Genomic DNA, 144,179 nt, shown 5'->3' on the forward strand with positions numbered 1-144,179 from the left:
CCCGCCTAATAAGGATATCCTTCAGTTCCTCCTTCTCACTAGACCCTCGGTCCCCTAGTACCTCCGGAAGGTTATTTGTGTCTTCCTTCTTGAAGACAGAACCAAAGTATTTGTTCAATTGGTCTGCCATTTCTTTGTTCCCCATTATAATTTCACCCGAGTCCGACTGCAAGGGACCTACGTTTGTCTTCACTAATCGAGCAGTGTGTGAGGCTAATGGTGCAGTTGGTAGGAGATGGCTTTTGAAGATGCATTCACTGACCTTGACCAACAGCCTGAGGTTGTTATGTATTTAACCCCTTGCGATCTGTATTACACTACCACCAGAAGGCTTACCTGTTGGAGTCCCAAGGGATCCCAGCATCCCTTGGGAGCATGGTATATAAGCAGGCCACCCACGAGATACCTGCACTCTGGAGTCTCATTAAAGGAACTAAGGGTACACAGTACTCAGTTTCATACTTTATTTTGAGCTTATCAGAGGTCATGAACCTTCTTTGGGCACTGAAGCCAAATTATGGGGGCGACACTGCTGGCAGTAACAGTTCGGTGATTAAGTCCCACATCATTCTTTTTGGAGGGCCTCCTGGCCATGTGGTAGAGGCCCTCTTTTGCAATGTTGATCTCCTGCTCAGAACTGGAGTGCTGTTTACGAGACTCTGGGTGTCCCTTCCCTGGCTTGTTGAGCCATTTGTGTTAGTGCTGAAGCAGTTTTACTATTTCTTTCTGCAGAAGGCAGTTGAGTGCTAAGGGATATAAACTGCCTAATTTTAAATGATTTTTACTTTTTCTTTTTAGAAGGCAGTTCCCCTTTTTAAGGGATCGACACTGTTTTCTAAAATGACAGGCTAACTTTAAGACTTGGTTAGGAAATTGGTTAAGTGACAGGAGACAGAGGGTAGGGATAATGGGTAGGTACTCAAATTGGCAGGATGTAACTAGTGGTGCCCCACAGGGATCTGTGTTGGGGCCTCAACTATTCACAATATTTATTAACGACTTAGATGATGGCATCGAAAGTCATATATCCAAATTTGCCAATGACACAAAGATAGGCGACAGTGTAGGTAGTGTAGATGAAAATATAAAATTACAAAGGGATATTCATAGATTAAGTGAATGGGCAGAACTATGGCAAATGAATTTTAATGTAAGCAAATGTGAGGTCATCCACTTTGGACCTAAAAAGGATAGAACAGGGTACTTTCTAAATAGTGAAAAGTTAAAAACAATGGATGTCCAAAGAGGCTTGGGCATCCAGGGACATAGATCATGAACATGTCATGAACAGGTACAGAAAATAATCAAAAAGTCTAATGGAAGGCTAGTCTTTATATCTAGAGGGCTAGAATACAAGAGGGTAGAAGTTATGCTGCAGCTGCACAAAACCTGGTTAGACCACACCTGGAGTACTGTGAGCAGTTTTGAGCACCACACCTCAGGATGGATATATTGACCTTAGAGGGAGTGCAGCATAGGCTTACCTGAATGATACCCGGACTTCAAGAGTTTAGTTACGAGGAGCAATTACACAAATTAAGGTTGTGTTCACTCGAATTTAAGGTTACGGGGTGATCTGATTGAAGTTTTCAAGATATCAAGGGGAACAGATAGGGTAAATAGAGAGAAGCTATTTCTGTTGTTTGTGGCTTCTAGGACTAGGGTGCATAGTCCTTGGTGTCCTGGTATTGCTGTAATGACTTGGTGCTCCTGGGCAAATGCTACCATATCTCCTAGCATGACTGAGGATAGTCCTCTGGAACAGCCACAGCTGTTATCTGTCCTCCTGGTGTGGCTGTGTCCAGTATCTATGGAACTGGCCGTCCACTTTCTCTTTTCGTAGCTCTCTGTGCTGATTTTATCTATGCTCTGCCCCCCGCATCGGTTCTGGAGATTAATACTGTTTTTGTGGTGAAGCTATCAGATTCCAAACTGTTCTCCCAGTATGCCCAAATTGCAGGCCTCCTCCTACAGCTCTCAAATCCCAGGCAGTCCTTTGCGCCTGGACCTACCGAAGCACCAGAACCACCCTAGACCATTACTCCCAGACCTCAGTTACCCTCAGATCCTCCAAAGTGCTCCCTTAACCCTGTAATACAGACAGGTGTCACATAACAACCTTCTTCACCTAATTCCCCCTTGCGTCCATGTCCCATTTATACTGAGTGCTTCTGTCTCAGAACATAGGTCTCCTGGGCCCTATTCCCAGCCTCCAATATCCCGTGCCCATCCCTGTCCACCCACTGCTTTCCACGTGACAACCATATGCCCCACTCTCCATCTTTCCAACCCCAGCTATATTGCATTTACAAATATTTGGACATAGTGTGAAAAGAAAATACAAACATTGATGTTCCCAGAGTTGGAATACGCTGCCACAGAGCTGTCTGGTATCCAATGATAACAAATTTCAACCACATATGAAACCTGGTAATTTTTCAGACACTCCATTCCTGGCACAGAGGGAGCGAAATTGAACATTGGCAGCGGCGCAAAACAGAAACGATCACATTGATACTCAGTTCTAGCGAAATCAAAGGAACGGAATATCGGACGGGGCGAATAACGGGCAACCGATGTGATATCATCTGTTTTGCGCCCCATCCATGCCCAATTTCACTCTGGAGTCTCTGCCAGTTTATCTCTATTGTCTCTCATCAGGAAGGGCTAATGCAGCAGTGGGCACTCACAAACCTCATTAAAAAGACAACACAACACTACTTAATTAGACAGAATTGACTTTTAATACTTGACTGAGCAGAAGTTATGTGGAACGTGCAAATGTTACTGTTTACAACACTTCATTTCCATTTACAAAGGTACATCACTTTTGTTTACAAATTTACGGTAATCTTACAATTTGAAATGACCATCGAGTCATTAGGTTTCTCAAAGCATGATGAAGGCAGCTATTGACAGAAAGATCAAATAAAGCAGCTACCACAGATGTACTGGCCTTTGTTACACAGTGACACAGGAGGGTGGAATTGGTAAGGGCTGGAAAAGACAAATGAAACCAAGTTTGCAGCTTCTTATCCAAATGAGCAAAAGCATGTCAGATACGGAGAAAATAAGCCAGTGAGTGCCAAACTGATCTGTGTGAGCTTTTCAGACTGAATATCAGTTTTGTCATATTTACATTAAACTCTATCTCTATTACAGATGTACAGTAATGCTCCATGCTGATTCAACTATAGACATAAGGAGATAAAAAAAATCAAAGGCGTGGGATTCCTTAATCTGCCAATAAAAAATTAAAACTGCCATTAATTCCAAGCAGAGTGTGGGCAGATTCAGCAGCCTGTAGCCACTCAGTCCAGCCCACATTCAGTCTGGTTCATTTCACAGGCAGCATGTGGGTCAGTTAACAGATGCAATGAGCTCAGCTCTAACAAAAATATATACTTTTCTTTAGATTAAAGTACCCTCTGGAGAGAAATCAGGGTATAATATATTCCCATAAAAAATACTACAGAAAGAGAATAGGATGAGAAATCGACTGGCACACCATTGCTGCAGACAGGCACGGGCCTGATGAAGCAGTTGTATACAGCTTTTATACTGAATCAAATCAGGAAGGAGAAAACTGCTAAACAGGCAGTGCAACATCTTCTATATATACACACTGCTAATTACAAGGACACTTAAATACAAAAGTTGATGTTGTTTCACGGCACTGTTTGTGCTTGAAAGTCACCAGCTAACATCCGACATCGAATGGATCATCATAGTTGTGAGTGAGAACTCCACAAAGTTCAGTGTTTTACACTCAGGGCACTCCTGCAGCATAGGGCCCCATTTCCATTACTGTGACAAAGAATCTCATTTTATAGCCAGAGAAGGTATCAGCAAATGGAACAAAGCCACATACACTGGTCTATCTAAATTTCAAGTTCCAATCTCTGAGCCCTACAATCATAGTGAAGCCTTAGTGAAAGTGACTGAACACAAGAGTAGTTATCCCACCCGTGGGCTTTAACTAACCAGTATTTACTGTACAGATTATGCTATGCACTTTGTATTAAACACATTATACATATCACAATACAAAAAATAAATTATGGTGCTGCAACTATGTAATCAAGTGGAAACTTCGGCCCACTAGTTTGTTCACTGGTATCTCTATACATTTCTAATGCTTAGCACCAGTACTCTCCTCCCTTAAAAAGAAAGTAGCAGCCCACCGTAATGATAAATATGCACCTTCTAGAGATTTGAAGATTTAACATTGACGCACATTTTAAAGAGATACATTCACTAACTACAAAGAGAGATAAAGCTAACAGCTTTTGAATTTTTTATGTAATGCATAAAAATGCAGCACTCTAACTCAATCCTGCAAAATACCGTGCACCACCAATACTTCTTCCTGAGGAATTAGAAATCATGTTACTACTAATCACAATGCTGCTATGTTCTGGTTCAGCATCAGTTGAATGTGAATTTCATTTTCTGTTACAATTATTATTTCTCCCATTAGGTCTTTAACCCCTGCCTCCAGCTGCCACGAAAAGTGGGATCTGCCCAACGGATTTCTGCAAGCATTGATTCACTCTGTGACTGGACGGCAGGATCTGCACTTCTAAAAGGCAGAGCTGGTGCTGCCAGTTTCTCCACCTCCTCCTGGTGCTAAAGAGGACAGTTCTAGAAGCCTGGCTGACATCGGCTGCTTTATAGCAGTGAAGCTTTAGCATCGATCGATGGTGGAATTCAAATTCCAGCCCTCTGGTTGGGAGGCTCGCGTTTGAGCTATCAGGTTGACCCGATGTGGAACAGCATTATGCACCAGTGGAAAGTTGAGCTGCAGGCTCATGAGGAGAGAACTTCCTTTTCTGGAAGGTCCACTCATCATCTTTAACTTGCTACTGCCCTAATCTACACATGATAAGAGCATTTCACTTCCACTTGAGTACCCTTTCTGGGGTTTTCCTGCTTCTGTTAGAGTTTGCTCCTGGGACAAGTTTCTTTTCTGTAGATTTTAGCAAAGTACTGTTTCCTGTGTAAGTCGTTTGTGTTTTACATGTTGCTGCTTTACTCTCCTCTTGAGGCTTGCTCACCAGTTTTTGGCTACTTGCCCTTTTCACATGAGCATTTTCACTGCTTTTTGTGTGATTTATTCCAGTACACTTGGCCGTAGTTTGCTTTTGTGAAGCGGCTCTGCTAAGATTTGTTGGCTTGGTGATTTGTGGAGGCGTGCTTGGGATTCGTTTGGAGTCTGCCCTCTGGCGTCGAGAGGAGGAGGCCACGGTATTTCTGGCAAAGCTGGGAGTTGGATTTGGATTTGGCACAGCTACGCCATTTCTTTCCATGGGTTCTGTTGCTCCGCCTGTGTCTGTATTAGGCTTATGGAGACCTCTCGTAGCTGAGCGACAGATTTTAGTGCTTTCCTCAGGTTTGGGCCTGGAGATATTTCGGAGTGGTTTAGCACTAGGTTTCCTAAGGGAGTCTTTACACTTTAGCAGACTGTTTGATGAGCTACCTGAAGCAATGGTCCCTTTTGTTGGCTTTTGATCTGCCACTGGATAGCTAGACCTACGGGGAGTCTTTGAGCAGCTGTCTCGCCTATTTGACCCTGAGGCCTTTTGAGACTGTTTTAGTTCATCACTGCTCAATGTTTTAGTATCCGGTCTTTTAACACTATTTGATCTTCTAGTTGACTTTGATATTGGCAAAATCCTTCTTATTTCCTCATTATTAGACTGGCTTGCTGTCCTCGGAGATTTGGGATGAACTGTACTACTGAAACAATGCACTATTATTTTTGGACTGGCCATTACTTTCTCTCTAACAGTACTAGGCTGCTTTAAATTGGAAACCTGCTTTGCCTCCTTTGGTAAATCCAATTTCACAGAGACTGTCTCAAGAGCAGGAATGTTTTGAGTGGCTATCGCTTTAGTGACAGGAGTGGAAAGATGGTCCCATGTCATGTGCTCCAAATCATTAGAAGTTGCAGTCTGATCTCGGATATGATTACCTTGGCTTTCACACACCTTACGTGATTCTTCCTTGTCTTCCTGCCACACAGCTTTCATTTCACATTTCTCTGAGGATCTAAAACAATCTGCATCATCTGTGTATCCTAGCACAAAAAACACTGTACCACACTCCTTAGTTGAAACAAAGCTACTCGGTGATGTTATGGTATCTGAGCTCAGTGTGGACATATCAGTGCTTGTTTCATTCTTCTCCTTTTGTGGTGATGAGAGAGAACTTGTAATACAGTAAGATTCACTATCGCAGCAACTAAGTCTTTTCGAGCCCAGACTGGAAAGAAGTTGACTTGAATCGGAGGCAGTAGAAGTCTGCAAGCTCACATCTGTATCAGGAGTCTGCAAGCTCACATCTATACTAGGAATTTGCAAACTCGAGTCTTCACTGTTCTCTAGGTCTGTTAGTGTAACATTGTCACTGGCTGTCATTTGGCTAGAGTCAGTTACTTTTGAATTGGAGTAACTGAAAATTTGTAAGCCCTCAAGAAGCCCAAGTTGCTCTTTGGCTGCAGTCATCTGGTTTAAGTTTGTGGCCTCTGTGTGCTTTGTGTGACGCCTATCCTGTTTTATATTCTCATTGTTCTTATAGGTATCATGTCCATTCTGACCGATTCCATTATCAGTCTTTGTGTTACCGAAGTTTGTTGTATAAGTGGTCTTTGTGTTACCAAAGTTTGTTGTAGAAGTAGTCTCTGTGTTTGCGGTAGAGCAAGGCACAGCTGAATTTGTGCGGTGAAGGCTGTTTTTTACAGCTGTGTCATGAGAAGAGCCATGGTCTGAGTCAAAGTACGTATTATCTAAGCTTCCTTCAAGAGTTTCTGACATCTCTTGCCAGGCTGCCCTCTGCCTAGAGCAACGTGCAATAGAACGAGGAATACTGTTGGACTTTGCCTGTTCATCTGTACTAGCAGCCTGCAAAAATGACAATAAATGGCTGTCCATAACTGAGCCTCCAGATGAGCGTATGCGCCTGCTTCTAGTTCTTTTTACACCCCCCGGGCTTTGAGATCTCTGCTGTGTGAAGGTCAAAAGGTCATGTAGTCCATCCTTGATGAGCAGTTCCACGTCATTTTCACTACTACTCCTTCCAAATACACCTCGCTCACCAGCAGCCCACGAATACCGCTTCTCTTCCAGTTCCTTTAACCTTTGCTGTTGACGGAGCTCCTGGATTTCTCTCTCTCTGTTCTCCTATGGGATAGAGATTTCAATTTTTCAGTAACCAAATATTTATCATTTTAGTTCAATGACAATATCTGTTGTAAAGTTTAAAATAAATGAAGAAGCCCACATCAATTATAATTAACTGTTGATAGTTATTGTACCACGTTTGCACCAATATATAGAACAGAAACCCTGTCTGGTTTGATAAACATCTTATAATAACATTTTGAACAATGATATTTCAACAGACTTACTTCAATTGTGTGAGTGAAAATTGGTTTGAGAACCACAAACAGAATTCATTGTGGGATAATTTTCTTCTTACACTAATTTGTTCGGTACAAATTACTCCCCTCTTGTAAAGATGTTGACTTTTTCTGGGGAACCATTCTACAGATCCCAGCAGCTCTTTGGTCGTTGGCCAAAATGCCCATTCACGGGTGAGTGTTTAAAGGTAGTTTAACCACAGGGGATTATCACTACTTGAGCCAGACTCTGTCCCTGTCAGACATCCACACATAAAAATTCTAGTTTGGGTCATTGGTTAGCAATCAGGACTGGGAACTTTAGCTAATTTCTTTCCTCCGCAGCATAAGGCCAATATAAGGCCCCTACTGCTGCCCTGCCGGAGAACAACCAACTCAGCAGAGACCGAGGACGAGATTGAGGGTTTCCTAGGTTGTGATATTCAGTACCACACCAGTGCATTCACCGACTGAGCTATCATACTTAACTTCTATTTTGTCAAATTAGGCTGCTTTTCTGTTTGTCTGATGCTAAACACAGCTGTATTAGATAAATTCACCTGCCGCCTTATTTTATGGCTTCCTTAAAATTTCAGGTTGAACCGTCAAGAGAATTTTCATCTGGTCATTCAATAAACTTGATCATTGACCGTTAGCAAAAGTGAGGCTATCAGAAATCTCTGGAATGGTTTCATTTCAAACTTTGTGAGAGAAAAAGGTTCACCAAGCACCTGCAGCCATTTCAGATCAGAGTATGTTGTGCACCTGCTTACCTTGATAGATTTTTTGAATCTGTCACAAAAGTCTCGAAATATCTTGAAACATTCTTCTAATTTCATTGTTTCTCTGTCTTCACAGAAGAAGTCGATGAGAGTGTTGGCCTCCCTCTGCAATTCCACTCGCTCTTCCTCTAACTTGTCCACTTCTCTCAAAGCTTGCTGCAGTGAAACATGTGCAGTACTTTAGCAAACACTGGATGCAAGTCAAAGAAACCAGGCCTACAATTTTCAATAAAGATTAACTGCAACAAAATCCAACAGTAATATTACAATAAACTGGTCTTAAAATCTGATTTTCTGGACTGCAACACCTTTTGAAAACATCTATAAAAATAGCTCTCTTGTCCTTCCAAAGTATAGTAACGAAGAGCTAAAGAACAGATGAAACTAAAAGATAGGCAATACATGCCATTTAGGATGATTAATAAGTTTATTCCTAAAAATAAACAATGAACAGCATATGTCATGTCAAAGTTCAGTCCTATTTGTTTTGGCCCGATGGGAAATGGCACAGTGCTTTCCCTAGTGTAATACATGTATATAAATAATTGTCAGTACCCGACTCGTTGCATGAATTGGCCATCCTTCATTTCCTCAGTTACAGAATATTTTCATGTATGGAGACTAGCACTATTATCCTATACCATAGCTCCTCAGCCCCTGCAATTCCATACCCTAACAATTTCATTACAGGTATAACGTCGGAAATCCAGCAACCTCGGGACCGAGGCCGTGCCGGTATTCTGGATTTCGCAGTTGCTGCTCCTCGTCGCCCGCCGCTCCTCACTGCCCACCGATTCCCACTGATTCTTGCTGCCCGCCGACTGCGTTTTTTTTTAAACCAGTTTCCTCATCCTTCACTGCATGAAGTTGCCATCTTGGCTGGCTCAAAAATGGCTGGTTTTCAGACAATTCCGATTTTCGGACAGTCGGATTCGAGACGTTGTACCTGTATTACCTTTGTGTTTCGTAAGTGTTTCTTCCTTGAACATGCATGTTGCAGTTATACATTTCCCTGCTGCTGCTGGTTTAGAATTCAATTCTTTAAATTAGTTTAACTCTCAAAGTCAGTACTTCCAGTCTTAGGTCACATACTCAGAATTAATTCCTGTATTTGGCAGAGATACTAAATATTATTGTTCCATCTTTGCACTACCAGTAACAGAGCTAGAACTTTAATCTCACTCTATTGTTAACTTAATAAAATGTGATTTGATGGTGTTGTTTCTATTTTTTAAATAAAGACATAATTTCAAAATGACAGCTAGATCTTTTTAGGCATAATAATAGATCGGATTAAGTACTCTTTGCCTTATAATGGTCCCTTAAAATTGTACACATCATTAAAAAAATTCTGAACAGATATTTAATACTATAATTATGGTAGAAACAAAATACTCTTCGTTTAGGTGCTGAATATGGATTTATTAGACACAAGGGATGACTGCCACAAGTCATTAATGTACACAGCAATTGTATGTTATTTGATCTCACTTGTGGGATAAATTCTGTATTCAACAACTATACTTTTGAGTATTCTCAACATATTTAAACAAAGCCCACGAGGAACCTTAGACATCTGAGATAGGTACAATGTGAAGAGATTAAGATTAGCAGTAGACCAACAGACAGAGCTGTGTTCATTAATCTTTATGGCTCGGGTTATCTACTGCAACAGGTTAGTGTTCCATGCTCTTTTTAAAAAAAATAGTCATCAGATATGTTCAGTGGCAAAATGCTAATTTATTAATCTCCTCTGCTCTACAAAGCTGTATGTGGACATGTACGAGCGGGAACTTTTGACACTGATTCACCTGAATGAAATCCTCCATTTGGTGCAGGAGATCAAAGTCTTGCTTTAAATTTACTTGCAGCCATCTTGTTCTGCTGACAAGTGAATGCAAATCGCCATCAATGCTGTCTACCGACAATCTGAAAGGAAAATACATGTTAACAAAGCGTCAGAATTTGACATTTAAAAACAAAACTTTAGACTGGCTGTATCTTGTGTACGGTACTATTGGCTAATTTCGGAGAAGCCCTCATAACATTAAAAGTTATTTGAGTGTACAACAGATCATGCATGGTGCAGTATTGTAAAAGGAAAAGCATGACTGAGTTCATTATGTTAGTGTGTTGCTTGAGTCGCTATAATATTGTGTATAACACACTCAGCTCTAGTTATGAAAAGGAGCACATATCCAAGTTGAATTAAAAAAATACAAATTATGGAAATCTGAAATAAAAACAGAGAATTCTAGAAATACACAGATAGTAACTGCAGGTTAAGGCAGGTTATTGATATTTCAGGGGGTGAAACTTCATCAAATGCTGACCGACATGCTGTGTTCCGGTTTTTATTTCATTTATTGAAGTTATTTTTTTTTGCAATTTTCCACCTTTGCTTTAAACTCCAAGGAGCCGAAATTCCCCTGTTGTGCGCCTCCCATTAGCGGCAGGAAGGGGGCGGGGGCTGCTGGGGGTGCTATTGACTCCCGTAAAATTGCGCCAGCCTTGCAGGTCATGAACCAGGCCGCACACCCATCGCAGGGTGAAGGTTAAAGAGGATGTGCACTGCGTGCCGCCATTTTATTTGCCCCCCCTTACCGTTCAGGCCGCTGCCCAGCGATGTCTCAGCCACGGCACCCTTAACCCTGGTGGCTCAGTGCAGGCCATCAAAGGGCCTGCAGAGCTCGCAGCGACCCTCCCCTTGTGCTCCACTTCCTGTGAGGGATGGTAACTGCAATTTTGCTTCTGGGGCGGGACTTCTGCTTATCACTTCTAAATACTGATAATAGGAACTTAAAAAATGAAGATACCAAAGAACATCCCTTTTCTTTTCTTGCCTCTCTTGCTTTTGAACTTATTTTCCCCTCTCTCTTTCCAATGGGTACATAGAAGATCAACGGTGCTGGAAGCAGTGGGACATTTGTTCTAGTGTTGGGTGCTGACATGGGTTTAAAGGGTGCTGGGACCAGTGAAACAGGTAGACCTTTGGACACTTTCCCTGGGTTTAATGGGCACTGGAACCACTAGGGTATCAGCAAGAAATTTGTCCTATCAATGATGGGACTTGTTTAAGTTTCAAGGGACGCTGAAACAGTAGGGCAGGTAATGCGACTGTGGGGATCCTTGGAGCTGCACAAGCTGTGGGAAAATCAGCAAGTTGAAAACCCTGGATATTCTACAAACATTATTTTGTTTCCAGTGATCCCAGGCATTTGCACCGCACTTCCTAAGTCATCTTCAAGACTGAAGGATAATACTGCAAACTGATTTCCCTCCCACAGAGGAAGTGTCTCAGCATATCCCTGTCTGGCCCCACCTCACACCACAGGCATCTTGCATGGAATAAAGGGCAAGAATCAGTGTCCTGTCACTCTGATCAGTGCATGCACAACCTGCCCTACTAAGCTTCCCACAGCACACACAAACATCCTTTTGACAATTTACTAATTTTAATCACCAATTATCCACTTAAAAAAAAAACAACATTTTGTGTAGGAAGTTGTGACACAGGTTAACAAGGCCATAAAAAAAGCAAACCAAGCACTCGGGTTTATTTCTAGAGGTACAGAATTGAAAAATAGGGAAGTTGTGCTAAAACTGTATCAAACCTTGGTTAGACCACACAGAGTACTGCGTACAATTCTGGTCACCATATTATAAAAAGGATATAGAGGCACTGGACAGGGTGCAGAAAATATTTAGCAGGATGATACGAGAAATGCGAGGCTATACATATCAGGGAATATGAACAAGCTGGGTCTCTTTTCTCTTGAAATTCAGAAGAAATTCAGGGAATTCAGAAGAAACTTCTTTACCCAAAGTGGTGAGAATGTGGAACTTGCTACCACAGAGAGTGGTTGAAGCGAATAATATAGATGCATTTAAGGGGAGGCAAGACAAGCATATGTGGGAAAAGGGAATAGAGGGTTATGCTGATAGATTTAGATGAGGAAAGACGGGAGGAGGCTCAAGTGGAGCACAAACGCCGGCATGGACTGGTTGAGCCGAATGGCCGGTTTCTGTGCCATATATCCTATGTAATCCTCTGAATGTTATCTTTCAGCCTAAGTGGCATATGAATGTTTTCTACTTTCTCCTGCCTCATTTTTCTGTACTCCACTTGTGAGTGTGATGCCACATGCCGGGGTAAGGTTCCACGAGTACTGGTAAAACTCCAATCAAAATAAAGAGGAAAGACTGAAAATGCTGGAAATCTAAAATAAAAATGGAAAATTCTGGAAATACATAGCAAATCTGTCAGCATCTGAAAAGAGAATTATCTGGTTAACCCAATTTGTTAACCTCTCTTGTTCTGAGATCAACTAACTCAACTAACAGATCAGGAATTGAATATGCAAGCTATTTCCTAGCAACACATCATTAAGTGCATTTATCCACAGTGCTTAGAGATTTTCATGCACCAAGGCTGCTCAGACCTGTGTGTGCAGTGTATTTTTGTCAATCCGTCATTGCACCGTCAGCTTTATCTAGAATGAACATTCAAATAATAACAAAGCTAAGCAGTGCTCATGTTTAGACAGTAGACTACAGGTACGTGATGGAAACAAAAGGATAATAACAAACACAAACATTTCATTAAACCCAACTTGCAGGTGGGGTTTGGTTATGGAATATCTGGAAAGTGTGTGTGATCCAAAGATTTTAAGGTGTGTCTTCCAAAGTTTGTTTTTAAAATATGATTTTGCTGCAATCTATTCTTGAATATTTTTTGAACACATTTATAATTTGATAACCATCTGTTTCATTAATATTGGCATGATATTTTGCTGCAATCTATTCTTGAATATTTTCAAAACTATGATTTGTATGTGTGAAGAGATGGGGGGTGGGTGGGAGGTTTTGGGGGGAGGGGATGGGGAGTTGGGAGGAGAGAGAAATCAAACCATTCTGTTACCTGGGGGCATGGGGGGAGGAGTTGGGGGGTAGAGAAATGGAACTCAATTCTGTTACTTGAGGTGGGGGAGGAGGTTAGGGAGGAGAGGAGATAAATCAAACTTCATTCTGTTACCTGGCGGGGGGTGGGGGGGAGAGGTTGGGGAGGAGTTGGGGAGGGGGGCTGTTGGAGCATGCGGGGTGGGGGGGGGGAGGATGTGGGGGAGGAGATAAATCAAACTTCATTCTGTTACCTGGCTGACTGCTGGACATGCTTCAGCTTTTCAGGAAAAGCTGAAAGAGTTGCATCCTTTTTTTGTGCTTCCTGTTTGACAAAAAGATCATTGTTACTGGCTTATTCTTTTCTATGTGAAGAGTAATAAATGACATAATAGATAGAGTGGATAGGAAGGACCTATTTCCCTTAGCAGGGAGGTCAATAACCAGGGGGCATGAATTTAAAGTAATTGGTAGAAGGATTAGAGGAGAGTTGAAGAGAACTTTTTTCACCGAGAGGGTGGTGGGGTCTGGAACTCACTGCCTGAAAAGGTGATGGATGCAGAAACCCTCATCACATTTAAAAAGTACTTGAATATGCACGTAGCCCACAGAGCTACGGACCAAGAGCTGGAAAGTGGGATTAGGCTGGTTAGCTCTTTCTTGGCCGGCACGGACACGAAGGGCCGAATGTCCTCCTTCTGTGCCATAAACTTCTATGATTCTATGAAATAACATTTCATCTTCCTTCACAGTAGTCAATGATCCTAGTTATTTTACCCCTCAGAAGTTCATCTTGGTGCGCTGAGTGAAAAGTGAATTAAGTTCTCTGAGAGTTGATAGTGCATCTTATTTTGCAGCCAATAATTTTCGGCAATTCCTATTATTTTTGATTAATATTGCCATGACATTTGTTTTCAAAACTATGATTTGTGTGTGTGTGTCGGGCAGGAAATTACTGTCTATTTTTGAACTGATTCCGAGGAAAATAGGAACCTAGTCATCCAATCATTAAAAATGAACCACCAGATGATAGTTTCTAGCATTTCTGTCTACAAATAACGTCTGAATACGAACCAGAATGACAAAGTGCAGCAAGTTCATTCCTGGCTTGTTTGCCTTTGTGTCTGCTAGCTTCAGCAATGAAGACAATTTGAAACCCACAGCATTTCCTGCGTAACCTCCCTGGAGAGAAATGGGAAGAGGCTATCAATGGACAAGAACCATATGTAGAAGTTTTGTGGTATTAAAAACAACAACAAAAAAGACCATTATAAATCGCTTACAGCATTCATGATATTGCCGGCCTGTAGAACCAAATGCAGAATTGCATGAAGTTCCTCACAAGTCATCAGTTCTGAAAAATTTTAATAAAGATGCAAAGTTTAGTTATGCACCAAAAAGCGGCATGAAATGTATTGTGAGAAAGTCACCAGCACATTTAGAACATTGTAACTGAATGATCTGTTGTTCTTATTCAATAGATACAGGGGCAACTCCGTGCACAGATACGTACTCAGATGGGAATTCCAACTTTGGAACATTTATATCCTCTACAGTTTTCTTCCCTCACCTCTGAAAGCATTGACACCTCTATTGGGCCTGGTTCCTTGGGCGCTAGGCTCCCTCCGGTACCTTGCCTAAGCTGATTTTATTCATGTGCAAGTTTAAACAGTGATTCAACTGAGTAGAAGACGGGCGCCTGAGAGTTGTACTTTTGCAATTCACCTGTGTATTTATTACCTTTTGTAGCCATTCGTATTGCTCTCATTTCTTGGTATAAAGCAAAGCAGGCAGGAGCAAACTCTTCTTTAAGAACCATTGCTTCCATCCGTAAAGCATAGCTGCAAGCCAACAAAATCATTAGAAGTGATTTATCACACATTTGTATATTCAATTTATTAATATTAAGAACAGCTATTTTTCCAGATCAAGAACTGCTACCTTACCTTGGCACTTGTAGCAGCAGAACCATGAATGAATCTGCCAGTGATAGCCGATTTATATCATCTTTGAAGGCTTGTAACCTCTTTGCCTGTAGGGTAGATAAGTAATTCAATCAATACAACCTACTATCACTTTTTTTTTTACAATGGATCAAAACAAAACATTGCTGCATTTGTTACTCTGCCAATTTTAAATAAAATTTAGGACATGTCCTGTTTTGTGTTCCAAACACGGCAAAGTGAGTGCAAGAGACACCAAAGCCTGCTGTTCAGTTACTTTGCATGTAGAAAAGAGAACAAAAATATGTAATAGTTTACAAACGGGGGAACCTAAGACAACATGTTTAAACTGTGTAATGGGATGAGCTAAAGGCTCAAATTTAAAGTCATATCTCAAAGAAAGCACTGGTTGTTATTTTGCCGAGTTCCCTGCCAAGGAAGGATTTCAAATAGTAGTGGCTGTTATGTGGACATACTTGCCAACCATATGCATATTATGGTCAGTTGTTGCTTTGGGAGCACTAATGTATCCGCATTAGTGGATGAAAATGAAGAGATAGTTGCTCAGAAGTGGGTCTTCCCAAATTCCTACCTCTTGATGTTCCTGCTCTAAGTGATTATTGCTGCTGCACACTGAGATGGAGAATTCCTGCTCACTGTGCAGTGACAGCTACAGTGCCAGGAGGTGCTTGGGAGTGGCACTTTGGTGGGGGCGGGGGCAGAAGAGAGGAGATGAGTGGCGAGCAGCATTTTAGGAAAGATGCCAGGAAAGGCTGAGAGAAGCTGGTAGCGGTGCACTTAAAGTGCCGGAACCTACAGGACTACGGACCGAGCTGGAAAGTGGGATTAGGCTGGATAGCTCTTGGTTGGCTGGCACGGACATGATGGGCCGAAATGGCTTCCTTCTGTGCTGTAAATTTCTATGATTCTATGGTGCTTTGGGAGGGAATGGGGGGCAGGCCAATACAGCTCTGTGGTGGGAGAGGGCAAGATAACCATGGAAAGGCTTTTAAATTGCATCTGGAGTACTGCATTCAGTTCTGGACACCTATAAGTTTTTAGCTGGTACTTACTGCTGGAACTCTTGGTCCGGTGATTCGATCCATTTTCAGGACTATGAATTTTTTTCAAAGTCCTGCAGGAAATGGATCATAACGGGAGTGGGCCTTAGACTCAAAGCCAGGCTGACTGGCTGAAAATGGGTCGGAAGGCCCGCCCGCCGCTGTCAATCACCACGCATGTGTGTGTCATCACGCTCTCTTCCCTCTGTTAAAGGGGAGAGATTCTGGCTATTTTTTAACTTTGGCCACTGGGACAACAGGGAGGGTTTCAGCCGGGCCAGTGGCCTGGCACGCAAGATGGGGTGCCAGGCTGCCCATTGGCGACATGGCCGAACCCGGGGCCAGTGTTTTGCTGACCAATCGGCAAGTTGGCCGGCAAAAATTCTTGAACTGCGGCCAAGGCCCTCCCCTTTAAGGGCCGCCGCGCTACCGGCCCACAGTCACTCTGTAGAGGTGCACCGACAGAGAAACCTGTCAGGGGCACCGCGCGGCGGGGGATCCACGAGGTGAGGTGAAAATCGCTGGGGAAGTACTTTTTATTGCTGTTTTATTCATTTTACTGGTGGTACCACTTGGGCAGAATGGGGTGCAGGCCGAAAAATGCCCAACCTGAATTTAGGTCGGGTCGGATGTTGACCCCAAAGCGGCGGCCATTCGATTTTTCCGAATGGCTGCTGCAAACGGGCAGTAACGGGTCTCTTTGAGACCCTTAATTTCGGCCCCGTATCTCAGGAAGGAGGCGATGCAGCACAGTTTCACCAGAATGATAGTGGGGTTAAAGGGTTAAATTATTGCATAGACTAGGCTTGTATTTCTTTGAGTATGGAAGATCAAGTTTTTTTGTATTCATTCCTGGGATGTGGCCGTCACTGGCAAGGCCAGCATTTATTACCTATCCCTAATTGCCCTTGAGAAGGTGGTGGTGAGCCGCCTTCTTGAACCGCTGCAGTCCATGTGGTGAAGATACTCCCACAATGCTGTAAGGAAGGGAGTTCCAGGATTTTGATCCCGTGACGATGAAGGAATGGCGATATATTTTCAAATCAGGATGGTGTGTAACATGGAGGGAACGTTGCAGGTGATGGTGTTCTCATGCGCCTTATCCTTTTAGGTGGTACAGGATGCAGGTTTACGAGGTACTGACGAAGAAGCCCTGACGAGTTGCTGCAGTGCACACTGTAGCTCTGGTGGTGGAGGGAATGAATGTTTAAGGTGATGGATGGGGTGCCAATGAAGCGGGTTGCTTTGTCCTGGATGGTGTCAAGCTTCTTGAGTGTTGTTGGAATTGCACTCATCCAGGCAAGTGGAGAGTATTCCATCACACTCCTGACTTGTGCCTTATAGATGGTGGAAAGGCTCTGGGGAGGCAGGAAGTGAGAGACTCACTGCAAAATACCTAACCTCCGACCTGCTCTTGCAGCCACAGCTGGTCCAGTTAAGTTTCCTGTCAATGGTGACCTCCAGGATGTTGATGGTGGGGGATTTGGCGATGTCATGGGGAGGTGGTTAGGCTCTTGCTTGTCCAGGTCTTTCTTCATGAGGGCATGGATTGCTTCATTATCTGAGGTGTTGTGAATGGCACTGAACATTACAATTATCAGCGAACATCCACACTTCTGACATTAAGATGGAGGGAAGGTCATTGATGAAGCAGCTGAAGATGGTTGGGCCTAGGACACTACCCTGAGGAACTCCTGCAGCGATGTCCTGAGGCTGAAATGACCTCCAAAAACCATAACCATCTTCCTTTGTGCTAAGTATCACTCCAGCCAGTGGAGTGTTCTCTCCCCGATTCCCATTAACTTCAATTTTATTAGGGCTCCTTGATGCCACACTCAGTCAAATGCTACATTGATGGCAAGGGCAGTCACTCTCACCTCACCTTTGGAATTCCGTTCTTTTGTCGATGTTTGGACCAAGGCTGTCGTGAGGTCTGAAGCTAAATGCTCCTGTCGGAACCCAAACTGAGCATCCGTGAGCAGGTTATTGGTGAGTGCCACTTGATAGCACTGTCAATGTGTCAATGACACCTTTCATCACTTTTCTGATGACTGAAAGTAGACTGATAGGGCTGTAATTGTCTTTTCGTGAACAGGGGATACGTGGGCAGTTTTCCACATTGCTGGGTGGATTGCTAGTGTTGTAGCTGTACTAGAACAGCTTGGCTTGAGGAGCAGCTAGTTCTGAAGCACAAGTCTTCAGCACAACAGCTGGGATAGTGTCAGACCCATAGACTTTGCTGTATCCAGTGCACTTAGCCATTTCTTGATACCACGTGAAGTGAATTGAATTGGCTGAAGACTGGCTTCTGTGATGGTGGGGACCTCAGGAGGAGGTCGAGATGGATCATCCACTCAGCACTTCTGGCTGAAGATGGTTGCAAACATTTCAGCCTTGTCTTTTGCATTGGTGTGCTGGGTTACAGCATCATTGAAGATGGGGATATCCATGGAGCCTCCTCCTTCAGTTAGTGGCTTAATTGTCCACCATCATTCATGACTCAATGTGGCAGGACTGCAGAGCTTTGATCTGATCTGTTGGTTGTGGGATCTCTTTGCTCTGTCTATAGCATGCTGCTTCTGCTGTTTAGCATGCTCCTGGCAGAAGGCACTTGACAAGGTGCCACATAAAAGATTACTGCACAAGATAAAAGTTCATGGGGTTAGGGGTAATATATTAGCATGGATAGAGGATTGGCTAACTAACAGAAAACAGAGAGTCGAGATAAATGGTTCATTCCCGAGTTGGCAATCAGTAACTAGTGGGGTGCCACAGGGATCAGTGCTCGGACCCCAACTATTTACAATCTATATTAATGACTTGGAAGAAGGGACCGAGTGTAACGTAGCCAAGTTTGCTGACGATACAAAAATGGGAGGAAAAGCAATGTGTGAGGAGGACACAAAAAATCTGCAAAAGGGCATAGACAGGCTAAGTGAGTGGGCAAAAATTTGGCAGATGGAGTATAATGTTGGAAAGTTTGAGGCTATGCACTTTAGCAGAAAAAAATCAAAGAGCAAGTTATTATTTAAATGGAGAAAGATTGTAAAGTGCTGCAGTACAGCGGGACCTGGGGGCCCTGGTGCATGAAACACAAAAGGTTAGTATGCAGGTACAGCAAGTGATCAGGAAGGACAATTAAATCTTGGCCTTTATTGCAAAGGGGATGGAGTATAAAAGCAAGGAAGTCTTGCTATAGTTATACAGGGTATTGGTGAGGCCACACCTGGAATATTGCATACAGTTTTGGTTTCCATATTTAAGAAAGGATATACTTGCTTTGGAGACAGTTCAGAGAAGGTTCACTAGGTTGATTCCAGAGATGAGGGGGTTAAACTTATTCAGAAAGGTTGAGTAGGTTGGGCCTCTACTCATTGGAATTCAGAAGAATGAGGGGTGATCTTATCGAAACGTATAAGATTATGAGGGGGCTTGACAAGGTGGATGCAGAGAGGATGTTTCCACTGTTAGAGGAGACTAGAACTAGAGGGCATGATCTTAGAATAAGGGGCCGCCCATTTAAAACTGAGATGAGGAGGAATTTCTTCTCTCAGAGGGTTGTAAATCTGTGGAATTCACTGCCTCAGAGAGCTGTGGAAGCTGGGTCATTGAATAAAATTAAGACATAGATAGATATTTCTTAACCGATAAGGGAATAAGGGGTTATGGGGAGCGGGCAGGAAAGTGGACCTGAGTCTATGATTGTATTAAACGGCGGAGCAAGCTCGAGGGGCTGTATGGCCTACTCCTGCTCCTATTTCTTATGTTCTTATGCTGTTCTGCACACCTCATTGAACTAAAATCCCCTAGCTTGATGGTAATGGTAGAGTGAGGGATATGCCGGGCCATGAAGTTACAGATTGAGGTGAATTCTGCTGCTGCTGATGGCCTACAGCACCTCATGGATGTCCAGTTTCAAGCAGTTTTAATCTGTTCTGAATCTATCCCATTTAGCATGTTGGTAGTGCCACACAACGTGATAGAGGGTGTCCTCAGTGTGAAGATAGGACTTCGTCTCCAAAAGGACTGTGCGGTGATCACTGCTACCAATACTGTCATGTACAGGTGCATCTGTGACAGGTAGATTGGTGAGGACGAGGCCAAGTAGGTTTTTCCCTCGTGTTGGTTCTCTCACCACCTGCCGCACACCCAGTCTGGCAGATATGTCCTTCAGGATGCGGCCAGCTCGGTCAGTACTGGTGTCACTCTTGACAATGGACATTGATGTCCCCCACCCAGAGTACATTCTGTGCTCTTGTTACTCTCAGTGTTTCTTCCAAGTGATGTTCAACATGGAGGAGTACTGATTCATCAGTTGACGGAGGGCGGTAGGTGATAATCAGCAGGTTTCCTTGCCCATGCTTGACCTGAAGACATGAGACTTCATGGGGTCCGGAGTCAATGTTGAGGACTCCCAGGGCCACTCCCTCCCGACTGTGCTGTCACCTCTGGTGGGTTTGTCCTGCTGGTGGTTCAGGACATACCCAGGGATGGTGATGGAGGAGTCTGGGGTGTTGGCTGAAAGCATGATTCTGTGAGTATGACTATGTCAGTCTGTGGGACGGCTCTCCCCATTTTGGCACAAGTCCCCAGATGTTAGTGAGGATGATTTTACATGTCATAGGATTATATTTTATTTTGAGTTTCCAGCCTTTTTGAAACTTTGGCCAGTTTTTGCTAGTTTGACCTGTGTATGTGGACTCTTAATGAACATCCACGCGTTGAGTTAGTGTCAAAAGTATTTCCTTACACAGAGGGAAATTCACCCCAATCTAATTATGTATTTCCTTGTAACCACCCATAGAGTAGTAATGGCAGAGGCATAGAATAACACCATCCAGTGTATGTAATCAGCCAGGTATGGTGCAATAATTAGGAAGACTGAAGATGGAGGGGAAGGAGGAAAATAATCAACTATATTACAAAAACATACACGGATAACAGATTTGAGTTATTCAAACAGCAGATGCTGATGCCAACTGGTTTCGAATATACCACACTGTGCGGTGGCATATCATACTGATGCACCACATGAAGTGATGGAACAATGTAGGGACAAATCAGAAGCGAGACAGATGAAGGGGGTTATTTTGGTGAAAGGGTGAAAACAGGCGCTGTGCTAATAAGACACTCCTGTTTGAAAGTCTGGTTTTAGCCCGCAATTTGGGGGCTAATTGATGATTACCATGATTTAAATGTGCCTCTAGGCACTAAAAGAGACATATGCAGGTTAACACTCAAGGGATAATTAGAAGAAATTGTCATATATGTAGTCTTCACTCATGCACTTCCACTGAAGGTGTGGCGTGTGCTGGCTGACACACAACGGAACATTTGAGAATGGCTCAGGGACCGAGGGAAGGGCACACAGTTATCAGCACTGGCGGTTCTGGTGGAGGAGATCCAGAGGAGGAGAGATGTCCTGAACCCGCAGGGGGGGAAGGAGACCACAGAGGCAGGTAATGCGGCGGATATGGGAATAGATCGCACAGGAAGTAATAGCCGAGAGCCCTGCCCCCAGGACATGGCTCCAGTGCCATAAGAAATTTAACATCTTGACACAAGTGTTCAAGCTAAGATCCCATCTCACAAACACACTTCTCAATAACTGCAACACCACTAGCATCATAACCTCAACACAATTCATCATCTAACTATACGCTGACATTCACACAATCCACATTATTGCATCCTTCACAGACATATCTCACAGCTCTTCCATCATGAGAGGCAACACACAAACACACCTGTCATTACACTCATTCACAATCACCACTCTTTTTCTTGCAGGACAAGACAACACATAACAGGCACCAGCAGGACCTGACCAGGGAGGGGAAGCACGACTGTACGATATAATTCCCCTTGAGGCAGTGCTGGGAGACGCCGTGGCCACAGACAGAGCAGGGGGTAGATTGCCAAGAGGTATGTGGCTACTCCAGCTTCCTTACAGATCCACAACTATTCCTAATCCCTAATCCCCCAAACCTAGCCTCACCCACAACCTCCACATGGTCTCATCACACACAAACTCTTATAGTGGCCACATGCACTTCACCCTAACCCTTCTAGATTTATCATGGCAGGCTTCCAGGATCAAGATTCACCTCGCCCTCCTCCCCCACCCCCAGAGGAGGAGAAGGAGAGCGAGGAAGATGGCACTGCTTTAATCGGTAACCATAGTCTTAGGCACCAGCTCAGAGACTGGCATCATGCATAACTTAGAGGCTAGTGTAGAACACTGATCCTCACACTGAGATGCATCGGGCACTAGTGGGCAGCAGCCACTCTGGGTAGAAGGGACAACACCACAGGTGCCACATTGCCGGGGGCAAGGTCGTATTCTAGTTCTGCTGTAGAGGGGTCAGATGAGGACCTCGCAGGGCCAAGCTTCAGAAGAAGCCTGATGGGTCTGACAAACCAAATGCTTGGTGCGATAAGACAGCCTGCCTGCAAACTTACAGGTCATGGCCGGGGGGATGGAGGAGTCCGCTACCAGCTTGATCTGCGGCTGGACGCAGAGCCTGGAACCCATCCTCTCCAGAGAGGAGAAGCTGATCAATTCCAGCCAGTGACCTGTGAAGCCCGACATCAGGCAGCACCTGATGACTGAAGTGCAGCTCCCACTGCCATCATTGCAGCTTCCATGGAGCAGCAAACTGCTGCAATGGAAGCTCAGGTAGCTGCCATGGCGACTCCTCGGTTGAAAGGGGCTTGCACAATGCCTCTGATGCCCAGAGATCTGTCCCCCAGAGGATCACTGGGCTGGCTGAACAGAGGCCCCGAGGTACTGCCATGGGAATCCTGGAGCAGGAATGTACTGGTCTCTCTCTCCAGATGGCAGCATTGCAGCTTCCTCCAACGCCACTCCACTATTACCCTTGCTGTTGCCTGTCAGCCAGGCGGCCCAGACTGCTGAAGCCTATGCTGAGCTGGTGCAGTCTGAGGTGGGGCCATCACGGCCCAGAGCCTCTCGAGGGTGTCCCAGGAGGACATCTGTAGTGCCCTCTTCAGAATCTCAGCAGCCATCCACCACACGTGACACCCGGGTTGCACTTTGCAGAAATAGAGGAACAAAGGAACAGGCGCACGCCATTTAGTCCCTCAAGCCATTTCTGAAAGTCAATGAGAGCATAGCTGATCTATGACCTATCTCCATATATCTGCCTTTGCCCCATATCCCTTAATACCTTTGGTTAACAAAAATCTATCATCTATGATTTCAAATTAAGAATTGACCTAGCATCAATTGCCATTTACGAAAGAGAGTTCTAAACTCCAACTTCAATAAATGGCAGATAAGAACATAAGAAATAGGAACAGGAGTAGGTCATACGGCCCCTCGAGCCTGCTCCGCCATTCAATAAGATCATGGCTGATCTGATCATGGACTCAGCTCCACTTCCCCGCTCACTCCCCATAACCCCATAACCCCTTATCGTTTAAGAAACTGTCTATTTCTGTCTTAAATTTATTCAATGTCCCAGCTTCCACAGCTCTCTGAGGCAGCGAATTCCACAGATTTACAACCCTCAGAGAAGAAATTTCTCCTCATCTTTGTTTTAAGTGGGCGGCCCCTTATTCGAAGATCATGCCCTCTAATTCTAGTCTCCCCCATCAGTGGAAACATCCTCTCTGCATCCACCCTGTCAAGCCCCCTCATAATCTTACACGTTTCGATAAGATCACCTCTCATTCTTCTGAACTCCAATGAGTAGAGGCCCAACCTACTGAACCTTTCCTCATAAGTCAACCCACTCATCCCCGGAATCAACCTTGTGAACCTTCTCTGAACTGCCTCCAAAGCAAGTACATCCTTTCGTAAAAATGGAAAACAAAACTGCACGCAGTATTCCAGGTGTGGCCTCACCAAAATCTTGTATAGCTGTAGCAAGACTTCCCTGCTTTTATACTCCATCCCCTTTGCAAGAAAGGCCAAGGTTTCATTGGCCTTCCTGATCACTTGCTGTATCTGCATACTATCCTTTTGTGTTTCATGCACAAGTACCCCCAGGTCCCGCTGTACTGCGGCACTTTACAATCTTTCTCCATTTAAATAATAACTTGCTCTTCGATTTTTTTCTGCCAAAATGCATGACCTCACACTTTCTAACATTATACTCAATCTGCCAAATTTCTGCCTACTCACTTAGCCTGTCTATGTCCTTTTGCAGATTTTTTGTGTCCTCCTCACACATTGCTTTTCCTCCCATCTTTCTTCCAAGTCGTTAATATAGATTGTAAATAGTTGGGGTCCCAGCACTGATCCCTGTGGCACCCCACTAGTTACTGGTTGCCAACCAGAGAATGAACCATTTATCCCGACTCTCTGTTCTCTGTTAGTTAGCTAATCCTCTATCCATGCTAATATATTACCCCCAACACCGTGAATGTTTATCTTGTGCAGTAACCTTTTATGTGGCACCTTGTCAAATGCCTTCTAGAAGTCCAAACACACCACATCCACTGATTCCCCTTTATCCACCCTGTTCATTACATCTTCAAAGAACTCCAGCAAATTTGTCAAACATGACTTCATAAATCCATGCTGACTCTGCCTGACCAAATTTTGTTTCTCCAAATGTCCTGCTACTGCTTCTTTAATAATGGACTCCAACATTTTCCCAACCACAGATATTAGGCTAACTGGTCTATAGTTTCCTGCTTTTTGTCTGCCTCCTTTTTTAAATAGGGGCATTCCATTTGCAGTTTTCCAATCTGCTGGGACCTCCCCAGAATCCAGGGAATTTTGGTAAATTACAACCAATGCATCCACAATCCTGCTGCTACTTCTCTTAAGACCTTAGATGCAAGCCATCAGGTCCAGGGGATTTATCTGCCTTTAGTCCCATTATCTTACTGAGTATCACCTCCTTAGTGATTGTGATTGTGTTAAGTTCCTCCCCCCCTATAGCCCCTTGACTATTTACTGTTGGAATATTGTTAGTGTCCTCTACCGTAAAGACTGATACAAAATATTTGTTCAGAGTTTCTGCCATCTTGGATTTGGAACTGGTAAATTGAGTGGTGATGAGACAGATGTAGAATACAAATGGAAAGTTTTTAACAACAAGATAAAAATGTGGAAAACAAATCTGTACCCAAAGTCAAAAGAAAGAAATATGGTAAGAAAAAAACAAAGTGGCTGACTGGTTATGTACAAAGACAAATATGACATAAACAGAAATGTTTCTATAAATTAAAGGCATTTAATACTCAAATAAACAGAGTTGAGTACAATGAACAACTAAATAAAACAAAGGTTGCTATTAGATCAGCAAAAAGGTTAATGGAGAAAAGGATCGCAGGTAACTGTAGAAGCAATGGGAAAAGCCTTTTCAGTTATGCAAAGAGTCAGAGATCTGTCACAGACTGTATTGGCCCATTCATGGATGTTCAAGGACAGGTTACAAAGGACTCACTGGTTATAGCAGAAATATTAAATGACTATTAGAATTTAATAATGTTACTAAAACAACTAGTAATTTTAACATAGATGAACATGCTGTTTTAAAAAGAATCAAGAACTTGAAAATAGATAGAGCAGCTGGGCCAGTGATGGGGTCCTCAGAGAGATGGGATATGTGCTGTGCGAGCCCCTAGCCTGTATTTTTAGTAGAACATAAGAACATAAGAATTAGGAACAGGAGTAGGCCATCTAGCCCCTCGAGCCTGCTCCGCCATTCAACAAGATCATGGCTGATCTGGCCGTGGACTCAGCTCCACTTACCCGCCCGCTCCCCATAACCCTTAATTCCCTTATTGGTTAAAAATCTATCTATCTGTGATTTGAATACATTCAATGAGCTAGCCTCAACTGCTTCCTTGGGCAGAGAATTCCACAGATTCACAACCCTCTGGGAGAAGAAATTCCTTCTCAACTCGGTTTTAAATTGGCTCCCCCGTATTTTGAGGCTGTGCCCCCCTAGTTCTAGACTCCCCGACCAGTGGAAACAACCTCTCTGCCTCTATCTTGTCTATCCCTTTCATTATTTTGAATGTTTCTATAAGATCACCCCTCATCCTTCTGAACTCCAACGAGTAAAGACCCAGTCTACTCAATCTACCATCATAAGGTAACCCCCTCATCTCCGGAATCAGCCTAGTGAATCGTCTCTGTACCCCCTCCAAGGCTAGTATATCCTTCCTTAAGTAAGGTGACCAAAACTGCACGCAGTACTCCAGGTGCGACCTCACCAATACCCTGTACAGTTGCAGCAGGACCTCCCTGCTTTTGTACTCCATCCCTCTCGCAATGAAGGCCAACATTCCATTCGCTTTCCTGATTACCTGCTGCACCTGCAAACTACCTTTTTGGGATTCATGCACAAGGACTCCCAGGTCCCTCTGCACCACAGCATGTTGTAATTTCTCCCCATTCAAATAATATTGCATTTTACTGTTTTTTTCCCCAAGGTGGATGACCTCACATTTTCCGACATTGTATTCCATCTGCCAAACCTTAGCCCATTCGTTTAACCTATCTAAATCTCTTTGCAGCCTCTGTGTCCTCTACAAAACCCGCTTTCCCACTAATCTTTGTGTCATCTGCAAATTTTGTTATACTACACTCTGTCCCCTCTTCCAGGTCATCTATGTATATTGTAAACAGTTGTGGTCCCAGCACCGACCCCTGTGGCACACCACTAACCACCGATTTCCAACCCGAAAAGGACCCATTTATCCCGACTTTCTGCTTTCTGTTAGCCAGCTAATTCTCGATCCATGCTAATACATTTCCTCTGACTGCGCGTACCTTTATCTTCTGCAGTAACCTTTTGTTTGGCACCTTATCGAATGCCTTTTGGAAATCTAAATACACCACATCCATCGGTACACCTCTATCCACCATGCTCGTTATATCCTCAAAGAATTCCAGTAAATTAGTTAAACATGATTTCCCCTTCATGAATCCATGCTGCGTCTGCTTGATTGCACTATTCCTATCTAGATGTCCCGCTAATTCTTCCTTAATGATAGCTTCAAGCATTTTCCCCACTACAGATGTTAAACTGACTGGCCTATAGTTACCTACCTTTTGTCTGCCCCCTTTTTAAAACAGAGGTGTTCCAATCCGCTGGTACCTCCCCAGAGTCCAGAGAATTTTGGTAGATTATAACGAATGCATCTGCTATAACTTCCGCCATCTCTTTTAATACTCTGGGATGCATTTCATCAGGACCAGGGGACTTGTCTACCTTGAGTCCCATTAGCCTGTCCAGCACTACCTCCCTAGTAATAGTGATTTTCTCAAGGTCCTCCCTTCCCACATTCCCTTGACCAGCAATTTTTGGCATGGTTTTTGTGTCTTCCACTGTGAAGACCGAAGACAAAATAATTGTTTAAGGTCTCAGCCATTTCCACATTTCCCATTATTAAATCCCCCTTTTCATCTTCTAAGGGACCAACATTTACTTTAGTCACTCATTTCCGTTTTATACATCGGTAAAAGCTTTTACTATCTGTTTTTATGTTTTGCGCAAGTTTACTTTCGTAATCTATCTTTCCTTTCTTTATTGCTTTCTTAGTCATTCTTTACTGTCATTTAAAATTTTCCCAATCTTCTAGTTTCCCACCAACCTTGGCCACCTTATACGCATTGGTTTTTAATTTGATACTCTCCTTTATTTCCTTGGTTATCCACGGCTGGTTATCCCTTCTCTTATCGCCCTTCTTTTTCACTGGAATATATTTTTGTTGAGCACTGTGAAAGAGCTCCTTAAAAGTCCTCCACTGTTCCTCAATTGTGCCACTGTTTAGAAACAATCCCGAATGCATTCTATGAATTCCTCCTCCAGGCTACCCCGTGCGATTTGATTTGACCAATCGATATGTAGGTTAAAATCCCCCATGATTACTGCCATTCCTTTTTCTCATGCCTCCATTATTCCCTTGATTATTGTCCGCCCCACCGTGAAGTTATTATTTGGGGGCCTATAAATTACGCCCACCAGTGACTTTTTCCCCTTACTATCTCTAATCTCCACCCACAATGATTCAACATTTTGTTCATTAGAGCCAATATCATCTCTCACAATTGCACTGACATCATCCTTTATTAACTGAGCTACCCCACCTCCTTTCCCGTCTTGTCTATCCTTCTGAATTGTCAGATACCCCTGTATGTTTAATTCCCAGTCTTGGCCACCCTGCAACCACGTTTCTGTAATGGCCATCAAATCATACCCATTTGTAATGATTTGTGCTGTCAACTCATTTACTTTATTTCGAATGCTGCGTGCGTTTAGGTAGAGTGTTTTAATACTAGTTTTTAAACCATGATTTTTAGTTTTGACCCCTCCTGCAGCCCCTTTATATTCATACATATTGTCCCTTCCTATCACCTTGTGGTTTACACTTACCCCAGTGCTACTCTGCTCTGTTGCCTCCTGCCTTTTGCATTCTTTCTTGGGGTCCTGTTCATCTGCGCTCTCACCCACTCTAACTAGCTCAGAGCCCTCTCCTGGGTTCCGAATACTCCTCGCATTGAGTCACCGAGCTTTCAGGCTTGCCTTTTTATTACACTTTGACCCTTTAGAATTTTGCTGTACAGTGGTCCTTTTTGTTTTTTGCCTTGGGTTTTTCTGACCTCCACTTTTACTCATCTCCTTTCTGTCTTTTGCTTCTGTCTCCATTTTGTTTCCCTCTGTCTCCCTGCATTGGTTCCCATCCCCCTGCCATATTAGTTTGACTCCTCCCCAACAGCACTAGCAAACACTCCCCCTAGGACATTGGTTCCGGTCCTGCCTAGGTGCAGACCGTCCGGTTTGTACTGGTCCCACCTCCCCCAGAACCGGTTCCAATGCCTCAGGAATTTGAATCCCTCCCTGCTGCACCATTGCTCAAGCCACGTATTCATCTGAGCTATCCTGCGATTCCTACTCTGACTAGCACGTGGCACTGGTAGCAATCCCGAGATTACTACTTTTGAGGTCCTACTTTTTAAATTTAGCTCCTAGCTCCTTAAATTCGTCTCGTAGGACCCTCATCCCTTTTTTTACCTATATCGTTGGTACCAATGTGCACTCTGGAATGCACATGCACTCTGGAATGATTTCCGTATACTGGACTCAATTTTCTCCAATGTCGTTTTTTAGCGTACTGCAAGAGTCATGCCCATTTTTTTTGGCCCCGACTACTCCAAAAGAATATCTAGAAAGTTTCCCAATTCTATTTTTTGAAATTGGCGACGTGCAGCCTGTCCTTTAGCTTCGGGGAGTGGAGCCTAATGTCTGTGCCGAAAAAAGGATGCCCTCCCCTTCTGCACATGCGCGAAAAAAAAATTCAATTTTTGACGTGATTGCTATGGACACGCATGCCCAGTACAGCTCCTGGTCCGCATTCGGTCATTTTTAAAGTTGCATGTGAGGATTTTAATTCTCATTGGAAAAAGCAGAGCTACAATGCAAGATGCAACGTGGCTCAAGGACCAAGAGTTTCTTACAGGATGAAGTGGAGGCACTGCTTACTGTAATTGAGGCCAGATGACACGAGCAGAGGTCACAAAAAAGTTTCACCAAAAGAAATGAAGAAACGCTGGAACCAACTTGCAGAAGGTTCAATGGTGACCACCCCGAGGTCTGGAGGCCAGTGCAAAAAGTGGCAGGACCTTGGTCAAGTAGTTAGTGTAAGTAACTGCAGCTCTCAAGAGAGGGAGCAGCATCGCGAGAGGAGGTCGGGACTACAAAGCGGGACTACAAAGGGCGGCGATTGAGAGCGAGCAGTGGCAGAGAGGGAGCAGCAACACGAGAGGAGGTCGGCGGCAGAGTGGGACTACAAAGGGCGGCGATTGAGAGCGAGCAGCGGCAGAGAGGGAGCAAAATCGCGAGAGGAGGTCGGCGGCAGAGCTGGACTACAAAGGGCGGCGATTGAGAGCGAGCAGCAGCAGAGAGGGAGCAGCTAGCTGCAGCTGCAGCAGAGGCAGAAAGTAAACAAAGAAGTAAAAAGTAATTGACGTGTGACGTCACAGCCAAGAGGGTAAGTAATTGGCTGGCTGATTGGTGAGTAGTTTTTCTTTTTTCTTTAGCTTTTATCTTTTTCATATCAGTAGGAAATCTTTGTCATTGTTACCAAATTAAGTAAATTAAGTAATTTAAGGGTTAAGTCATGCGGGACTACAACAGGCGGCGGCCATGTTCCTCCTGTGCTATGTGGGAAATCAGGGACACTGGATGTGTGCAGGAAGTGTGTCCAGCGGCAGCTCCTGACAAACTGCATTGCGGAACTGGAGCTGCGGGTAGATTTACTCTGGAGCATCTGCGATGTTGAGGATGTCGTGGATAGCACGTTTAGAGAGTTGTTCACACCGCAGGCAAAGGGTACAAAGGCAGATAGGGAATGGGTGACCATCAGGCAGAGCAGTAGTAGGAAGGTAGTGAAGGAGTCCCCTGCGGTCATCTCCCTCCAAAACAGATATACCGCTTTGGATACTGTTGGGGGAGATGGCTCATCAGGGGGAGGCAGCAGCAGCCAAGTTCATGGCACCATGGGTGGCTCTGCTACGCAGGAGGGCAGGAAAAAGAGCGGGAGAGCTATAGTGGTAGGGGATTCTATTGTAAAGGGAATAGCTAGGCATTTCTGCGGCCGCAAACGAGACTCCAGGATGGTATGTTGCCTCCCTGGTGCAAGAGTCAAGGATGTCTCGGAGCGGGTGCAGGGCCATTCTAGAGGGGGAGGGCGAACTGCCAGTTGTTGTAGTACATATAGGTACCAACGATATAGGTAAAAAGTGGGATGAGGTCCTACAAGCTGAATTTAGGGAGCTAGGAGTTAAATTAAAAAGTATACCTCAAAGGTAGTAATCTCAGGATTGCTACCGGTGCCACTTGCTTGTCAGAGTAGAAATAGCAAGAAAGCTAAGATGACTATGTGGCTTGAGGAATGGTGCAAGAGGGAGGGATTCAAATTCCTGGGACATTGGAACCGGTTCTGGGGGAGGTGGGACCAGTACAAACCAGACATTCAGTACCTGGGCAGGACCGGAACCAATGTCCTAGGGGGAGTGTTTGCTAGTGCTGTTGGGGAGGATTTAAACTAATAGGACGGGGGAACCTATGCAAGGAGACAGAGGGAAGTAGAATGGGGACGGAAGCAAAAGATAGAAAGAAGGAAAGTAAAAGTGGAGGGCAGAAAAATCAAAGACAAAGATCAAAAAGGGCCACTTTACAGCATAATTCTAAAAGGACAAAGAGTGTTAAAAAAAACAAGCCTGAAGGTTATGTGTCTCAATGCGAGGAGCATTCGTAATAAGGTGGATGAATTAACTGCGCAGATAGCGGTAAAGGGATAAGATGTAATTGGGATTACCGAGACATGGCTCCAGGGTGACCAAGGCTGGGAACTCACCATCCAAGGTTATTCAATATTCAGAATAGACAGAAAGGAAAAGGAGGTGGGGTAGCGTTGCTGGTTAAAGAGGAGATTAACGCAATGGTAAGGAAGGACATTAGCATGGATGAGGTAGAATCTGTATGGGTAGAGCTGCAGAACACCAAAGGGCAGAAAACGCTAGTGGGAGTTGTGTACAGACCACCAGTGGGGTTGGGATGGCATCAAACAGGCAATTAGGGATATGTGCAATAAAGATACAGTAGTTATGATGGGTGACTTTAATCGACATATAGATTGGGCTAACCAAACTGGTAGCAATACGGTGGAGGAGGATTTCCTGGAATGTATAAGGGATGGTTTTCTCGACCAATATGTTGAGGAACCAACTAGAGAGCTGGCCATCCTAGACTGGGTGTTGGGTAATGAGAGAGGATTAATTAGCAATCTTGTTGTGCGAGGTCCCTTGGGGAAGAGTGACCATAATATGGTAAAATTCTTTATTAAGATGGAGAGTGACACAGTTAATTCAGAGACTAGGGTTCTGAACTTGGAGAAAGGTAACTTCGATGGTATGAGACGTGAATTGGCTAGAATAGACTGGCGAGTGATACTAAAAGGGTTGACGGTGGATAGGCAATGGCAAACATTTAAAGATCACATGGATGAACTTCAACAATTGTACATCCCTGTCTGGAGAAAAATAAAACGGTGAAGGTGGCTCAACCGTGGCTAACAAGGGAAATTAAGGATAGTGTTAAATCCAAGGAAGAGGCATATAAATTGGCCAAAAAAGCAGTAAACCTGAGGACTGGGAGAATTTTGTACTACAACAGAGGAGGACAAAGGGTTTAATTAGGAGGGGGAAAATAGACTATGAGAGGAAGCTTGCAGGGAACATAAAAACTGACTGCAAAAGCTTCTACAGATACAGAAGAGAAAACGATTGGTGAAGATAAATGTAGGTCCCTTGCAGTCAGAATCAGGTGAAGTGATAATGGGAAACAAAAAAATGGCAGACCAATTGAACAAATACTTTGGTTCTGTCTTCACTAAGGAAAATATAAATAACCTTCTGGAAATACTAGGGGAACGGGGGTCTAGCGAGAAGGAGGAACAAAATGAAATCCTTATTATTCAGCAAATTGTGTTAGGGAAATTGACGGGATTAAAGGTCAATAAATCCCCAGGGCCTGATAGTTTGCATCCCAGAGTACTTAAAGAAATGGCCCTAAAAATAGTGGATTCATTGGTGGTCATTTTCCAACATTCTATAGACTCTGGATCAGTCCCTATGGACTGGAGGGTAGCTAATGTAACCCCAGTTTTTAAAAAAGGAGGGAGAGGGAATTATAGACCGGGCAGCCTGACATCGGTGGTGGGGAAAATGTTGGAATCAATTATTAAAGATGAAATAGCAGCGCATTTGGAAAGCAGTGACAGGATTGGTCCAAGTCAGCATGGATTTATGAAAGGGAAATCATGCTTGTCAAATCTTCTAGAATTTTTTGAGGATGTAACTATAAGGGTGAACAAGGGGGAGCCAGTGGATGTGGTGAATTTAGACTTTCAAAAGGCCTTTGACAAGGTCCCACACAAGAGATTAGTGTGCAAAATTAAAACACATGATATTGGGGGTAATGTACTGATGTGGACAGAGAACTGGTTGGCACACAGGAAGGAGAGAATAGGAATGAACGGGTCCTTTTCAGAATGGCAGGCAGTGACTAGTGGTGTACCGCAAGGTTCAGTGCTGGGACCCCAGCTATTTATAATATACATTCATGATTTAGACGAAGGAATTGAATGTAATAACTCCAAGTTTGCAGATTACACTAAGTTGGGTGGCAGTGTGAGCTGTGAGGAGGATACTAAGAGGCTGCAGGGTGACTTGGACAGGTTAGGTGAGTGGGCAAATACATGGCAGATGCAGTATAATGTGGATACATGTGAGGTTATCCACTTTGGTGGTAAAAACAGGAGGGCTGATTATTATCTGAATGGTGACAGATTGATAAAGGGGGAGTTGCAACTAGACCTGGGTGTCATGGTACATCAGTCATTGAAGGTTGGCATACAGGTGCACCGGGCAGTGAAGAAGGCAAATGGCATGTTGCCTTCATAGCAAGAGGATTTGAGTATAGGAGCAGGGAGGTCTTACTACATTTGTACAGGGCCTTGGTAAGGCCACACCTTGAATATTGTGTACAGTTTTGGTCTCCTAATCTGAGAAAGGACATTCTTGCTATTGAGGGAATGCAGCGAACATTCATCAGACTGATTCCCGGGATGACAGGACTGACATATGAAGAAAGACTGGAATGACTAGGCTTGTATTCAATGGAATTTAGAAGAATGAGAGGGGATCTCATAGAAACATATAAAATTCTGACGGGATTGGACAGGTTAGATGCAGGAAGCATGTTCCCGATGTTGGGGAAGTCCAGAACTAGGGATCACAGTCTAAGGATAAGGGGTAAGCCATTTAGGACCGAGATGAGGAGAAACTTCTTCACTCAAAGAGTTGTGGGCATGTAGAATTCTCTACCACAGAAAGTTGTTGGGGCCAGTTCATTAGATATATTCAAAAGGGAGTTAGATGTGGCCCTCACGGCTAAAGGGATCAAGGGGTATGGAGAGAAAGTAGGAATGAGGTACTGAAATGCATGATCAGCCATGATCATATTGAATGGTGGTGCAGGCTCGAAGGGCCAAATGGCCTACTCCTGCACCTATTTTCTATGTTTCTATGTTTCTAAAAGGGAAAGAACTTGAACAGGAGGAGGCCCGACAAATCTGCACTGATTGACACCCATGGAAGAGAGGGTCGCTGCTTTGATGGGTCCTGTCTGGAGAAAAGCAACCACCACTGCACAAGCTGGGATCACACTCGAGGGAGAGGGCATGTCCTGCAAATTCCACAGTCCGGCTTTCCTAAATGTTAAGTATTACGCGGGCTAGCCATGCTTCGGTTCATGGGGATGTCTCTTGTCAGCTACGCTTCAGTTGATGCAATGTGCTATCATTCGTCGTGGTCCTTAAAATGAGCATGTTGTCTGCATTGTCTGTGCCTACTCATGCCACCCACCCTGCCCCCTCCTCTGCTGCTAACCATTTGTCTGTTCTGTTATATTTTGCAGAACTCGAGGCCAACCCTGACGAGGTTGAAGTCGATGCAGAAGAAAATTCAGACCCGGACGAGCCTGAAGAGGAGAACATCTTCCAATCCCACCCTCGAGACCAAGAGCATAGGGGTGAAGGTGAGGTGATGGATGCAGCCCACACTGTTGTACTCACTCTGGAGGAGGTGCAGGTGCTACCCATTGAGGTGCCAGGCCCTTTCCTGAGTGGTACGAGTGTTGGGACATTCCATGGTTTCTCACAGTCCAAGGCTGGGGATTCCAGTGGGGTGCAGCGAGGCATACCCAGGGCCCCACCGTACAAGGCTGCAGGTCCCAATGGGATGCAGCGAGCCACAGCCAGGGTGAGGAGGGGAAGGAGAGCTCGACAGATGTGGTTCAGATGATGGCAATGAGTGCAGAGAGCATTGACCTTACACGATCACTCCTGGACACCATCAGTGGGGTGGATGATGAGGTATCGGGACTGTCGGGAGGAGTAACGACACTGTCACGAGAAATGGGAACACTGTCCGGGAACATGAGGGAAGGAATGTCGCAGGTAGCTGATGTGCTGTCAGTGAACATGAGGGAGGGAATGTTACAGGTAGTTGAAACACTATCGGTGAACATGAGGGAGGGAATGTTGCAGGTAGTTGACACACTATTGGTGAACATGAGGGAGGGAATGTCACAGGTAGCTGATACACTGTCGGCGAACATGAAAGAGGGAATGTAGGAATTAGCTGCTGCAATAAGGGAACACGCCCAGACCCCGCGCCCATTGACAGAATCAACTGCCACTCCCACTCCAATCCCCAGACCAGCCTCTGAAGAAGCCCAAGCCAGGCCTTCCATATTACCGCCTGCCCACGCCCCCCATCAAGAAGTGCGCATTACCCGAGATGTTCGAAAGAATAAGCTGGTACCAACCCGAGAAACGCTGCGCCACCGTCTGCGGGCAGGGGTGGAGTCAACAAGACCAAGGGCAGCGGGCGGTCTTAGAATAAAGTGGAGGAGAGATGGGCACAGCTGTTGTTGTTCTTCTTATTATTATTATTATTGTTGTTACTGTTGTAACTGTTCTTAAATTAAAAGTTTTTTGTAAGTTGTGTAAATTTACAAGTTTACAAGTTTGTAAGTGGGCTTAAATTTTTTATTGATCTTAAAGAGTTTGTAAGTGATCTTAACTGAAAACTTTAAAGTTTGATATAAGGATTTTTTATTAAAGTTAAGTTAAGTACAAACAAATTTTGAATAAAATGTATTTTAAATTATAACTAAATCATTTCCATTATTTGTTCCATTATTAACACAACTTTTTGAAGTAAAGAAGAATCATTTCCATTATTTGTTTCATTAAAACACAACACAACATTACCAGTAAACATGGCCCATTTGGAATAGTTACCACTGAGCCTTCAGGCAGCTAAGTGTTCACGGATGAGCTGCTGACGCAAGGCTCGAGCAATCGTTAAAGGGGCACGACGACCCGCCCTTCTCAGCCGTTGTGCTCCGGGTTCAGGTAGTTGCATGGCTTCCTCATCCTCCTTGTCATCTGCATCTTCCTCCTCATCATCAGCCACTCTCACCTCAGGTGGGTCTTCAACTACCAGCTGCTGCTGCCTCATGATGGCTACGTTATGCAGCATGCAGCACACAACAGTGAGCTGACCGACAATTTCAGGGGAGTATTGCACGTAGCCTCCGGAATGGTCCAGGCATCAGAAACACTGTTTCAAGATGCCAATGGTCCTCTCTATTATGCTGCGCGTTGCAATGTGCGACATGTTGTATTCCAGGTCAACTTCCGTCCGGGTTACACGTAGGGGCGTCATGAGCCAGGTGGCGAGGCCGTACCCTTTGTCTCCCAAAAGCCAGCTCTGCCCTTCTGACTGCTGCTGAAACATGGCAGATATAGCGCTCTCGCGTAGGATGAACACATCATGGGTGCTCCCAGGGAATCTCGCATCAACTGACATGATGCGATGCATGTCGTTACACACAAGCTGCATGTTAACGGAGTGGAAGCCTTTTCTGTTCCTGTACATCTCGGAATCCTCCAAACGTGCTCGCAAGGCGATGTGGGTACAATCTATGCAGCCCTGTACCTTTGGGAAGCCAGCAATCCTGCAGCCCTTTTACACATTGCCTGGGCGGTCACGGGGAGCTTTATGTAGTCATTCCTCCAGGCAAAAAGTGCAGCAGTCACCTGCCGAATGCATATATGTGTTGCATGTTGAGAAATGGCACACACATCCCCAGTTGTGGCCTTGAATGATAGAATGAAAGTCCTCCTGATGCTTCTAGGTTGCAGGTCTGCTTTTACTAACTCACAGATCTCAGTTACAACTTCTTTGCAGAAACGCAGCCTTCTTACACAGTCTGCATCACTCAGGTGCAGGTATGAACACCTGTCTCGATATACCCGATGTGGGTAAGGCTTCCTACCCATTATCCTACATGCTCTGAAGTTCCTCATGCAATGACGTTGAATCGTCTCCTCCGCAGCACCATCATGCAGAAGGCTTGCACAAGGTGTGGCATTGTCAGTATTACACCCATGATTAAATTGTACCTTTGCAAGACGTTCAAAACAGCAAGACAAGCTTCATTGTTCTCTCTCTCCCCAAGGTCGACGCCCTAGTATGGCCCACACCCTGGTCTGCGCATGCACAATAGGCTTGCTTAGAACGGGAAGCTAGGCATTCAAATTAGGACATTTGGGGCAACGAAGTCTAATGCAATTCTTTAATTTTCGATTTTTTTCAAAGTATCACCCCATCACCGACTGAACATCTCCTCACTGGGCTCGAGGGTCGGCCGGCAGAATCACTCCCTCGCCCGAACACAGGGGCTCGGCAAACACCCACCCCCCCCTTTTCCCCCGGGCTTTTTTTAATGCTGCTGCATAGTGTAAGGGTTCTCATCCCTTCAGTTCGGCTTCCACACACCCCTACCCGCCCTGGGCTTCTTTTGAAGCTGAGCCCCGAGCCCAAGTGCCCGAGCGAGCAACCGATTCTGCCGGCCGACGCCACAACCCTCGAGCCCGGTGAGGAGATGTTCGGTGGTGGCGTCGCACTTTGAAAAAAATCAAAAATTAAAGAATTGCATTCGACTTCCATTTTCTGCGTTTTAAGTTTGAAAAAAATTAAGCTTCATGATGCATATTTAATGTGTTCTTGACTCTCTCCAAAACTTCGCCTAAAAACAACGGTGTCTTTCTGCACTGATTTTTTTAAGATGCGCTATTTTTTCTTAAGTGCCCGGAAGGTTTTTTGGGAGTGGTCACATACGCCTAGGAAAAATGTAAGTTGGCCAAACTTGCATAAATGTGAAAAACTGGCACAGATATCAGGTTATGCCCCTATGACGCAAACAAAAACTAACCTAAAAAAAATAACTTGAGTTACGCTGGCACACAATCTTTGGGGAAATTTGGATATTTTAATTTAGGCCAAAAAAAGTGGCACGTGCCAAAAAAATGGCGTAGATAACTGGGGAAAATTGAGCCCACTGGAAGGAGGGTGACAAGGCAGACCATGTAACTACAGGCCCATTAGTTTAACATCAGTAATAGGTAGGATGATTGAAGGAATCATTAGGGATGTAATATATGAATGGTTAGATAGAGAGGGACAGATTAGGGACACCCAACATGGCTTCATAAAAAGAAGGTCATGTCTTACAAATCTACATGTATTTTTGAAGCAGTTACAAAGTTGGTGGATAAGGGAAGTCCAGCAGACATTGTCTACTTAGACTTCCAAAAAGCTTTTGATAAGGTACTGCACAAGAGGCTTCTCTATGAGATCGAAGCCTCTGGTATTAGTGGCAATATATTGAACTGGACTGAGAACTGGATGTAAGGATGTCGGCAGAAAGTAGTTATAGATTGATTTGGATCTGTTTGGACACCATTGTTCTTTACTATTTTTATTAATGATCTGGATTATAGGTATTGGGAGCACGATCTGCAAATTTTCAGATGATACCAAGATCTGTGCGAGTATTAGGACTGTAGACAATGCTCATCTGCTTTAGGCGGATCTTAATGTGTTGGGAGATTGGGCTCATGACTGGAAAATGATGTATAACTTATATAAGTGCAGTGTTATGCATGTGGACAGGGCAAATGCTCAACATGCATACACCCTCCAGGGAAAAGCATTAAAGAAGGTGGAGATAGAAAGAGATTTGGGCATTCATCTTTAAAAGTACATGAGCAATGCCGTGAAGTGATAGCTAGAGCAAATGGGGTCATCAGGTGTATCTATAGGACAATTGAGTATAAGACAAGGCATACTATTTTGTCCTTGTACAAGACCTTAGTCAGGCCACACTTGGAATACTGTGTCCAGTTTTGGTCTCCTCACATGGTGGGTGATATTGAAGCTTTGGAAAGGGTGCAGAGGAGGGCCACTAGACTAATTCCCAGTTTAAAGCATCTCAGTTATCAAGATAGGCTAAAAGAGTTTGGATTCTATACTTTAGAGAAGCATAGACTTAGGGTTGATTTGATTGAGGTTTATAAGATAATGATGGGAGTAGATTGTGTTCCAGTTGACATTTTGTTTCAATTAAATAGGTTAGGGAGGACCAGGCGTCACAAATTTAAGTTGTATAAGGCCAGATCTAGGTTAGATGTCAGGAGTTGGTTCTTTTCCCAGAGAATAATGGAACTTTGGAACAGGCTGCCGGCTTGTTCGATGGATGCTGATTCATTGAAGTCCATCAAGCGAGAGCTGGATCTGTTTCTGGCTGGGGCGGAGATCACCTATTACAGAAGGTAGGTAATGCAGGGAGTTCACGACCAGAGTGATCTTCTGGACTAGTTTCGATGGGTCGGAGAGGAATTTCACAGACTTTTCCCCCGCAAATTGGCCTGCGTTTTTATCTGTTTTTTTGTCGCTTCCGAGATATCACATGATTTCGGGTGGGGTGGAGTGTATATATTGTGATACACAAGGTATCGCAATTGTGTGGGACAGGCTCGATGGACCAGAGGGTCATTACCTGTCCGTCATTGTTCGTGTGTTCATAAACTTCTACCAGCCTTTACGTGTAGAAGTGTTTCCTAACTTCACTCCTGAAAGTATGCACCATAGAAACACCAGAGTAGACAAGAACACTTAAAAGATAATCACTAAGGGTAAACACCAGTATGAATAGTTTAAGATTTTTAAGTGCTGTTTTCATGTTTTCATTGTTTGTGTTTGTTCTAGATAAAGAGTGAATATGATAATTGTGTAGTGCTAGAATTGTTGGTCTTTATTGTGTTGTTCATGGGGAGGACGTTGAAAACATTAAGTGCAGTTGGCAGACATCTTGATGGCTCCTCAGTCATGGAAGGTAAGGCATGTGGCAACAGTGCTCCGAAGTGTGATGGTGGAACACATTTCTCAAAACCGGTCTTCAATTAGATGGTGGCGAGCGTCCCTCCCGGGTGCGGACCGTCTGGAAGCTGGAACGCTCTGATCCACCTTCTCATCTTGTGGCCCCTGAGCTTGACCCTCGCCCCCCCCGTTCCTCTCTCCACCAGCAACTGGTGCTGTTCAGCCTGGCCTCATCTCCTCCTCCCATTCTTCCTCCAGACCAAGGGGGCCCCCGAGAAAGATCCCCATGACCAAGTATTCCCTTTCTCCTGGTGACTCCTATAAGGTCTCCAATAAGTTAAAGTAGCACAGCACTCACTCTCTTTAGGCAAAGTCCTCAGAGAATTTCCAGGAAAAATGTTGATAGAGAGTTGGTAAAATCTTGACAAAGTGCCCCAGAAAGTTTCCTGATGTGTCCCAAAAGTCCCCTTCAAATGCAGTGTAGTCAGTCGATCTCCAGCAGCAAGTGAACAGTGAAAGCTGAGCATGGCTTTAAGAAGCGGTAGAAATGTTCAGCAACATCTTGTTTACTTTCTATTCAGCTGGTCGCTGTTATGACAGGTCGTCAATTGCAGCGCTCGGCTGGAAAATGGTGTGCAGTTTCATTAATGTGCACCAGCAGGCAATTTAATTGTCAATCAGAGCATTAACGATCCTCTAGGTGGCCGTTCCTAACGCATGCTTCAACTCCTTTACCAAGATGACGTCGTGTGCTAAACAAGTGATTTGGGACGTCCTGAGGTCGTGAAAGGTGCTATATAAATGTAAGTGTTTCTTTTTTCTGTTTAAACCGGCGATGTAGCACAAGATCCCATCTTGGCCACCTCAGAGGCTCTTTAGCGCCTAAACTATTTAGGGAAAATCACCCCTGAAGAGTTTAACTTCTAAGTCTACAGCAGTTGGTTGGACCCTGATGTACTTAGGTCATTGAGCAACAACTCACTGTTTCAAAACAGAAATCAGCAAATGCAATTTTGAACAGTTTAAAAAAAATTAATTCTTGGGATATGGGCGGCGCTGGCAAGGCAGATATTTATTACCCATCCCTAGTTGCTAGGCCACTTCAGAGGGAAGTTAAGAGTCAACCACATGGGTGTGGCACCGGAGTCACATATAGGCCAGACCAGGTAAGGACGGCAAGTTTATTTCTCTAAAGGACATTAGTGATCCAGTTGGTACGGTAGCATAGTGGTAATGTTATTGAACTACTAATCCAGAGGCCTGGACTAATGATCTAGAGACATGACTTCAACTCCCACCATGGCAGCTGGGGAGTTTAAATTCATTTAATTAAATAAATTATGAATAAAATGCTTGTATCAATACATGAAACTACCGGATTGTTGTAAAAACCCATCTGATTCACTAATGTCCTTTAGGGAAGGAAATCTGCCATCCTCACATGGCCTGGATGTCAACATGTGACTCCAGATCCACAATGATGTGGCTGACTCTTAACTGTCTTCTGAAATGGCCTGGGAAGCCACTCAGTTGTTCCAAACCACTACAAAGAAGTATACTAAGTATAAAACCAGTCGGACCACCCGGCTTCAACCTAAGCACCGGCTTCGGACACGACAATGGCACACCCAGCCCAGTCGACCCTGCAAAGTCCTTTATTTTTTTATTTGTTCCTGGGATGTGGGCATCGCTGGCAAGGCCAGCATTTATGGTCCATCCCTAATTGCCCTTAGAAGATGGTGGTGAGCTGCCTTCTTGAACTGCTGCAGTCCTTGCGGTGAAGGTACTCCCACAGTGCTCTTGGGGAGGGAGTTCCAGGATTTGACCCAGCGACAATGAAGGAATGGCAATATACTCCCAAGTCAGGATGGTGTGTAACTTGGAGGGGAACTTGCAGGTAATGGTGTTCCCATGCACCTGCTGCCTTGTCCTCCGAGGTGGTACAGGTCACGGATTTGGGAGGTGCTGATAAAGAAGCCTCATCACTAACATCTGGGAACTTGCGTCAAGATTGTCCCACGGCATAGTCAAGCAACAGCCTGACATAGTCACTCACAGAATCATACCTTTCAACCAATGTCCCAGACTCCTCCATCACCATCTCTAAGTATGTCCTGTCCGACCAGCAGGACAGACACACTAGAGGTGGCGACACAGTGGTATATAGTTGTGAGGGAGTGGACCTGAGAATCCTTCACATTAACTCTGGACCCTATTAAGTCTCATGGGGAAGGATGGGCAAGGAAATCTCCTGCTGATTACCACCTACTGCCCTCCCTCAGCTGATAAATCAGTACTCCTCCATGTTGAACAGAACTTGGAAGAAGCACTGAGGTTAACAAGGGCACAGAATGTACTCTAAATGGGGGACTTCAATGTCCATCACCAAGAGTGGCTCGGGAGCATCACTCCTGACCGAGCTAGCCAAGTCTTCAAGGATATAGCTGGCAGAGTCCTGAAGGAGACAGCTGTAGACTAGGCCTGCAGCAGGTGGTGAGAGAACCAACACGAAGGAAAAACTTACTTGACCTCGTCCACTTCTGTCGCAGATGCTGGGTAGCCTACCGTCCATGACAGTATTGGGAGCAGTGACCACCGCACAGCCCCTGTGGAGACGAAGTCCCGCCTTCCCACTGAGGATACCCTCCATCATGTTGTGTGGCACTATCACCATGCTAAATGGGATAGATTCAGAACAGATATAGCAGCTAAAACTGGGCATCCATGAGGTGCTGTGGGAAAGCAGCAGCAGCAGAATTGTAGTTCACAACAATCTGTAACCACATGGCAAGGCATATCCACTCTAGCATTACCATCAAGCCAGGGGACCAACTCTGGTTCAATGAGGAGTGTAGAAGAGCATGGCAGGAGCAGGACCAGGTGTACCTAAAAATGAGGTGCCAACCTGGTGAAGCTACAACGCAGGACTACATACATACTAAACAGCGGAAGCAGCAAGCTATACACAGAGCTAAGCAATCCCACAACCCAAAGATCAGATCAAAGCTCTGCAGTCCTGCTACATACAGTCATGAATGGTGGTGGACCATTAAACACCTAACGGGAGGAGGAGGCTCCATGAACATCCCCATCCTCAATGATGGAGGCCAGCACATGAGTGCAAAAGACAAGGCTGAAGGCTTTGCAACCATCTTCAGTCAGAAATACTGAGTGGATGATCCATCTTGGCCTCCTCCTGAGGTCCTCACCATCACAGAAGCCAGTCTTCAGCCAATTCGATGCATTCCACATGATATCAGAAACGACTGAACGCACTGGATACAGCAAAGGCTATGGGCTCCGACAACATCCCAGCTGTCGTGCTGAAGACTTGTGCTCCAGAACTAATCGCACCTCTAGCCAAGCTGCTCCAGTACAGCTACAACACTAGCATCTACCCAACAATGTGGAAAACGGCCCAAGTATCCACTGTCCACGAAAAGACAATTACAGTCCTATCGGTCTACTCTCAATTATCAGCAAAGTGATGGAAGGTGTCGTCGATCGTGCTATCAAGTGGCACTTATTCACCAATAATCTGCTCACTAATGCTCAGTTAGGGTTCTGCCAGGACCACTCAGCTCCAGACCTCATTATAGCCTTGGTTCAAACATGGACAAAAAAGCGGAATTCCAGAAGTGAGGTAAGTGTAATTGCCCTTGACATCAAAGCAGCATTTGACCATGTGTGGCATCAAGGAGCCCTAGTAAAACTGAAGTCAGTGGGAATCAGGGGAAAAACTGTCCACTAGCTGGAATCATGTCGAACACAAAGAAAGATTGCTGTGGTTGTTGGAGGCCATTCATCTGAGCCCCAGGACATCGCTGTAGGAGTTCGTCAGGGCAGTGTCCTAAGCACAACCATCTTCAGCTACTTCATCAATGACATTCCCTCCATCATAAAGTCAGAAGTGGGGATGTTTGCTGATGATGGAAGAGTTCAGCTCCATTCGTAACTCCTCAGATAATGAAGCAGTCCATGCCCTTATGCAGAAAGACTTGGATGTCATTCAGCCTTGGGTTGATAATTGGCAAGTGACATGCGTGCCACACAAGTGTCAGGCAATGACCATTGCCAATAAAAGAGAGTTTAACCAACATCCTTTGACATTCAACAGCATTGCCAAATCCCTCACCATCAAGATCCTGGGGGTCACCATTGACCAGAAACTTCATTGGACCAGCCACATAAATACTGTGCCTAAAAGAGCAGATCAGAGGTTGGGTATCCTGCAGCGAGTGACTCACCTCCTAATTCCCAAAGCCTTTCTACCATCTACAAGGTACAAGTCAGGAGTGTGATGGAATACTCTCCACTTACCTGGATGAGTGCAGCTCCAACAGTCAAGAAGACAAAGCAGCCTGCTTAATTGGCACCCCATCCACCACCATAAACATTCACTCCCTCAACCACCGGCGCACTGTGGCTGCAGTGTGTACCATCTACAAGATGTGCTGCAACAACTCGCCAATGCTTCTTCGGCAGCACCTCCTAAACCCACGACCTCTACCGCCTGGAAGGACAAGGGCAGCTGGCGCATGGGAACACCGTTACATCCAGGTTCCCCTCCAAGTTACACACCATCCTGACTTGGAAATATATCGTGATTCCTTCATCACTGGTTCAAAATCCTGAAAACCCCTCCCTAAGAGCACTATGAGAGTACCTTCACCACACGGACTGCAGCGGTTCAAGAAGGTGGCTTACCACCACCTTCTCAAGGGCAATTAGAGATGGGTAATAAATGCTGGACATGCCAGCGACGCCCACATCCCAGGAACGAATAAAAATAGGTTGAGTTTTTCACGTTAATTCGATTGCTTCATGGTCATTATTACTGATACCAGTTTGCAACACTGTATTTATGTAAGAAATAAACATTCTAATTTTCTGAATCTAGTCTGAACAAACTTGGTAAACAGTAATTAAAGGTCAAAATACAAGGAGAGAAAAGCTTAAATACTTGTGAGTCAGAAATTATAGTGCTAGATTAGTATGCAAGTAGCTCAAACACACCCACAAGTTTAAAAACTGGAATTAATAGGCGTTGAATTTCCTCTGATCCCACTCCACCATTTTAAACATGCAGTGACTTCCCAACCAGTTGCAGCCCTGACCGTATCTCACTTCCCAGGATCAGGAGCATTTAAATATTCAGGTAAGCGCGCACCTCAGGCAAGGGGGAGAAAATGCGCTGTGGTGCTTGCTGCAGCGTATGTGAGCCCACTGCCCCATCCCCCTAATGAATTTTTTTAAAAATTGCCCCATTTTTTGAATAGGTTAGTTTCTGTACTGTGATCAATCGCTGTTTACATTTTAAAAACAGAAATCTTACACAATACTGGATGAGTGGATTACACAAAGTGTCTCTTTTGCCCAGCATTGTAGGGAAGTACAGTATCAGTTGCATTTTCCTCATTTGCATGTTCCATAATACAACAAAACAACTTGTATTTAACATAGTAAAACGTCCCAAAGCACTTCACGGGAGCGTTTTCAAAAAGATTTGTCACCGAGCCGCATAAGGACATATTGGGGCAGGCAAGCGTCTTAAAGGAGAAAAGAGAGGTAGAGAAGCAGAGCGGTTTAGGGAGGGAATTGTAGAACTTAGGGCCTCGGCAGCTGAAGGTACAGCCAGCAATGGTGAAGTGATTAAACGCAGGGATGCGCAAGAGCCCAGAATTGGAGGAGCACATATATCTCAGGGGGCTGTAGGGCTGGAGGAGGCTACAGAGAAAGGGAGGGGCGAGGCCATGGAGGGATTTGAAAACAAGGATGAGAATTTTAAAATCGAAGCATTGCTTAACTGGGAGCCAATGTAGGTCAGTGAGCACAGGGTTGATGGGTGAACGTGCAGCCAATTCCAAATTCAGAGGAAATTTTCATGGGTGAGAAAAGGGGGTGGAACCAGGTCCTACCCCAAATTCTGCCCCTAATCACCCAAATTATGGATTTTCACAACAAAAGTGGGAGAGGAAGTACAAAGCCACAATCACTAAATGAAATTGCAAATTCAATTTTAATTATTAAAATTCTTGCTTATTTTCAGCGGTAGTGGATTCCCCATGATTTAGCTTACAGGCTTTTAGAAGTCACTGCAATTAAACAATTTTCTTTCACATTCATTAGAAAAGTGGTTGCAAAGAAAAGAGAGAAATCAATTACCTAAATTTCTGCATCATTGCTTCAAATTTTTAATTGATGAAGATCTTCAAAAATGAATGAATTTTAAGTTCTTAACTTAAAATACTGGTTTGATCAATGGAATAGACTGAAATTCGATCCTGTACATGTGATAGATAGGAGGTGTCAAAAGCATAGAGGTCACAGCATGTGTGAACATAGAGATCAGTGTTACAGTACGTGTGAGGTGAGATATCTTGGACTAGACACTTTCCAGGAGGAATAGAAATGCACGTGCGTCAGTGTTGCTGTGTTGCTGCTGGTGACTGGCGACACTCCTCGACATATGGGGAGGAAAGGTTTCTGGCAGACACCTTCTAGAAGGTGATAACCCCATAGATAGCGAGAAATAGTGAACTGGGGGAGAGAAGCAGGTGAGCAACTACAGGGGTAGGAGGAAGAGACAAGGAGAACAGGTACAGGGAAACCCTGTGGTTCTAGACGTCCATATACAGACACCTATGATGAGCACAAGGGTGGAGGCACAGGGGAGGGTAATCATGGGCAACACCATAGCATAGTGCAGCAAGGGTTACCCATGGCAAAGACAGAGATACCAGCCATAAGATTCAATAATTAGGGGAATAGACAGTCTGTTTAACAGCCTTTATCGCAAGTTCCAAATGGCGAATGACATCCCAGGTGCCAGAGTAATAAACACAACAGAATGGCTGGATAAATCACTGAAAAGGGAGCAAAGCCAGGCAGAAATTGTGATTCACGTAGAAAGAAAAGGCATAGGAAAGAGTAGAATGAAGGCTTTTGAGATAGAGATTGAGGAGCGATAGGACAAAATTACCCCTTTTTTAAGAGGTCCATTAGTGCCTCTGGGGGGGCGCTAACGGGGCGGAGGAAACTTTCCGCCCGGCTCCTGGGAAATTGCTCGGGAGTTTGTGGAGGCGCTGACATGGCTGCGCCGCTCCCTGCGGTTAGTGCCCTGAGCCGCCGCGCAACCGGCGATGACGTCACCCCCTCACCGCCCTGCGCCAACCCCTTACCGTCCCGCGGGGGAGTTTGCCCCGTGAGCCTGGCACGAGCGGATGTCAACTAGTCTACTGAATCTCTCCTCATAGGACAATCTCCCCATCCCAGTCTGGTGAACCTTTGTTGCACTCCCTCTATGGCAAGTATATCCGTCCTTAGGTAAGGAGACCAAAACTGTACACAATACACAAGGAAGCCTAGAAAGTTTGGAAAACAAAATGTGATGGAGCTGGAAAAGAGAAGCTGGATGTCACAGTACAAAGCAGCTTGGTAGAGAATAGTTCCAAAACAAACACTAAGCAGGTAAGGGTTCGAAGTATAAGGATATGACCACACAAATAAATAATCAATAAATTAATTTAGGAAGTGGAGGACATGGGATGTCTCAAAGTTCCACATGTGAATGCTTGGAGATTTAGAAATAAAATGGAGATATGGAAGCCCTGGCTGGAGAGGGTGGCATCACGGAGACCTGGTTCAACAATAACTTGGGCAGGGTAAACATACAGGGATACAGATTAATTCATTGAGAGAGAAAAGACAAACTGGGCAAAGTACAGCCCTTTTATGAAATTGGGGTAAAAAGTCCTCCGTATGCCAGGAACAGGTACATCAACATTTTTACATCTTGGTTATAATAGAGGTGGACCTATCTGGTCTGTCTATTGATAAAGTTGAAACCCTGTAGCCAGGGCTGAGAAAGATATGGAGAAGGAAATTAACTATAAGCATGTGCTGCAGAACAGCAGGTCAAGAGGATGTTTTGGATCATAGCATTTGTAGTCAAATAAGGGAAGTGTGTATAGGAATAGCAGTTGTTATGGATGATTTCAATTTGCCAGAGATAAATTGGGAAATCTATAAAGGATGCAATATCAGTGCAAACATGGGCACAATATTAGATTGTTACATGGAACAATTGGTCAAGGAACGCATGCGAGTAGGGCTGTTATTAGATCTACAATTAAATAACAACTAGGAGATGGTACAACAGGTCAGAATCGGTGACCACAATATGGAGAGTTTATGGTTAGGCTTATGATGGAAAGGGAATGAGTACAATAGAATCATCTAAATTTAAAAAGGCAGATTTTGAGGGGGATGAGGAGTGATGTCTGAAACTGAAGTCGTCATTATTAGAATGGAAAAACATGGAAGAAAAGTGGATCATTTTTAGAAATATTATAGGGTACAGAACAGATACATATCAGTAGGGAAAAAGGGCAATGGGTGGGGTGTGGGGGGAGGTTAAGTCATTTGAGCAACAATGGAAATAATGTGCAAAATAATGAGATTGTTCCAAAAGTATAAAGTTACTGGTGACACTGAAATGAATATAAAAACAAGGTAATGAAGGTTAAGAATCTGTTTGAGAGAGCTAAAATAGAAAATGAGGTTAGGAAAGCGCAAAATATTAAAAGAAATGTCAAGTATTTTGGTAAGTATGTTTGTAGTAAACTGATGGGGCTATTGCACGATCTCAAAGGCAACAAAGGCAACATGGGCTCTCTCCAGCACGGAAGTTACACTTCTGGTGGGATGGGGATGGCAGAGAGAAAAAATAGAAATTTCAGATAACACAGTCACAGATTGGGTAAGGAAGTTGAAGGAGAATCAGGCACCATATCTGGATGAACTTCAGAGAAGAATATTTGAAGAAGTGGCTAAGAAGGTAACGGAGATTAAAAACTGTTCAGGAAAATAGAAAATGAGGTTTGGAAAACAGGAAATATTAAAAGCAATGTTAAATATTTCAATATGCATATTCACTACGGCCTTGCCACTATCTTTAGGGAATCAACAACATTGGGAGTAGTGTCTGAGATTTAGAAAGTAGCTAACATAGCACTAATCTTTAAAAAGGGGACAACCATAAAACTACAGAGCAGTGAGCCTGCCATCTTTTTGTTGGTAAAGTATTAGAAGATATCCAGGAACAGGGAATATTGAAACATCTAAACAGAAGGAGTCAGTAGATTTCTGGGAGGTAGGACTTGCCTAAAAATTTCTATGGAATTCTTTGAGAAAATGACAAATCTTGCTGACAACAGACATTCTGTTGATTTGAGTTTGGGTAAGGTTTCTGAAATCATGTCACACAAGCGATTAGTTATCAAAGTAGGAGTGCATGAAATAGGAGGAATGTTGCTGAAGTGGATCGAAAGTTGGCTAAAACAAAGAAAGGAAAGGATAGTTGTGGTCAGAGCTGTGTAGAAAAAAAAGACTTGAATTTATATAGTGCCTTTCACGATTTCAGCCAATAAAGAACTGTTGCAATGTAGGAAATGCGGCAGCCAATTTTACACACCCCAAGGTCTCACAAACAGCAATGTGATAATGACCAGATAATTTTTTTTTTAGTAATGTTGGTTGAGTGATAAATATTGGCCAGGACTCCGAGGAGAACTCCCCTACTCTTCTTCAAAATAGTGCACTGGGACCTTTTACATCAACCTGAAAGGCCAGATGGGACACTGATTTAATGTCTCATTCGAAAGACAGCACCTCTCGCAGTGCAGCACTCCATTAGTACTGCACTAGAAGTGTCAGCGAGGATTTTGTACTCAAGTCTCTGAAGTGGATTGAACCAACAACATTGTGACTCAGAGGCGAGAATGCTACCACTGACGCACGGCCGACACTGGCAGACATGGCAAGGGGCTACTAGCGGGATGCCAGAGGGATGATTGCCGCTTTTTTTTTTTAGGCGTTCATGGGATATGGGCATTGTTGGCAAGGCCAGAATTTATTGCCCATCCCTAATTGCCCTCGAGAAGGTGGTGGTGAGCCGCCGCCTTAAACTGCTGCCGTTCGTATGGTGAAGGTATTCCCACAGTGCTGTTACGGAAGGAGTTCCAGGATTTTGATGCAGCGACGCTGAAGGAACGGCAATATATTTCCAAGTCAGGATGGTGCGTGACTTGGAGGGGAACTTAGAGGTGATGGTGGTCCCATGGGCCTGCTGCCCTTGTCCTTCTAGGTGGTAGAGGTTGCGGGTTTGGGAGGTGCCGCTGAAGGTGCTTTCACAGGACCTGGAACTGTGGATTGTAACTAAGCAGACTAAGGGGCCGAAATTGTCCATCCCGATACGGCCTCTGGTCGACTGAAAGTGGCGGCCACGGGGCACCGCGGAATGGCCACCGACTCTCTGCGGATAGGCTACCATTTTGCAATTTGTCCTTCGTGAGTTATGGAGCGGTGCCCAGGACCGCTCCGCCCACTTTCCCGCTGTGACATGCACATGTCGACCTCTTACCGACTGGTGGGGACCCATCGCGAAATTGTCCCTCGGGAAATGGCCCCTTTCCACGGTATTGCCCCGCCACCGATCGGTGGCCCCGACAGCTTTTTGTGTCAGCACACTCTTTGTAGGATGGCCACCTGGCCGCCCTTAAAGGGGAGGGCGCACTGCCGCGGCCGCCATCTTTCTTTTTGTCGGCTGACTGCCAGGTCGGCCCGACAATTATGCCCCGTGGTTCGGCCAGGCTGCCTGCACCCCCTCTTGGGTTCCAGGCTGCTAGCCCGGCCGAACCCCTCCCTGGTGACCCAGTGTTTGCCACTGAAGTGGCTGCAGAGTTCGCAGTGGCCTTCCCCTTTAACTGAAGTGGGAGGGACGTTGTGCCACGCCAGCGCGACACAGCACGTCCGTGTTGCGCTGACATCATCTGTGCGGCGCTGATGACTGGTCGGGGCGGCCGACGCACTGCAACGGCACTTCCGCCACGCAGCCACCACAACTTCCACCCCGAGTCAAAGTAGCGAATATCGAAGGCATCCATGTGGTGGAGAAAAACTTCAAAAAACAGAGGTACATCCGTTTACGGCAGAGGGCAATTTCTACTCCTAAGTTTGTAGAAACACCAAATTGGGAAGGGGCTTTCAACCAATAGGGAAGAGGCAAACCAAATAAAAAAGGCTTCAGGACAAGTTGGACTGATGAGTGGGTAACGGCATTTAATGTGGACAAATGCAAAGTAATAAGAGTAAGGAGGAGAAATACCAGCAGTAATACAGACTCAATGGCTTCAGGCTAGGTCAACACAGGACAGGGATGTGAGAAGTTTTGAATTGCTCTCTGAAACCAACACCATAGCACATGACAGCAGTAAGAAAAAACAACCAGGTCCTGGGATATGTATCCCAGGGGATAGAGCACAAATCCCAGGAGGCAATAATGAGTCTCTACAAGGTGCGGCCACACCTGGTATACTGTGTACCATTCTGATTGCCATACTACAAGGCTATTCAACCATTGCAGGCAGTGCAGAAAGAGAGTCCAATCTGATAAATAGCTGATGGTCTCTGAACTACGAAGAGGTTGAAAAATCTTGGACCATTTACTCTGTAGGAGAGAAGGCGCAGGGAAACATTAGTCAAGTGTTCAAGATTTTGAAGGGAATAAACAAACAGAACTTTGATCATATGTTTGAGATCACCACAAACTTTAGGAGCAGGGATATGAGCTTAAGCCTGGAAGAGGTAAGGTGCACAGACAGTTTAACTATTTATGCAGAAGATGGTGAACATGTGGAATGGACTGTCTGCCAAGGCAGATAGTGTGCAAAAAGGAAGAATTGGTTAGATATTTGAGGGAGTGGGGGATTGAGGAATGTTAGTTGATGGCACAGGATAAATGGAATGCTTCATCTTTTCAGGTCCTGTACCTTCCCATGTTCTTAAACCAATTAATCATTCAGACTCATTCTCGTTATTGGGAAGCAAAAGAGTTATTCCTGGCAAGTCTGACCTCTTCTGCCTCTGGTAATATTTTGAGAAGCTCACGCAGTTTTTCAGATCCATAAGCCTCGCTCCTTCCTGACCGAATATCTTCAATGATGCACTGATTTGACCTTAAATCACAAGAGAACAATCATTAGTGGCTTGCTGATGTGCACGTATTATAGTAGATTCAGAAGAATGATTTCATCCCAACTTCCTAATTATTGGTATCAGTAGGAGCACAGCATAGTGATGGGCTTATGAAATTTTCAAATTCTATCCACTTGAACTGTGAAAACATGCATTAATACAATTATTGAATTTAGCCTTCTAAAATTAGGTTGTGCCTGGTGAGATCATTCTGAGTTCTGTAACACTAGAAGGAAGTAGTGCAAGTTACACATCTCTCATTGGCAGCAGTTCTGGTGGAAGCAATTTGAAGTGATGAATTGAATCAATATACAAGCTGCATATTGAATTTTCTCTAAAACATACTGGTACTAATGTACTAAATCTGCCTTGCGGCAACACAGCTTGCAGTGCTGTAACTTTACTTTGCAACCTACAAGTATCCTTACAACACCTGCAATTAGCCTATGATGATGATGATGATGATGAATCATGAGACTGGAGAGGATGAGGGGTCATGTCCTCCCCCAATCCTTTTTTGGCAGGGGTTCTACCTGTTCAAATTGTAAAATGTTCCAGTGACGTTCTTAATCTCCATTGATGGTTGTGCCTCTGACTTAAATAATTAGATAATGTTTCTACAAAGGCAATACATTTTAAATCATAACATGTACTGCAGCAACACAAAAGCACACACATAAGAAAAAAAGCATTCTATTTATTTAAGAAGCACAAGTTAAACATTTAAACATTCAATAAAGTATTTCAGTTGAATGTAGCTCCAACAGTACTTGGAATTATTCTCCATCAATGCACTGGGCGCGATTTACTCCACACTGTCTGCACACAGTACCTGATGATAACAACAATTATATCAAAAACAAGTTAAGGCAGGGTTTTTCAAATAAACGTAAAAAGAATTGCAGCTCCAGATTTGGCGGCGGTGGGGGGGGGTGGGGGCGCCATCTGCTAGTCACAGTGCCTGGAGTGAAAGGAAATTCATCCGGAAACATCTATCAGCTCAGTAAATTATTAGTGGTAGTGTCTGAAGAATTCCCTTGCATTCAAACCCCCAATCAGCAAACACCTTCCACTGTCTTTTATTTAGAAATGCATAAGAAGAAAGGGTTTTCATTAAAAAAAGGGTTGTAATTTTTCCAATTGTCCAATTCTCATTTTGTTAGGTATTTTAGTAAAACCTGCACTTCCCCACTATCTGACCTTATTGCTTATAAAATATTACATTAATTGCAATGGCAGCAAGCCTGTAACTAGAGTCCATTTCTCCAATCAGGCTGCAACCACTTAACTTCACTCCCCACCCCCACTGCATTCTCAGAGGAAGAGTAGTCTGATCTCAGGGGACCCAGGATTAGATTCCCAACTGATGTTTATGCATGGTCTGAAAAAAGGATGGGGAAAAGATAAATAAAAACAGGAATATATACTCTCACTTAAAAACAATTTTTATTATAGGGTGGATGATTTTTTTAAAAAATCATTACTTTACTTATTTCAATCCAACTGTTATACTGCTGACTGTTGCTGTGGCAACTTGACCAGCAGAGGCAGAAATTTACAATGGGGGATGATTGAGGCATTGAAACTCAATGCAATTAGTGAAGCTCTCCAACCTCACTAGCCCAATGCTAACAGTTGAAATGAACAGGCATGGACGTTTAAAACTGGTGGAATTAGGTTTTCCCATTTGATATGTGCTGTAAAATATCAACTTTAAAAAAAATTCAATAATGTTTTTCTCAGAATGAAATGTTCTTCTCCTATACAAATCAAATCTCACAGCACTGTATGGATTCAAACATGTGCCTTTCTGGACTGAATTGTTAAAGAATTCTTTTTCACACTTATAGCAGTGACTAATAGCTGTCATTCTAAATCTAACACTCTGCCCTGCCATTGGTTGCCAGACTCACAACATGTCAAACGGTTCCACACAGTCATTTTAGCCCATCAACATCTTTCCATTCAAGGGAATGTAAAACCCTTAGTAGACCATTTCTGCATTTATTATCATAAAAAAACAGCAACGTAGAAATGTCAATGTTTTATTTGTACTGCTGCTCAGGGGGGAAAATCCACCTCACAAGGAGATTTAAAAAAATATGATTTATTCGAATCAATTTTCAAAATTACATCTATAATCTGACACTGACAAAAATATATCATTATCATCATAGGCAGTCCCTCGAAATTGAGGAAGACTTGCTTCAACTCTCAAAGGGAATTCTCAGGTGACTGTACAGTCCAATACGGGAATTACAGTATCTGTCACATGTGAACAGACAGTCATAAGAACATAAGAAATAGGAGCAGGAGTAGGCCATACGGCCCCAAGAGCCTGCTCCGCCAGTTAATACGATCATGGCTGATCCGACCATGGATTCAGGTCCACTTCGCTGCCCGCTCCCCATAACCCCTTATCATTTAAGAAATTGTCTATCTCTGTCTTAAATTTATTCAATGTCCCAGCTTCCACAGCTCTCTGAGGCAGCGAATTCCATAGATTTACAACCCTCAGAGAAGAAATTCCTCCTCATCTCAGTTTTAAATGGGTGGCCCTTATTCTAAGATTATGCTCCCTATTCTAGTCTCCCCCATCAGTGGAAACATCCTCTCTGCATCCACCTTGTCAAGCCTCCTCATAATCTTATACGTTTCAATAAGATCACCTCTCATTCTTCTGAATTCGAATGAGTAGATGCCCAACCTACTCAACCTTTCCTCTTAAGTCAACCCCCTCATCTCTGGAACCAACCTCGTGAACCTTCTCTGAACTGCCTCCAAAGCAAATATATCCTTTCTTAAATATGGAAACCAAAACTGTACGCAATATTCCAGATGTGACCTCACCAATACCCTGTATAACTGTAGCAAGACCATCTTGCTTTTATACTCCATCCTCTTTGCAATAAAGGCCAGGATTCCATTGGCCCCCAGGTCCCGCTGTACTGCAGCACTTTGCAATTTTTTTCCATTTAAATAATAACTTGCTCTTCGATTTTTTGTTGTTGAAGGAAAGGGTGAGTGGGGAGTTTGGCTTGCTATACGCTCCTTCCGCTGCCTGCGTTTGTTTTCTGCATGCTCTCGGCGATGAGTCTCAAGGTGCTCAGCACCCTCCCGGATGCTCTTCCTCCATTTAGGGAGGTCTTTGGCCAGGGACTCCCAGGTGTCAGTGGGGATGTTGCACTTTATCAAGGAGGGTGTCCTTGAAACATTTCCTCTGCCCACCTGGGGCTCGCTTGCCGTGTAGGAGTTCCGAGTAGAGCGCTTGCTTTGGGAGTTTTGTGTCGGGCATGTGGACAATGTGGCCCGCCCAACGGTGCTTGTCGAGTGTAGTCAGTGCTTCGATGCTGGGGATGTTGGCCTGATCGAGAACACAGACGTTGGTGCATCTATCCTCCCAGGGATTTGCAGAATCTTGCAGAGACATCATTGGTGGTATTTCTCGAGTGATTTGAGGTGTCTACTGTATATGGTCCATGTCTTTGAGCCATACAGGAGGGCGGGTATCACCACAGCCCTGTAGACCATAAGCTTGGTGCCAAATTTGAGGGCTTGATCTTCGAACACTCTTCCTCAGGCGACCGAAGGCTGCACTGGTGCACTGGAGGCAGTGTTGAACCTTGTCGTCGATGTCTGCCCTTGCTGATAATAGGCTCCCGAGGTATGGAAAGTGGTCCACACTGTCCAAGGCTGCGCTGTGAATCTTGATGACTGGGGGAGGTATTGCTGTGCGGCAGGGTCAGGTTGGTGGAGGACTGCTCACAAATTGCTCACAGACACACAAAATAACAATAAGAATGGCCAAAGTGATGGAATATATATTCCACTATTTCTCGGGAAAGTCTGCCTCACTGTAGAATTATTGCCATCCTAATCACAGAAAATTAGTGAATTACTGCAGCACAATATTTCTATTGGTTCTGAGCATTCTTATAAATAATGCCATTGTGAGTTCTTTCATCTCTAAAATGTGAAATAATTTCAATGACCGATACTGAATCAAACACAGATTACATGGGGTGTTTTGGTATCCATCAAACACTCATTTGTAATGGATCATTATTTCCCTCTTTCTGCAGGTAACTCCTGGGATACTGTTAGAATAGAGCTACATTTTCTTTTTCCTTTTCCAATTTTCTCTTTTCATACCTCTTCTCCTTAGGATCAAGATACAGTTCCATGGGTGTCAGCAATTTTCTGGTATTGGAAGTGTCAGGTTAGCTCATTTGCTCACAGTTTTGCCTTTGAATTAGAAGGTCATTTAAGTCTCGCTTGACTATTCCTGCACATAATTTAGGCTGACACTTTAATGCAATATTGGGAGACAGCGGCATTATTGAAGGAGCTGCCTTTTAGAGGAGATGTTAAACCGAGTTCTTATCTACGCATTCTGGTGGCTCAGGTAGATGTTAAAAGATTCAATTGGAATCATATTCCTCAACCAACACCACCAAAAAAACATTAATTGGTCATTCATCTTGTTGTTTGCGGGATCTTGCTGTGTGCAAATTGGCTGCTGCATTTGCCTAAATAACAAAGGTGACTGCATTTCAAAAGTAATTAATTGGCTATGAAATGCTTTGGGATGTCCTAAGGATGTGATAAGTTGTGATGTAAATGCAATTTTTTTTTCTTATCTCACCCAAGTAGATCATTCTACAAGTGTAAGTCTAGATATTCAGTAGCCGTGACTATTTGACTGCATTGGACAGAACAGCTGAGTGTCATTCTGTTCACACTGGACATCAGCAGGCACACTTTCAAATAGGGTCAATGTCGGAGATCAATTAACTCTACACTGACCTAGAATCAAACCCAGCAGTATCCTAGTCCGCTGCCTTGGTATTATGCTGGATCATACTTTTTAACTCACTAGATTGTTTGGGAATGAGTTGTATTTTCTATTTTTTTTTCCTTTCTGTTACAGGTTGCTCCAGTTCTTCACTGGTAATCTTACTAAGAGTGGCCCCAAAACCATTGCTAGTGAAACAATTCCATAGAGATCACTGCCATGAGTCTCAGCAAGAATGACCAGAGACTAACAATTAAAATACATCTGTACAATAATAGCAGTATATCCTACTTACAACTATGTACTAGTAGAAGGGGAATAGATTAATTTGAAGCAGTCTGGGGTGGAGCTTGTGATATCCTACTGCAGATCTTCCACTTAGCTGCTTCCAGTGTATCAAATAACACATTGTGCCTCTCTCCAGTCACTCTGTTGAAAATTATTAAGTCAGTTATTAAAAAAAAGACTTTCTACTTAAGGAAACATTTTCTTGTGAAGCGGGAATGTAACACTGTCTGCATAAATACTTCCAGATATCCTTAGGCAGTATCCCAGATCGAAGATCTATTTTTCCCTGTATGAATAATTATAACAGGATTAATATGTTGAATTGTTAAGTTAAAAAACACAATAATAATCCCCAGAAATTAAAATGTTTTTCAAAAGAGTATTAATATGGCCGCCCTGTAATGTTTTCAGGCCTGTGACTAGGGGTAGGCCCCACCACTATCAATCTCTGTTAACTAGTCCTTCTCAAGCTCAGCTTGTCTGTCTCTATGCAAACATGCTCAGTCAGAAAGCACTGGGGGAGAAATTGCCTGCATTGCACCTGGTTTTGGCTGCAAAATAAGTGTTGTAGGGACGAATTGCATGCTGGGGTATCTTGGGTTTGATCTTTGCCGAAAGTTCAGAGATTGCCATATTGGTCTCAGTGACTTTTAGTCGTCCCAGGCGACCACCTAAACAGAGCGCTGAAGCAATTGCCATCTATAATAAAGGTCTTCACCTTTAGCGTAACTGGATTGTAGGAAAACCGGATTTGTGGGTTCCTAGACCTGCCCGCTGATTCTTGGTGCTAACTGTCGGCAGGCAGGCTGCAGCAGCGATATTTAAAGGGATCCATAGCTGCACTCAGGTAAATCTCTGGTTAGTAGTTTTAGGCTGCTTTTGGGCTTGCAGGAGTTTTATTCTTTCTGTGGCCATGATATTTCAGCAGAAAAGTTCTGCTAAGAGACTTTTTGGAGCTACAGCATGTTGTCTGTGCAAAGGCTTTAGCTGTTTATTGTGGTAAATGGATGTTTTGCTGAGTCTGCCTTTGGGGCTGCTGCAGGATGAGGAACAGGAGCAGTAGCAAGCAAGACAGCGGAGACCTGCTGTTACTGGCACAAGAGAGCAAAGGAGGCCATGGCTCAGGAGACCAACACAACACACAAGTCCTCCACGGCCAGATCTCCTACCTCAGCTTCAGAGAGAAGCAGTGTGCCCGGTGCCTCCGCTTAACCAGGGAGACCATGAGTGAACTATGCCACCTGTTACAGCAACAACTGGAGCCCAGCAGCAAGGTGTGCACAGACAGCACTGCTTATGGCTGTTAGGGTAACTGTGGCCCTCAATGTCTCAGGCTGCAACAGGTAACATCAGCAATATCAGTCAATTTACAGTGCACTGTTGCATTAAGGCAGGTAACAAAGCAAGAGGAACAACTTCATCACCTTCCCGATAGAGGTTGCCAAGCAACAGAAGAGATCTCTTAACATTCATCCAAATTGCTGGCTTCCCAGAAGTCCAGAGCATAAACAGCGTGAGTGCTGGCAGCTCGACGAATTAAAATGAGGCACGTGCTTCAATTTTTCCCTTGCTGATGTCATCGGGTCACGTTTACAAACACATCAGCAATTTCACGCTGGTTCCTGCCAATAACTGAATTTCTCACTCACTGTTTCACTCTACTAATAAAATGTATTTAAAAGTCATTAGTATTTTGTATTGTTCAGTATTTTTAACTATCACAGACAAACACACACTCGGGAATGTTGGGGTGGCGAGGGCATGGTCAGGATTGTCCAGTCTTGCATTCATGTTGTAAATCCTGTCCCTTCCAGCATTCACTGAGTGTTTGGCTGCAATAAAGCCAATAAACTGTTTATAATAGGGGTGCAGGAATGGAATTCTTAATTCAATACAGGAATTAGACAACAGGCTCAACAACCAAGAAAAATAGCAAACAGAAATTAAGTTTTGTGAAGGAGGAGAGAGGGGGAAAGGAACAAACTATATCCCACAAAATTCAAAACCAACTACCCACATGGAGCCACTGTTTTTAAAATAGAGAACAAATGTACATTTTGGGATGAGAATTGATGCAGTTCTTTATGCAGGATGGTGTGGTCAACAATGTTAAAAGCTGCAGGCAGGTCGAGAAGGATGAGGAGGGCTAGTTTACCACTGTCAGTCATTTGTGACTATTATTAGGGCCGTTTTAGTCCTGTGGTGGGACAGAAACCTGATTGAAGAGGTTCAAACGTGGAGTTGTGGGAAAGATGGACACGAATTTGAGAGGTGACTTGAGAGGTAAGGGTGGTTGGAGATGAGGCAGGGGCGCGGTGGTGATGATGGCAGATTTGAAAGGGAGGGGGACAGTTCCTGAGAAGCAGGAACTTTTTATAATATCAGCTAACATGGGGGCCAAGAGGGGAAGTTGAGTGGTCAGCAATTTGGTGGGAATAAGCTCGAGAGAATAGGAGGTGGTTCTCATGGATAATATGAATTTGGAGGGGGCATGAGGGAAGAAAGGAGAGAAACTAGAGAAAGATGCAGATTCCGGGCTAGAGCGGGGGGAGCGCTTGGGGGAAGTTTGGCTAGAGGATGGAAGGGAAGCCACAGAGGCAGGTGAATGGATAGTCTTGATCTTAATGACAAAGAAGTTGTTGGACTGTTATCAGAGGTGAGGGAGGAGGAGTGGGGAGAGAGATTTAAGGAGACAGTTGTTAATGGAGGAAAGAAGCCAGGGGTTATCTTTGCATTCCAGTATAATCCTGGAGTAGTGAGCAGTTTTGGCAGACGAGTGCAAGACCTGACAGTGCTTGATGTGGTGCAGCCAGATCTGCCAATGAATGGTTTAACCAGTTGCGCGCCATTAAAAACAAATCTGTGTTACCTGAATGTAAGGGAGAGGAAATGTGACCTGTACCAAGGGGAACAACCAGGGTCAAAGAGTTTTACTGGGCATCAAAGGTGGAGGTGAGGGTGTGATTGAGCAGATATTGTGGCAAATATAGAGGGCCAAAGGCTAGATAGTTGGGAATTTGAAAGGGCCGTTGTAAATTACTTTGTTGATAGTTCTTCCAGGGGTGGCCGCAGAAAGTGGGGTTGGAAGGGGAAGGGTGACAAGGGATGTAAGGAAGTGATAAGAGATGGTCTTATCCCATAAAACACGGAGAGCAGTTGAACATTGGGTCATCTTTAAAATGTTGCCTAATGCAATCATAGTAGATATCAGAAATATTTAAGTGCAGGGTTAATAATGTTAAAGTTCATGAAACGCTAGGTCCAGGTGGAAAAACTTCCCCGGGTGAAGAAGCTGGAGTTTCTGGACTTTTGAGATTAGAAGAGATAATAATGCCTCCGATTGCTAGCTAGTGAAGTACAGAATGTCAGATTTAGCTAGGAATCCACAAGATTGAAGCAACAGTTGCTTCAAGAATCAGTGTGTTTATAATGAACAGGACATCATTTTGAAATGAGACATTTTAATATTTTAATAATTTTAATGAAAAAATATCTGCAGTTGTCCCAGCATGTGGAGCATTTCCAAGTCAATTTGTATATAGTAAGGATGGTCCATTCACATCATTTTGTGGTCTGCTTTTTAATAACTTTATTTTGGATTTTTGTGCAATGAGGGTAATTGTAAAATGGGCTAATCAAGAACACCGTGTACAAGATAAAAATTGGTGTATTTTTATTTGAAAAAAAATGAAAGACTTGCATTTAGATAACAGCTTTCATGACATGAGAATGTCCCAAAGCGCTTTACAGCCAATGAAGTACAATACTTTTGAAGTGGTGTCACCGTTGTAATACAAGAGATTGAACAACATTATCCTAAAGGAGCATTCACAACAAATCAGGACTGGTAAAAGTACACAGAAATACACAAACAAAAATAAAATTGTGCAAACAGAAGTGTTTCAGTAAGATGCAAGCCCATCTGCTGAACTATCATCCTGAATGGTTGTTGCATCATCATTCCCCTCACCAAGGCCCTGTACAACTGTAGTAACACCTCCCTGCCCCTGTACTCAAATCCCCTCGCTATGAAGGCCAACATGCCATTTGCTTTCTTAACCGCTTGCTGTACCTGCATGCCAACCTTCAATGTCTGATGTACCATGACACCCAGGTCTCGTTGCACCTCCCCTTTTCCTAATCTGTCACCATTCAGATAATAGTCTGTCTCTCTGTTTTTACCACCAAAGTGGATAACCTCACATTTATCCACATTATACTTCATCTTCCATGCATTTGCCCACTCACCTAACCTATCCAAATCACTCTGCAGCCTAATAGCATCCTCCGCGCAGCTCACACTGCCACCCAACTTAGTGTCATCTGCAAATTTGGAGATACTACATTTAATCCTCTCGTCTAAATCATTAATGTACAATGTAATAAGCTGGGGCCCCAGCACAGAACTTTGCGGTACCCCACTAGTCACTGCTGCCATTCTGAAAAGTACCCATTTACTCCTACTCTTTGCTTCCTGTCTGTCAACCAGTTCTCAATCCACGTCAGCACACTACCCCCAATCCCATGTGCTTTAACTTTGCACATTAATCTCTTGTGTGGGACCTTGTCGAAAGCCTTCTGAAAGTCCAAATACACCACATCAACTGGTTCTCCCTTGTCCACGCTACTGGAAACATCCTCAAAAAATTCCAGAAGATTTGTCAAGCATGATTTCCCTTTCACAAATCCATGCTACTTGGATCTATCATGTCACCTCTTTCCAAATGCGCTGCTATGACATCCTTAATAATTGATTCCATCATTTGACCCACTACTGATGTCAGGCTGACCGGTCTATAATTCCTTGTTTTCTCTCCCTCCTTTTTTAAAAAGTGGGGTTACATTGGCTACCCTCCACTCCATAGGAACTGATCCAGAGTCTATGGAATGTTGGAAAATGACTGTCAATGCATCCGCTATTTCCAAGGCCACCTCCTTAAGTACTCTGGGATGCAGTCCATCAGGCCCTGGGGATTTATCGGCCTTCAATCCCATCAATTTCCCCAACACAATTTCCCGACTAATAAGGATTTCCCTCAGTTCCTCTTTCTTACTAGACTCTCTGACCCCTTTCATATCCGGAAGGTTGTTTGTGACCTCCTTAGTGAATACCGAACCAAAGTACTTGTTCAATTGGTCTGCCATTTCTTTGTTCCCCGTTATGACTTCCCCTGATTCTGACTGCAGAGGACCTACGTTTGTCTTTACTAACCTTTTTCTCTTTACATATCTATAGAAACTTTTGCAGTCCGTCTTAATGCTCCCTGCAAGCTTCCTCTCGTACTCTATTTTCCCTGCCCTAATCAAACCGTTTGTCCTCTCTGCTAAGTTCTAAATTTCTCCCAGTCCCCAGGTTCGCTGCTATTTCTGGCCAATTTGTATGCCACTTCCTTGGCTTTAATACTATCCCTGATTTCCCTTGATAGCCACGGTTGAACCACCTTCCCTTTTTTATTTTTACGCCAGACAGGAATGTACAATTGTTGTAGTTCATCCATGCGGTCTCTAAATGTCTGCCATTGCCCATCCACTCTCAACCCTTAAGTATCATTCGGCAATCTATCCTAGCCAATTCCCGCCTCATACCTTCAAAGTTACCCTTCTTTAAGTTCTGGACCATGGTCTCTGAATTAACTGTTTCATTCTCCATCCTAATGTAGAATTCCACCATATTATGGTCACTCTTTTCCAAGGGGCCTTGCACAACGAGATTGCTAATTAATCCTCTCTCATTACACAACATGTACATACTCAGGAGTCGCCATTGCTAAGGATTGTGGCCCGTAACAAAATATTGGTGAATAAGGCTGCCCCAATAGATCAACATAGGGAGCACCAGCAAACAGTAAAAGTGAAGGTTAGAGCTAACAGCCAGCCTGCAGTCATAGATCTGACCGACCTTCAGTATCAGTCGAGAATAGTTGAACCAGTTGACAGGTCCAAAATGTGTAGAAATGGCTACCAGCCCTCACACAAACATCAAGAATGTCAACAGTCCAGCCATAATGGTGTATAAAAAGAAAAATACAGAATTATCAATTTCCCCACCTGAGTCTGTTATGTGCAGCAGACAGATAGTTTTACATTCCTTCTCTAACAGGCAGTCCTGTATTCATAATTTAGGTCTTCTCTCAAGTAACTAATGATCAGTGGGCTCATTGAATAAAATGGAATAGAAAAGAGTTACAGGTACCAGTGTAAAAATAGTCTCTATGTTGATAATCAGCAAAAGTCCGTTATGGAGCCCTGGGGCTTAAAGAAAGTGCTTTTCCTTCGAGAAGATATTTATATTGCAAATACTTATGAGACCAGATAGATCAATTTTCAAGAAGATGAGTGATAACCTGAAGGTCTGCTTTCTATCCCTCCACTTCCGCCACTAAATCTTCTTCTCTAAAGCTCCATGATATTAGAGTTATTTCTTAAGAGTAAGTTAGAGGTTGAAGCCTGATTAATATCCCTCCACATCTGTAAGACTGTTCAAACAAGTGAATGAGTTTGCATAAGGCTAGGAACTTCAACATTTGAAAGGAAAATTAGACTATCCAAAGGAATAGGTTAGTTGCATTGATATTCTAGTGTCAGTCACTGGTGTTCCCTTACAGCGTGAAACCAATACCAACTAACCTAAGATAAACAACTGGGGCGAGAAACCTCTATCTGTACAGTAGGAAACTAGAGGTATCCAGGTCTGAAACAAGATCATTTGCCATTTTCCATGATGTGGGATATCTGCGAGTCAATGTTCTTATAGATAATTCCCTAGAATGTGTACCTACTGTATTTGGAATATATACAAATGGAAAGGAAGTATATTCATGCAGACATCTCTATAAAACATTTGTGGGGAAAACATCTAGACATATCCTTTTGAACAGTACATATAATAGGACCTAGAAGGACAAGGGCAGCAGGCGCATGGGAGCACCATCCTGACTTGGAAATATTTCGCCGTGCCGTCATAGTCACTGGGTCAAAATTCTGGAACTCCCTCCCTAACACACTGTGGGAGTACCTTCACCACAAGGACTGCAGTGGTTCAAGAAGGTGGTTCACCGCCACCACCTTTTTAGGTAATTAGGGATGGGCAATAAATGCAGGCCTTACCAGCGATGCACACATCCTGGAACGAATAAAAAAAAAAAGGTGAGTTTATAATAAACACCTGCACAGGACATGCAAAACTTTGGCAATCTGGACTTTAATATGTCAAGTTCAACTTGGTTAAACGAAATGACAAATTTTCAACACTCAAAGAAAAGAGAGGTGCACGATCGTGTCTGGTATAACTGACCCTTGAACTCCAGCCTATAACATCCAGAAGAGAATTGAGAGGTTAGAAATATGTAATTTGTGTACAATTAAAATTAATATTCCTGACTAGGGATCCAGATTCCACGTGTGTTCTAGTTGATCCATCTGTTGGCAGCTAAAGATCGGTGACTTCGGAAAATAATAATGGTGGAAGTGAGCCCCCATGCTTCATCTGTTCAGATAGGTCAAGGAAACGAGATATCATATCTCACTGTGGATGACTATATAGGAACTGAGTCTAAACGATCGATGGAAGATCTGCTGACAAAGGTAGCATCAAAGCTCAGTCTGATCAGAACGCCTCAGAAATCCTAATACAAATCAGCCGTAAGCCTTTTTTGGAACTTGGTAGCGAAGTAAGGCACATTTCTAAGCAGTATATTGTTATATGAATAATGCTAAATAAATTACATACATTGGGCTAGAACTTCCACTTTTTTTGCATGCTTAACGCCCACCTTACCGCTGAAATGATGCATAACACCCAGATATCGCCCATTTAGCCACAAAATGGAAACTGACGTGCATTTTTCAGAAACTTATCAGCGAGCGTTACTTTCCCTATGTGCTTAGCGTCGGGAAAAAGTAATACCGCCCGCCCACTTTTTTTGGGCGGAATCATCAGAATGGGCGAAATCAACGGCCATAATACGGCCCAGCGTTAATTTCCGCACTGATTTAACGCCGAGATTCAATAATACCATCCGCCCACTTTTTTTTGTTGTGAAGAGCATATTTACCAAAACTTGTAACCATGAGTGAGATCGCCCAGCATCACTTTCACCACCTCGCACACTTATCGCCCACAAAATCGCTCGTCCAAAAAACCACCCAGAAAAAGTGGAACTAACCGGAACTAATCACAGCATTATGGACGCCATGTTCTACATCACATGCCGCATCCTTTAAAAGGCTGCTGTGCTTCAACCTCTGGGGAGCTCGGATGTACTCTGGAGGTCGTTGGAGTTGATATGAACATCTGAACAAATATCTTGACCATACCGTGACCGATTGTAATTGAATAGGTGTCTTTGTCAGGTCATTCATTGTTTGTGGTCAATCGCTGGGAAACAGAGACTGTCCTTTTTCACCCTCTCTCGATGACCAATTACATGCAGCAGACTCGAGATCGCCAAAGGTATGCTCCACAGCCTTATGTGCCCAATGTAAGACATGCCAGACTGATGAGGAGGACCAGACGTTACACCCCCCGCAAGTACAGGGAGTAGTCTTACCTCAACTTGCCACCTGCCTTCGGAGACTGCGCTTCCACAAAGAGGTTATCACTGAGGTATGCCAGCTGATAAGGGGAGATCTTCAGCCTGCCAGCACCATCAATACTGTACTGTCTGTCGAGGTCAAAGTAACCGCGGCACTGTCGTTCTACGCCTCGGGTTATTTTCTGGCCACGGCTGACGACATTTGTGGACTTTCTCAGCATGCCACTCTTTGCTGCATTAGACAGGTCACTGAAGTCCTGTACGCACGCAGGAGGGACTTGATCAGCTTCCCTATGACCAGGGAGGCACAGCGTGAGAGGGCTCTAGGATTCTCCAAAATTGCAAACTTACCCAAGGTGCAGGGAGCAATAGACGGTATGCACATTGCAATGCGGGCACCTTTTCATGATGCTGAGGTTTTCTGGAACCGCAAGGGGTTCCACTCCCTGAATGTCCAACTCGTTGTCGGCCACCAGCAAATTATACTGGCAGTGAATGCTCAGTTCCCGGACAGCATCCATGATGCTCACATCCTGCGTGAGAGCACTGTATCTGACTTGTTTAACAATCAGCACAAGGTCAATGCTGGATGCTTGGTGACAAAGGATATGGCCTTGCCACCTGGCTGATGACCCCGGTGCGTGACACCCACACTGAAGCCAAGAGGCGATACAATGAGAGCCACAGAGCCATTCGCAATATCGTGGAGAAAACCATTGGAGTGCTTAAGCAGTGCTTTAGATGCCTGGACCACTCAGGAGGCGACCTCCAATACCACCCTGAGCTGGTAGCTCAATTCGTGGTGATGTGCTCCATGCTGCACAAATTGGCTATCAGGAGGAGACAAGAATTGTCTGATGAGTCTGACAGTTCACCTCACCAGAGAGAGGATGAGGAGGCAGACGCTGACATCGGCCCAGACAATCAGGATGACGCTGAAGCCATTCCCCCGTCCCCCTGTAGGCGGCATGATAGCTGCAAGAGCCTTACATCAGGAGCTCATCAATGATCGCTTTGCCTGAAAGAACGTTGGTGTTATTTACAAGGCTGACACACTGCTGGGTGTGCAGGTCATACATCAATGGTGGGCATCACCTTGGTGACAGTTAAAGTTCAAGTTGATTGAAGTTAAGTGTAATTATACTCTTTGATGTTAAGGAATCACCAGCATGTAATGGTGCAGCTATCTGAGCCAATGCACAACAAGGTTTTGTTAAATAAAAAACATTTAAACCGAACATTAGTCTGAAATCATCAGCATTTCTGTAAAAACCAACTCTTCCCACCTCCCCCTCCCGCTTCTCCTCCCCACCTCTACCCTATCCCCTTCCTCTCCTGACTCCAAGCCACCTGGACAAGGAGCTCCTCAGGCGATGCTTCATTGGGTGGGGTGGGGGGGGTCTGAAACACTATTTGGACGAATATGGGAGAGGACAGTCCCGAGGTGGGAACGTGCTCTGAGCCAGAAGCAAGATGTTGCTGCTGGCTCACATGTGTAGTTGGCAATGGGGGTGCGGCACCTTGGGGTGCAGTGCCGCGCTCCAGGACCACTGGGAGGCCTCTGGCTACCAGCTCCAGGGCCTCCACCATCCCTTCCATGTTATATCTTATTTGTCGGACAAAAGTTCGGAGGCAACTATATTCTTGGTGCTTAGTAGACTTTTTGCTGCTGGTGAATCTCCCTCGTGCCTCCCACATAAGTCAAACAAGCACACACCACAGCCACACACGCCTTCAGTCCCTCTCAGCTCCCTCTCTCTCGGTCTCCTCTTCTGCGCATGTCATGATGACCCTTGATCTCCTGAATCGCAGGAATCGAGCATTGCCATGCCGTTGCTAAGGACAGCGACACTTTACGGCAGAAAGTCAGCGAGATTTGACACTACCACCCATTTCATATCGCTCGCAGTAACGTCCATTTTTTTAAATGGAGGCTAGTTGCTTTGAGAATAGGCGAGAAGCCGGCAATCTGAAAACCCTTTTTTACCACCCACACCGGAAATAACACCCATTTTTGGGCGATAAGCACAAAAGTGAAAAATCTAGCCCATTGTATCTCACTGATCATTCATACCAGATAAATTTATCATTGTATTCAAAATTAAGGGGTAGCACCAGAATTTAACATGATAGTTCAAAATGGGAAGAAAAATTAGGCTGCACAGTACGCCATGAATAATGTTGAATCAGCTAAGGGTGAAGTTGAAAGAGATCTACAGAGAGAGAGATCAAGAGAAAGAGACTGAGAGAAAGAGAACATGTTACTTTGCTTATATAGTGCCTTTGATAACAGCACAGCAGACCGAGAAAAACTTTATCCAACACCTAGATTAGCTTTTGATCCCCCGATCCACCCATCAAACACTTCGAATTTAGGGCAACTGGGGATGGGCAATAAATGCCAGTAATGCCCGCATCCCAAGATGAATAATAAAAAGAATTACCATAACACCCTCAGGAACCCCCTCTCCACACTCTCCATTTCTCTGACTCCAGCTTCTTCTGTATGCCCTATCCTTATGCCTCACCACCTATATGCTGGCTTCAACTCGCTAAACCCCACCACATCTCCACCCTCCTTCAAGACACTCCTAAAAACACATCTCTTTCACAAACCATTTGTTCACTTTTCCTAATCTCTCCTTTGATTCAAAGTCCATTGGGATGCTTTTATACATTAAAGACACTATATGGAATAATACAGCACAGAAGGAGGCCATTTGGCCCACCATGCCTGTGCCGGTTCTTTGAAAGAGCAATTCAATTCAGTCCCATTCCCCTGTTCGTTCCCCATAGCACTGCCAATTTTCCGCATCAAGTATTTATCCAATTCCCTTTTGAAAGTTATTTTTGAATCTGCTTCAACCGCCCTTTCAGGCAGTGCATTCCACATCATAACAACTCGCTGCATAAAAGAATTCTCCTCACCTCACTGCAATGTTTGTAAGTTTGTAATATTGTAGCTCCACACTGTGGATGTGGACGTATTGTGTTATTGCAACTAAAGGTGAATAAATGAGTCAGCTGACCAGAAGCTTCCGGAACTTCTGAGATGCTTTCTGCCATTATAGAAAGCTGTGTGTGCTGTGCTCTGTAAATCTATCACATTGGCGACGAGGATGGGATTTTTTGGATGATATAAAGCTGAAATTTTGATGGTGAAGGATTCAGTCAGCCGACAGAGAGACTTTGGAAGCTTCTCTGTCTTTGGAAACAGCTACAAAAATCCGAGGTAAAAAAACAAGCACACAGTCTGCACTGCAGAGACAAAATGGCAGCACCCATAGCAGTAATGGGACACTTAGGTGAATATAAACTCAACAAGGAAAGGTTTAAGGCGTATGTGGACGGCTAAAAATGTATTTTATTGCAAGTAATATAATCGAAGTTCCAGAGAATGCAGATCAGAACCGTACTATGTTGGAACGGAAGCAAGCTATCTTCTTATCGGAAGCGGGTCCTGAATTGTATAAATCTGCTTGTGCTTGATGAGCCAAAGGACACAACGCTTAAAGAGATTTTAATGAAGCTGGAGCAGCACTACAACCCGGTACCATTAGAAATCGTTTCAGTATATGAAATCAAAGTTGGCATGCAGGTACAGCAGGCAGTGAAGCAGGCAAATGGTATATTGGCCTTCATAGCTACGGGATTTGAGTATGAGAGCAGGGAGGTCTTACTGCAGTTGTACAGGGCCTTGGTGAGGCCTCACCTGGAATATTGTGTTCAGTTTTGGTTTCCTAATCTGAGGAAGGACGTTCTTACTATTGAGGGAGTGCAGCGAAGGTTCACCAGACTGATTCCACAGGTGGCTGGACTGACATAAGAGGAGAGACTGGATCAACTGGGCCTTTATACATTGGAGTTTAGAAGGATGAGAGGGGATCTCATAGAAACGTATAAGATTCTGACGGGACTGGACAGGTTAGATGCGGGAAGAATGTTCCCGATGTTGGGAAAGTCCAGAACCAGGGGACATAGTCTTAGGATAAGGGATAGGCCATTTAGGACTGAGATGAGGAGAAACTTCTTCACTCAGAGTTGTTAACCTGTGGAATTCCCTGCTGCAGAGAGTTGTTGATGCCAGTTCATTGGATATATTCAAAAGGGAGTTAGATATGGCCCTTACGGTTAAAGGGATCAAGAGGTATGGAGAGAAAGCAGGAAAGGGGTACTGAGGGAATGATCAGCCATGATCTTATTGAATGGTGGTGCAGGCTCGAAGGGCCGAATGGCCTACTCCTGCACCTATTTTCTATGTTTCTATGTTTCTAAAAGGCTGATGAAAATATCAGTGAGTACATTGTAGCATTAAAAAAGCTATCTATTCACTGTAATTTAGGAACTTTTCAAAACCAAGCATTGCAGGATCGTTTTGTTTGTGGATGAAAAATGATGTGATCAGAAGAAAGTTATTGATGACGGATGACTTGACTTTTGAGATTGCTTGTCAGACAGCGAGGTTGATGGGCATGGCCGATCAATATTCCCGAGAATTTCATAATAATTACGGTCGTCAGTCAACCGAGGTGAATCGCCTGCGGATTCAAAGTAAAAGGCGGTGGGGGCCCAAAGTCTCAGAAACTGGAAATTCTAACAGAGCACCAAAGTCGTGCTATAGGTGCCGGGACAACACATTGCTCAAAGTTGTCCATATGGGAAGGCAGAGTGTTTCTTCTGCAGAAAGTCTGGGCATTTTGCAAAAGCATGCCGATTGAAAGGTAAACCAGTTTTCAAAGCTATGAGTAGCACATAAAGCACATGGGATTGGGGGTAGTGTGCTGACATGGATTGAGAACTGGTTGTCAGACAGGAAGCAAAGAGTAGGAGTAAATGGGGACTTTTCAGAATGGCAGGCAGTGACTAGTGGGGTACCGCAAGGTTCTGTGCTGGGGCCCCAGCTGTTTACACTGTACATTAATGATTTAGACGAGGGGATTAAATGTAGTATCTCCAAATTTGCGGATGACACTAAGTTGGGTGGCAGTGTGAGCTGCAAGGAGGATTCTATGAGGCTGCAGAGCGACTTGGATAGGTTAGGTGAGTGGGCAAATGCATGGCAGATGAAGTATAATGTGGATAAATGTGAGGTTATCCACTTTGGTGGTAAAAACAGAGAGACAGACTATTATCTGAATGGTGACAGATTAGGAAAAGGGCAGGTACAAAAAGACCTGGGTGTCATGGTACATCAGTCATTGAAGGTTGGCATGCAGGTACAGCAGGCGGTTAAGAAAGCAAATGGCATGTTGGCCTTCATAGCGAGGGGATTTGAGTACAAGGGCAGGGAGGTGTTGCTACAATTGTACAGGGCCTTGGTGAGGCCACACCTGGAGTATTGTGTACAGTTTTGGTCTCCTAACCTGAGGAAGGACATTCTTGCTATTGAGGGAGTGCAGCGAAGGTTCACCAGACTGATTCCCGGGATGGCGGGACTGACCTATCAAGAAAGACTGGATCAACTGGGCTTGTATTCACTGGAGTTCAGAAGAATGAGAGGGGACCTCATAGAAACGTTTAAAATTCTGACGGGGTTAGACAGGTTAGATGCAGGAAGAATGTTCCCAATGTTGGGGAAGTCCAGAACCAGGGGACACAGTCTAAGGATAAGGGGGAAGCCATTTAGGACCGAGATGAGGAGGAATTTCTTCACCCAGAGAGTGGTGAACCTGTGGAATTCTCTACCACAGAAAGTTGTTGAGGCCAATTCACTAAATATATTCAAAAAGGAGTTAGATGAAGTCCTTACTACTAGGGGAATCAAGGGGTATGGTGAGAAAGCAGGAATGGGGTACTGAAGTTGCATGTTCAGCCATGAACTCATTGAATGGCGGTGCAGGCTAGAAGGGCCGAATGGCCTACTCCTGCACCTATTTTCTATGTTTCTATGTTTCTAAATCCCCAGAGACTACATAGCATTGAAGAACAACAACAAGACGAGGAGATGTTAAGAGTTACACGTCATCAGGAGCACGAGGTTAACTAACAGTGATTCGAAAAGTATCAAAATCCACATAGGAGGTTGCGGGATTCAAGATACAAATGGAATTCGACACGGTTGCATCTGTGAGTGCAGTACCGGAGTTGCTATACCACGACAAATTGCGTGATTTCCCATTGGAGAAATCCAAGATGGAGCTGCGAGGCTACTCGGGAGAGAAAATTCCTGTGGTAGGTCATATCACCGTACTGGTGAAATACAAGGATCAATTTCAGAACTTGCCTCTAATAGTAGTGAAAGGAGACAAGCCTGCCTTATTGGAAGAAATTGGTCGAGATAACTGAAGCTGGATTGGAATGAGATTTTCGTGTTGAAACGAGATTTGCTTCAATGGATGATGTTATCAAGAGTTATCTGGTGTTCTGCGAAACAGGCAGTCCGATCCAAGGCCTCAAGGCGAGGGTCAGGATACAGAAGGACGCTAGATCGGTTTACTGCAAGCCACGTTCCGTACCATATACACTCAAGGAGAAAGTTGAGCAAGAACTCAAAAGAATAGAGACTGAGAACATTATTTCTAAGATAGATCGGTGTAATTGGTCTACACCCATTGTGGTTGTGATGGTAAGGTAAGATTGTGTGGTGATTATAAAGTAACCATAAACCAGGTTCTAGAGGGTAATATACCCAATACATTGCCGAATATAGAAGATTTGTTCACAACACTGACAGGTGGTCAAAAGAATGCGATACAGCATTCAAGGAGTGTAAAAGCAAATTGGTAGAGAGCACCATGTTAGTTCACTATAACATATCTAAGGAGACTAAGCTAGCATGTGACTCCTCTCCGTATGGAGTTGGGGCAGTAATCTCTCATGTATTAAGTAGTGGGGAGGAGAGACCAATTGCTTTTGCTTCACGCACTCAGTGCCAGTGAGAGTAATTATGCTCAAATCGAAAGGAAAGCTTTGGCATTAATTTTTGGGGTCAAGAAGTTTCATAAATACTCAGTTTACCATCATTACGGACCATAATCCCCTAACAGCAATCCTCTATCCAAAGTCCCCAGTTCCAACATTAGCTGCAGCCCGAATGCAGAGATGTCAGCATATACATGTGATATTGAATACAGACGATCAGCGGATCACAGTAATGCTGATGCAATGTCCAGATTGCCTTCCCCATCACAAGTTACACCAGATAGGGAAGAAGTGTTCTATTTTTCATACATTGGTGAACTGCCAGTCACAGCTGGAGAGATTGGTAGAGCAACCAAATGTGACCCAGTGATGTCAAAGGTGTATGAGTATATTGCAAATGGCTGGCCAAACCAGGTAACAGACAAATATATTCATACATTCTTCATTCGTAGGAATGAATTATCAGTCAATAAAGATGTATCATGTGGAATGCAAGAGTGGTTATACCAAATAAATTCAGAAAACCTCCATGACCAGCACCTGGGAATGTTCTTGACCAAAAGTTTTGCATGCAGTTATTATGGTGGCCTTGTCTTGAGAAAGATATAGGGCTCAAATTTCCGCAACCTCTTTTTCTGGCGACCTCACCCGAGGTGTATCGCTTTTGTCCACCTCCAAGCACGCCGAAAATCTTCCTCCCGATTCTGGCCGCTCCCCAGCCTCTTCTTGGTGATGGCATAGCGTGGCCCAGTGGATTGGGGCGGAGCCAGGTCCCGGCGCTGAAAACAGTGCCGGGACCTCTGCATATGCGCGCTAGAGTCTGCACGCATGTACAGTAGCTTCTGGCAGGTCGAATCTGTGAGTGCGCGCTGCAGGTTGTGTGGGAGGAGCCCGAAGCACGCTGTCCCTAGCCCTGGCTGAATGGCTCCCTCATCGGTGGCCCGCTGCGTCCCTAAGGTCGGACTTCTATTTTTTATTTGTTATTTACTGATTGATTGATTGCTTATTACTTTGGTCTTGGTGCTTTAGGTGCAGGGTTCCTTCTATTTTTTATTTGTTAATTAATTGATTATTACTTTTAGTGCTTGGTGCAAATGTACTGCTTTGTTTAGTGCTTGGTGCTTTAAATGTATTTATGCTTCTTTAATGTTGTTGTGAAGGCGTTTAGTGCTTTGCAAGGTCCCTTCCACGCCCTCCCACCCCCCCACCCAGCTATCTCTGGCTGCCTGCGCTGATTTCTTAAGTCACAGCAAGGTTTTTCTGAATGTACAAGCATGCCCACTTACATAGAAAATAGGTGCAGGAGTAGACCATTTGGCCCTTCGAGCCTGCACCACCATTCGATATGATCATGGCTGATCATGCAACTTCAGTACCCCATTCCTGCTTTCTCTCCATACCCCTTGATCCCTTTAGCCATAAGGGCCACATCTCCCTTTTGAATATATCTAACGAACTGGCCTCAACAACTTTCTGTGGTAGAGAATCCCACAGGTTCACAATTCTCTGAGTGAAGAAGTTTCTCCTCATCTCAGTCCTAAATGGCTTACCCCTTATCCTTAGACTGTGACCCCTGGTTCTGGACTTCCCCAACTTCGGGAACATTCTTCCTGCATCTAACCTGTCCAATGCCATCAGAATTTTATGTTTCTATGAGGTCCCTTCTCATCCTTCTAAATTCCAGTGAATATAAGCCTAGTCGATCCAGTCTTTCTTCATATGTTAATACTGTCATCCTGGGAATCAGTCTGGTGAACCTTCGCTGTACTACCTCAATAGCAAGAATGTCCTTCCTCAGATTAGGAGACCAAAACTGAACACAATATTCAAGGTGTGGCCTCACCAAGGCCCTGTACAACTGCAGTAGGACCTCCCTGCTCCTATACTCAAATCCTCTTGCTACGAAGGCCAATATGCCATTTGCCTTCTTCACCGCCTGCTGTACCTGCATGCCAACTTTCAATGACTGATGTACCATGACACTCAGGTCTTGTCCCTTTTCCTAATCTGTCACCATTCAGATAATAATCTGCCTTCGTGTTTTTGCCACCAAAGTGGACAACCTCACATATATCTACATTATACTGCATCTGCCATGCCCACTCACCTAACCTGTCCAAGTCACCCTGCAGCCGCTTAGCATCCTCCTCACAGCTCATACTGCCACCCAGTTTAGTGTCATCTGCAAACTTGGAATATTACATTCAATTCCTTCATTTAAATCATTAACGTATATTGTAAACAGCTGGGGTCCCAGCACTGAACCTCGCGGTACCCCACTAGTCACTGCCTGCCATTCTGAAAAGGACCCGTTTACTCTTTGCTTCCTGTCTGCCAACCAGTTCTCTATCCACGTTAATACATTACCCCCAATACCATGTGCTTTAATTTTGCACACTAATCTCTTGTGTGAGACCTTGCCAAAGCCTTTTGAAAGTCGAAATACACCATATCCACTGGTTCTCCCTTGTCCACTCTACAAGCTACATCCTCAAAAAATTCTTGAGGATTTGTCAAGCATGATTTCCCTTTCATAAATCCATGCTGACTTGGACTGATCCTGTCACTGCTTTCCAAATGCGCTGCTATTACATCTTTAATAATTGATTCCAACATTTTCCCCACTACGGACTTCAGGCTAATCAGTCTATAATTCCCTGTTTTGTCTCTCCCTCCTTTTTAAAAAAAGTGGTGTTACATTAGCTACCCTCCAGTCCATAGGAACCGGTCCAGAGTCTGCAGAACATTGGAAAATGACTACCAATGCATTCACTATTTCTAGGGCCACTTCCTTAAGTACTCTGGGATGAAGACTATCAGACCCTGGGGATTTATCGGCCTTCAATCCCATCAATTTCCCTAACACAATTTCCTGACTAATAAGAATTTCCTTCAGTTCCTCCTTCTCGCTAGACCCTCGGTTCCCTAGTATTTCCAGAAGGTTATTTGTGTCTTCCTTAGTGAAGACAGAACCATAGTATTTGTTCAATTGGTCTGCCATTTCTTTGTTCCCCATTATAAATTCACCTGGTTCTGACTGCAAGGGACCTACATTTGTCTTCACTAATCTTTTTCTCTTCACATATCTATAGAAGCTTTTGCACAGTTTTTATGTTCCCTGCAAGCTTACTCTCATACTCTATTTCTCCCCCTCCTAATTAAACCCTTTGTCCTCCTCTGCTGAATTCTAAATTTCTCCCAGTCCTCAGGTTTGCTGCTTTTTTTTGGCCAATTTATATGTCTCTTCTTTGGATTTAACACTAATTTCCCTTGTTAGCCACGGTTGAGCCACCTTCCCAGTTTTATTTTTACGCCAGAAAGGGATGTACAATTGTTGAAGTTCATCCATGTGATCTTTAAATGTCTGCCATTGCCTATCCACCGTCAACCCTTTAAGTATCATTCACCAGTCTATCCTAGCCAATTCACGGCTCATACCATCGAAGTTACCTTTCTTTAAGTTCAGGACCCTAGTCTCTGAATTAACTGTGTCTGAATTAACTCTTCCCCAAGGGGCCTTGCACAACAAGATTGCTAATTAATCCTCTCTCATTACACAACACCCAGTCTAGGATAGACAGCTCTCTAGTTGTTTCCTCGACATATTGATCTAGAAAACCATCCCTTATACAATCCAGGAAATCCTCCTTCACCGTAGTGCTACCAGTTTGGTTAGCCCAATCTATATGTAGATTCAAGTCACCCATGATAACTGCTGTACCTTTATTGCACGCATCCCTAATTTCCTGTTTGATGCCATCCCCAATCTCACTACAATTGTTTGGTGATCTGTACACAACTCCCACTAGTGTTTTCTGCCCTTTGGCGTTCCGCAGCTCTACCCATACAGATTCCACATCATCCAAACTAATGCCGCTGTCGTTCCTGTGGCCTCCTCCGACGGCCGCGCCCTTTTATGGGTCTCCCGAACTGATGCTCCCGCTCCTGTGGCCTCCTCCAACAGCCGAGCCCTTTTATGGCTCTTCCGAACTGCTGCTCATGCTCCTTACGCTGGCCTAAGTTAGTTCGGAGTAACTTCTAGCTGGCTAAATTTGCTTAAATGGCCAAAAACAGGCGTAAGTGGCTGGTAGTGCCCCCTTTTGAAAAAAAAAACTAAATAAAAAAAACCCCTAAATAACTCACTTACACTGGCGCAAATTAAATGGCCAGAATTGCAACTAAAAAGATACTCCAGAAAAATCAAGTTGCTCCAAAAAAAACGGAGCAATTCCTGGGGAAATTTGGGCCCAGCGAGTACGTCGTGAGTCAGTGTACGACATGTCAATCGGTAAGCAAGCAACCACCATCAGTACCATTACAGCCATGAAAATGGCCTCCCAGTGTGTGGCAAAGGCTACATAATGATTTTGCTGAGCTAGAAGGACAACAATTGTTCATTGTGATTGATAGCCATTCGAAGTGGGTCGAGGTGTTTCCAATGTGGAAAATAACAAGTAAAACATTAGACATTTTGCGAAGTTTGGCCTCCCAGAAGACATTTGGCCTCCCAGAAGAAATTGTTTCAGATAATGGACCACAATTCCGTTCAGAAGAATTTGCAGAGTTCATGAGCAAAAATGGTGTGAAACATACCAAGGTTGCACCATACCACCCTGCTTCGAATGATGCAGCAGAGCACACTGTACAAATTGTAAAATGTGCCCTCATAAAACAAATGTTAGATCCAAATCCAAAGAAACGACAGTTGTCATTGGATCACAAATTGGCTCATTTCCTAATTACGTATCGTAATACTCCTGTGGTACAACTACTGGTAGAACACAATTAAGACAGAAAGAGAATCATGATAGAGGTTGAGTAAAAGAGAGAAGTGTGAAATTAAATCAGAAGGTGAGAGTGAAGAACCATCACCATAAATGGGTAAACTGGTTACTCGGAAGAGTGGTGAAGATATGTGGTCCTCACACATATTTGGTCAAGATGTTTGATAATGGACAGGTTAGGTTTGTTCATATTGATCATATGTTACCTACAGACATGGAAGGAGTTGAAGGTGGGAATGATTCAATTATTTCTGACTCACCAGAGAGTTTTGATACACCAGTAGCATATCCTACATCCAATATACTGGAAACAAATCCAAAGAAAATCAGAATTTAAGTCTGAGTCCGAGTCAGGAAAACAAACAGTCTGAAGTTAGCGAGAGTTCAAATGGAAATCGAGGGCATCCCTTGGAGGAAAACTTTCCTCAGGATCGGTCTCGAATGAATTTAGATTCAACACCATGTTTAGAAGGTTCTGTTCGAGAGTGAAGGTATCCTCTTCGAAACAGAAAACAAGTGGTTAAGCTTAATTTTAAATATGGCAAAATAAGTCCATATTCTTTGTTATGTATAAACATCAAGTTATGTATGATGTTTGTTATAATAACTTCTTCATTAAGGAGGGAGAAGTGTAATGTCTATAAGCTTGTAGTGTTGTAGTTCCACATTGCGGATATGAACGTATTGTGTTACTGCAACTAAAGGTGAATAAATGAGTCAGCTGACCAGAAACTTCCGGAACTTCTGAGATGCTGTTTGCCATTATAGAAAGCTTTGTGTGCTGTGCTCTGTAAGTCTATCACACTCACCTCTGGTTCCTTTGCCAATTACTTTTTATCTGTGTCCTCTGGTTACCGACACTTCTGCCACTGGAAACAGTCTCTCCTTATTTACTCTATCATGATTTTGAACACCTTTATTAAATCTCTCCTTAACCTTCTCTACTCTAAAAGGAAAACAACCTCAGCTTCCCTAGTTTCTCCATGTAACTGAAGTCCCTCATCAATGGTACCGTTCTAGTAAATCTCCTCTGCACCCTCACTAAGGGATTAACATCCTTCCTAAAGTGTGGTGCTCTGAATTGGACACAGTACTCCAGCTGGGGCCTAGCCAGTGTTTTATAAAGGTTTAGCATAACTTCTTGCTTTGTACTGTATGACTTTTTGTAAAGCCAATGATCCCGTTTGCTTTTTTAACAGCTATCTCAACTTGTCCTGCTACCTTTAAAGCTTTGTGTACGTATACTCCCAGGTCTCTCTGTTCCTGCATTCCCTTTACAATTGTACCATTTTGTTTATATTGTTTCTCCTCATTCCTCCTATCAAAATGCATCCCTTCACACTTTTCGGCACTAAATTGTATCTGCCATATGTTTGCCCATTTCACCAGTCTATCTATCCTCCTGAAGTCTAGTACTATCCTCCTCAATGTTTACTACATTTCTGAATTTCCTGTCATCTTAAACTTTCAAATTATGCTTGGTGTACCTTCGTCCAGGTCATTAATATATATCAAAAAGAGCAGTGATCCCAACACCGACCCCGGGGAACACCACTGCACAGTTCCTTCAAGTCTGAAAAACAACCATTCATCACTACTCTCTTCTTTCTGTCTCTTAGCCAATTTCGTATCCATGCTGCCACTGTCCCTTTAATCACATGGGCTTTAATTTTGCTAACAGAGTAGCCTGTAATGCTACAGACCAATGGGTGTTGAGAGTGTCTCAGTGGGACTGGTCTCTTGGCCAACAAGTGCCTCTGGTTTTACAAGACTGATACCACTGGCACTTAAGGAAAGGGGAGGAGCTAAGTTAAATTTATCTCTCGTGCACCATAAACGTGATTATTCATCAGCATATTCTCCTCTGCCCAGGACCACCAGCAAGTTTTCATCAGTAAAATACTGCAGATGCTGGAAATCTGAAATAAAAACAGAAAATGCTGGAAATACTCAGCAGGTCAGGCAGCAGCTGTGCAGAGTGAAACAGAATTAAAGTTTCAGGTCGCTGACCCTTCGTCAGAACGGCCAACAAGTTTACTCATTCGTTGGTTGCCCCTTTTATCTATCATCAATTTTCTTACCTCCCATTTGAACTCCTTTTTTGGGCTGCTGTCTGCAATGTATGCACCTGTGAGCATGCCCACAGGCTTGTGGAGCTGTTGCACTGTGAATGATTTAACCAGTCTTGTGATGGTCACAAGATTCAATAAAACCCCAGTTAATTGAGTCCAGGTTCTGCACGATGAGGCATGCAGTTGTGAACCTGGTGAATGAACTGGTAGGGTTCAGTTCAATTGTTAAACCTTTGCTAATAAACCAGCTAGTTCTTTACAGCAAATGTATAGCTGTGAATTCTGAAGCAAAGAACCCATGAAGCAAATACACTACAAACTGGCGATGAGGATGGGATTCTCTTCACGAAGAAATTATGTCAGATAATGGTCCGCAATTTCGGTCCACGCAATTTGTGAATTTTGTTAGACATAACGGTATCAAACACATGTTGGTAGCACCATATCATCCTGCTTCGAATGGTGCAGCTGAAACTTTGGTCAGGATTGTCAAGGAGGCTTTACGGAAACAAGTTCTACAGACTGGATCATCAGTGAGGATGAAGCACAGGTTTGCAAATTTTCTTTTCAAATACAGAATTACTTCCCATTCTACAACAGGATATACATCTGGTGAATTATTGATCAAATGTAGGCTGAGGACACGTCTCAGTTTATTGTAACCAAACTTATCTGATAAGGTTGAGAAGGTACAATCAGTTCAGAAACGTTATTATCATTCCGGTATCAAAGAGCGGTACTTTCAAAAGAGTGATCAGGCCATTCAAAAAGGGCAAGTCCACGCAAATGGGACGTTGATACAATTATTCGGGTATGTGGCACCAAGCAGTACTCAGTCAAAATTGGTGACTGCATCAGGAAGGTTCCTGTGGATCAAATATTTCTGGCGAGTGATGCACCTTCGGTACCACAAGTATGTGATTATGAGTCTGACTTGGACGGTGATGAGAGTGAGTTGGCAGGTCCAAGTATTCCAACGGACACAATGTCCATATTCGCACCGCTTTAGATACAGCTGGCTGAAGACAGTTCTGCGGGTATGGGACAATCTCGCAGAGACTCTGCATCTTCCGAGGTTGGTGGTGGAGTTGGGGTTCGGTTGAGAAGATCAATGAGAAAATGCAAACCAACTAAACAGGATATTGATAACTGGGAATATCAAGTTCTCAGGAAGAATGCTAAGACTAGGACTGATGTAAGGGTTTCAAGAAAACTCAAGCGGACACAGGAAGATAGAGATCAGGGATCCTGGACTACATGCCCTGAAAACAGAAATTCCGCAAAAACGGTCTCCTGAGCCAAAGGAGAATATACAAAACGGGCATGGCCAGCCAATTGCAAAGAAATGGAGGTCTGAGGGGGAGGAAGCTAAAAGCTTACAACAGGATGTTCAAGCCCAGCAGTCGAATTTGTAAAATTGTAATCAGGAAGTAGATAAGTAATCTTTTGAAATATTGTATAAATAACCGCAACAATAAATACCTTGCTTCTAAAAAAAAGGAAAAACAGCGTAATGTATGCATGCCCACAGGCTTGTGGAGCTGTTGCACTGTGAATGGCTTAGCCAGTCATGTGATGTTCACAAGACTCAATAAAACCCCAGTTAATTGAGTCCAGGTTCTGCACGATGAGGCATGCAGTTGTGAGCCTGGTGGATGAACTGGTAGTGTTCAGTTTGATTGTTAAACCTTTGCTAATAAACCAGCTAGTTCTTTACAGCAAATGTGTAGCTGTGAATTCTTAAGCAAAGAACCCATGAAGCAAATATACTAGACTGTCCACAGTTAGCAGTCCCAGCACCCCATCCAAGTCACAATATTATTCATGCATGAACCTTGACAGTTAGTATCGGCAAGTTATTCAACTGTAGGAACAATCTGATTCTGTCCTCAACAGACATTCGCATATGGATAGATTCAGCAAGAATCTTATGTAACAATCCGGAGCAAGAATCCTGGCAGATGCTTACTTCTCTAACCCAGGAATATTGAGGGCAACTGTAGTGCCACTATCACTACTCCCTCAGCCCAATAGCATAGTCAGACAATAGTAACTAAAGAACTTACATTTATATAGTGCCTTTCATGACTTCAGGCAGGTCCCCAAGTGCTTCACAGACAATAAAATACTTTTGTAGTGTAGTCACGGTTGTAATATAGGACAACATGACAGCCAAATAGTGCCCAGTAAAATCCGACAAACACCAATGAGAAAAATGACCAGACAATCTGTTTTAGTGGTGTTGGTTGATAGATAAATATTGAACAGGACACTGGGAGATCTTCCCTACTCTTCTTCAAATAATGCTATGGGATTTTTTACATCCATCTGAGTGGCTAGGTGGGACCTCGGTTTAACATCTCCCCAAAAGACAACGGGGTACAAATTAACTTCCTTCCCATAACGGGGCGCTCCGACCCAGTTTTGGTGGTTTTTACCGCAACTGCAGTTCAGGTCGACTCCTTTGTGAAATTACGGTTCTTTGTGTTTTTTTTTGATCCGGAAGTCAATCATGATGGTGACGACACCTGAGGGGCGGAAGTTGGATGCGGTGCAAAGTCACTGACCCGATGACGTCATCACGGTGCCGCGTCACCATGGCTCTCCCCTTTACTGAAAGGGGAGAGCGTCTGTGCTTTTAAAACTTCGGGCCATTGGGAGGGTTTCGGTCGGGCCAGCGGCCTGGCACCCAAGAGGGGGTGCCAGGCTGCCTGCCGACCGAACCTGGGGTGGGGGGGGCACATTTGTCGGGCAGACCTAGCAGTCGGCCGACAAAACAAAAAACATGGCAGCAGCGGCAGTAGGCCCTCCCCATTAAGGAAACCGCACCGCTGCTGTAGAAGGCCACAACCTTACTGGACCACCAGGTGAAAGCTTGTTTTGGCACTGCCGGGTGGACCAAAATTTTTTGGAGGGGAATGTCGCCGTTGGGGGGGGGTTGGATCGGCAGTGCACAGTGATGACGCGCATACCGCGGATCGGCAGCAGCGGAGCGATGGGTGGGGTCGGGGCACCGCCGGGAAAACTCGGGAGGGCAAGTAGCCTACCAGCGGCCATTCCACCAAAAGTCGACAGCCACTCCACTCCGCAGCGTGGCCACTGATTTGCAGTGATACCAGGCTTTAAGGAAAGGAGCAATTTCAGCTCCAATATCTCTGCCAGTGAAATACTTGATCAGTAACTGCACTGATTATGTGCCCAAGTCTCTGGAGTGGAGCTTGAATCCATGGCCTTCTGAAGCGAGAGTACTGTCACTGAGTCAAGGTTGACACTAAGATAGTACATTTCCCCAGGGTCAGGGTGCTCGAAATAGATTCCCAGACAAGTTTGAAGTTGAATGAATGGAGTTACTTCAGGGTGCAGATGATTCCGCTCCATCATTGATATTACCAGTGTCTTTGGAAAGAGAAGACTCTGAAATTGCAGCTGGTTGTTTAGGCAGACAATTTGAAAAAGGAATGGCTGCTGTTGCTGAACAGCAATGAGGTCAGAGACAGGCAGTAAGGCTGGAGATAAGCTGGAACAGCTAGCTTTTCCTTTGCTGCACAACTACCTGTGTTTTTTTTTGCTCTGGAAAGTGGGGTAGTAAAATTGCAATCCACAGTTTTTGGAAAAATCTGCTGTTGCTTCTTAATCCTTTGTTAATGAGTTTTTAGAGAAAGATGTGGCAGTTTTCCACTGGGGAAATTAAAACAGCCAGTTAGAAATTAAATTACTCACTCAGCCAGAATTAATTCAACAATGAATCAGCTACCACTTTGTATCTGTTTTACAGAGATTTTACTTCAATTGCAGGTGGCAGAAGATCACTTTGGAGCACAAACTCCACCAGAGACAAAGCACGCACCCGACAAATTACCACTGGAGTTTTAAACAAATGGTCTACTAAACTGCTACAAAGCCCCTATCTGTTGCTCAACCATAAATTTATTTTTTCCTCATGGGGAAAGCATAGATCTCAAGGTTTCAAAGTTCAAATTAATCATTAAAAGTACAAAGAAGATCAACAGTAACCAAGAAATTAACCATAACTTTCAATACAAACTACACAAGCTGTGCATACAAACAATTTAAAAACTTGAATGGTAGTTTACTCTTGGATTCGGATTTAAAATCAGGGGGCTGAAATTGCCCCTTTTTATAGCCCCATTAGCACCGCGGGAGGCGCTAACGGGTCGCTAATGATTTATCGCCCTGGGGTGGGTGGCAGAAGCGACCCGCCCGGAATTGCCCTCGAGATGCCGCGAGCGAAAACAGGTTTGCGCTGTGCCCCTTACTTTTCGCCGCAGGCGGGGGCGCATACAGCGATGATATCATCATGTGCTCGGCAACCCTTGTCGCCTCGCGCCAACCCCTTTGCGTCTCGCGGGAGAAATTTCCCCACAGGACACGAGATCGGCGTGGGGCGATGCCAACGACAGCTTCGCATGTCGTGATGCTGTCGTGGCTGGGGCGCCCCGGTTGCCCTTAAAGGGAAGGGCCTTGAGCCGCGGCCGCCATATTTATTTTGTCGGGAGACTTTGCAGTCGGCCTGACAATGGCGGCCACTAGTTTGGCTGGGCCGGCAACATGTAGCCCGGCACCCCCTGGCTGGCCCGGCCAAAACCCTCTGGTGGCCCAATGGGCACCAGGAAAGCGGCTGCAGAGTTCGCAACGGCCCTCCCCTTTAAAAGCTTCGTGCCCCATTTCCAACCCATGGAGGCGAATCACGCTTCCGATACCGCCTTGCACAATTTTTGAAAACAAAGACCCCAATTCTGCAACATTTTGTGGCCCATCGCCGGGCGCGAAATATTGAGTTAGTTCAAATTGTGCGCCCCAAACGAGGCGCGGGGCAATATCGCCTCCCAGGTTTAGAAACATCGAAAATAGGTGCAGGAGTAGGCCATTCGGCCCTTCGGGCCTGCACCACCATGTCAATAAGATCATGGCTGATCATTCACCTCAGTACCCCTTTCCTGCTTTCTCTCCATACCCCGCGATCCCTTTAGCCGTAAGGGCTATATCTAACTCCCTCTTGAATATATCCAATGAACTGGCATTAACAACTCTCTGCGGCAGGGAATTCCACAGGTTAACAACTCTGAGTGAAGAAGTTTCTCCTCATCTCAGTCCTAAATGGCCTACACCTTAGCCTAAAACTATGTCCACTGGTTCTGGACTTCCCCAACATCGGGAACATTCTTCCCGCATCTAACCTGTCCCGTCCCGTCAGAATCTTATACGTTTCTATGAGATCCCCTCTCATCCTTCTAAACTCCAGTGAATAAAGGCCCAGTTGATCCAGTCTCTCCTCATATGTTAGTCCGGCCATCCCGGGAATCAGTCTGGTGAACCTTCGCTGCACTCCCTCAATAGCAAGAACGTCCTTCCTCAGATTAGGAGACCAAAACGGAACACAATATTCCAGGTGAGGCCTCACCAAGGCCCTGTACAATTGCAGTAAGACCGCCCTGCTCCTATACTCAAATCCCCTAGCTATGAAGGCCAACATGCCATTTGCCTTCTTCACCGCCTGCTGTACCTGCATGCCAACTTTCAAGGACTGATGAACCATGACACCCAGGTCTCGTTGCACCTCCCCTTTTCCTAATCTGCCATCATTCATAGAAACATAGAAAATAGGTGCAGGAGTAGGCCATTCGGCCCTTCTAGCCTGCACCACCATTCAATGAGTTCATGGCTGAACATTCAACTTCAGTACCCCATTCCTGCTTTCTCGCCATACCCCTTGATCCCCCTAGTAGTAAGAACCTCATCTAACTCCTTTTTGAATATATTTAGTGAATTGGCCTCAACAACTTTCTGTGGTAGAGAATTCCACAGGTTCACCACTCTCTGGGTGAAGAAGTTCCTCCGCATCTCGGTCCTAAATGGCTTACCCCTTATCCTTAGACTGTGACCTCTGGTTCTGGACTTCCCCAACATTCTGCCTTCATGTTATTGCCTCCAAAGTGGATAACCTCACATTTATCAACATTATACTGCAGCTGCATTTGCCCACTCACCTAACCTGTCCAAATTACCCTGCAGCCTCCGAGCATCCTCCTCACAGCTCACACCGCCACCCAGTTTAGTGTCATCTGCAAACTTGGAGATATTACATTCAATTCCTTCATCCAAATCATTAATGTATATTGTAAACAGCTGGGGTCCCAGCACTGAGCCCTCGGCACTCCACTAGTCACTGCCTCCCATTCCGAAAAGGACCTGTTTATCCCGACTCTCTGCTTCCTGTCTGCCAACCAATTCTCTATCCACGCCAATACATTACCCCCAATACAATGTGCTTTGATTTTGCACACCAATCTCTTATGTGGGACCTTGTCAAAGGCCTTTTGAAAGTCCAAATACACCACATCCACTGGTTCTCCCTTGTCCACTCTACTAGTTACATCCTCAAAAAATTCCAGAAGATTTCTCAAGCATGATTTCCCCTTAATAAATCCATGCTGACTTGGACCGATCCTGTCACTGCTTTCCAAATGCGCTGCTATTTCATCCTTAATAATTGATTCCAACATTTTCCTCACTACTGATGTCAGGCTAACCGGTCTATAATTACCCGTTTCCTCTCTCCCTCCTTTTTTAAAAAGTGGTGTTACATTAGCTACCCTCCAGTCCATAGGAACTGATCCCGAGTTGATAGACTGTTAGAAAATGATCACCAATGCATCCACTATTTCTAGGGCCACTTCCTTAAGTACTCTGGGATGCAGACAATCAGACCCTGGGGATTTATCGGCCTTCAATCCCATCAATTTCCCCAACACAATTTCCCCGCCTAATAAGGATATCCTTCAGATCCTTCTTCTCACTGGACCCTCGGTCCCCTAGTATATCCGAAAGGTTATTTGTGTCTTCCTTCGTGAAGACAGAACCAAAGTATTTGTTCAATTGGTCTGCCATTTCTTTGTTCCCCATTATAACTTCACCTGAGTCCGACTGCAGGGGACCTACGTTTGTCTTCACTAATCTTTTTCTCTTCACATATCTATAGAAGCTTTTGCAGTCAGTTTTTATGTTCCCGGCAAGCTTCCTCTCATACTCTATTTTCCCCCTCCTAATCAAACCCTTTGTCCTCCTCTGCTGAATTCTAAATTTCTCCCAGTCCTCAGGTTTGCTGCTTTTTTTGACCAATTTATATGCCTCTTCCTTGGATCTAACACTATCCTTAATTTCCCTTGTTCGCCAAGGTTGAGCCACCTTCCCTGTTTTAATTTTACTCCAGACAGCGACGTACAATTGTTGAAGTTCATCCATGTGATCTATAAATGTTTGCCATTGCCTATCCACTGTCAACCCTTTAAGTATCATTTGCCAGTCTCGTCTAACCAATTGACGTCTCATGCCGTCGAAGTTACCATTTCTTAAGTTCAGGACCCTAGTTTCTGAAGAAACTGTGTCACTCTCCATCTTAATAAAGAATTCTACCATATTATGGTCACTCTTCCCCAAGGGGCCTCGCACAACAAGATTGTTAATCAGTCCTTTCTCATTACACATCATCCAGTCTAGGATGGCCAGCTCTCTAGCTGGTTCCTCGACATATTAGTCAAGAAAACCATCCCTAATACACTCCAGGAAATCCTCCTCCACTGCATTGCTACCAGTTTGGTTAGCCCAATCTATATATAAATTAAAGTCGCCCATGATAACTGCTGTACCTTTATTGCACACATCCCTTATTTCTTGTTTGATGCTGTCCCCAACTTCACTACTACTGTTTGGTGGTCTGTACACAACTCCAACCAGCGGTTTCTGCCCTTTGGTATTCCGTAGCTCCACCCAAAGCGATTCCACATCATCCAAGCCAATGTCCTTCCTTACTATTGCATTAATTTCCTCTTTAACCAGCAACGCCACCCCACCTCCTTTTCCTCTCTGCCTATCCTTCCTAAATGTTGAATACCCTTGGATATTGAGTTCCCAGCCTTGGTCATCCTGGAGCCATGTCTCTGTGATGCCAATTACATCATATCAATTAACTGCTATCTGTGCAGTTAATTCGTCCACCTTATTCCGAATACTCCTCGCATTGAGGCACAGAGCCTTCAGGCTTATCTTTTTAACACACTTTGCCCCTTTAGAATTTTGCTGAATGTGGCCCTTTTTATTTTTTGCCTTGGGTTTCTCTGCCCTCCACTTTTACTATTCTCCTTTCTATCTTTTGCCTGTCTCCCTTTTATTTTTCTCTGCCTCCTTGCATAGGTTCCCATCCCCCTGCCATATTAGTTTAACTACTCCCCAACAGCACGAGCAAACACTCCCCCTCGGACATTGGTTCCGGTCCTGCCCAGGTGCAGACTGTCCGGTTTGTACTGGTCCCACCTACCCCAGAACCAGTTCCAATGGCCCAGGAATTTGAACCCCTCCCTTCTGCACCACTCCTCAAGCCACGCATTCATCTGAGCGATCCTGCGGTTCCTACTCTGACTATCACGTGGCACTGGTAGCAATCCTGAGATTACTACTTTTGAGGCCCTACTTTTTAATTTGGCTCCAAGCTCTCTAAATTCTTCTCGTAGGATCTCTCCTGTTTTTTACCTATATCGTTGGTACCTATATGCACCACGACAACTGGCTGTTCACCCTCCCTTTTCAGAATGTCCTGCACCCACTCCGAGACATCCTTGACCCTTGCACCACGGAGGCAACATACCATCCTGGAGTCTCGGTTGCGACCACAGAAACGCCTATCTATTCCCCTTACAATTGAATCCCCGATCACTATCGCTCTCCCACTCTTTTTCCTGCCCTCCTGTGCAGCAGAGCCACCCACGGTGCCATGAATGTTTATTACACATACCTAAGAACAAAAGTTTTGGTGCTATTGTCACGAGACCAATCTTTCAAAATCCACAATTAGCAGCATCAGTGAAACAAAGCTGCACAATTTTGTTGCTCACCTTTACTTTGTAGTTAAGTGGCTGTTGAGAGGCACAAAATGAGCAACACTGCCAGTCCTGATGGTAACAAAATTCTATATAGAACTGTCCTGGTAAGAAAATGAATGAATGAACTAGCCTTGCCCTGCACTGCCTTTAAAATAAACAAAAAAATGGCGAGATTAACACCCAGTTTCTAATTGTGGATAATAGTCCTTTTTAAGTCAATTTATTAAGCAGATATATTTTTTGTCATTTCTGCAAATAGACATTGGGGAAGTAGTTTCCACAAAAAGTACTCGATCTAGACTTGCAACTCCTTTAAGAAAACAATATTATGAAGTGCCCACTATTCATGGAAAAAAACATCAATCTCCTGCATCAAATATCCTTAAGGCTTTGGACTAAGCTTTCCAATTTGTATTAAATCATGACCAGTCCTTTATTCCAGAGCCAAGCATACTACCACTGTTGTAATTAGAATGGCAACATGATCTTTTAGCCTCTACTGATCCACAAGAGAAGCTTGGCGATTGCAAATGATTTTCCTTTTCAGTTGTGATGAAGCCACTGGTCTCTTCCACCTCCTTCCCCGAAGGCCAAATGAGTTTGGGGACTCTACATAGGGAATTGTAGCTGCCAGGCTGTATCTTACCACTTCATCTCAGTGTGCTAACACGTTAAACCAATGGAATTTTTTTTCTTTCCAACGTTCTCCTAACCTCTCCCAAGGCCCTCACTCTCACCAGCGTATGGTTTCACTGGTGCTGGCAGCCAATACCAAATTGTCATTCTTTGGTGGCGATCTCGCCAACCATGGTGAGTCCGGGGGATCGGTGGCGGATGGCGATCCCGCTCCTGGCTCCAGCCCGCACTGTGTGAAGAATCTTCCCTAGATTGGGCTTCTTAAGCCTGCCCTGCGAGGTTCCTGGCCAATTAAAAGGAAGCGATTCTGATGACATAATTTGATGATGCTAGTCAGCTGGTTTCCTTAAAGTAAACATGTCCGCATTGATTTTGACAGTTGTTCTGTCAGTGTTCTGCGGCATTGTGGTTCTGTGAACATGGACAAGCACTGCATAAAGGTGCACTGCTGCACCCAGGCTCTCCCATGACTCCCTCCAGGTGCTTATGAATAGGAGTCACAGTACCCAGGGAGGTCACGGTGTCCACAACTGTGACACAATGCCGCAAGAAGTTCAACAACCTCACTAAAGTCGTCAGGGTGTGTACCCTTTCTATTAATGTTACAATGCCATAATGTGAACTTCACTGTCTCACACAATGGCCTGCTCCTTCACTATGTGTACAAGGCTATGGTCTTCGTTGGTGAAGGCACCATAAAAGTTCAGGCTCAGTTCAGCAACCATGCCCTGGCCATTGAAGTGGCGCTAACCTTCTTCCCTACTCAGCCTGACCATTTCACTCTTGATATATGTTCGCAACACTTCAGCCTCATCCTTCATCTTAGGTAGTTGTCACCTAATCCCACCATTCACACAGTCACTAAGCGCAGTCATGCAGGTTCAAATGGAGATCTGCACACTTCCATACCAGTAGTAGCTATTCAACTATGGAAGGTACATGTGGCACACGATGAGCTGCTCACTCACTCACACTTTCTTGTGTTTGTTATTGCAGTCGAAACTGGCACAGAACAGGTGTGAACAGAGATGCACCGGAGGAGGGGAGTGTGACATTCAGGACCCCATGGAGGTGGAGGAGCGAGTCTCTGCCCTCATGGGCACACCAATTGATGCGGTAGCAGTTGGCGAAGCTGAGGCCCCTGGGGACATCGACGGTAATGTTAATGCCCTTTGCGTTTTATGTCAGACCCTTTACCCTTGATACCACATGCCTTACTCCCTTTACACATAACTGTCCAATGCCACTTCCTTCTTTCCTTCCTGCCCCCTCCCCTCGCTGCGAACTACAGTTTTGTTGCTTTGAGCTTACAGATGATGAGCCAGAAGCGCAGCAGCCTGCCCGTGAGTTGTTGACTTCGAATGATGGTGGTGACAAGGAGAAAAAGGATGAAAATCTCGTAACAGAGCGGGAACCTCCATCAGCTGCACCGCGTGGATACCACCTCGATGGAAGATACGCCATTCCTGGGCTTTGAAGAGTCGGAGGCTCCTGGCCTTAGTGGCCTGTAGCAATGCCCAGCTCGAGGGGAAGTTCGGGGGCCAGCTCCCCAGAGAGTGAGTCGGCCCATGAGTCCTGCTCAAGAGACACTCAGATGTGGACCTGGACTTGGAGGCTATGTCGAGAGAGTCCATGGTAATGTGGTAATGCATCGCGAGCTCATGGGTGCATTGGAAAGGGTCCCGCAGAACATGGATGCACTTGCTCTGAGGTTGGCGAAGGACACCTCAAGCATTGCCCGAGCCTCTCAGCAACCCATCGAGCCCAACCTTGACCGGCTCCAGAGGGAGATGGGCTCAAAGAGAAAGGACTAATTGGCAATCTTGTTGTTCGAGGTAGAATTCTTTATTACGATGGAGAGTTAATTCAGAGACGAGGGTTCTGAACTTAAGGAAAGGTAACTTCGATGGTATGAGACGTGAATTGGCTAGAATAGACTGGCGAATGATATTTAAAGGGTTGACGGTGGATAGGCAATGGCAAACATTTAAAAATCACATGGATGAACTTCAACAATTGTACATCCCTGTCCGGAGTAAAAATAAAATGGGGAACAGTGGAGTCCCAGAGGTGATGGCATGTGCCATGGTTGACGTGGCAGCAGCTATCACATCACAGGCCGATGTCAGGCTGGAGGAGATGGCATATCTCTGTGAGGACCTTCCTTCAGAAGTGGAGCCTTCTCTGACTCACTGCTCGTCCGACATGTCGAGGTATGAGCATTGCTCCCGGTAAACCTGTGGGGGATAAGTCCTCCTGTCCCGACGTCTGTGGGGTCTCCTCAGTCGTGGACTGAAGTGGCCAACAGCCCTTCTATGTTGATGCTGCCTAATAAGAGCATGTGGAAGGCAACGCTGGTGTGCTAGTAATGCACCCATTTAATTGTCAAACTTAAGTTGCAAGGAACCTGTACAGTCAAATAAATCTGCCGCTGCAATGCAAGAAGTTCACGCACCGTACACTGTCGAAACATTGCACTCACTGTGACCTTCGATTAATTTTATTGCTCCTCCCTTCAAATAGCCTCCAGGTATCGCTTAAAGAAATTGGGACGGCCTGGTTTCTCCGGCGTGTTCAACGACGTATGCTAAATGAGGCGAACACACCTAATTTTGCAAGCGGGGCACTAGAGGGTCGCAGCACGCATATTGACATCATGATCTGACTGTAGTTAGACGGCGAGGTGGTAAACATAGAAAATAGGTGCAGGAATAGGCCATTCGGCCCTTCGAGCCTGCATCACCATTCAATAAGATCATGGCTGATCATTCACCTCAGTGCCCCTTTCCTGCTTTCTCTCCATACCCCTTAATCCATTTAGCCATAAGGGCCATATCTAACTCCCTCTTGAATATATCCAATGAACTGGCATCAACAACTCTCTGCGCAGGGAATTCCACAGGTTAACAACTCTCTGAGTGAAAAGCTTTCTCCTCATCTCAGTCCTAAATGGCTTACCCCTTATCTTTAGACTATATCCCCTGTTTCTGGACTTCCCCAAGATCGGGAACATTCTTCCTGCATCTAACCTGTCCAGTCCCGTCAGAATTTTATATGTTTCTATGAGATCCTCTCTCATCCTTCTAAACTTCAGTGAATACAGGCCCAGTCGAACCAGTATCTCCTCATATGTCAGTCCTGCCATCCCAGGAATCAGTCTGGTGAACCTTCGCTGCACTCCCTCAATAGCAAGAACGTCCTTCCTCAGATTAGGAGACCAAAACTGAACACAATATTCCAGGTGAGGCCTCACTAAGGCCCTGTACAACTGCAGTAAGACCTCCCTGCTCCTATACTCAAATCCTCTCGCTATGAAGGCCAACATACCATTTGCCTTCTTCACCGCCTGCTGTACCTGCATGCCAACTTTCAATGACTGAGGTACCATGACACCCAGGTCTCGTTGCACCTCCCCTTTTCCTAAGCTGCCACAATTCAGATAATATTCTGCCTTCGTGTTTTTGCCACCAAAGTGGATAACCTCACATTTATCCACATTATACTGCATCTGCCACGTGTTTGCCCACTCACCTAACCTGTCCAAGTCATCCTGCAGCCTTTTAGCATCCTCCTCACAACTCACACCACCACCCAGCTTAGTGTCATCCGCAAACTTGGAGATATTACACTCAATTCCCTCAATCCCAGCATTTCACGCCGCCGATAAACCTGAACCAAATTTCCCAGTGGGGCGCTACAACCTGTGCTGTATAAACGCCCCTCCGGGTTGCTAAATGAAGCACTACACACCAAATTTCTCACCCAAGGTGTCTCAGAGTAGGGCACAATTCTATAATTTGTGAGGAACAAAATTAGCTCAGAGTTGAGTAACTTGCCAACAGTTATTACCTTGGTTCAGATATAAAGGATAGCCCCTTGTGCAAGGTACTCAATGATGACCAATGCCCATGGAACTATACCCCGGCATTGAGTAAACACTTTCAAGAGAGAAAGAGGTGGTGTGGGGGTATAAATTAAAAGAAAAAGAGGAAGAACAAGAAGTGTATTCCATTCCCCATTTAATGCCGCGATCCTCAGGAATACAGAAAGGACATTCTAATTCATTGTAATGCAGTACAGTAATCACCTCCACAGTTCCTATATATACACACACGAGCTTCTGTCCAGTCGTGCTGGGAAATAGAACACTTTGGTATTTGAACAAAGGTATTATGCTGCCACTTCTAATCAGTTCAATGCAATCCTTAGCAGAAAACCTGGCCAATTTTCCTCCTGCTTATCCTGGAATGCTGAGGCCAACTGATACACCAGCTGGACTCGGCAAGCTTAGCACAAATAAAGGATGGACCGTGGGACTTTCCTAACCTATGTGGTTTAATGTCATACTAGATAGTCATATAGAGCAGTCACTTTTGTACGCATATATGCACAGTGTAACTGAGTTGCATATACGAACAATGAATTTTACTTGCATGGAATGGGTAGGCCAAGAGTCAGAAGCTACACACGTAACGGAAAGCAAAGGACTTGCATTTACATAGTGTCTTTCAATCCTCAGGATGTACCAAAGAACTTCGCAGCTAATAAATTACTCTTGAAGTGTAGTCACTATTATGTAGACAAACGTGATAGCCAATTTGTGCACAGCAAAGTCCCACAAACAGCAATCAGATAAATTACGATATAATCTTTTGGTGATACCGATTGATGGATAAATATTGGCTACGACACTACAAGAACCCGCTGTGTTCTTCTTCAAATAGTGCAACGGAATTTTTTACATCCGACAGACAGGGCTGACTGGATCTTGGTTTAATATTTCATCTGAAAGACAGCAACTCCGACAGTGCAGCACTTCCTCAGTACTGCATTGGAGTGTCGGCCTAAATGTTGTGCTCAAGTTTCTGGAGTGGGGCTTGAATCCACAATTATCTAACTGAGGGGTGAGAGTTCAATCACTGAGCCAGGGCCAACAAGATCAGCAGCATAGGTGATCACAACATTCTTGTTTGTCTTCAGGCCGGTCAGTGTGAGGAGGTTAATATTTTAGCTGTCAGCAAGTGAGGGAATTGGATGAGGCAGATAGGGAGACGAGGTGTTACCGTGTGGATACGAGGCAACAGCAGTCAACTGTTATGCAAGGATTCGAGCTTTCCTGTATTTCACAGGCAGGCCAGAGCTTCTGCAACAAACTAACCACTGAGTTGAGGATCCTAGATAGTGCAGCATCTATGAATTGCAGCCAATTTAATGAGTCCCATAGGTGACCCCAATAAACAGCATCCACTGTATTGTGGTAAACTGGATCACTACTAAAAGACTAATCTAAAATTAACAGCCCAAAGTAAACAATTATATATTTTTTGTCCTTTTGCAGGTTCATGTTTGCCTGTTGATAAGTCAATGAATTTCTTCAAAATTCGAATAAGCATGATCATTTGTGCCAAAATGTATTAATATGGGAAACTGTTCAAACTAATTTTGCCTTCACTGTCCAACGATTCCCTTGTATTCAAAATCTCCCAATTCACTTACCCTCTACACTATTTCAGAATGATAACTGTCATTTTATAGATGACTGCTAAAAGGACAAACCACTTTATAAAATTAAAAATTTAAACAGTGCATTCTCGCTTTTGTTTTCATTTGGAAGAGACCCCCCCCCCCGAGGCCCTACCATAATCAGGTCGCTGCTGCAGTATTTTCTTCTCTCATAATTGCAACTCAGGTAAGTGATCTTGGAAACAGCAACCAGTAATACTAGCTAAAAGATATGGTACAGTATCTTATTTCCTGCAGCCTCTATACATCTTCATTCAAATATTTAACAAAAGCAAGAATGCGCAGTTTAAATTTTAAATTTTTTTTAAGTGATTTGTCCTTTTAGCAGTCATCTATTAAATGACAGTTACCATTCTGAAATAGTGCAGAGGGTAAGTGAGTTGGGAGATTTTGAATACAAGGGAATCGTTAGACGGTGAAGGCAAAATTGTCCTGACATGTCTATGTTAATCTCTCAGCAAAAAATAACCGACTGGAGCATATTTACTGCTGAGCAACAAGAACATGTTCTTGTGTGGTTATTTACTGCAGTTAATTAAGATGTGGAATCAAAATAAGCCTGGGAAATGACTCATTAAAAACTTGTCGCGCTAGAAATTAGGCCCTTGAGCCCCAAGTTTCTGCTCAGTAACATCAACGCACTAGAAAATGGCACTGATACAATGCATTTGACGATGTCTAGAAATTCAAAGAATAGGAGGTGGATTTAACTGGAGGTGGTGCTGGAAAGGCAATCTGCCATATATATAACACTTATTAATGCCAGAGGATGTGGCAAGGTAAGCACATCGACATACACTTTTAAAAATTCAAACATGAAAATTGCTACAATACAGTACATCATCCTGTCTCCTAGCTTTAGAAACTGAATGTCACATCAGCAGGATCAGAAAGTGTATATTGGAGACCTTTTACATTTTGTATATCATATCAAGACAGACTGCAATCCACCTTGTATAATTCTATAACCAGTGTGAAAGGGACAGTGTAGACAGGCATTCAACACGTGCAAAGCTCTGTATTGACTTGAATAGTATCAGATGCCCACTTAGCAAGGTATAGGCCAGAATATTGGTTAGTTTAAGAGGCATGGGGGCCAGGTAATCATCTGTCATGACTATTGGTTTTGCTGATATTCGGGATGTCTTATGTTTCTTCCTGCAGTGCAGACTGTAAGAAATTCATGAGGACAACCTAGAAGGCGGCTAAGGCCCATACTCCAGTACAGCACAAGGCTGGAAAGAAAGGAGCCAAGAATAAATAAATCAATCAATCAAGAAACAATGCTTAGGTGACACCAAACACTTGTTTTGGAAGCCTACAGATTGTAGGAGAAAGAGAAGATTGGAATTATGAGTGACATGTATAATTATGTCCACTTAAAGACTTTGCAAATTTCTATTCAGTTTGACTTGGAACATCTTAGGCCTGATAACTTTCTAGACATCTATGCCGGTTGCAGATGCAACAAATCCACATTACGTAACTTTAGAAGCAACAGAAATCATTCTGTCACCTGTGCGATAGCAGAAAGTCATGATATCCTTTAGGCAGTGGCACGGAAGGTATAGGTGAATGCATCTGCTCCCTTCATGGGCAATGTCACTAACTACAGCAGTAAAAACATTCTCTCCCACTGCCTCAGCAGGTTAAGGCAGCTGAGTTGTACAGATCAGGAAGGCCCTATTTTGTATTCTTGCTGAAAGAGTTGATGACAGCTGAGGTTCTGAGATTACAGTGGGCACTTAAGTGAGGTATCGCTGAGAAACTGTATCCCAGTGAGGTGTCAACGCTTTCAAGGGAGATGAAGGGAAGGAGAGAAAATTGAGAGAATTCTTTTTTAGTCAAGAGTCAAAAACAGAACAGATCAAGCACTGACCGAGAAAGAGAACATGAAACTGATGGAAAGACACTGGAAGCATAATCAGTTTGGACCCCTTCATTGTCTACTAAGATTCCCTGTGGAGACTCCCCTTGATGCTTCGATAGTTTGATTAATTAGTCGCTACATTAGTGCATAATGCACATTTCAGTCATGTAATACCAAGCAAGGAAGACATAACAAAGCAGTTGGGTCCCGATACGCCGATACTCTGCTGGGTCCCGATACTCTGCTGGGTAGCTTGAGGGAGAACCTTATGTGCACTTTGTGGTTGTGCAAGGAAAAATTTCTCCCGTCTTGGTCACCAAGATAATACACTGTAGCCAAGCTAGCCCAATAGAGCATAACTAATGGGCCTTGATGTGGAGCTGCTTAGTATTTTTTGTTTTGAGAGCGGATAATTCCTCTATTTTATTAATATGCCAACTTTGATCCTGATCACAAATCTTCCCTTTCTTCTTTGGGCCACGTGCCCTTTTGCTTCATTCCTCCTTTCCCAGTTTTGGCAGAAGTATATTATGCCTTGATTATGATGGTCTGTAGAAATTCCCAATTCACAGCCCTTGAGTAACAAATGTGATTGGCGAACATAGCTGAAAGAGCCGGTGGGGTTTGGTGACTTCTGTTTGATCTTTTGGCTGATATTTTTTAAGTCCCCTGTGTGCAGTACAAGAAAGAAGACTTGCATTTATATAGCGCCTTTCATGACCACCAGGCGTCTCAAACCGCTTTATAGCCAAGTAAATACTTTTGGAGTATAATCATTGTTGTAATGTGGGAAACGCGCTGACCATATTGTGCACAGCAAGCTCCCACAAACAGCAATGTGATAATGACCAGATGATCTGTTTTTGTTATGTTGATTAAGGGATAAATATTAGCTAGGACACCAGGGATAACTCCCCTGTTCTTCTTCAAAATAATGCCATGGGATCTTTTACGTCCACCTGAGAGAGCCGATGGGGTGTCGGTTTAACGTCTCATCCGAAAGACGGCATCTCCGACAGTGTAGCACTCCCTCAGCACTGTCAGCCTGGATTTATGTGCTCAAGTCCCTGGAGTAGGACTTGAACCCATAATCTTCTGACTCAGAAGCAAATGTTCCACCCACTGAGCCACAGCTGTTACTCGGTTAGGTTACTCCCACTCCTGTTGGCACGTACTAAAGTAAAATATTGTTGCTACTTGGCACAGCACCATAGAATTTTCTTTCTTTACTGCTGGTTAATTAAGTTGTGTGGTTTTAACAGAGGCATGTGGATTGCACTTATGATAAAACATAAGAACATAAGAAACAGAAACAGGAGTAGGCCATATGGCCCCTCGAACCTGCACCGCCATTTAATACGATCATGGCTGATCCAATCATGGACTCAGGTCCACTCCCTGCCCTCTCCCCATAACCCCTTATTCCCTTATTGGTTAAGAAACTGTCTATCTCTGTCTTAAATTTATTCAATGACCCAGCTTCCACAGTTCTCTGAGCCTGCGAATTCCACAGAATTACAATCCTTTGAGAGAAGAAATTCCTCATCTCAGTTTTAAATGGGCGGCCTCTTATTCTAAGATTATGCCCCGAGTTCTAGTCTCCCCTATCAGTGAAAACATCCTCTCTGCATCCACCTTGTCAAGTCCCTTCATAATCTTATATGTTTCGATAAGATCACCTCTCATTCTTCTGAATTCCAATGAGTAGAGGCTCAACCTACTCAACCTTTCCTCATTAGTCAACCCCCTCATCTCCAGAATCAACCTAGTGAACCTTCTCTGAACTGCCTCCAAAGCAAGTATATCCTTTCGTAAATATGGAAGCCAAAATTGCACGCAGTATTCCAGATGGGGCCTCACCAATACTCTGTATAACTGTAGCAAGACTTTCCTGCTTTTATACTCCATCCCCTTTGCAATAAAGGCCAAGATACCATTGGCCTTCCTGATCACTTGCTGTACCTGCATACTAATCTTTTGTGTTTCATGCACCAGGACCCCTAGGTCTCGCTGTACTGCAGCACTTTGCAATTTTTCTCCATTTAAATAATAACTTGCTCTTTGATTTTTTTTTTGCCAAATTTTTGCCCACTCACTTAGTCTGTCTTAGTTCTTTCGGCAGGTTTTTTGTGTCCTCCCATCTTTGTATCGTCAGCAAACTTGGCTATGTTACACTCAGCCCCTTCATCCAAGTCATTAATATAGATTGTAAATAGTTGGGGTCCCAGCACTGATCCCTGCGGCACCCCACTAGTTACTGATTGCCAACCAGAGAATTAACCATTTATCCCGACTCTGTTTTCTGTTCGTTAGCCAATCCTCTATCCATACTAATATATTATCCCCAACCCCGTGGACTTTTATCTTGTGCAGTAACCTTTTATGTGGCACCTTGTCAAATGCCTTCTGGAAGTCCAAATACACCACATCCACTGGTTCCCCTTTATCTACCCTGTTCGTTACATCCTCAAAGAATTCCAGCAAACTTGTTAAACATGACTTCCCTTCATAAATCCATGCTGACTCTGCCTGACTGAATTATGCTTTTCCAAATGTCCTGCTACTGCTTCTTTAATAATGGACTCCAACATTTTCCCAGCCACAGATGTTAGGCTAACTGGTCTGTAGTTTCCTGCTTTTTGTCTGCCTCCTTTTTTAAGGATTGCAGTTTTCCAATCTGGGACCTCTCCAGAATCCAGGGAATTTTGGTAAATTACTACCAATGCATCCACTATCCCTGCCGCTACTTCTCTTAAGACCCTAGGATGCAAGCAATCAGGTCCAGGGGAGCTGAGTACCACCTCCTTAGTGATTGTGATTGTGTTAAGTTCCTCCCTCCCCCATAGCCCCTTGAGTATCCACTGTTGGGATATTTTTAGTGTCCTCTACCGTAAAAACTGATACAAAATATTTGTTCAGAGTTCCTGCCATCTCCATGTTCCCCATCATTTATTCCCCAGTCTTGTCCTCTAAGGGACCAACATTTACTTTAGCCACTTTTTTCTTTTTTATTTACCTGTAGAAAATCTTGCTATCTGTTTTTATATTTTGGCTAGTTTACTTTCATAGTCTATCTTCCGTTTCTGAATCATTTGTTTAGTCACACTCTGCTAGCTTTTAAAAGCTTCCCAATCTTCTGTCCTCCCACTAGTTTTGGCCACTTTGTATGCCCTTGTTTTTAATTGGATACCGTCCTTTATTTCTTTAGTTAGTCATGGATGGCTATCTTTTCTTTTGCACTCTTTCCTCCTCACTGGAATATATTTTTCTTGAGTTATGAAATATCTCCTTAAATGTACACCACTGTTCATCAACCGTCCTACACTTTAATCTATTTTCCCAGTCCACATTAGCCAACTCTGCCCTCATACCTTTGTCGTCTCCTTTATTTAAGCTTAGTACGCTGGTTTGAGATCAAACTTTCTCACCCTCCATCTGAATTTGAAATTCAACCATGCTATGGTCACTCATTCCAAGGGAATCCTTTACTAGGAGATTGTTTATTAACCTGTCTCATTACACAGGACTAGATCTAAGATAGCCTGGCCCCTGCTTGGTTCCATTACATACTGCTCAAAGAACTTGTCCCTTATGCACTCTATGAACTCTTCCTCAAAGCTACCCTGACCAATTTGATTTGTCCAATCAATATGGAGGTTAAAATCACCCATGATTATTGCTGTTCCCTTTTTATAAGCCCCCACTATTTCTTGGTTTAAATTCCGATCAACAGAGTTGCTACTACGCCCACCAGTGACTTTTTCCCTTATTATTCCTTATCTCCACCCAAACCGTTTCAACATCCTGATCATTTGAGCCAATATCGTTTCTCACTATTGCAGTGATTCCATCCTTTATCAACAGAGCTATCCCACCTCCTTTTCCTTTCTGCCTGTCCTTCTGGATTGTCAAGTACCCCTGAATGTTTAGTTTGAGTCTTGGTCACCTTGTAACCACGTCTCAGTTATGGCTACCAGATCATACCCATTTGTAATTATTTGTGCCAACAGCTCATCTAATTTGTTACGAATGCTGCGTGCATTCGGATAAAGAGCTTTTAAATGTGTTTTCTTAGATTTTCTCCTGCTATGGCCCCAGTTTCTGATACACTCTTATATTTATAGATTCTCTCCCTTCCTGTCACGCTCTGGTTTTCGTTTCTCCCGATGCTACCCTGCTCTGTTGCCTTCATCTTGTTCTTTGAGATTTTAGGTTTCTGCTCATCTGAACCCTTCCCCCCCTCCCACTAATTAGTTTAAAGCTCTCGTTACAGCACTAGTTATTCGGTTTGCCAGGGCCCTAGACCCAGCACGTTCCAAGTGGACTCCGTCCCGACGGAACAGCTCCCTCTTAGCCCAGTACTGGTGCTAGTGCCCCAGAAACCAAACTCCATTTCTCCTACACCAGTCTTTGAGCCACGAGTTTAGCTCTCTGACCTTATTTAACCTAAATTTGTTCGTGGCTCGGGTAGTAATCCAGAGATTATTACCTTTGTGGTTCTGCTTTTTAATTTAGCCCCTAGTTGCTCATAATCCCTTTGCAGAACCTTCTTGTCTGTCCTATCTATGTTGTTGGTACCCACGTGGACCATGACAACTGGATCTACCCCCTCCCACTCCAAGTTCCTCTCCAACACTGAGGAGATGTCCTTAACCCTGGCACCAGGCAGGCAACACAGCCTTCGGGACTCACGCTCACGGCTGCAGAGAACTGTATCTATCCCCCTAATCATACCTACTGCTACAATGTTTCTTTTTGCTCCCCCCGCTTGAATGGCCTCCTGTACCATTGTGCTGTGGTCAGTTTGCTCATCCTCCCTGCAGTCCCTGCTCTCTTCCACACAGGGAGTAAGAGCCTCGAACCTGTTAGACAAGAGCAAGGGCCAAGACTCCTCACTACCTCCTGGATCCCCGTACCTTCCTGACTCGTAGTCACACCTTCCTGTCCTTGACCGCTAGCCAAATCTGAGTTAGTTAACCTAAGGGGTGTGACTATCCCCTGGAACACAGTGTCCAGGTAACTCTCCCCCTCCCTGATGTGTTGCAGTGTCGGCAGCTCATTTGCTCATCAATGCGGAGCCGAAGTTCCTCGAGCTGCAGACATTTACCGCAGACGTGGCCACCGTGGACCTCAATGGGGTCCACCAGCTCCCACATGTTGCAGCACTGACACATCACCCATCCTGCCATTTTAATGTATTTAATTAATTAATTAACACCTTAAGCAACTCCAAAGGCCGATAATAAGGTTCACGGGCTCTTTCAATCTGTTACTCGTCAATATGGGAGAAATGGAGTAAGCGTACCCGAGGTTGGGTTATTGTCCTTTACAACATTACATTACTTTCCTACCATCATCATAGGCAGTCCCTCGGAATCGAGGAAGACTTGTTTCCACTCCCAAAGTGAATTCTCTGGTGGCTGAACAGTCCAATACAAGAGTCAGGTGGGACAGACATTCATCGAGGGAAGGGGTGGGTGGGGCCGGTTTGCCACGCGCTCCTTCCGCTGTCTGCGTCGGACCTCTTCACGCTCTTTGCGTTGAAACTCGAAGAACTCAACGCCCTCCCGGATGCACTTTCTCCACCTTGGGCGGTCTTTGGCCAGGGTCTCCCAGGTGTCAGTGGTGATGTCGCACTTTACCAGGGAGGCTTTGAGGGTGTCCTTGTAACGCTTCCGCTGCCTACCTTTGGCTCATTTACCATGAAGGAGCTCCACATAAAGCATTTGCTTAGGGAGTCTCGTATCTGGCATGCGAGCTATGTGGCCTGCCCAGCGAAGCTGATCGAGTGTGGTCAGTGCTTCAATACTGGGGATGTTGGCCTGGACGAGGACACTGATGTTGGTGCGCCTGTCCTCCCAGGGGATTTGCAGGATCTTGCGGAGACATTGTTGGTGATATATCTCCAGCTGCTTGAGGTGCCTTCTATACATCGTCCATGCCTCAGATCCATACAGGAGGACGGGTATTACTACAGCCCTGTAGACCATGAGCGTGATGGTAGATTTGAGGGCCTGGTCTTCAAACACTCTTTTCCTCAGACAGCCGAAGGCTGCATTAGCGCACTGGAGGCGATGTTGAACCTCCGCATCAATGTCTGCCTTTGTTGACAAGAGGCTCCCGAGATATGGGATATGGTCCACGTTGTCGAGGGACGTGCCGTGAATCTTGAGGGCAGTGCTGTGGAGGACCTTTGTCTTACGGATGTTAAGCGTAAGGCCCATGCTTTCATATGCCTCAGTGAATATATTGACTATATCCTGGAGTTCAGCCTCAGAATGTGCGCAGACGCAGGCATCGCCCGCGTACTGCAGCTCAACGACAGAGGTTGGGGTGATCTTGGACCTGGAGTTGGCGTAGGTTAAACAGCTTCCCACTGGTTCTGTAGTTTAGTTCCACTCCAGCGGGGAGTTTGTTGATTGTGAGGTGGAGAATGGCGGCGAGGAAGATTGAGAAAAGAGGGTTGGAGCGATGACGCAGCCCTGTTTGACCCCGGTCTGGACGTGAATTAGGTCTGTAATGGATCCGTTGGTAAGGATCACGGCCTGTATGTCGTCGTGAAGCAGGCGAAGGATGTTGACAAACATTTGGGGGCATCTGAAACGGAGGAGACCACTCCATAGACCCTCACTGTTGACAGTGTCAAAGGCCTTTGTAAGATCGAAGAAGGCCATATATAACAGCTGGCGCTACTCCCTGCATTTTTCCTGCAGCTGTTGCGCTGCAAAGATCATGTCTGTTGTGCCCCGTAGGGAACGAAATCCGCATTGTGATTCCGGGAGGCGCTCCTCGGCCACAGGGAGAAGACAGTTGAGAAGAACTCTAGCGACACCCTCCCCAGTGGCTGATAGCAGGGAGATTCCCCTGTAGTTGCCGCAGTCGGACTTGTCCCCTTTTTAAAAAATGGTCACAATCACTGTATCTCTGAGATCTCCTGGCATGCTCTCCTCCCTCCAGCTGAGAGAGATGAGGTCATGTATCCGCGCCAACAGTGCCTCTCTGCCGTACTTTAGCGCCTCAGCAAGGATTCCATCCACACCTGTAGCCTTGTTATTCTTGAGCTATTTTATGGCTTTGCCTACCTCGTGTAACGTTGGAGTTTCACCGAGTTGGTGGCGGGTCGCATGCTGCGGGATGGAGTCGAGAACACTCAAGTCAAAGGCAGAGTCTCAATTGAGGAGATCTTCAAAGTGCTTCTTCCATTGGGCCCGGATAGCCTCGGTGTCCTTGATGAGTGTTGCCCCGTTCTTGGCCAGGAGTGGGGTCCGGCCTTGGGAGTTTGGACCGTAGGTGGCCTTGACTGCGATGAAGAATCCTCGCATATCATGGCTGTCGGCCAGTTGTTGTATCTCCTGTGCTTTCTCCATCCACCACCTGTTCTTTCGGTCCCGGGTTTTTTGTTGGACCGCAGCCTTGAGCCGCCTATAATGTTGTTTTGCAGCTCCTGAGTTGGGTTGTTGTTTGAGGCTCAGGAATGCTTTGCGCTTGCGATCTAGTAGCTCTTCGATCTCCTGATCATTTTCATCAAACCAGTCCTGATGTTTTTTGGTTGAGTGACCAAGTGTCTCATCACAGGCACTGGTTATAGAGGCCTGGAGGGCAGACCAAGCACTGTGGGCATTCAACATCTCAGGATCATCGAGGCACGCCAGATTAGCTGTGAGGCACTGGCTGTATAGGGCTCCCTTAGCTGGGTCTCTCAGTGCCCCGGCATTAACATTTTTGCTGTCCCCTCTGCTTTGGGGCTATGTTAATGTTGATGATGGATCGGATTAGACGGTGGTCCGTCCAACAGTCATCAGCTCCTGTCATGGCGTGGGTGATGCGCACATCCTTGCGATCCTTGGCTCGGACGATGACATAGTCGAGCAGGTGCCAGTGTTTGGAGCGAGGGTGTTGCCATGATGCCTTGTATTTATTTGTCCCTCTGACGGAACAGGGTGTTGGTGATGAGGATTTCATGTTCTAGACATTTTGTCAGGAGTAGGGTACCGCTGGAGTTGGCTTTCCCTACCCCCTGCCAATCACGCCTCCCCAGAGGGCTGTGTCTTTGCTGACCCTGGCATTAAAATCACCCAGGAGAATCAATTTGTCACCCGTAGGGACGCGGGACAAGGATGTCTCGAGGTTGGAATAAAAACCCTCTTTAGCCTCATCCGTTGCATCGAGTGTAGGGGCATACGCACTGATGACTGTGGCGCATTGGTTCCGGGATAGGGTGAGATGAAGAATCATGAGGCGTTCGTTAACCCCACAGGGGGAGTCTTTGAGGCGGTCGACCAGCTCATTCTTGATGGCAAAGCCGACTCCATGAAGACGGCGTTCTTTCTCTGGTTTTCCTTTCCAGAAAAAGGTATTACCTCCACCATGTTCCTTCAACTGGCCTTCCCCTGCCCGCCGGGTCTCGCTTAGGGCGGCGATATCAATGTCAAAACGTCTGAGTTCCCAGGCAACTATGGTGGTGCGGCGTTCTGGCCTGTTGCTATTGGAATTGTCCATGAGGGTCCTGACGTTCCAGGTTCCGAACTTCATACTAATGAAGTGGAAGATGCTTGTGCGTGAGTTCTTTTAACGTGGGGTGGCAGCTGCACACCAGGAACCACACGGGCTTAGCTGAACAAGGTCTTGGTCCAGTGGCAAGGGGGTCCAAGACAACTGGAGACCATTTATTGTCCTTTACAATATTATACCACTTTCCTAAATTACAACAGTGACTACACGTCAAAAAGTATTTCATTGGCTGTAAAGCGCTTTGAGATGTCTGGTGGTCATGAAAGGCACAATATAAATGCAAGTCTTCCTTTTTCTTTTATTTAGTTATTATAATTTGATGTTCATTGCTATTCCTTTCCTGCTTTTTTGTTTCCCCACCAATGCAGGTTTTTGTCAATTCTTTAAAAAACATGGGACAATTAAAATTTTGTGCAAACATTGGGCAGGCACCATTAGCGCCAGCTCCCCGTTGTCCTTAACAAGAGGCCTGAGCTATTTTGAGGGCCTAGGCAGCTAATGGCACAGCCGCCAATGGTGGGGCGAAGGAAATCGGGGATGTACAAGAGGCCAGAGTTGGAGGAATGTAGTGTTCTTGGAGGGTTGTAGGGCTGGAGGAAGTTACAGAGATAGGGAGGGGTGGGAGTGGGATTTGAACACATTGATGAGAATTTTAAATTTGAGCCGTTGCTGCACCGGGAGCAAATGTAGATCAGGGGTGATGGGTGAATGGGACTTGGTGCGACTTAGGATATGGGCAGCAGACAACATCAGTGGCCAATAATCACACACAAGCATAATTCAAAGGCTCTTCCAATTTGTTGCTTGTCAATATGGGAAAATGGATGCAGTGAGATCAATGTAGAAGGCAGACCTTCTAGATATAGATGAATACGATGAACTGGGCAATGCCAGTGTAATCCTGAAGGAGACCACAGAACAGAAACTGGTAACTGCAGTTATCTTCAGAGCTACAGGTAGTACAGCCTCTCTCGGGAAAGGTAATTGCAGGTGGTCATTCAGCTCATGACATAAGATGTTATTGAGCACATCGCTGCTGAGATTGAAGTGGTGTAGACATTGCTAGGGTCTATGGACCCTCTGAATAGGATAATCTATCCTGGCTCTGCTGCTGTAACGTATGAGTGACTAAGGGGAACACCTTACTCATATTAGACATTTTTGAACTCTTAAAACTTGGTAAAGGTAGAGCATTAGAGAGTGATTTTTAAACCTAGTTCAATCATCATTAAATATTGCAGTGGAGCATGAGGTTTTAAACCTCAACACTATTCTTCTGATTTTGTCAATTCATCCCCAAAAACTGGCTTTAATGCAATATTCCATTAAAACTTGTGAGAAATGCAAAGCAGATGTGATTACTACTATGAGCTGCCCGACCAGTATTAAAATACCAAGCTGTGCTATAAATACATTCATTTTTCCATGGGGACAATTTTCACAAAGATTAATAACATATAGGACTCTTCCCCCTTCCCCCCCGCCTCACCATCAGCTCCTGAAATTTAAGCAGAATCTTTAGTCTGTTATGCACTAGCAACAAATTAGCAAGTTTCCAAGCTATGCCAGAGTTTATTATACAGTAAAAAAAATACGATATTCAGAGTTTTTCTGAAAAGGGTATCTTACCTTTTGAATTGTTTCAGAAATATTCCAATGTTCATGCTTCTTTTTGCATCCAAAATATTGATCTATAAATAGAAATAATACAAATGATAGAGTAACATAATTCAGAAAAAAAACATTAAAAAGCTGCTTCTAACACTTTTGCATACCAGAGCTGTATTTCATAAAAGCTATAGAGACAATTGGGCCGAAATCGTCCCTCTCAAAAAGGCCTGTTTGCACCTCCCGGTGGCGTTGCTGGGGCACTAGAGGGCTTTGGTCTGAGGGCAGGTGGTGGAAGCGACCCGCTCGGAATTGCCCCGGGATGGCGGTGGCGAAAACGGGTTTACGCCATCTTTGCAATTTTTGCCTCGGCGTATACGGCGATGATGTCATCGCCGTGCACGCCAACACCTTGTGCAGACCCCTTTGCATCCCGCGGGGCAAATTGGTCCACGGGAGCGAGCTAGCATAGGGCGATGCCACCGACAGCTTTGTGGATCACGAAGCTGTGATGGCTGGGGCACCCTGTCCACCCTTAAAGGAGAGGACCTTGTGCTGCGGCCGCCATCTTTTTTTTTGTCGGCTGACTTTGCAGTCGGCACTACAGTGGCAGATGCTGGTTCGGCCGGGTCGTCAACAGGCCCGGTTGAAACCCTCCCTGGTGGCCCAGTGGATGTCACTAAAGTGGCTGCAGAGCTCGCAGCAGCCCTCCCCTTTAAAATAAGTAGAGGGACATTGTGAGCACCACGTTACCGCCCCCAACAATTTTTTTTTTTTTTTTAAAAGAGGCCAATTCCCGGAGATTTATCCGCCTGTCTCGCCAGGCGCTACATTTCCGGATTATTCGAACTGCGCGCCCCAATACTGCAATGTTTAGATGATGGCCTGGGTTCAATGGTATAATCAAAAATATCTTGGGGCCCCAGCATTTGACTCAGATTTTGTGTCCTGGTTATAATTTACGAATTAGTGGCATCAACTAAAGCCGATGTAATGATTATACTCTGTAAAATTATGCCTAAAATGTCTGACTTGGTTTTGATGATACATAACAACAAGTACAGTAGTGTGTACAGCTGAAAGGAAATCTTACATTTTTCTTCAGATTTATTGGTTTCTTTCACCCCTTTCAATATTTTTGGGAATTAACTATTTTTAGTTTATTGTACCAGTTTGCTCTATTTTTCTTATGGAATATTTGAATCTATACTTTCTTAGCAATGGTAAAATCAGGTGTGGATAAAGACAAATCGTGACTGACTTTCAAATGTTAGCCGAGTCATCTCTGCTGCAATACAGGTGTGAGCAGTGCTGTTTTTTGGGCATTTCTCAGCCTGTGTGTTGTTTGCTTCACTTCAGTATCTTACTCATTGCACAATGTAACTTCACTTCAAACAAAATACTTTGCTGCATAAACTATAAATAGCTATGAAGCATATAATTACACTACATGCTTTTGATGGGAAATTTGTCCGAAAATACTTGCCTTTGGTTTGCCAATCTATTTGGTGTGTGCCCTGTATGGTTATTTCTGAATTGTTGAGATGACAAAGATTATAATTTAGATTAATAAGGCTTGTTTGAAAATAATTATTTTTTTCTTCAGGAGGCATATATTTTTTTATTCGTTCATGGGATGTGGGTGTCACTGGCAAGGCTGGTGTTTATTGCCCATCCCTAATTGCCCTTGAGAAGGTGGTGGTGAACCGCCTTCTTGAACCGCTGCTGTCCGTGTGGTGAAGGTACTCCCATAGATATATTTCCAAGTCAGGATAGTGTGTAACTTGGAGGGGAACTTGCAGGTGGTGGTGTTCCCATGCGCCTGCTGCCCTTGTCCTTCTAGTTGGTACAGGCCGTGGGTTTGGGAGGTGCTGTCGACTGTATGTCGACTTCTAAGTGCCTTCATTGTTTGTGATGATCTCATTGCAACAAGAGCTGCTTTCCAGCTCTTTCTCAATGCAATTTTGACATGTGAGATAGGCTGTATTTTTGGATTAGCAGGTATCATATCATGATTCCTTTGCAATTCTAATTGGTCTGTTGTATATCGTGGTAAAATAACTTTGGTAAATACCACATTTCAGATGAGCTGTGTTTTGGTAAAAGCAGATACTGGTAAAAACATAGATTTTATTCTTAGCACCCAAGAAGCACTGAAGTACTTGAGCAAGCCACCACTTAAACACTGCTCTAAATTAAACGGATTCATTATTTCAGCTATTAATAGTATGATATTAATAATACAATTCCTATCATAGTCCTCAGTTCCCGTTTTTAATACTAAGGTAACCCAGTTTACTTTAAATTGATTAGCACCTCTGCTAAAAATGACAAGAAGTGCCCTGAACAGATTAAGCACTTGCCATTATTATCAGCAATAGTGATTTCTAAACTATTATATTTTTGCTGGATTGGGAAACAATGTATTATTTTGTGCAAAAATCAAAATAAAATCACTGAGGTATCAGATATTTACAAATAATATTTTCTGATCAGAATTTACTTCAAACTACATTCTGTAGGATTGACTTGTGTAAAAGAGCACAAACTACATCACAACTTTAGGTGGCCAAGCAAGGGAAAACATTAGATCCCTTATCCAAAGACGCGGAACAGGCTCGAGGGGCTAAATGGCTTACTCCTGTTCCTATATTCCTATGTCAGAAGCGCAATTCAATAGAATGCATTAAGATACCAGACCTGAAATTGTGTGGAGTTTCTCAACCGCTCCCATAGTAACTCCAGCACAAGACCTGTTGAATCCCCAGAAAAACAACGAAGTGCTGTTTACGCTGGTTCTCTGGGGATTCTGCAGATTTCCTGCTGGTGTTATGGCAGAAGACTGGTAGAATTGAGTTATCACAATGCATTATGGGTAACAAACTGTTAAGATGGCCGCTGTGAACACCCATTCTTCTTTTCTATTTCTCCTCATTTTTGATCAGACCCACATTTATTCTCCCAGCTCTACTTTTTGCCCAGTTAATCCCTTTCCCTGGCACTGTTATTCCTTGTGCAAACTTTATTCTGTGCCCTTGCTGTCTCTTTTCTGACTCAAACTTGTTTACTCCTGTTCCTCCAACCCTGCAGCTATAGCAAGTTACAGAAGACAAGTAACCAGATACTGGGACAAGACTGCAAATTTTGGAATAGAGTTGCGTGTGTTTAAAGCTAGCCAACGCATCAGATCATTACTGAGAAATGCAGCTAATGCAAGACTGAGAATGTTTAAAAAAGTGCATTGGTCATCCCATTCAATCGTTTATACAGTACTGCTTGCAACCTGAGCCTCATTCCAGAGCTCACATTTCATACATAGTTGAAACAAATAGTGGGGGAGAAACTCCCCAGCTTCCCGATTGGAGGCGGGGTCTGGCTCAGGGCGGGACTTCCTGCCCCACCTGCAAAATTGCAGTTACCGTCCCTCACAGGAAGTGGAGCACAATCTCGCTCCGTTCCACTTCTTGATGGGCAGGTTCTGGGGCGCTAATGGGGTGCAATCGGCAGTGCTCGCAGATGCTTCGGGTAGCGCTGACGTAGTTCAACGGCCCTCCCCTTCGCTTAAATGGGAGGGTCACTGCGCACTCTGCTGAGCCGCTGATGGCCTTCACTGGGCCACCAGGGCGGCGTGGCGCCGAGGCAACAGCCCGACACCCAAAACGGAGTGCCAGGCCGCACAATGGCGGCCTGGCCCACGGCAGAGAAATAATGAAGGAGCCGACCGGTGAGTCGGCCAAACAGGTAAGATGGCAGCACGGGGCGCTCCTGACTTTCCCTTTAACTTCCGCCCCACGAGCGGATGTCGACCCGGTTTGTGACCCGCGAGGCTGGTGCTGACACCGCTCGTGGCAGCCTCGCGGGGTGCAGGGCAATATCAGCCGTGGGGCAAAAAGGGGTCAGCAGTGCTAAGGGTTCGCCGGTTGCCCAGCAGCCTGGGGCGCTACCGTGATAGCTCCTCCGCTAACCCGCGCGCAATTTCGCGGGTAGCAACCCCTCCCCGGGCGAAAACTATTTTATGTAGAAGAACTGCTGACGGAATACCTTGGGAGAGTGAGGCCTTCTGTTGCCACCCCTGTGGCGCCTTCTTCCTCTGGCAACATCTTGATGTGCTTCTCCTTGTGCTGCTGCATGTGCATCTCTGTGTCTGTCCCTTTCCCTCTCCCTGTGGCGTGCTCCATGGACCTCTCCCTGGGCTGCTCCCTGTCTTAATTGTAGCCTTTCTCTCTCCTTCTCTTGATGTCTTTCTGCAATTGGTGGCGTCGTTGTCTTTGGTGAAGCATCCTCTGACGGTGAAGTCAATGCAGGCGGTCGACTGCCAGCAAGACCTCATGAAGTGACAGAAATGATACAACGTCCAAAGTGCCGTGAGTGATACAGGGGAAAAGGTAGGAGGCAGAACAATGGCTGTGCAAAATAATTGCTGAGATCAGTCCAGCAGCCTCACTAAATGTTGCAAACCATAAATAAGTAATGACCGACAAAAATAAACTTTGCAAGAAGGCGCCTTTAAATAGCGCTGGCGCATCCAGTTTCCGACAGCTCAAGCCGTTGTTGTCATCATCAGGTGCGAGGGTTAATTTCACTTCCGGGGTGGTAATGCCCCGCAAAACCAATGTCCAATTCCCGCCAAGTGATTTTCTCGCCATGTCCAGGCAAAATCTATTTTGCGCCCCGCTAATGGCCGTCGCTAAAAGGAGCAATTTCGCACCCCTTTTGTCCATTGGGAACCAGTGGATGTAGCCTATTTGGATTTCCAAAAGGCATTTGATAAAGAGCCACATAAAAGGTTGTTATGCAAGATAAGGGCTCATGGGATTGGGGGTAATATATTAGCATGGATAGAGGATTGGTTAACGGACAGAAAACAGAGAGTAGAGATAAACTGGTCATTTTCAGTTTGGCAGGCTGTAACTAGTGGGGTTACCGCAAGGATAAGTGCTTGAGTCTCAGCTATTTACAATTTATATCAATGACTTAGTTGAAAGGACCGTGTGTAATGTATCCAAGTTTGCTGATGATTCAAAGCTAGGTGGGAAAATAAGCTGTGAGCAGGACACAAAAAGGCTGCAAAGGGATATAGACAGGGTAAGTGAGTGAGCAATTAGGTGGCAGATGGAATTATGGGCCCCAAGTTTCCCCAGGAGTTGCTCTGTTTTTTTTGGACGAACTTAAAAATCGCAATTCTCCCCATTTAAGTTGCTCCAGTGTAAGTGAGTTATTTAGGTTTTTTTAGTTCCGTTTTTTTTTTCCAAAAGGGGGCGCTACCAACCACTTACACTTGTTTTGGCCATTTAAGCAAGTTTAGCCAGCTAAAACTTACTCCGAACTAAGTTAGGCCAGAGTAAGTGACCACTTTTGTACATTCTGAAAAACCCTGCGATATATTAAAAGATCAGCACAGGTCGCCTCCAAATGACAGTGTTATGTTAGGAATGCTAGTTTTTTTAAAATCCCAAGCAACGAGACTGGACAGGGTGTAGGTGCTATCAGCCTGATTAAACGGAGTATATTTTTACTAAAGATAGCTAGATATTAAAGTACTGGAAAATCTTTGAAGATTCTTTTCTCCCGCGCCCCCGCCCCATCAAAACTCTTCCCCGCCCCCCCAATCAAAACGCTTCTCCACCCCCGCCAATCAAAACTCTTCCCCCCCGCATCAAAACGCTTCCCCACCCCCCATCGAAACTCTTCCCCCCGCCCCCCCAATCAAAACTCTTCCCCCCCCACATCAAAACTCTTCCCCCCACCACATATAAACTCTTCCCCCCCCACATCAAAACTCTTCCCCCCCCACATCAAAAATCTTCCCCCCACACATCAAAACTCTTCCCCCCCACATCAAAACTCTTCCCCCCACCACATCAAAACTCTTCCCCCCACCACATCAAAACTCTTCCCCCCACCACATCAAAACTCTTCCCCCCCACATCAAAACTCTTCCCCCCACCACATCAAAACTCTTCCCCCCCACATCAAAACTCTTCCCCCACCACATCAAAACTCTTCCCCCCCACATCAAAACTCTTCCCCCCACCACATCAAAACTCTTCCCCCCCACATCAAAACTCTTCCCTTCCCCATCAAAACTCTTCTCCCCACCACATCAAAACTCTTCTCCCCCCACACCCCCCACATCAAAACTCTTCCCCCCCCACATCAAAACTCTTCCCCCCCCACACATCAAAACTCTTCCCCCCCACACATCAAAACTCTTCCCCCCACACATCAAAACTCTTCCCCCCCACATCAAAACTCTTCCCCCCCACATCAAAACTCTTCCCCCCCCCACCTCAAAACTCTTCCCCCCCACCACATCAAACTCTTCCCCCCCCCACATCAAAACTCTTCCCCCCCCCACATCAAAACTCTTCCCCCCCCCACATCAAAACTCTTTCCCCCCCCCACATCAAAACTCTTCCCCCCACCACATCAAAACTCTTCCCCCCCACCACATCAAAACTCTTCCCCCCACCACATCAAAACTCTCCCCCCTACATCAAAACTCTTCCCCCCACCACATCAAAACTCTTCCCCCCCCACATCAAAACTCTTCCCCCCCACCACATCAAACTCTTCCCCCCACCACATCAAAACTCTTCCCCCCCCACCACATCAAAACTCTTCCCCCCACCACATCAAAACTCTCCCCCCAACATCAAAACTCTTCCCCCCCCACCACATCAAAACTCTTCCCCCCACCACATCAAAACTCTTCCCCCCCCACATCAAACACCTTCCCCCCCCCACATCAAAACTCTCGCCCCCCAACATCAAAACTTTTCCCCACCACACATCAAAACTCTTCCCCCCACCACATCAAAACTCTTCCCCCCCCTACATCAAAACTCTTCCCCCCCCTACATCAAACTTTTCCCCCACACATCAAACTCTCCCCCCCCCACCACATCAAAACTCTTCCCCCCCCACATCAAAACTCTTCCCCCCTACATCAAAACTCTTCCCCCCCCACATCAAAACTTTTCCCCCACACATCAAAACTCTTCCCCCCCCCACATCAAAACTCTTCCCCCCCCCACACATCAAAACTCTTCCCCCCCACATCAAAACTCTTCCCCCCCCACATCAAAACTCTTCCCCCCACCACATCAAAACTCTTCCCCCCACCACATCAAAACTCTTCCCCCCACCACATCAAAACTCTTCCCCCCCACATCAAAACTCTTCCCCCCACCACATCAAAACTCTTCCCCCCACCACATCAAAACTCTTCCCCCCCACATCAAAACTCTTCCCTTCCCACATCAAAACTCTTCTCCCCACCACATCAAAACTCTTCTCCCCCCCCACACATCAAAACTCTTCCCCCCCACATCAAAACTCTTCCCCCCCCACACATCAAAACTCTTCCCCCCCCACACATCAAACTCTTCCCCCCCACATCAAAACTCTTCCCCCCACACATCAAAACTCTTCCCCCCCACATCAAAACTCTTCCCCCCCACATCAAAACTCTTCCCCCCCCCACCTCAAAACTCTTCCCCCCACCACATCAAAACTCTTCCCCCCCCCCACATCAAAACTCTTCCCCCCCCCACATCAAAACTCTTCCCCCCCCCACATCAAAACTCTTCCCCCCCCCACATCAAAACTCTTCCCCCCCACCACATCAAAACTCTTCCCCCCCACCACATCAAAACTCTTCCCCCCACCACATCAAAACTCTCCCCCCCACATCAAAACTCTTCCCCCCACCACATCAAAACTCTTCCCCCCCCACATCAAAACTCTTCCCCCCCCACCACATCAAAACTCTTCCCCCCACCACATCAAAACTCTTCCCCCCCCACCACATCAAAACTCTTCCCCCCACCACATCAAAACTCTCCCCCCCACATCAAAACTCTTCCCCCCCCACCACATCAAAACTCTTCCCCCCACCACATCAAAACTCTTCCCCCCCCACATCAAAACTCTTCCCCCCCCCACATCAAAACTCTTCGCCCCCCCAACATCAAAACTTTTCCCCCCACACATCAAAACTCTTCCCCCCCCCACATCAAAACTCTTCCCCCCCCCCACCACATCAAAACTCTTCCCCCCACCACATCAAAACTCTTCCCCCCCCTACATCAAAACTCTTCCCCCCCCTACATCAAAACTTTTCCCCCCACACATCAAAACTCTTCCCCCCCCCACCACATCAAAACTCTTCCCCCCACCACATCAAAACTCTTCCCCCCCTACATCAAAACTCTTCCCCCCCCACATCAAAACTTTTCCCCCCACACATCAAAACTCTTCCCCCCCCCACATCAAAACTCTTCCCCCCCCCACACATCAAAACTCTTCCCCCCCCACATCAAAACTCTCCCCCCCACCACATCAAAACTCTTCCCCCCCACATCAAAACTCTTCCCCCCCACATCAAAACTCTTCCCCCCACCACATCAAAACTCTTCCCCCCCACATCAAAACTCTTCCCCACCACATCAAAACTCTTCCCCCCACCACATCAAAACTCTTCCCCCCACCACATCAAAACTCTTCCCCCCACCACATCAAAACTCTCCCCCCCCCCACATCAAAACTCTTCCCCCCACATCAAAACTCTTCCCCCCACCACATCAAAACTCTTCCCCCCCCACATCAAAACTCTTCCCCCCACCACATCAAAACTCTTCCCCCCACCACATCAAAACTCTTCCCCCCACCACATCAAAACTCTTCCCCCCCCACATCAAAACTCTTCTCCCCACCACATCAAAACTCTTCCCCCCCCACACATCAAAACTCTTCCCCCCTACATCAAAACTCTTCCCCCCCCCCACATCAAAACTCTTCCCCCCCCACCACATCAAAACTCTTCCCCCCCCACCACATCAAAACTCTTCCCCCCACCACATCAAAACTCTTCCCCCCACCACATCAAAACTCTTCCCCCCCCACATCAAAACTCTTCTCCCCACCACATCAAAACTCTTCCCCCCCCACACATCAAAACTCTTCCCCCCTACATCAAAACTCTTCCCCCCCCCCACATCAAAACTCTTCCCCCCCCACCACATCAAAACTCTTCCCCCCCCACCACATCAAAACTCTTCCCCCCACCACATCAAAACTCTTCCCCCCCACATCAAAACTCTTCCCCCCCACATCAAAACTCTTCCCCTCCCAGCCCCCCCCACTCCCGATCAAAACTATTCCACCCACCAACCTGTCTCTTGTAGCCCTCAGCGCGGGGAAGGAAGCAGCCGGCCTGTGTGGCAGGCCACTCAGCCCGGGATAGGGACGGCGAACATCAGATCGTCCCTTCGGCCAGGGATAAGGTCGCCCAGAGCCAGGACGCGCTGGGAGGGCCAGGAGCTCAGGACTGTAGCTTCGCAAACCACGCGTTCCGATGCACTACGCCACAGGCCACAGGCCTGGAACCAACGGGGAGAATACGGAGGTAAGAAATCGGTGCCGTTTCTGTACTACAAAGTCGGTGCACCTCATGGAGGTGCGCCATTCTAGCAGAGGGGGCAAACCTGGGCCCATAATGTGGGGAAATGTGAGCTTATTCACTTGGTAAGAAGAATAGAAAAACAAAATATTATCTTAATGATGAGAAACTACTAAATGTTGATATAAAACAGAAAATGCTGGAAACACTCAACAGGTCAGGCAGCATTTGTGGAGAGAAAAACAGAGTTAGTGTTTCAGGTCGATGACCTTTTGTCAGAACTGGAAAAAGTTAGAGATGTACTCTAACCTTTTCCAGTTCTGACAAAAGGTCATCGACCTGAAACGTTAACTGTTTCTCTCTCCACAGTTGCTGTCTGACCTGCAGAGTATTTCCATCATTTTCTGTAATTATTTCAGATTTCCAGCATCCACAGTATTTTGCTTTTGTATTAAATGTTGATTTTCAGAGAGATTTAGGTGTACTCGTACAGGAAAGACCGGAAGTTAGCATGCGGGTATAACAAGCAATTAGGAAGGCAAATAACACATTGGCCTTTATTACAAGGGGGTTGGAGTACAAAAATAAGAAAGTCTTGCTACAATTGTACAGGACTTTGGTGAGACCATACCTGGAGTACTGAGCACAGTTTTGGTCTCCTAATCTGAGGAAGGATATCTTCACTGCCTTAGAGGCAGCGCAACAAAGATTCACTAGATTGATTCCTGAGAAAGGAGGGTTGTCCTATGAGGAGAGATTGAGGAGATTGGGCCTGTACTCTCTGGAGTTTAGAAGAATGAGAGGTGATCTCATTGAAATATAAGATTCTGAGGAGAATTCACAGGGTAAATGTTGAGAGGTTGTTTCCCCTGGCTGGGGAGTCTAAACTAGAGGGCATAGTCTCAGGATAAGGGGTTGGCCATTTAAGACTGAGAAGAGGAGGAATTTCTTCACTGAGAGGGTATGAATCTTTGGAATTCTCAACCCCAAAGGGCTGTGGATGCTGAATGGTTGAGTATATTCAAGGCTGAGATAGATAGGGGGTTAGCCAATATTGGAGGACTGCAACAAATTACAAGAAGACATTAATAAACTTGCAGAATAGGCACATGATTGGCTAATGAAGTTCAACACAGATAAATGTAAGGTATTATATTTTGGTAAGGAAAATAGGGAGGTCACATATTACTTGGAAAATAAGAATCTAAATGGGGTAGAGGAGTAAAGGGATCTCGGAGTACTAATACACAAATCACTAAAAGTATCGACACAGGTTAACAAGGTCATTTAAAAAAAGCAAACCAAGCACTAGTGTTTATTTCTAGAGGGATAGAATTGCAAAGCAGTGAAGTTATGCTAAACTTGTATCGAACCTTGGTTAGACCATATTGTGTGCAATTCTGGTCACAATATTATAAAAAGGATATAAAGGCACTTGGGAGGGTGTAGAGAAGATTTACAAGGATGATACTAGAAATACCAACAAAGTATGAACAGGCCGGATCTCTTTTCACTTGAAAAAAGAAGGCTGAGGGGTGACCTAATAGAGGTCTTTAAAATCATGACAGGTTTTGATAGAGTAGATACAGAGAGTGTTTCCACTTGTGGGGAAAAGCATAACTAGAGGCCATCAATATAAGATAGGCACCAAGAAATCAATTAGGGAATTCAGAAGAACTTCTTTACCCAGAGAGTGGTGAGAATGTGGAACTTGCTACCACAGGGAGTGATTAAAGCGAATAGTATAGCATTTAAGGGGCGGTTAGTTAAACATATGAGGGGGAAGGGAATAGAGGGTTATGCTGATAGGGTGAGATGAGGAAAGATGGCTCAAGTGGAGCATAAACACATGCATGGACTGATTGGACTGAATGGCCTGTTTCGGTGCTATATATCCTATGTAATCCTATGTAATTGATTTTTGGATTCCTCTAGGGGAATCAAGAAATATGGAGATCGGGTGGGAAAGTGGAGTTTATCAGGAGCAGTATCAGGGAAAAATTAAATGCAAAACAGCAGCACACGGAGGCTGGGGACCTCCATTTGAGCACCACTTTCCTGGGACTACTACTTAAATATAAACATGCCGATAGGTAAAATATAATATCTGGTGATGGGTATCATCAAGTGTTAACTGAATCAGCCCAGTTCATTTAGATACACTTCTGAATGATTGGTTTAAGAACAACATTAGCAGGGGTTTGAGAGCAGCCCATCTGTTCACCTAGAGAAGATGTGGTACGAACTAAAAGGGAATAAATATATTTAAAATGAATAACCAAAAATGTTGGCAATTACACAGCAGGTCTGTCAGCATTTGAAAACAGAAACAAAGACATGTTAACATTTTGATGAATGGTCTTCCAAAATGTTAATCTGTCTTTTCAGAGGCTGATGGTTCTGCTGAATATTTCCAATATTTGCTGTTTTAATTTCACATTTTTATCATAATACTAGCAATTGCAGAAAAAAAGCTCCACGTTTCAAATTGAGAGAGTTAATATAGTTTTAAGTATTTGAACATTGATCATTTTTAAACCCCTGCAGTTTGCCATTTACCACTTGATTTTTGGCAAATTCTTCACACAAGTATAATTTTCTTAAATATATACAAGAATACTAAAGAAAAGAAAGAACTTGCATTTATCTAGCACTTTTTACAACCTCAGAATGTCCCAAAGCACTTTACAGCCAGTGAGGTACATTGATGTATAGTCACTGTTGGAACGTAGGGAGCCAGTTTGCGCAGAGCAGCAATGTGACAATGACCAGATAATCTGTTTTAGTGATATTAGTTGAAGGATAAATATTGACCAGGCTTCCCTGCACTTCTTCAAAATAGTGCCTGTTACCTTCACCTGGGGCCTGGGTTTAATGTCTCATCCAAAAGATGGCACCTCTGACAGTGCAGCACTCCCTCAGTACTGCACTGAAGTGTCAGCCTAGATTATGCACTCAAGCCTCTGGAGTGGGACTTGAAACCACAACCTTATGACTTAGAGGCAAGAACGATACCACTGAGCCAAGGCTGACATCTAATATATTTTGGAAATAACCTGTATCTTGCGATAAAATAGAAAATACGTACATATAAAAGTCAAATTCTGATTTTACCTCTTTGCTGTTGCTTTTAAATGGGGATCTTGAATTCTTGTTTGTTGAACCAAATTTAGATTTGACTTCATCTTGCTGCCCAAACAGTTCCTCAATAGTACTGGTGTCGATCCTGTAAGAGTGTTCTCTTGCACTAATTGTCCAAATATTCGTTTTTCCACGAATATGCTCCTCAGGAATGGTTTTCCAGAAGAAACTGCGAATCCGTTTTTGATGATGAGCATGGGAACCTGGTGGAGGAGGGGGTGGCGGAGGAGGCGGGGGCCCTGGTGGTGGTGGAGGTGGCGGCGGCCCTGGAGGAAGTCCTGGAAGTGGAGGAGGAGGAGGAGGAGGAGGAGGTGGTGGTCCAGGTACTAAATCAGTGACTGATGGAGAACTTGCATTCTCTTTGTCATTTACAAATGACAGGCAACTCATCACTTGCATTGTAATCCCAAGAAAAAAAAAGTAACTTGGCTTTTTTCTTCCCTTGTAAGGTCTTTAATGGCTGGGCTAAATCATTGTTCCAACATCTGTTGATAAACTCTTCAGTCATAGGATTTTCTGGACACGATCCATTGAAGAGTAAAACGTCCCAGAAGACTCATATTTTATCATGGCTGGTCTACCAAAACACCAGAACCTGTTTATAGATCAAAAATAAAACAAGAGATCTATTCATATTAAATTAATGGAATAATCAATCAGACACATGTATCTCATGCAAAGACTCGCTCATTACCCCCTTGTAATACCCACTAAAGGGACATGTTTTTGAGGATAAATATTGGCTAGGACTCCCCCATGCACTACATTTACCAACATTTATTGCTTGACGTCGTGTTGAAATTTCAATATGCAATATACTTAATTAATTCAAAAGCAAAATACTGCGGATGCTGGAATTTGAAATAAAACCAGAAAATGCTAGAAATCTCAGGTCAGGCAGCATCTGTGGAGAGAAACAGAGTGGCGTCTCCTGTTCTCGTCCCGAGCTAGAAATTTAATTCACTTTGCATCCAATTTCTACCCTTCCCTCACTTTCACATGGTCCATCTCCAACTCTTCCCTTCCTCGACTTCTCTGTCTCCATTTCTGGGGATAGACTATTGACAAACATTCACTATAAGCCCACAGACTCCCACAGCTCTCTGGACTACACTTCCTCCCACCCTGCATCCTGTAAGGACTCCATTCCATTCTCCCAGTTTCTCCGCCTCCGTCACATCTGTTCTGACGACGCCACCTTCCACACTCTGATGTGTCTTCCTTTCTCCTCAACCGAGGATTCCCCTCTGCCGTGGTTAAGATGGCCCTCGACCGTGTCTGTTCTATTTGTGTATTCGGTTGTGTAGAGGACACAGAGAGGCTGCAAAGAGATTTAGATAGGTTAAGCGAATGGGCTAAGGTTTGGCAGATGGAATACAATGTCGGAAAGTGTGAGGTCATCCACCTTGGGGAAAAAAAACAGTAAAAGGGAATATTATTTGAATGGGGAGAAATTACAACATGGCTGTGGTGCAGAGGGACCTGGGGGTCCTTGTGCATGAAACTCAAAAAGTTAGTTTGCAGGTGCAGCAGGTAATCAGGAAGGCGAATGGAATGTTGGCCTTCATTACGAGAGGGATGGAGTACAAAAGCAGGGAGGTCCTGCTGCAACTGTATAGGGTATTGGTAAGGCCGCACCTGGAGTACTGCGTGCAGTTTTGGTCACCTTACTTAAGGAAGTATATACTGGCTTTGGAGGGGGTACAGAGACGATTCACTAGGCTGATTCCGGAGATGAGGGGATTACCTTATGATGATAGATTGAGTAGACTGGGTCTTTACTCGTTGGAGTTCAGAAGAATGAAGGGTGATCTTATAGAAACATTTAAAATCATGAAAGGGATAGACAAGATAGAGGCAGAGAGGTTGTTTCCACTGGTTGGGGAGACTAGAATTAGGGGGCACAGCCTCAAAATACGGGGGAGCCAATTTAAAACCGAGTTGAGAAGGAATTTCTTCTCCCAGAGGGTTGTGAATCTGTGGAATTCTCTGCCCAAGGAAGCAGTTGAGGCTAGCTCATTGAATGTATTCAAGTCACAGATAAATAGATTTTTTACCAATAAGGGAATTAAGGGTTACGGGGAGAGGGCGGGTAAGTGGAGCTGAGTCCACGGCCAGATCAGCCATGATCTTATTGAATAGCGGAGCAGGCTCGAGGGGCTAGATGGCCGACTCCTGTTCCTAATTCTTATGTTCTTATGTTCTTATTTCCCGCATTTCTGCTCTCACCCCTACCCCTCCCTCTTAGAACCACGACAGGGTTCCCCTTGTCCTCACCTTTCACCCCACCAGCCTCCACGTTCAACAGAGCATCCTCCACCATTTCCGCCACCTCCAGCGTGATCCCACCACCAATCACATCTTACCCTCCCCTCTGAAGGAACCTCCGCGACACCCTCGTCCATTCCGCAGTCACCCTCTCCCCCACCCATGGCACTTCCCGTGCAAACACACGAGATGCAACACCTACATAAGAACATAAGAACATAAAAATTAGGAACAGGAGTAGGCCTTCTAGCCCCTCGAGCCTGCTCCGCCATTCAACAAGATCATGGCTGATCTGGTCGTGGACTCAGCTCCACTTACCCGCCCGCTCCCCATAACCTTTAATTCCCTTATTGCTTAAAAATCTATCTATCCGTGATTTGAATACATTCAATGAGCCAGCCTCAACTGCTTCCTTGGGCAGAGAATTCCACAGATTCACAACCCTCTGGGAGAAGAAATTCCTCTCAACTCAGTTTTAAATTGGCTCCCCCGTATTTTGAGGCTGTGCCCCCTAGTTCTAGTCTCCCCGACCAGTGGAAACAACCTCTCTGCCTCTATTTTGTCTATCCCTTTTATTATTTTAAATATTTCTATAAGATCACCCCTCATCCTTCTGAACTCCAATGAGTAAAGACCCAGTCTACTCAATCTATCATCATAAGGTAACCCCCTCATCTCTGGAATCAGCCTAGTGAATCGTCTCTGTACCCCCTCCAAAGCTAGTATATCCTTCCTTAAGTAAGGTGACCAAAACTGCACGCAGTACTCCAGGTGCGGCCTCACCAATACCCTGTATAGTTGTATCAGGACCTCCCTGCTTTTGTACTCCATCCCTCTCGCAATGAAGGCCAACATTCCATTCACCTTCCTGATTACCTGCTGCACCTGCAAACTAACTTTTTGGGATTCATGCACAAGGACCCCCAGGTCCCTCTGCACCGCAACATGTTGTAATTTCTCCCCATTCAAATAATATTCCCTTTTACTGTTTTTTTCCCCAAGGTGGATGACCTCACATTTTCTGACATTGTATTCCATCTGCCAAACCTTAGCCCATTCGCTTAACCTATCTAAATCTCTTTGCAGCCTCTCTGTGTCCTCTACACAACCCGCTTTCCCACTAATCTTTGTGTCATCTGCAAATGTTGTTACACTACACTCTGTCCCTTCTTCCAGGTCATCTATGTATATTGTAAACAGTTGTGGTCCCAGCACCGATCCCTGTGGCACACCACTAACCACCGATTTCCAACCCGAAAAGGACCCATTTATTCCGACTCGCTGCTTTCTGTTCACCAGCCAATTCTCTATCCATGCTAATACATTTCCTCTAACTCCGCGTACCTTTATCTGCTGCAGTAACCTTTTGTGTGGCACCTTATCGAATGCCTTTTGGAAATCTAAATACACCACATCCATCGGTACACCTCTATCCACCATGCTCGTTATATCCTCAAAAGAATTCCAGTAAATTAGTTAAACATGATTTCCCTTTCATGATTACATGTTGCGTCTGCTTGATTGCACTATTCCTATCTAGATGTCCCGCTATTTCTTCCTTAATGATAGCTTCAAGCATTTTCCCCACTACAGATGTTAAACTAACCGGCCTATAGTTTCCTGCCTTTTGTCTGCCCCCTTTTTTAAACAGAGGCATTACATTAGCTGCTTTCCAATCCGCTGGTACCTCCCCAGAGTCCAGAGAATTTTGGTAGATTATAACGAATGCATCTGCTATAACTTCCGCCATCTCTTTTAATACCCTGGGATGCATTTCATCAGGACCAGGGGACTTGTCTATCTTGAGTCCCATTAGCCTGTCCAGCACTACCTCCCTAGTGATAGTGATTGTCTCAAGATCCTCCCTTCCCACATTCCCGTGACCAGCAATTTTTGGCATGGTTTTTGTGTCTTCCACTGTGAAAACCGAAGCAAAATAATTGTTTAAGGTCTCAGCCATTTCCACATTTCCCATTATTAAATCCCCTTCTCATCTTCTAAGGGACCAACATTTACTTTAGTCACTCTCTTCTGTTTTATATATCGGTAAAAGCTTTTACTATCTGTTTTTATGTTTTGCGCAAGTTTACTTTCGTAATCTATCTTTCCTTTTTTTATTGCTTTCTTAGTCATTCTTTGCTGTCCTTTAAAATGTTCACAATCTTCTAGTTTCCCACTAATCTTGGCCACCTTATACACTTTGGTTTTTAATTTGATACTCTCCTTTATTTCCTTGGTTATCCACGGCTGGTTATCCCTTCTCTTACCGCCCTTCTTTTTCACTGGAATATATTTTTGTTGAGCACTGTGAAAGAACACCTGCCCTTTTACCTCCTCCCTTCCCACCATCCAGGGCTTCAAACACTCCTTCTAGGTGAAACAGCGATTTACTTGTACTTCTTTCAATTTAGTATACTGTATTCGCTGCTCACGATGTGGTTTTCTCTACATTGGGGAGACCAAATGCAGATTGGGGGACACTTTGTGGAACACCTCCATTCAGTCCATAAACTTGACCCCGAGCTTCCGGTCGCCTGTCACTTTAATTCTCCACTCCCACTCTGACCTCTCCATCCTCGGACTCCTGCACTGTTCCAATGACGCTCAACGAAGCTCGAGGAACAGCACCTCATCTTTCTTTTAGGCACTTTATAGCCTTCAGGACTCAACATCGAGTTCAACAATTTCAGAGCGTAACCTCTGCCCATATTTTGTTCCCTTTCCTCGCTCTTGTTTTTACAAATCCCCCCTTTTTATTTATTTGTTTCTTCTGTTTCCCATGCAGCTGGCAATTATTCCACCATTCACACCCTATCTAGATTCATCTTTTGTTTCCTAACTTGTTCCATTGCCATCTCAATTTGGCCCATCATCTCTTTTGTCGCTCAAATCTCTCCTGCCTTCCACTCTATCACAGATCATCCGTTTTGTTCTTTCCTCCCCTCCCCCTTTCACTGCCCCTGCACTTCCTTAAGAATCTGTTACATTTCGATCTTTTGCCAGTTCTGACGAAGGATCATCAACCTGAAACATTAACTCTGTTTCTCTCCACAAATGCTGCCTGACCTGCTGAGATTTGTAGCATATAGTTAATTTGTTCCTGACAGGTCTCTCTTGAATCAACAATGAGAATACAAACATCAATATGGTGGTCCCAAATTGTGGGAAATGATAATGTCCGTTTCCAGATTTTCTCTCTTATTCCTCTCATGGAGGTGCTGACTCATGGTGAGGTGCACTCTCATAGATGTTAGAAGCACCTTAATACTTCACCTTGCAGCCATTCTCGATGCAGGAACCTGAACGGAGATTGTAAGTAGGTCATTCACTTTGGGGTATTCATAACTGAATGTAATCCTGTGTGTATGCCTATCTCACACAAGCACTTCAAGCAGATTTAATTGAAATGTATTTAGAAGCAGGAACACTAGCCAATTTACCCATCCATTGCCAAGGGATACTAATGCTAACTGCAACACTTCTTCCCCTACTTAAGTTGAAAGCTGCAAACTCAACACAGTTCAGGGATCATATCTGGCACTTTACGGTTAAGTCCAGTTCAGTATCCCACCACCTTGTGACCCATTAGAAAGCTTATTTTTTCTATTTTGTAATCCCAGAGACTATTTTTGTTTAATACTGGCTCAAACATATTACAGACTAATACCTTTAGTTTTAACATACTATAAAAATATAATATAAATGTATCAAAGTTTTTTGACAAGGTAACATTCCTCTCAAGAACAACTTTCAGTTCAAAACTGCATTCATTTTTAATATTAGAATTCAAATGCAATCATATCTCAGTAAGAATTGTACGCACCTACTAGCATTCTTCTCATAAATAACTCTTAATAGCTTATATGAAAAACGATCAGTCCCTTTTACCATGAAAACAATGCCCTTTGCAGTAGACAAGAAAGGGCACATGTTCCCACGTGATTTACTTAATTGACAACTGGCAATAAGAGACCGAGAAATTGAATTACGTACAGGTATTCAGGTTAGCAAAAAGGCAATCCATGTGGTTCAGGAGACAAAGATATTACATTACTGAAGCAATAGCTTTTTGTTAACTGACATCTGCATTATGGTTGTGAAAAGAGTAACTCTTATTTACTGCATTTTCAGTCACAAAAAACACATACAGGATATATTTAGATTTTTTTGATAAATCGTAAATGAGCCGATCAAATTGCATCAAAATGACTTTTCTTTCAGTTCACAAGATAATTATGGATGGGGAAGGCTATTGGCACCTTTTATTCATTCAGAGAGGGTTCCTAATGCCCTGAGGTTCTGAGTTTCTTTATGTAAATTAGAAGCAGTAGTGGTCCCAGCACAAGCCCTGCTGTATACTGTCCCCCATTCTGACATAACTCCCCTAACGAGTACTCCTTGTTTCCTTCCAGTCAACCGGTTTCCTAGTCATTCCCAGGGCTCACCCTGAATCCCCACAGCTTTGAGTTTAAATGTAATAGTCTTTCATGTGCAACTTTGTCAAAAGCCTTTTGAAAGTAGAGTTTCACCACAGCTTACCAGAGTCCACTTGGGTTATCACTTCCTCAAATAAATCAAAGACGTTATTCAGGTAGGATCTTTCCCTTCTGAATCCATATTGAATGCTACTTGCTACATTATTGTTGTACAGATGGTCCTCAAGTTTACTCCCAATAATCAATTCCATTATTTTACATGGAATGGAATTGATGAATGATTCTGTAGTTGTTTGTGTCTGATTTGTCACCCTTTTGAACATGAGCACCACATTACCTTGCTTTCAATCTCATTGGTATCCAATGACTCCCTCATAATGATTGACAGTACTTCACATATGTCAATGCACAACACTTTGACACTATGTAGGTCACTAGTCAGACTGCACCTGGAGTAGTGTGCCCTGTTTTGGTCCCCGCACAAGGTGGGTGATATAGCTGTTTTGGAAAAGGTCCAGTGGGGAGCTACGAGAAGGATTCCTAACTTAACAAACCTGAGCTACTTAGATAGGCTTAAGGACCATGGTCTATTTACTTTAGAGCAGCGTAGACATAGAAGCAGCCTGATAGAAGTCTATAAAATAATTGAGGAGCTGGGCAGCATCCCTATTGAGCCTCTGGAATACACTGCTGGCTGGTGTGGCGTGCACTGACTCTCTGGATGCCTTCAGTTCTTGACTGAAACAGAGATTGCGTCATATAGAAGGCAAAAGTCTTCATAGATAACACATAGTCCATGTGATCTCTGGACTGATTTAGATCACCTGAAGGGGTTCGGAGAGGAATTTTCGAGTGTATTTTTTTCCTTTATTGGCCCTGGTTTTTCTCTCTGGATTTTGCCTCTCCCAGGAGATTACATGGTTGGGGCTGGGTGAAATGTTTAGTCATAATGTTCCAGCCATCATGAGGTGTGGGGCAGGCTTGATGGGCCAGCTACTTTTTTCCTGTCCATCAACTGTATGGGCCCAAGTTTCCACACGATAAAAAACGGGAAACGGGCGCCCCTCCGAGCTGGGCGCCCGTTTTTCGCGCCTAAAACGGCGCCAGAAAAAAATCTCGCGATTCTGGAGCGTTCTGCAGCTCCTTGTCTGCCTGGCGCGGCGCCCAGGGGGGCGGAGCCTACACTCGCGCCGATTTTGTAAGTGGGAGGGGGCGGGTACTATTTAAATTAGTTTTTTTCCTGCCGGCAACGCTGTGCGTTGGAGCGTTCGCGCACGCGCAGTGTGAAAAAAACATTGCCACTCGGCCATTTTTGTACTTCTTTGTAGCTGTTTAATTTTTGAACATTTTTTTAATAAAAGCACATTGCCATCAGCACTTGCAGCCTTCTCACTGTCTCCTTCCCCCCCTCCCCCCGCGGGAAGAACGGGCGCCTCCTCCCCCCACCCCGCGGGAAAGAACGGGCGCCTCCTCTCTTTCCCCCCCCCACTGCGGGAAGAACGGGCACCTCCCCCCCCGGCGGGAAAGAACGGGCACCTCCTCCCCACCCCCCGCGGGAAGAACGGGCGCCTCCTACCCCCCCCGCGGGAAGAACGGGCGCCTCCCCCCCCCCGCGGGAAAGAACGGGCACCTCCTCCTCCCCCCCCCCCCCCCGCGGGAAAGAACGGGCGCCTCCTCCTCCCCCCCCCACCGCGGGAAGAACGGGCGCCTCAGGCTGACTGCAGAATTCTCCCTGCCTGAAGCACTTTCACACAGGTAGGAAGATGGTTTATTTAATCTTTTCTTTGCTTATAAATGTTTATTCAGGTTGGATTTATTTGTATAATATTTGTAGAAGTATAAATAAGGATTTATTGTAGAATTTAATGACTTCCCTTCCCCCCCCCCCTCACCTCGTTCTGGACAACTAATTTGTAACCTGCGCCTGATTTTTTAATGTGTAGAACAGGTTTTTTCAGTTCTACAAAAATCTTCACTTGCTCCATTCTAACTTAGTTTGGAGTACGTTTTTACTGTGGAAACTTTGAAATCAGGCGTCAGTGGCCGGACACGCCCCCTTTTGAAGAAAAAATTCTGTTCCAAAGTAGAACTGTTCTACCTGACTAGAACTGCAGAAAAAAAATGTGGAGAACTGCGATTTCTAAGATAGTCCGTTCTCCACCAGTTGCTCCTAAAAATCAGGCGCAAATCATGTGGAAACTTGGGCCCTATATGTTCTTCCCTAGTCTCTTTCAGAATTCTGGGTAAAATCCCATCTATCCCAGGCAATTTATTTGTTTTGAGCCCGATTAGCGTGTCTGGGACTTCCATCTTATGTATAACAAAGTCATTGATTCCAAATTGCTCATATCTTCCCTTCTGAATACATTCAGAATATTTAATATTTTATGCTCATCCTCAGTTTCAAGCTGGTTTGCACCTTTTACAGTTTTCACCTCTTCTCTGACTGCTCTCTTGCTATTGTGGTACAGGGTATTGAAAGGATTGTTTATTACCTATATTACGATTGGCCTCAGCTGTTATGCCTTCCTCCCCTCACCCCACCCCAAGTCTCTCTTTGCCTCTCTGATCACTGTTTTAATGTGTTTCTGCGACTTCCTGTATTTAATCCAGTTAGCCCTTTCTTCTTTTTTCCTAGCAGGACTCGTACATGACATTTTTCCTCTTTATCTCACCCTTAATTTGTTTGCTGATCCATTTAGGGCCGTGTTTGTTTAGTCTGAGCTTATTGGTTTTGGGAATGTTCTTTATCCTACATGCTCAAGCATAAACTTTTAAAGGTGTCCCATTTTTCTTCTACTAAAGTGTTGTTCAACAACCTCCCACAAACTATTTGCTTTAGTTGTTACCTCATTTCATTGAATTTAGCCCTTTTAAAGTTATGTCCCTGGCTCCTGGTGTTAGGCATCTCTGACCGAGATCTGTTAAACCAGATCCTTCTACGATTGCTGTCCCACCAGGGGTGTTACAACTCTCACTTCCTGGACATATTCTGGGTCACTTATGAATACTGGATCAACATCGCCTCTCGTGGCTTCCTTGATGCACTGAGCTCCCTCCTCCACAACAGCCTCCAGTCCCGGAATCTTATTTCTAATGCCTCTAGCATTCAAGTATATGCGTAAAATTGTAGGTTTGCCTCCTCTTGGGTCCGCCCATCTCTGCCATGAGATTTCTCAGATTGTTGAAATTAACACATGGGATTCTGAGATATGACAGGATTGTGACAAGTTATGTACAAGCCTGCTCTGTTGCAAGAAAAGCGAGTACAATTCATTCACCATTTCGGCTGAAAAGGGCCCAGTTTTAGTACTTTTATGTGTACTGTCCTACACACACCCCTCTTGAGGGTGTAAATGCTACACATACTCAGTTAAAATCTTCTTTTAAAAAAAATCAATAAATAATGCTGCTGTTTCTTTACTGAAATTGTTTCATAATTCTTTGGTACTACTGTAATATTCCAAATGGTAGTCATTGCTTACATTTGAAGGATTTGCAGAGAGTGCCACACACAATACCACTCACATCCACTAGACTCAGTATTAAGCCAAGTGCCCAGTATTTGAAAATGCATTTTCACAAAACGCAGCTGCTGATGGCATCAAGTCCGCTTGCTAGCATCTTCTTCAACCTGGCCCCAGGACCCCGACGGATCTCTGGGCTGCAGGGGCCCGTGGCCAGGCCCTTGTACCAACATTCTTCAGGTGCCCCTCCGCTGGGGTGCGCAATGATTGTGTCTGGAAGAATGGGGTAGTAGTTTGGGAAAGCTCCTCCTACCTCACTAAAATAACAACCACTTCTAACAGGCACAAGCCCAGTTATGTCCAGTGGGGGTAGCTCCAGGAAATACCAGGGCAGTACAGTAAGTAATCGGTCTCCATCTCTTTTTTCTTTTCCCAGATGCAGAGAAGATAAAAATCTACCTGATTAACGTCATTTTTTTATTTCAGAAGACATGTGTAGGTGAGACAGGAAGAGACTGTGCTCTTGTTTTCATTTACAATTTGAAAATAAATCACTGTTTCTATTTGGAGATTGCAGTAAGCACTGCACGTAAGAATGAAAACTTTTTTTTCTGTTCTTGCCAATTTTTACTACCCTTTGCTGGGATATGGTTCTATAGGCTTAAGTTGTTTTCTTACATCTTCTTCAAGTGGATCTTATTCACGTTGACAGTGCATAGCAATCTACTCAGCCAGTTCACTCACAAATTTCATTCACATACACTTTCAGCAAGGGTTATTGGCTATCAATCAGAAGCAAAAACTCTGGCCAACCTTTCCGTCCTCCCTAACTCAGGTGCACTGAGACCAATTATAGCACCCCGACTGCCAAGCTGGCTAAAATCATCTAACTCAGCACAGACCAAGAATCATACCTGGGTCCTTCCTCATCTGGATGGTTCATCTGTTCACTGGATAAGCTTGCTTGATGATACTTAAACTGCAGTCAATTACTAAGAAATAACAGATTGGATATATTTTTAACATTTTGTAAATGCTAAAAGGGCGCATCTGACTGTATATAACCTGTCACACCCCTAAATGTTGTAGGGAAGAGACACATGCACTGACTGGTAGCTCACAAATCATGTTTATGTTCAGAGCTGCATCCAGGATAGTGCATGTGTCTAATTACGTTCTGACTTAAGAAAACTGTTAGAATATTACATGTGCATTACTGGATTAGAAATATTAAGGCAGGGAAAGGGGCTTCGAATACTGGCATCTGTATTGATCACAGTGTATTGTTTTGGGGTGGAAGTGGAATATAAGAAATATTTCCATCAGAAGAATAGTAGGACAATGCAAGAGATATGACCATTCAAACAATATTCGAAGTTTTCTTAAAAATAGAAATGTAAAAATAGAAAAAAATAGAAGTGTTTTAATTTTATGAATGACAATTGAAAAGATGAATTTTCTGATGCACAGAGCACATGAATTAAAAGATAGATGTACACTGGTGCATAGTTATTTTTGTACTGTACAGTCTAAGCTGTATCTAGACATCAGGGTTAGAAAGAGCAAAGAAAGGAACACTGGAGAAGCATGGGAGAGGAGAAAGAAGTGTGTCACAACTAAGAAATGGTTAGGCTTGAAAGATGGAGGGCTTTACTTTGAGCAGATAAGGTTAAGGAGGTATCTAATGCGGGTTTTCATTAGCTTTAAGAGGACAAAGATTGTTTTCATTGGTTAGTGAATTGATAACAAGGGGCCATTAGCCCAAGATTATCACAAGAAGAATGTTAGAAGAAGTTTCTCACACGGAGGTTGTGCGAGCATGGAATACTTCACCAAAAGTATCGATAAAACTATTTGAATCGAAGATGGATGAGTATTTGAAAAGGAAGAATATAAACATATACAGGGAAAGCAGAGGGAAGATTGGATTAGTGTAAATATCCAGTTAAGGAGTTAGCACTGACACAGGCTTGATGGGGTGAACAGCCTCTGTCACATTTCAGGATTTCACTCTAATGCCACTTGGGGACCTTGGTGTAATATGTGTTAAAATTGCTACTGTTAAGCTATGGTTAGCTTTCATGTGGTTAAATTCACAGGACAACAGGGCTGACAATGTGGATTAGTTTTTAGATGGGGATCTGGATCAGCATCCTGGAGACTCTGAAAGATAGTTTGACATTCGTGATCATTCACACTCATTACTGATTTGACAACTCTTAATTCATAGAATCATAGAATGGTCACAGCACAGAAGAAGGCCATTCAACCCGTTGAGCCCTTGCCGGCTTTCTGCAAGAGCACCTCAGCTAGTCCCACTCCCTTGCCCCTTTCCTTCAGGTACTTATCCAACTCTCTTTTGAAAGCCACGATTGAATCTGCCTTCATCACCCTTTCAGGCAGTGAACTCCAGATCCTAACTACTCGCTGTGTAACAAGTTTTTTCTCATGTCGCCTTTGGTTCTTTTGCCAATCACCATACATCTGTGTCCTCTGGTTCTCGACACTTCTGCCAATGGGAATAGTTTCTCGCTATCTACTCTGCCCACACTCCTCATGATTTTGGACACCTCTATCAAATCTCCTCTCAATCTTCTCTGCTCCAGGGAGAACAAGCCCAGCTTCTCCAGTCTACCCACGTAACTGAAGTTCCTCATCCCTGGAATCATTCTCGTAAATCTTTTCTGCACCCTTTCTAAGGCATTTACATCCTTCCTAAAGTGCGGTGCCCAGAACTGGACACAATACTCCAGTTGAGGCCAAACCAATGTTTTATACAGGTTCATCAGAATTTTCATGCTTTTGTACTCTATACCTATATTCATGAAGCCCAAGATCCCGTAAGCTTTTTTAACCGCTTTCTAACCCACCCTGCCACCTTCAACGATTTGTGCACATATACCCCATGGTCTCTCTGTTCATGCACCCCTTTAGAATTGTACCCTTTAGTTTATATTTCCTCTCCTCATTCTTTCTACCAAAATGTATCACTTCACACTTTTCTGTCTTAAATTTCATCTGCCACATGTCCACCCATTCCACCAGCCTGTCTATGTCCTCTTGAAGTCTAGCACTACCCTCCTCACTATTCACTGTACTTCCAAGTTTTGTGTCATCTGCAAATTTTGAAATTGTGCCCTGTACACCCACGTCCAAGTCATTAATATATATCAAGAAAAGCAGTGGTCCTAGTACCAACCCCTGGGGAACACCACTGTAAACCTTCCTCCAGTCGGAAAAACAACCGTTCACCACTACTCTCTGTTTCCTGCCACAGTTAAACTCATCATGGGTCATTGCCAAGTTAAGCTGGTGGATTCTACTCTTTGGGGGAGGGGTCAGTTTGCCTGAAAGCTGACAATGGAGTCAGGCTTTTAAAACAGAGATGGACAAAAGCTGATGAACAGTCAGACAGTAAAGTGCTTCAAGGAGGCTGGAATATAGGAGAAGGGAGTTAGGAAATTAGTTTTATGTGAAGCAAGGCTATCCACTGAAGTGGTGTGTCGTTGCATCTTCACTATTTTCATCTTATTATGTTTAGACAGATTGTATTGCTGAAAATAAGTGAAACTAATTGAAACATTTGTTCTATATCCTTACCTTGCTGTGGATTAATAACCTACATCAAGCCTCACCTCACCTACTGATAAGGCTGTCCACAATCAGTGAGACTGAAGAAATGCATGTACGAAATACATAAATATCTGGCACAGGTCACAAGGGGCTCTTACTGTTAAATCTGCTCTTCCAATTTAAGAATCTGTCCAGCTGGTTAAAGCAAAAGAGTAGCCAAGCCATACAGATGAGGAAGGTCCCAGGTTCAGTCCCAGTCTGTGCTGAATTAGCAGATCTCAGTTTGGGTGGAGTTAGGGGCACCACAGTTGGGCTCAGTGCTTCTTGGAAGTAAAAAACAGCAAGGTTCTTGCTAATGATTGCTCTCTATTGACCCCTATTGGAAGTGTGCATGTAGTCATCAGGTGATGATAGAATCCAGCTTGGGTGAAATCACCTCTGTCAAGTAGTCTGTCAAAACTCACCAAAGACTCATACATGAAGAATGGCCACTTGGGCCAGGTACTGAAAATTGTCCAAGGAACTGGACCCAAGCAATGAGTCAACGCTTTCAGTATAGGAGAAACAATTAGTGGAAAAAAGAAAAGGTGAGGCCACACCTGGAATACTGTGTGCAGTTTTGGTTTCCATATTTACGAAAGGATATACTTGCTTTGGAGGCAGTTCAGAGAAGGTTCACTAGGTTGATTCCGGCGATGAGGGGGTTGACATGAGGAAAGGTTGAGTAGGTTGGGCCTCTATTCATTGGAATTCAGAAGAATGAGAGGTGATCTTATCGAAACGTATAAGATTATGATGTAGCTTGACAAGGTGGATGCAGAGACGATGTTTCCACTGATAGGAGAGACTAGAACTAGAGGGCATGATCTTAGAATAAGGGGCCGCCCATTTAAAACTGAGATGAGGAGAAATGTCTTCTCTCAGAGGGTTGTTAATCTGTGGAATTCGCTGCCTCAGAGAGCTGTGGAAGCTGGGACATTGAATAAATTTAAGACAGAAAAAGACAGTTTCTTAAATGATAAGGGGATAAGGGGTTATGGGGAGTGGGCGGGGAAGTGGAGCTGAGTCCATGATCAGATCAGCCATGATGTAATTAAATGGCGGAGCAGGCTTGAGGGGCTGTCAGGCTTGAGGCTCCTGTTCCTATTTCTTATGTTTTTATGTAACGGTGCCCACTATTTTAAAGTAAAAGCCTTGAGCATAAGTTAATTAAAAGACAGCACAATGGGTGAATTTTATTCATGTCGGATAGGTTGTCCAATAGATAAGGGGATATCTTGTTTCAAGCTCCTCAACCCACATCTTCTGGTGGGGTCAATGAAAGAGTTATATTAACAATGTTCAACAAAAATGTTGTATTGGCTATGTCCAACAAAGGAGCAATACTGAATCTGTTTACAGGCCAGATCATCACAATTCTCACTAAGGTGGAGAGTGGGGGAGGGTGAAGAATATAAAGGAAAGAATACAAAACAAAGTGTAAAAGTAATGAATTGAACAACAAGGTCATCAGTTTGATATGGATGAGTAAGGCCATTTGACCAAACTTTAGCTCACCAATTCAGAATAAAGAGGAACTTACATTATTCCCAAAGACATAATCTATCGCTTGAATGAATCTAAGGTTTTTCTTCCACTATGGTACAAAGTAGACCATTCCAAGAGTCAATAACTCTGTGTGAATAAGTTCTACCCAACATGGGTCCTAAAGAATACTTTCATGGTTTTAACGTATTTTAACGTACCTTGCATTTAACTTTATCTGCCATTGAGTTTAAATATGTATCTCTTAAACTCAAAAGCATCTATGAATCAAACATATATGCAAACAAAACCCGCATGATGCTCGCATCTGAATTGAATGGCTTGGTCCCTCGCTCAAATACTAGGGCACGAATTTGATAAAGGACCCCGCCCGCCCAAGTGCTGCCCAAAGGACCGCCGAGGTATATTCATCGTGAAGATCCTTCAAAGGGCGGAGGGAGGCAAATGAGGGACTTATGCCGCCAATTTGGGCGGCAGCTAGCGGGAGCTCTCATTCTCGGTGGCAAAGGTGCTTGTCGCCCAAGTGCCGCCAAGGATGAAGGCGGGCCCACGGAGGTCAAAGACCTGCAAAGAAAAATCACCAGGAAAAAAAACCCATCGGAAGACCTTCAGGGGACCCCATTGAGATAAGTCGCTGTGGAAAAATAAAAATGTTTACTCGCCTTTTTTTCAGGATCTGCATACTTACCGTCGAGGACAGACCAGCCTCCAGCCAGCGGTCCTTCCCCGTTCTGGTGCCGACTCCCGCCCACACCAATCTGGTATCTTGGCGGGCAGGAGGTCACTTAGCCGTCCGCTGACGTCAGTGGGCAGTTCCCGGCGGTTCTCCCCTCCCACCCACTCCAAAAGTGTCACTGGGCGGATCTTCCAGAGGAATGTTGGCGGCAATGGGTGGTGAGTTCATCAATTTCGGACCACTAGTGTCTCTAGGAGTAGTGCAGAAGGGAGGGATTCAAATTCCTGGGATATTGGAACCGGTTCTGCGGGAGGTGGGACCAGTACAAACCGGACGGTCTGCACCTAGGCAGGACCGGAACCAATATCCTAGGGGGAGTGTTTGCTAGTGCTGTTGTGGAGGGGTTAAACTAATATGGCAGGGGGATGGGAACCTATGCAGGGAGACAGAGGGAAGTAAAATAGGGGCAGAACCAAAAAATAGAAAGAAGCAAAGTAAAAGTGGAGGGCAGAGAAACCCAAGTCAAAAATCAAAAAGGGCCACAATGCAGCAAAACTCGAAAATGGCAAAGTGTGTTAAAAAGACAAGCCTTAAGGCTCTGTGCCTCAATGCAACGAGTATTCGTAATAAGGTGGACGAATTAACTGCACATGCAGCAATTAATGAATATGGTATAATTGGCAGCACGGAGACATGGCTCCAGGGTGACCAAGGCTGGGAACTCAACATCCAGGGGTATTCAACATTCAGGAAGGATAAACAGAATGGAAAAGGAGGTGGGGTAGCATTGCTGGTTAAGGAGGGAATTAACGCAATAGTAAGGAAGGACATTAGCTTGGATGATGTGAAATCTGTATGGGTGGAGCTGCGGAATACCAAAGGGCAGAAAAGGCTAGTGGGAGTTGTGCACAGACCACCAAACAGTAGTAGTGAGGTTGGGGACAGCATCAAACAAGAAATTAAGGATGCGTGCAATAAAGGTACAGTAGTTATCGTGGGCAACTTTAATCTACATATAGATTGGGCTAACCAAACTGGTAGCAATACGATGGAGGAGGATTTCCTGGAGTGTATTAGGGATGGTTTTCTGCACCAATATGTCGAGGAATCAATTAGGGAGCTGACCATCCTAGACTGGGTGATGTGTAATGAAAAAGGACTAATGAGCAATCTTGTTGTTCGAGGCCCCTTGGAGAAGAGTGACCATAACATGGTAGAATTCTTTATTAAGATGGAGAGTGACACAGTTAATTCAGAGACTAGAGTCCTGAACTTAAGGAAAGGTAACTTCGATGGTATGAGACGTGAATTGGCTAGAATAGACTGGCAAATTATACTTAGAGTTGACAGTGGATAGGCAATGGCAAACTTTTAAAGATCACATGGGTGAACTTCAACAATTGTACATCGCTGTCTGGAGTAAAAATAAAACGGGGAAGGTGGCTCAACCGTGGCTAACAAGGGAAATTAAGGATAGTGATAAATCCAAGTAAGAGGCATATAAATTGGCCAGAAAAAGCAGCAAACCTGAAGACTGGGAGAAATTTAGAATCCAGCAGAGGAGGACAAAGGGTTTAATTAGGTGGGGGGGAAATAAAGTATGAGAGGAAGCTTGCCGGGAACATAAAAACTGACTACAAAAGCTTCTATAGATATGTGAAGAGAAAAAAATTAGTGAAGACAAACGTAGGTCCCTTGCAGTCAGGCTCAGGTGAATTTATAATGGGGAACAAAGAAATGACAGACCAGTTAAACAAATACTTTGGTTCTGTCTTCACGAAGGAAGACACAAATAACCTTCAGGAAATACTAGTGGACCGAGGGTCCAATGAGAAGGAAGAACTGAAGGATATCCTGATTAGGCAGGAAATTGTGTTAGGGAAATTGGTGGGATTGAACGCCGATAAATCCCCGGGGCCTGACAGTCTACATCCCAGAGTACTTAGGGAAGTGGCCCTAGAAATAGTAGATGCATTGAAGACACAAAGGCAGAATATTATCTGAATGGCGGCAGATTAGGAAAAGGGGAGGTGTAACGAGACCTACGAGTCATGGTACATCAGTCATTGAAAGTTGGCATGCAGGTACAGCTTTTTGCGAGTGAGCTTAAGCAGCTTTTTCACCCTGCGTTTGTTTTCGGTGGTAGTCGTTGTCTTTGAGTTGGTTAGGAGGCCGCAATGGCATTTGCACTGACCTTTGGCGCCTCACGTGGGGACAGTGAGGTGGTGCCAAGCCGACCAAGCAGATTCCAGGGTTTCCTGCTGGAGTGAGATATCCAGGTTTTCAGTGGTTTTTTGCGATCGCACTAATCAGTTTTGTCCAGGAAATCCATAAATGCTGTTGCTGCATCCGGGTCAGGAGTGGCATTGAACTGTGCCAGCAGTCACTCGCTCTCCTGGGACCAGCAAGGCACGTATTCTTTTCTGTAGCCATGCCCTTACTTTCAACAGTCGAGCAAAATGGCCGTAGTTTTTGGGGATAGCAGTATTCTCTGGATTATGTCCTCGACAATGCTCATGAAAGTGGGCCGTGAGGCCTTACGAAAGTTCCATCTTGATTTCGGGAACAAGCAACTATCAGCACCTTGATCCCTACATGTACGATGCTGGGTCGTTGTTGGGAGCAGGGAAAGTTCTTAAGAATCTTCAGGAACAAGTAAGCGCTCGTCCTTTGCTGTCACCAGTCATGAAACAGAGGGCCAGAGTGATCATCAGCGGGCAGAAAAAAAGGTGCCTGGCTGTTTGGGATCGTAGACGAGATGGATGTCGGTGGCCAGCACCCAGTCATCTCATTGTTTGCCCACTCGGTCTTTTTGGTGGCCCCAAATGTAGTGGTGGCTGTTGAAGTCGACAATGTGGATGACTGGGTGGTTAGTGGTTGGTAGGGTGATGGCTGACCATGTGTCCATCGGTGGCTTGTAGTCGTTCATGTTCAGCTCGTCAACTCTGATTTTGATGGAAAATGGTGAGCTGTCTGCCGGTGGGGTTTTCTTTGAGTGAACCTAGCTTTTAACTCACTATGTACGATAGGAAAAAAAGCCAGAAGCAGGACACTTTATAAAAAAAATGTTTCATTATGTGTGTTGTAGTGGGCCAGAGTGATCAACCTGTGTCTTCCAAACTGCAAGCAACTCTTCCCCGATTGGCGTGGCGCATTAAAATCTTGGCAGGCCACTGGTTAATACATGTGTGCCTCTGCAGTCCACCCAACAGCTCCTCATATTTCTATGTAGCCCACTTCCTGGTGCTCCAATACTTATGGCCGGCTAGAAGTATTGGCCGCAAAAGCGCCGGCCATTAAGGCCGATTTTGCTGAAAAAATGGCAGCCTCACTACTGCCCGCTTCCAGCATAAAGCAAGAGGTGCATGCTTACACCAAGTGCAGCTTGTAAATGAGAAGAGATTGTGGGATGAAGGGGAAGTGGGATGTGAGAAAGGGGATAACGGATGAGGATACCAACATCTTATATTTTTTCAGCCCTGCCACTGGCCAAGGGCTCAGCCATGCCCTGCCAAGAACTGCCTGCCCCGTCTCCTCCTAGCGGGTGAGCAAGGAATGGGAGATGTGGCTCATGTTTGTTAGAGATTGTTGGTAAGTGAGTTGGGGCGGAGGGTCGTGCATTGAGCAATGTGTGAGGCCAATGGTGTAGTTGGTAGGAGATGGCTTTTGAAGATGCATTCACTGACCTTGACGACTCATCGGAGATTATAAAACTTGTTTGGGCACTGGAGCCAGGTCATGGGGCAGGGGCGACTCTGATCGCAGTGACCACCTCTACGATCTGGTCCCACATCCTTCTTTCTTGTGGGCCTCCTGGTCCCCTATGTGGAGAGGAACCTCTCTTCCAGTGTTGACCCTCTGCACAAAGCTGGAGTGCTGCATCTGAGACCCTGAGCGCCCTTTTCCTGGCCTGTTGAGCCATTTGTGTTAGTGCTGAAGCACTTTTAGCATTTTATATGTGCAGAAGGCAGTTCTGCTTTAAGAACTGCAGACTCCTTAGTTCTGAAGGGTTTTTAATTTTTTACATGCAGAAGGCAGTTCAGATTTAAGAACTGGAGACTGCCTTGAAAGGGAGCAGGCTAGCTTTATATAAAGCTATATATAAAGCTAGCCTTGCTCCAGCGACGCAAACTTCAGCCTGACAGCAGCACATTCGTCACTAGGCTGTGCGCTCCTATCATGTAAAGTAGCGGGCAGCATCAAATTGACATGCTGCCTGCGCTTTCTGAATAGGCGTGGTATATCTCGCATCGCGGTGCCTGTGCCTGTTTTTTGTTATCGAATTTCCTGGTCATTGAGCCTTTCTTTGTAACTTTCAGAATACCAAAGTTTTCTGTGTTAAAGTATCTTCATAACAGAAAATTGAGATGTTGTGACTTAAAACTCAAGATTTTCAGTTGTCTAATGCCTCAGTTAGCGGCCAGAGGGGGCGTTAATGGGAGCGTAAGAAGTTACAGACCCGGAGCACAGCGTTTAGCATCCCTCCTGAAAATTCCTTAGAGGCTCACCAGGGGCGCAAACCAGTATCGCCTGGCTGCTGGCGATGACTCCGATTATGATGTATTCTTGGTGCAACGCACACGCTTGCGCCCCGGTCAGAAAATTAGGTGCGGTAGCTTCATTTAGCAGTCTCCAGGAACAGCGTCTGGAGAAACAGGCTTGCAGAGTCGTTAACTGGTGGTTATTTAAAGGGATGAGGAAGTGCTTCCCTTGGAGGTCAGTCAGTGCAACGTTTACACACAGCACGGTGGTGAGCCTGCGAGTTTGCAGCAGCAGACAGAAATAAGAGTTCAGTATGAGAAAAAGTGATTTTGAAAACTTTAATGGGTGCATTACTATGCCGCGACTTTAAGACTCGGATTTTCCCGGTATCTGAATTGGAGTGCAGTGCACGTGCAATGACTCGGTTAAATTTAGCATTTCCCTTAGTGTCCCCCCCAGCCCTGGTGTGCAACAGCTGATTTAGCGCCCCATCAGCTCTTCGACTGATTCTGACGAATTTCTGGATGGGAGGTGCAAAGTTTTTCAAGTAGCACTCACCCGCGATTAACGCCACAATAGAGGCATGACCAAATTTCTCCCCCAGTAAGTTATAAAACAGAAATAGCGATCTAACCACACTAGTTTTTCACTTAAAGCATCACAAGAGTTATAGTCTAGTACAGGTTGAACCTCCCTTATCTGGGACTCCCTTATCCAGCACCACCCTTCGTCCGGCACCATTCCCGGCCACCAGCTGGCGCATGCGCAGAACTCCGACATGAACAAACTGAAGTCCTTCCTCGCTGCCGACTCCCACAATCGCTGGCCTGACCCCGCAATCCGCCGCCACCACCCCCCCCCTCCCCAAGATCTCTCTGCCACACTCCCAGCCTCAAGCCAGCCAACCCTGATATCCTCTTGCCTGTACCATCCAATTTAACGTGACCACCCCTCGTCCGGCAAAATCCCTTATCCAAAACAAGCCAAGTCCCAAGGGTGCCAGATAAGAGAGGTTCAACCTGTACTTGTTTTTGCATTTTGGCTCAAAAGCAGTATCATATTCCTTAGCGATCTCTTACACCTAGGATTAACCAATGACCATGCTCCTGAAGGTTGAACAATAAACACTTGAATAACTGTGGAAACATTCAACTTGTAGGAGAGAAATTCCAGAAAAGCAGGCAATATCACTAAAATTACCACTATACATGGAATATACCATTCATTACTCATCTTTACAAACCCAGCCATCCACACTTATCATTCAGGCATGAAAACTGCACAACTAACAGTTAGTACTTTTTTATTTTAGGGGGACCTAACATAATTAGCTCCTCAAAAAAACAACCATTCCTTAACAAAGGGCCATAAAAATGTACAGGGCCAGGTAAGCTCATTTCAGTTCGTTTGGCCAGTCTCAGAATACACAGTTCACTACCAATCTCCCGCAATTGATTTTCTTCCCAAATGTCTGTTCAACTCCCTTGAAATTACTGATGTTCTTAGCCTCAATCGGCTCATTGGCAGTCCATTCCAAATATTGACCACCCTCTGTGTGAAACAGTTCAATCTGTCCAATCCATTTCCCTTATCTGAGCTTCATCCCATGTTCCCTCATTGTCATTCTCCAGGCCACAGTAAACAGTTTCTCAGGGTTCAACTTGTCAATACCCTTAAGGATCTTGAATATCTCAATGCAATCTCTCAGTCTTCTCTAGTGTAAACAAACAACTGCCATAGCCTCTCCTGGTAACTGAGCTGTCATGTGCCAGGTGGGTGGCCTTTGCTGCACTTTTTGAAGTCCTGAGGTGTCCTTCCTGTAATATTGTGACCAGAACGGCACACAGTACTCCCAATGGGGACAAATCACTGCCACGCACAGACTCAGTATCACATCCCGTGATTTGTATTCTATTCATGCCATATACAACCCAAGATCTATTTGCCTTTTTTATGATTGCCACACACAGTGCAGATGGTTTCAACAATCTATCCAACAATACAACTTAATTCTTCTCCTCTGCTGTATCCTGCACATTAACGCCATTTAATTAACAGTTCCAAGGTTTCTCATTTTCTGGTCTCATCATATTGAACATAAGAACATAAGAAATAGGAACAGGAGTAGGCCATACAGCCCGTCGAGCCTGCTCCGCCATTTAATAAGATCATGGCTGATCTGATCATAGACTCAGCTCCACTTCCCCGCCCGCTCCCCATAACACCTTATCGTTTAAGAAACTGTCTATATCTGTCTTAAATTTATTCAATGTCCCAGCTTCCACAGCTCTCTGAGGCAGCGAATTCCACAGATTTACAACCCTCTGAGAAAATAAATTTCTCCTCATCTCTGTTTTAAATCGGCGGCCCCTTATTCTAAGATCGTGCCCTCTAGTTCTAGTCTTCCCCATCAGTGGAAACATCCTCCCTGCATCCACCTTGTCAAGCCCCCTCATAATCATATACATTTCGATAAGATCACCTCGCATTCTTCTGAATTCCAATGAGTAGAGGCCCAACCTACTCAACCTTTCCTCATAAGTCAACCCCCTCATCCCCAGAATCAACCTAGTGAACCTTCTCTGAACTGCCTCCAAAGCAAGTATATCCTTCCGTAAATATGGAAACCAAAACTGCACACAGTATTCCAGGTGTGGCCTCACCAATACCTTATATAGCTGTAGTAAGACTTCCCTGCTTTTACACTTCATCCCCTTTGCAATAAAGGCCAAGATACCATTGGCCTTCCTGATCACTTGCTGTACCTGCATACTATCCTTTTGTGTTTCATGCACAAGTACCCCCAGGTCCCGCTGTACTGCAGCACTTTGCAATCTTTCTCCATTTAAATAATAACTTGCTCTTTGATTTTTTTTCTGCCAAAGTGCATGACTTCACACTTTCCAACATTATACTCCATCTGCCAAATTTTTGCCTACTCACTTAGCCTCTCTATGTCCTTTTGCAGATTTTTTGTGTCCTCCTCACTCATTGCTTTTCCTCCCATCTTTGTATCGTCAGCAATCTTGGCTACGTTACACTCAGTCCTTTCTTCCAAGTCATTAATATAGATTATAAATAGTTGGGGTCCCAGCACTGATCCCTGCGGCAACCCACTAGTTACTGGTTGCCAACCAGAGAATGAACCATTTATCCCGACTCTCTGTTCTCTGTTAGTTAGCCAATCCTCTATCCATGCTAATATATTACCCCCAACCCCGTGAACTTTTATCTTGTGCAGTAACCTTTTATGTGGCACCTTGTCAAATGCCTTCTGGAAGTCCAAATACACCACATCCACTGGTTCCCCTTTATCCACCCTGTTCGTTACATCCTCAAAGAACTCCAGCAAATTTGTCAAACATGACTTCCCCTTTATAAATCCATGCTGACTCTGGCTGACCAAATTTTGCTTTTCCAAATGTCCTGCTACTGCTTCTTTAATAATGGACTCCAACATTTTCCCAACCACAGATGTTAGGCTAACTGGTCTATAGTTCCCTGCTTTTTGTCTGCCTCCTTTGTTAAATAGGGGCATTACATTTGCAGTTTTCCAATCTGCTGGGACCTCCCCAGAATCCAGGGAATTTTGGTAAATTACAACCAATGCATCCACTATCCCTGCCGCTACTTCTCTTAGGACCCTAGGATGCAAGCCATCAGGTCCAAAGGGATTTATCTGCCTTTAGTCCCATTATCTTACTGAATACCACCTCCTTAGTGATTGTGATTGTGTCAACATTGAATTCCATTTTTCATTTCTCAACCCAACTTCCCAATTTATCTGGGATTGTTCTCCTTACAGCAGAGAAGGTTAATAGGAGATTTAATAGAGAAGTTCAAAATTATAAAGTGTTTTGATAGAGTAATTAAGGAGAAACTGCTTCCATAAGAACATAAGAAATAGGAGCAGGAGTAAGCCATTTGGCTCCTCGAGCCGGCTCTGCCATTCAATAAGATCACAGTTGATCTGATCTCGGCCTCAACTCCACTTCCCTACTTGCTCCCCATAACCCTTGACTCTCTATCATTCAAAAATCTGTCTATCTCCACTTTAAATATATTCAATGACCCAGCCTCCACAGCTCCCTGGGGTAGAAAATTCCAAAGATTCACAACTCTCTGAGAGAAGAAATTCCTTCTCATTTCTGTTTTAAATGGGTCACCCCTTATTCTGAAACTATACCTCCTAGTTCTAGATTCCCCCATGAAGGGAAACATTCTCCCTGCATCTACCCTGTCAAGCCTCCTCAGAATCTTAGATGTTTTAATAAGATCACCTCTCAGTCTTCTAAACTCCAATGAGTATAGACCCAACCTGTTCAACCTTTCTTCATTTAACAACCACTTAATCTCTAGAATCAACCTCGTAAACCTTCTCTGAGCTGCCTCCAATGCAAGTATATCCTTCCTTAAATAAGGAAACCAAAACTGTACGCAGGACTCCAGTTGTGGTCATACCAACGCCCTATACGGTTGGAGTAGGACTTCCCTGCTTTTATACTCCATCCCCCTTGCAATAAAGGCCAACATTCCATTTGCCTTCCTGATTACTTGCTGTACCTGCAGGCTAACTTTTTGTGCTTCATGTACAACAACCCCCAGATCCCTCCATACTGCAGCATTTTGTAATCTCTCCCCATTTAAATAGTAATTTGCTCTTTTATTTTCCAGCAAAGTGAATAACCTCACATTTTCCCACATTATACTTCTTCTGCCAAATTTTTGCCCACTCGCTGAGCCTATCTATATCCTTTTGTAGCTTCTTTACAGCCTCCTCACAACTTGCTTTCCCATCTATCTTTGTATCATCAGCAAATTTGGCTACATAATACTCGGTCCCTTCATCCAAGTCATTAATATAAATTGTAAATAGTTGAGGCCCCAGCACTGATCCCTGAGCCACC

At 44.5% G+C, this 144,179-nt stretch overlaps 1 protein-coding gene across 1 annotated transcript; it reads right to left on the reverse strand.

The window, feature by feature from the left end:
* Positions 1-4,729: 4,729 nt before the first annotated feature.
* On the reverse strand, positions 4,730-119,224 carry fhdc1 (FH2 domain containing 1). The gene is made up of 11 exons (XM_070862330.1): positions 118,799-119,224; positions 106,303-106,364; positions 51,781-51,883; positions 15,027-15,112; positions 14,821-14,921; positions 14,364-14,434; positions 14,155-14,262; positions 13,335-13,405; positions 9,993-10,110; positions 8,173-8,337; positions 4,730-7,181 (listed from the first exon to the last, which is right to left on the reverse strand). Exons 1-11 carry the CDS (start codon positions 119,222-119,224, stop codon positions 4,896-4,898), a joined length of 3,597 nt encoding a protein of 1,198 aa, XP_070718431.1. The 3' UTR covers positions 4,730-4,895.
* Between the last annotated feature and the right edge of the window lie 24,955 nt (positions 119,225-144,179).

This window comes from Pristiophorus japonicus, chromosome 2 (genome assembly GCF_044704955.1).
Source record: "Pristiophorus japonicus isolate sPriJap1 chromosome 2, sPriJap1.hap1, whole genome shotgun sequence".
NCBI lineage: Eukaryota > Metazoa > Chordata > Chondrichthyes > Pristiophoridae > Pristiophorus > Pristiophorus japonicus.

Bases quoted from the DNA above. Each gene is read 5' to 3' on its own strand.
- fhdc1 (XM_070862330.1), bottom strand. From the start codon at position 119,224: ATGCAAGTGATGAGTTGCCTGTCATTTGTAAATGACAAAGAGAATGCA. The intron at 14,435-14,820 runs GTAATAAATACA...AAAATTTTTCAG, and splicing joins AATACGAATGGCTACAAAAG to AACTGATGACTTGTGAGGAA. The intron at 7,182-8,172 runs GTAAGCAGGTGC...TCTATCCCATAG, and splicing joins GATTCAAAAAATCTATCAAG to GAGAACAGAGAGAGAGAAAT.